The 127325-nt window shown below is 46.0% G+C and overlaps 1 protein-coding gene across 2 annotated transcripts; it reads left to right on the top strand.

The window, feature by feature from the left end:
* The first annotated feature begins 26485 nt into the window (after positions 1–26485).
* On the top strand, positions 26486–122023 carry LOC8051413 (AP-3 complex subunit delta-1). 2 transcript variants are annotated; one of them, XM_029971310.3, is made up of 33 exons: positions 26486–26718; positions 35660–35755; positions 37425–37505; positions 38091–38171; positions 38562–38669; positions 40842–40971; positions 43206–43345; positions 59739–59812; positions 60660–60709; positions 62124–62152; positions 66461–66509; positions 71623–71768; positions 72662–72810; positions 74157–74283; positions 77633–77736; positions 79153–79405; positions 81349–81494; positions 86306–86401; positions 88929–88986; positions 89709–89777; positions 90787–90871; positions 91996–92290; positions 96014–96122; positions 96507–96665; positions 98830–98961; positions 99398–99589; positions 100850–100897; positions 101879–102016; positions 108281–108415; positions 113758–113843; positions 115614–115738; positions 120579–120661; positions 121275–122023. In XM_029971310.3, the coding sequence occupies exons 1-33, from the start codon at positions 26623–26625 to the stop codon at positions 121374–121376; spliced, it is 3771 nt and encodes a 1256-aa protein (XP_029827170.2). In that variant the 5' UTR covers positions 26486–26622; the 3' UTR covers positions 121377–122023. The 2 variants fall into 2 exon arrangements, with proteins under 2 accessions (XP_029827170.2, XP_029827169.2); XM_029971309.3 differs by having other exon boundaries at positions 26489–26718; positions 62103–62152.
* Positions 122024–127325: the final 5302 nt, after the last annotated feature.

Below are 127325 nucleotides of genomic sequence, written 5' to 3'. Positions count from 1 at the left end.
AAAGTCAATGTGCATTGTAGTGCATGTGCTCATTACTAAACTCTTGGAGCAAGCGTGTGCTACTCTGAATTATGTTTACCTTGTTTAACCCTTCGCACCGTATATAATTGACAGCACTGTCCTGTGTAAGCGCTCGATTATCTGTTTTTATATATGTTACATTGTTCTTTCACTCAAATGTTGTGTTTCTTCTGCGGATGTAAAGGGGAGGCGGGGGCTTCGTCAAGTAGCGACATGCTGCTTTTTTTCCTGCCTTCCCCTCTCAGATGGAGAGGAAATAAATTGATTGATTGATTGATTGATTGATTGATATTCAGCTTCACGGCATAAAAATACGCCAAAATTCACCTCAAACACGTTTTTTTTTTCAAAAAGTGTTTCAGTACTTCTTTTTTTTTAAGCCGGGGTCACACTGTTTATACGTCGCATAAAAGACAGTCTGCAAACATCAGTCACTGCAATATCTGTGGTTCGAATGCCGCGTGCCAAATTTCTCCTTGAACTCACTGACATGCTGCATTTGAAGCAAGGATCTCACAGTGACCCGCGTTCGAATCTCTATGCGCGCTGTCGTTTGTATGATGTATAAGCAGTGTGACCCCGGGTTTAGTCTCAAAGAACAATACAAAAATCCAAAATGAATATATAATATAGAAATATATTGAAACATGCAATATGAAAATAAATGCAGAAAGCTCGAACGTTGACCAAATGTGCATTCAGGTGGTGTATTTTACCTTATGAATGTTCAAGGTGTAGTTCTCTTCCTCGGACGAATTCGCAGACAACCGAGTAAGCGACGAACGTTTAGATCATTGGTCTCAAACTCATTCTGGTGTGGGGGCCAGACAGCCCACACCGGAAAGATCGCGGGCCAACGTAAGACGGAGAGGGGGGGGGGGGGGGGGGTATTAAAAAGGTTTAGAAAGAATAGACCTCGCTCTCATACTTTTTGTAAAATCACAATTTTGCCAGTGGCGTCTTTCGATTTCATTTGTTTTGTGACCACTTTGGGTCCTGACCTGATGTGATAACAAGAATTAAAATTACAGCGTCCTGCCAACGTGCCGGCATTTTTAATGGCACAAGAGAAGTACACCGTCGTTCCCGTTGCTCAATTCGCGCAGGAATTAACCAAGCTCAACATGTCTGTAAGAAACAGTCAGCTAATTTAAGAGTTGTTGCTTTCCCGACGATTTTTATTACAACACTTTGAACAAATACTTGTTATTTAATGGTGAAATTTTTTTGAAGGCGAGAATCCTGAGCTCGTACCTCTGTTTGGCAGTTGCTCCTGCTGATCGAGAATGCGCGCAGCCGAGATCCATCCTTCAACGAATAGCTCCCGCTTGCAGCCTGGTAGCGGAATTGTTGTACATTAAAAAAAGCTGGGAGGCAAAAAATAAAGTGAAACAAAGGGCAAATGAGCGCAGATAAGTACAAAATATGCGAATATGTTAAAAGAGCAGAGCTACTTTTTGAGCGAAAATGAATTGACGAGATGCCTATGGTCAAATATGATATTTGCTATGGCGCATTTCTAGCGCTCGTGACATGGGAATCGGGACTCGTAGCCGGTTGCCTGCGGGCAGCGTGTTTGAGACCCCTGGTTTAGATGAACGTCTGTATGAACGTAACTTGTGGTGCCATCTGCCGATAGGCGCAGCTACGGTGGCTAGGAGGGGAGGTGTCAGAATCAGATCAGATCAGAAAACGTTTATTAACAATGATTAGGGTCCGCCACACCTCTTGACTGAGGTCATCTGGTGTGACGGGATGATTAGGAAGAGATGAAGGGTGTGAGGAGGAAAGGGGGGTTAGATGAGGTGTGTGAAGTTCACTGCCTTAAGGTAGGTGAGTAAAGAGTCCAGGATCTTGATCCTGTTTGCGTTTTCTTTCAGGGGGGTTACCCACTCTTCGTATGTTTGAGGTCGTGCGTCTTCCGGAATGCTGAGGAGTGCGTCTTGTCTTAGCTGTTTGTTTGCTTCGCAGTCCCATATTAGATGTTTACAAGTAGCGGGGGTTTTGCAAGTCTTGCAGTTAAAGTCGGGACCAGGGTCGTCTTCGTCGCGTGACCTATAAAATTTCCTTCTCAACACAGGTGTTAGGGCTGTGTTGGTAGCGATGCGTCGAATGCATACCCTCCCCCACCTTGAGTAATTGGATGGAAGAGGGTAAGCCTCTTCTGGCAGCAGGGATGCCAGTCGTTGTTTCCGAGCTGTTCTACTTGCCTCTTTCAATTCATCGAGGTCCAGATCTTCTGGTTGGGTTGTGACGGGGGAGCCCTCGTGACCTGATGCGGCGTGGGATGCTTGTAGCTCAATCCGCGCGGTCTCGTGGGCCTCCTCGTTTCCCGGGATTCCCTGGTGTCCTGGGATCCATGCGATGTGCAAACTACCTCCATTTAGGCGAAGGATCTTAGCTGTATGTTTGATGTCTTTCGCAATCTTATTCCGACAGTCTGTCCTTCTGCACGCCTTGACTGCTTCACTGGAGTCTGTGTAGACGTACATGTGTGCGGCCGGATTGCACTGAACCTGCTCTTCAAGAGCCCAGTGTACGGCCAATAGTTCAGCACTTTTTGTACTGCTGCTATTGAGCAGGTATTTGCTTTTTGATTCGCCGGTGCCAGCTGAGTGCATTGCTATGGCAGTAGTTCCGTCCTCGTTCCTCGCGGCGTCGGTGTAAATTACTTCCGCGGTTCCCATTTTAAGAATCGCCTCCACTTCTTTCCTGTGGCGTTTTGCTTTGCTTTCCCTGCGTTTTGGTTGGGTCCTGTTTTGATTCTTCGGTGTGGGTTTCAGGTCCACTACCGCCTCATCCTCCCAGGGAGGGTTCGGTGGTGCGATGTGGAGGCTTTGTTGTGCTGTCTTTCCGAGCATTTGGAGGATGATAAGGCCGGCGGGTGATCTTTCGAGTCTGTCGAGTTGACTTCTCCTCGCTTCGTTTGCGATATCCTCGAGGGAGTTCATCTGAGCGGCGCTTCTTAAATCCGTAAGTCTGGTGTACTTGGGCAGCAGAGTAACCACTCTCATGGCTGAATGGTTAAGTATCTCCAGCTTTCTTTTCTGGGTTTTTGTTAGCCGCAGGAAATTGAACCCGTACATGACTCTGGTAATGAGCAGTGCTCGTATCATATTCTTCAAGGCACTCTCGTTTGCTCCCCACGCCTTGTTAGTCGTTCTCCTTATCAAACTGAGTCCCTGTTTCCATTGAGATTGCGTTTGTTTTACCCAGTTATGAGCGCCTCCGGTTTCATCAAACATTAGTCCAAGAATTTTTATGCTGGGCTTTCTCTCGACTTTCGTTCCTTCAATCTGAAGGCAGATGGTGTCCCCGATGTTCTGCTGCCTGGCTCTTTTGCTTGCAACAACCAGATAGTTTGTCTTTTCAACCGAGATCTTCATCCCGGTTTCCTTAAGGAACCCAACTGTGATGCCAAGTGCTTTTTGCAAGTGTTCCTCTTGTGTTTTAGCTTTCTCTGTTGCCGTCCAGATAGAAATATCGTCAGCATAGATTGTGAAATTTACTTCTGCCGCATTTTTCTCCAGTGCTAGAGCGAGGTCCGTCATGGCCATGTTGAACAACGTGGGGGAGATAACGGCACCCTGGGGTACTCCAATCGCATTATTTGAGATCGGTCCATTGGTGCTGCGCATGTGAACACTGTAAGTCCTGTCCTGCAAGAAGAACTTTATAAAATTGAGCAGTCTGCCTCGGATGCCCCTTTTTTCGGCCGCTTCTATGACCGTTTCATGCGGTATGGAGTCAAATGCTTTTTTAATGTCAATTGCGACGATGGTACGGGGTTGTCCTTTTGGGGGAGTAGGTGTTATGTCTCGGTGTATCATGGCCAAGCTGTCCTGCGTTGAGAGGCCCTGCCTGAATCCTGTTTGCATAGGGTGCAGTCTACTTTGTGTTTCCAGGAGCCATGTAATACGGGCTAAAACCATTCTCTCCATTATTTTACACAGGTTAGAGGTGAGAGAAATCGGTCTTAGGTTTCCAAAATCGTTGGCTGGCTTGCCGGGTTTGGGTATCGGAATTACTGTGGAGTGTTTCCACTCTCTGGGTAGGGTGCCTTGTTCCCAAATTTGATTGTACCATTCCAAAAGTTCCTCCTGTTCTTTTTCTGGGAGGTTATTTATAGCAGCAATAGTTACATGGTCGGGTCCCGGTGCTGTGTTGCATTTGGCTGTGGCTATGGCCGCCAGCAGTTCCCCCTTGTTAAAAGGAGCGTCTTCTGGTGCTTGGGCGTCCGTTTGCGATCTTTCGTAGCAGGTGCTTAGGGGGGAAGTGGTGGGCTGCGGGAAAAAGCTGTTTCCAGCTTGAATTGCTAACTCAGCTTCTGATATTCCAAGTTTGAGAGCCAGGTTGGCTCCCATCCCTTTGCTTTTAGTCTTTCCGCACATCCCTTTGTACGTGCGCCATGCTTTTCCTAGCCCCGTCTTCTCGTTGAAGGATCCACAGTGAGTTTGCCATTTTAGCCGACTAAGCTCCAGTGTGTACCTTTTTGCTCGAGCCGTAGCAAGATTGAGCCTGATTTTGAGTTTTTTGTCTCTTTTCTTTTTCCTGTACCGTTGTAAGGCTTGAAGACGACTGGCCCATAGGTTAAGTAAATGCAGGTCTGGCGCGGGTGCGTCTTCTCGTATTCGGTACTCTTCTTTTGCGCCGGCCATTGCCAACTGTATTCTGCGTGTTAGGTCTTCTGTGCTGCTTTCTCCTAGCAGCATTCGGAACCTATCCCATCTAATAAAGTGGACCTTCTTTCTCGCACCCACGCTGATGTGCAATTTGATACTGATTGGAAGGTGGTCGCTTCCCATGGGGTCCGGCTTTGTGTGCCAGGTCACCCTTAGGTTCCTGGTTGTCCATGTTAAGTCCGGTGTTGTATCCGCTTCCCTTGGGTTGAGTCCTAGTCTGGTTGGTGAATCCGGCTCATTCCTGAGAAGAAGCCCTAGCTGTTTACACTTGCTGTTGAGGCTTTTTCCGCGTTGGTTTTCTCGCTTATATCCCCATGTTGTGTGTTGGGGATTGAAATCGCCGGCCACCAGCGTAGGAATATTGCCGCGTTTCACGTCATCTAACCATGACATGTCATTTCCTTCCCGTCTGTGCGGTCTGATATAGGTATTAAAGATTCTACATTCCTTACCCCCTATTCGTACTTTGACACCCACAACTTCCTGCGTGTTGTTGCAGAGATGTTGCGTCATGAGCTGTGCCTGGGAGATGTCCTTACTTATCAGCGTTGCCACTGTAGGCATGGGGTTCTCTGGTGTATCACGGTCGGCGTTGGCGGCGGTTTGCGTATAGGTGTTGTAACCCCTAATTTTGATCGAGTCTGTTTTTGTTTCTTGCAGCAGGATGATAAGCGGTTTGTTGTCACCCATTTTGTCCAGTCTTTCCTTGAATTCTGCTTGCTTTTGTCGGAAGGTTCGGCAATTCCACTGTAAGACCCATGGAGTCTTTTTACTTTTAGACCTTTGCGAACGGGTCCTATTTATTTCTTGGTCGGTTCATAGCATGGAGGGCCTGCAAAATGCAGTCCAGTGTATTTTCCATTTTTCTCACTCTTTGATCCAGTGACGCCATTTTCTGCGTGACGCTGCTGTTCTGTAGAATTTGTGTCGCCATCGCAGTCGGTTCGTCGTGATATAGAGTTGTCTCAATTGACGCCGGATCGGGTGCTTGCCTGTTTGGTCCTAGCCTGAGGGGAGCAGCCCAGACCCCTGTTTGAGGCTTGGAACTGTCTTCAGTTCCACGGTTCGATGCTCTCGGTGGTGGTGGAGGGCCGTTCAAAAAGGGTCTTGGGGTTAGTAATTTTCTCGGCTGTGAACGCCTTGCCGGTATCTGTCTTTTGGGGCAATTGTTGCTAGTTGCAACGTGCGGGCCCCCGCAGTTGAAACATTTCAGCAGCAATTCGCAGCCTTCTGCGCCTCCATGAATAGTCCACAGTTGCCGCATCTTTTTGTGCCGTGGGGGCACACATCGGACTTATGACCAATGCGGTGGCATGAGTAGCATACTACCGGTCTGGGTCTGTACTCTATTACATTGAACACTTCACATAGGAAACGCACATGCTTCGGAATTTTCTCACCTTCGAAAGTGATCAGTACCGTCTTTCCGGATTTTCCTATGATCCTAGCTGTCACAATGTTGTTTGTGCGACAGTCTAATCCCTCCATCAGTGATTCTGGTGTTTCATTCAGGTTTTCGCCATGCAGGTATATAACTCCCCTCACTTGGTTGCTCGAGATGGCCATGTACGGTTTCATCTCATACTTTTTCTCCGCTTTTTCTACTGCTCCAATGTTGAGTAGCTTGCTCGTGAGCCGAGGGTTTCTGGTGGTGATTGCGATAGTATTCGACTTCTCGTTGAGGTGCACTGTGAAACCGTCCGTGTTCTGGATGCCGGCTTTCTCCATCGTCCGGTAGATGTCTCGTCCGGTGAAGGTGTGAACCTTCTCCTTGCAGGTAGGTTTCAGCACCACTGTCTGAGTTGGGGACCTCCTTGTATCCGCAAGGGCTTCTTTCTGTTTTGTAGGCAAGGTACTGTGTTTGCATGAATGCGATAGTAGCCATTCTTCGTTGTCATCTTTCTGGCTCGCGTCGTTTGTACATGCTGTATTTGTTTCTTGTGTACCTGCCTCCGTCTGCTTCGGCCGCACAGTGGAAGGCAGGTTGCGGTTCAAAAGAAACTCTTCGAACTCTTTCTTATGGTTCGAGTACTCCTGAAACGAATCCTTTTGCGTGAGCACCGGTACTAGGAGCTCCTTGTTCTTCATGAATTCTTCAATTGTTTCACGCTGTTTCGTACAGTCCGTTAAGAACTGACTGTCTTGTTGGGACATCTGATGGTAAATGAGCTGACCTGTAACGGCTGGTGGACCGCTGTTGCCTTGAGAATGACTCACGAGAGTCGGATAAGGGTTCGCCGTCGTCTGGCTCATGACATGAGTCCTTGCACCGCGGAGCTTGCCACTTGGTGTTTTCACTATGGTCCCGGGAAAATCTGGGGGATCATTGCCTCGAGGCTCCGGATAGTATTACAACGGTTAAACCAGCTGAACTACGAAATTAGGGAGAAAGGAGTAAAGACAGGTGATCGCTGGTCTCAGCCCAGCGATCACCTGTCTTTACTCCTTTCTCCCTAATTTCGTAGTTCAGCTGGTTTAACCGTTGTAATATGTACCACCAACTAGCTCAGCTTCTACCCCCCGCTCCGGATAGGCATATGAGTCTTCAGTTTGCCGGTCCAGGGTTCCAAGCTGCGGCCCCTTGCCGGGGCTGCCTTCTTTTGCGCCAAGATTTGCGCAAATTATCGAACTAGTTAGAAGAGCGATAGGAAATGGGTGCTTTGTATTCCAATCGTCGTCGTCTTCCCCGTGTCAGAATCGGCGAGCGAAAGAAGGAACAGCCGGTCAGGATGCAGTGGTGGCGCTTCTGTTCACATGCACTTATCGCTTAAATCCGTCGTCCGCTAAAGTCCGCTGCGATTCCGGTGCTTCCTTGTTTCGCGAGTAAGTATTGGGGGTAATATGCGCTTCTTAAAATACTTGGGTGCTTCCTTGTTTCGCGAGTAAGTATTGGGGATAATATGCGCTTCTTAAAATACTTGGGTGCTTTCTTGTTTCGCGAGTAAGTATTGGGGGTAATATGCGCTTCTTAAAATACTTTTGAAAGTTACCTATTTCGAATTTTGGTTCGCATAACACAGAAAATAAAACCGCCGAAGCTTTTGCAGTCGTTGTCGTCGTCGTCGTAGAGAACGGCGAAGAAAAGGGCTTTTTGTCTTTCTCACAGAAACCTACCCCATGGTGAATCCCAGAACAAAGCAGTGTGTTTGCCGTTTTGCCATCATGGGGCAATCTTTTCGGAAGAGCACCACAAACGGGCACTTCTGGCGACGCTAACGAGGTTTTCCTGACGGTGGCTCAGAGTAAAGCCCCTGTATCCGAGGAAAAGTGGCGCCATTCATTGTTCTAGAAATGCTCGAGGCACGTGCCGCGCGCCACTTCTGGGAAATTCATGGCGCCTGAAATCTAGATCAGTGCTAGTACACTGTATCAGTGCTTCGCTGTGCCGCCATGGTCTTCCCAACGGCTGCACGTTGCACGTGCCTCGTGCATCGACGAACATTGCGCTACTTTTGGAACATGAAGGGGCTTTAGCTCAGAGTCGATGAGCGCACCCCCTATCGTCGTCATTTTACACTAGCCACTAGCGCGCCGCCGCACAAGGAGCATGCTGCGCGAAAGACGACGAAGTGATCTGAGCCGGAACGCAAAAGCTTCTATCTCTGGAATTTGCTATTCTACGCGACTTCGTCGGCCCCTTGGACTTTGGGGGTCTACTCGGACGGCAGGAGCTAGGGCAGCTCCCTGCACAGCAAGAAACGGGATGCATGCTAGTATGTCTCTTTCCGAAAACGACATATCCATCACGGCAGCCTTTCTGCGGTGCCGCGGCTCTCCTGAGCAAATAAAGATTATTATTATTATTATTATTATTAACACCAGGCCAGCAGCGCACTCGATGAATCCCAGGACTGCAGTCGATCTGTCTGCTCAGAGACCGCCAACATGGAGAGCGAAGATTCCGGAGGCGAATGGCGCAGATCCGGCAGAAAGCGCTGTCGTTCAAAGAACAGCGACTCGTCTCCAGATGTTCCGCAACAACCAAAGAAGCAAGATAACACCAGCCTCACTGTCATCTTCGTTCCTGTGAAAGAAGAGACTAGACTTACAGCGCTCCACAGCCTGAAAATTTCCGAAGCCCTTGAGAAGCTCTGCCAAGAGTGCATCATCCAAGTGCGCCCCAACGATCGGCTGAACCTGATCGCTGTTGATGTTCGCAACGGGCAGGCAGCGAAAACTCTACTGAACACTGCAATGCTCTGCGGTGTTCCAGTAAGAGCCTACTCCCCACTGTCAGGGCCCATTTCGTATGGTGTCATCCAAGGCGTCGACGTTGAAATCACAGAAGACGATATTGCGCGCAATCTTCGCGCTGAAGACGCATGCTGCAAGATTGTCAACGTTCGGAGACTTGAACGCTCCCGCGTCGTGAAGGTCGCCTTCTCCAGCACTAAGCTGCCAAGCTACGTGCTTCTAGGGCACGTTCGTTATCCAGTCTCACCGTTCACAGACAGACCGTTACAATGTCACAATTGTAACGGATATGGCCATAAGAAAATCGCCTGCCAACGTCCGAAGGCCTGCTGCCGTTGTGGGCAACACCATGACGGGACGGGTGCTGAATGTCAGTCCACGACAGTGAAATGCGCCAACTGCAGTGGAAAGCACCAAGCCACATCACATGACTGTCCAAAATGAATTAAAGAGCGTGACATTATAGTGTACTCCAAGAAGAATTCAGAGGGATTCCGCGAAGCGAAGTCAGCCTTAGATCCCCAAAAGAGACAAAAAACTGGCACCGCTGAGATCATAATGCAAGACGAATCAGAGCCAACGATCTCTAATGCAGGCGCCAAAAGCTACGCTTTTGTCGTAGCTGAGGACTGCCAGAAAAAAACCGTTATCAACAAAGTACCACCGAATGATGTCCCAAGTGATGAAAGGCCAACGTCGTCCACGCAGCAACCTTCCTTGCAGGCGCCTCCAAGGCGTCAGGCAACAAAACGAAGCACTGAAAGGAAAGAAAGCGACGAGACTTCAGGCTTACCCATCGCAACAACACCCGCCTGGGTCTCCATTATCAAGGCAGTTGTAAACATATCCCTGGCAATATTGTCTAAATTGGAAGCCTCGTGGGCCCGGGCAATTGTTACAATTTTGCAGGCAATGCTTCCCCTTCTGGGGGCATGCTAGGGGGACCAAGTAACGCAAATGCGCGACACCATGGGCAGAAGACCACGAACAGACAAAGAGCTCCAATATCTCGCCAAAAGAATAGCACTCGTCAACAAAGGCGCAGTCCATTGTTTCCTTCCATTCTTCAATGGAACGTAAATGGGCTGCGCACGCGCCTACCAGGGATGCGCGAATCTTTGAAAACTGAGAGTGCTGACGTCTTGGCTATTCAAAAAACGAATGTCGTACCTGGAGAAGAGCGCCTTTCTCCATATGTGTTCTACCACAGTGCCCCCATAAATCCAAATGATAGGTCACGAGTGGCGATACTTGTACGTGACGATGTATATCATAACCTCATAGACCTTTCGGACTTGAATTCGGCCATGGAGGAGTACTCCGGCGTTATTGTTAGAATAAAAGGATGCGAAACAACGATTGTTTCAGCTTACATCACGCCACACGGAGTCTGGAACACAAAAGTGCTGGAAGGGATTAAAAAGAGAAGCCGCGGTCAGCTTATCATCTGCGGAGATTTTAATGCTCACAACCAGGCGTGGGGTGGTAGACGAACGGACGCCAGAGGACGACAGCTAGAGGCTACCATGGCAGAGATTCAACTCCGAGCTCTAAACGATGGATCCTCCACGTTTCGTAGGAAGGGGCTCAGCCCCACTACTATCGACCTGACTTTGGTGTCCTCCGAAATATATGGGTTATGGACGGCTCGACCCGACACAGAGGGAAGTGACCACGTGCCTATCAGAGTGACACATCCAACTACAAGCCCCAAAAATGTAAAAACCTGTAAGGTTACGAACTGGGATTTATTTCGTCAGTATGTTGCTACCGCCATTGAAAGTGGCAACTATGAAGATCTAACATCTTGTATTGCGGAGTGCCTGCGACTTGCCACGCGCTCTGTCACGGTGCCCGTTACATGCCCTGCACCTGGCTTGGAATGGCTAAATCTCCGCGCAGCCCGAAGACAGGCACAGCGAAGGGCACTTAGCACGGACGCCTCATGGGACTGGACGCGCTACAACCGGATCGACGCTAAATTTAGACGACATACGAAAAAACTTCAAAGATGGCAATGGAGACACGGGTGCGCATCGCTCGGCGGTGCTGGTGGTGGTAGACGTGCTTGGAGACTCGCTCGAGCCCTCGCCGGCGCGAAAATTCCGCGTCATCCTATTGCAGCTCTTGCAGTCGAGTCCGGTTGGCCCATGACAGTGGTGGCGGAGGTATTAGCGGACGAATTTTTGCGGCAGTCATCCACTCCGTTACAGTACCGGGAACAGTTAGGACGACTACCTCCAGTTCCACTCACCGAAGATCAAAATAACGAGGCAATGTTGGCGAGCCAATCCGATTTCACTCTGGCGGAGCTCACTGAAGCCCTTCACAAGTGTAACAAAAAGAGCGCTCCAGGACCGGATGGTATAACCTACCAAGCGCTCCGAAACGTCGATCCTGCCTACCACCTTGATGTTCTTGAAAAACTGAACCTCGTATGGACAACCGGCATCATTCCTGACGCATGGAAGGAGTCAACTATCGTCCCAATACTCAAACAAGGAAAACCTGCCGCGCTGCCGTCGTCTTACAGGCCAGTGTCACTTACAAGTTGTGTAGGCAAACTACTTGAACGGATGGTCCTTCGCCGTCTCACCTGGTTATTGGATAGGATGAAAGCGTTTCCACCAGAACTAGGCTTTCGAGCAAAAAGGTGCACCGGCGATGCCATTGGAGATATTGCGTCAACCCTCGAGGAGGCAAAAGCAACAGGGAAGATGGTACACTGTGTGTTTTTAGACATCAGTCGAGCATTTGACACTCTCCCTCACTTCACCATCATCCACCGGCTGAAGCAACTCGGAATTGGTGGACGGATTCTTTCCTTTATCAAGGCGTTCCTTTCTGGACGAACCATCCGCGTCAAAGTGCCTGAAGCTGTTAGCTCACCACGTCCAACAGACCGAGGAGTTCCTCAAGGCAGCGTGTTGAGCCCCATGCTTTTCAACATAGCGATGGCTACCCTCCCTGGTTGCTTACCAACAGGACACTCCAATCTCCGTACAAGAATGGCCATATACGCGGATGATGTTGCAATTTGGTGCGTCGGACCCTCGAAGAACGCGATCGCAATTCGCAATCGCCTTCAAGTGGCCGTTGATGCCACGGCGCTAATGATATCGAGATTGGGCCTTACCCTCTCAGCTGAAAAAACAGCTTCACTTCTATACCGGCCTGCAGGTCGAGCACCACAAAACCCACTGCAGCTGAAACTTGCTGGGATGCCACTCAGAAGGGTTAGACAGCACACCTATCTCGGAGTTGTCTTGGATGACCGCGTGACTTGGAGGCCAGAAGTTCGTAGGACACTGGGTCGATGCCGACGGCTCTTGCGAGTCATACGACACCTTGGTGGATGCTCTTGGGGCGCTCCACAACGCGCTCTTCTCTAACTTTATAAGGGTCTCATAATGTCCAGGCTCCTGTACTCGCTCCCTCTTTTAGCCATAGGAAGAGCCCAAATTAGAGAACTTGACACATTCCACCGAATCGCTCTTCGCAGCTGCTTGGGGCTCCCCCCTTCGGCGGAAAATATTGCAACACTTGTGTCTTCCGAGGAATGGCCGCTTTCCCTAAGACTGGAAGAGAGAGCCATGCGCAACATTAGTCGCATGAGTGCTGTACCCAATGAGTCTAGCATCCGATCTCACCTTCGGGCTAGACGAAACTCTCACCTGGGGCATCTGATAGTGCAATTCGATCGACAGATTGGAGGACCTGGAGAGTTCCTTCCTTCTTTGCCTCCGCATTCGACACGTCCACCACTGGTGATATGCGAAAGTCTATCTCTTCCGCAGCGAAAAGCAAATGTACTGACAACTGTTGCAAAGTCAGCTGCTCTAGAACGCTTGGATGACGACTACAAGGACTGGCTTCAGGTATATACAGACGCATCCATCAACAAGGCCAAGAAGACAGCAACAGTTGCAATCACAATTCCAGAAATGGACTTTGATGTTGCTGGACGACTCAACTTTGTGACGTCATCAACAACGGCAGAGCTGGTGGCAATTTGGGGAGCACTTGAGTCTATCAAGAACATTACGTTGCCCACTAAGGCTGTAATTTTAACTGACTCTAAATGTGCACTCCAACAGCTCCAACGAACAGATAAACGCACGCCACTACTGGCAAGAGTTGCATTAGAGGCTCGAACAGTGGAGGACCTAGGGTGGACCCTCGCCATGCAGTGGATCCCCCCTCACGTTGGAATTTCCGGCAATGAGCGAGCAGACACACTGGCTGCAAGGGCCCATGATGATCAGGCGCCGACGTTTCTCTTGGACTGATTCAACGAGGCGCCTCGATTAATTCATGTTGAACTTCAGCAATTTCATCCACATCCTGGAGTGGCGATTGGCAAGCCGCCCCCAACGATTCCTCGGAACCTTCTACGTGCCGACGCCTCACTGCTACACAGACTCCGGGCTGGGTGTCCATACACGGGAAAGCGGCTTCACAAGATGGGCCGCAAAAAAGACCCCAACTGCCCAGACTGTGGGGATCCAGAAGATTCGGAGCACGCGCTCCTGTTGTGCCCTGCTCATGAAGAACCCAGAAGAACGCTCCTTCAGAGATACGCCCAAGCAGGACTTGTACATGCCACTGTCAGCGACATATTGAATCCTGAGGGTCACCGGGGGGCAACAGAAAGAGCGTTCCGTGCACTTCTGAGATTCCTTCGAGAAACAGGTCTTGAAGACAGACTTTGACTTTACTAGGGAGTCGGCCAGACGCCGGTAATTGATCACGTTTCCAGCGAATCAGTGACTAGAGAGTTTTAACATAGCGGTGCCGCGGTGCCGTTTCTGTTGCTGCGGCTGGGGCCGCACCGGAGAAGGAGGAGGGGCGACGTTTTGGCCGACCGTCATGTGGGTACCGAGCTGGAACAAAAACTCCCGGGCAGTAGGGCACGGAGGAAGGATGCAGCGTTTCCTTGCGGTCGGTTCAAGGTCTGCTCCCGGCGTGGCGATTGCGGTGGCGCTTTGCTGAACATTTTATGTCCCTTCTTGAGCCTCTCTGCATAGCACTCACAGTATGCAAAGATTGCCCTTTTTCTCATTCTTTTACTCTCTCCTATTCCCCTTTTCATCCCCTTCCCTAATCCAACAGGTAGTGACTCGCCCCATCAACGGAGGCCCACAATCTCCTGGTGTCCACCCTTTCCCGTCACCCCAGAAATAAACAAACAAACAAACAAACAGCATGCTGCGCGATTTTGGCACTTCCCCTTTTAGCCACCGTAGCGCAGCTAACAAACACCAAAGCTCGTCGTCTTCTTTCTTTTTTTTTTTTTTTACCTGGGACGAAGTTGGTTACGCGATGTACGATGGTACGGGTGACGCTGGCCCAGGAATTTGATATTATTTTAGTGATAAGGCTTTCCTAATCAAGTCTGCTATGTGGGCTAAATTGCGGAACGCAGCGAGAGTGTTACTCCTGCCGCAGGTCATAATGGGTACATAGACCGATATCGCCAAGCGTTCGACGCATGCGCGAGGCAGCCATTACTTTAGTTCACAGGAGGCAATCGGCAGTGCACGAGACTGGTCGTACCCTGCACGCGCAGAGCTCCAGCAGGGTTGTCGCACGCGCAGAAAGACTAAAGTTCCCTCGATGCATTGCGGCAGCCGTGGCGTTGCCAAACTGGCTGGTGAGATCGGTCTATTGACATCATTTTTTTTTCTTTTCTTTTTTATCTTTCAACTGAACTGACCACCCAAAGGCCACTTCGTCTAGGACGCTCCAGTGGGGGTTAGAGCGTACCCTGTTTAATTAGTTTTGTCAATCCCCTTGCTTTAAAGGGGAGATGCAACGAGTATTGTATTTTGCGCAAATACCGCTTAGAACAAATCACTGACGTTTATGACCAATGAAACAAGCATTCGTTTCTCACCGCGCGCAATAGAAGACGAAAAAAAAATTAAATAAAAACGAGCAGCGTTCAAACCCTCAACCCACAGCCAGAACAAGTGGCCACGTGATCTGTGAGCCGATTAAGGCCGGTTTTCACATGCAGCGAAACGCTGATGTAGCGCTGCTCAGGTTTCGTCAGCTGTTTATCGTCTGCCATGAGCAATAGTTTTGACGGTGCGATACAAGGCTGGTGAACGCTCCCTTTGGCACGTGCTTAGCGCGAGGTCAGCGCTATACTTGTAGCGCTCCGCTGCATGTGTGAACAGGCCTTTACATGCCAGCAACAACAGCAACTGCTTCAACAGCGGCAGAACCAGCAGCAGCTGCAGCAACAACAAGCAGAAGCCGAGGTAAGGGCAAACAGAGCGCCGATCTCCCCAAGCGGCCCCTTGTGGGTCAATAAAGTGAAGCAAGGCACAATGCCGTCACCGCCATCCAACGCGGCGGCCGAAGTTCAAGAACTTCGGAACAATTTCAACTTCCTGGAGGCTGAGCTGGACAGGGTCAACGCGGCCCTCAAGACACAGCAAGAGGAAAACAAGAAACACCAGTCGATCCTGACTCAGGCCAGGGGGGCTATGTTGCACGTTCTGGACTCCCAGGAGACTAGGGAGAAGGAAGTGACGTCAACGACACAGCAAACGCAGATTGGATGTTGACAGAAGAAAACAAAATCAACATCCAATCTGCATTTGCTGCGTTGTTGACGTCACTTCCTTCTCCCTAGTCTCCTGGGAGTCCAAAAAGCGCAACATAGCACCCCAGATCACTCTTCAGCCTATCCCCACAATAGCATGATAAGGGTTCTCCAGTGAAACTGCCGGAGTCTCGGCCAGCGAGCGGCTGAGCTACGACTAAGACTACTGGACGTACCCAACGAGCGTCCTGACGTTCTTTTACTTCAAAAAGCTCACTCCATACAAATCAAACTTCGGGGGTATTCGTGCAACGCGTGCCCTACGATCACCACAGTGAGAGGACCGACAGACCCGTCGTCCCCATCCAAACCAGGTTATGCAGTGGTCTACGTGCGCGGCGACTGGCCTCAGCACCAAATAGAACTTGGGCAGTTTGGCACTGAAAACCAAGAAGTAATCGCGGTGCGAACCCCGGTCCATAAGCACCACAACATCACATTTGTATTGGTCTACTACAGGCCGGGCATCAAGAAGAAGGTCGACCACGGCTGGATCGCCCATCTACACCACCTGTACCCCGGAGAGCAGAAGCTGTACGGCGGAGATTTTAATCTCCAACACACGGCCTGGGGCTACAATTATCAAACGAAAATAGCGGACGATCTACTGGGCAAAATGCAGACATTCCGACTTCATCTCATGAATAAGCAAGGCGCGAAGACCAGGATGGCAGCGAGAGCCTGGCAGAATAACACCTCGCCGTACCTGACTTGGACTTCGAACACGTTCACGTATCATCACAAATAGAAATGCCTCCCGGACAACTGGGGTAGTGACCACTTCCCTATAGTAATCGAGTTCTCGCCAACTCGTAGACTGAAGGACCTCACGATAAGGAAGGTGAAAATCGTGCACTGGGATAAATTCGGAGAACTCCTAACGGGAGACGACTTCGCAGACTCCGGCTTTGAAGATCTCCTGCATAACGCGCTCTAAAGAGCTATTATAGAATCCAGCGTCGAAGAAGACGCCCCTGCACCCGACCTTTATCTTCTCAAGCTCTTGGCTAGGCGGCTTCAGTCGGTGCAAAAGTACCGCAAGAGTCACAAGACCCCTGCAGCTCGCCAAACCATCACGAGGGCTACGGTGGAGGCTAAATTGTACGCCAGGAAACTAGAAAACAATCGATGGTTGGATTTCAGCTCCTCGCTTTCCGAGAAATCCTCCGTCAAGAGACGTTATATCACAAGCCGGGCACTTCTTGGGAAAGCGAAAGCCAAAGGAGCGTTTCATAAGTTAGCACTCAAAATGGACCAGTCCGAAGACGAACTGTCGGATTTGGCTGGCGATACGTTCCTTCCTCAGCCGGACCTTGACGGCAAGACTTGGGAAGAGTTATACCTAAAAGAAATCACAGTCCCGGACAACGGTAGGGACCGACCGTTTACTAAAGGAGAACTCGAGTGGGCCATCTACAAGAGCAAGTCCCGATCGGCGCCAGGACCGGACAAGATCACCCCGACAATGCTGAAACATCTGCCAGAAAACGCGAAACTTAAGCTCTTGGAATGTATCAACCATATCTGGAACACAGGGGAGCTTCCAGCTCACTGGAAACATTCCTCCGTAATTCCCATTCCCAAGCCAGGGAAGGCCAAGGGAGACATCGGCAATCAGAGTCCCATCTCGATGACTTAACCTTCGTTTGCAAAACCATGGAAAGGATGGTACTCACTCGCATGGAATGGTTTCTGGAGTCTACCAGCGCCTTCCACCCTGCACAAACCGGCTTTCGCCCCGGCCTGGGCACACAAGAAAGCCCGCGATTCCCATTTCGACCGGTATCATCCGAAGCAAAGGAAGCAAGCTCAAACACCCAGGCGCGATCGTTGCAATCCACATAAAAAAAAGCATTCGACTCTGTACCCCACGAATCGATCATTCGAGAAGCAAAGAGACTGGGACTAACAAGCAGAACTTCGAATTTCATCAAAAGTTTCTTAGAAGGGAGAGCATACTCGATTGTTTGTGGCCTTACCGATAGAGGTAACACTCGAGTAAAGCGGATCGGGGTCCCCCAAGGTTCTGTACTTTCTCCGACCTTATTCGACATAGTCATGGCCGCCCTGCCGCACGAACTGGCCAAGATCAAAGACCTAGGGTTCACGGTGTATGCCGACAACGTTCCCATCTGGTCGAAAAATCACAGGGGCATAGCTGCGCAGCAAGAACCTTTACAAAACGCGCTGGACGTGATTGAAGCTCATCTGGCCCGGGTAGGGATGAATGCTTCATTACAAAAGGCCAACTACACCGTCGTAGCATCGAAAGTACTTCGAGACAACAAGATCGCAGAGCAGCTGAACCTCGTACTTGCGGGGAAAAGGATCCAGTCATCTCCCTCGATCAAGATATTGGGAATCACGATCGAGGAGAACGCATCTGCAGACCCTTGTCTAAAAGACACCATCAAACACTGCAACTCGGCACTTAACGCCATTAGGAGGATATGCAGTGCCCGAGGAGGCGCAACAGAAGCCATTGCCAAGAGGATGTACGCGGCACCCATAGTATTGCGAGTGTGCTATGGTGCCAGGCACTTCTGGCTCAGGAAGGGGCAGTGGCAAAGACTGGAAACCCTTAACAACCAGGCAAGACGGGTGATCACGGGTCTTCCGAAGCTTACCCCCTGGGCAAGCTCCGGACTTTGGCCGGCATCAATGATCTGTACGACATTGTCAAGGCTCGCATAGAAGCCCAGGACGAGAGGCTCGAGCTCACAACCCAAGGCAGGGCCATCATGGAACTTCTGGGTAAGACAACTGACCACCTCCCAAAAATCCTCGCTAGTTTTCCTCCTTGGGAAGACCTGACGGAGATTATCAACAGCAAGCCCTCACCCCGCAAGGCAGACGCCGAGCAAGTTGCAAGACGAGCCATGGCGCACATCAAGATGGTTGAAAGCTGGAACTCGGACCACACTGTTGCTGCTTACACGGACGTGGCAAGCTTCGAAAGACCGATACCCCGAAAATCGGTCGCAGTCTATTTCCCGGCATTAAACAGAAATCATCACCAAGATATCTCAGCCAAGTCCTCTACAAAGCAAGGAGAACTACATGCTATCCACTTGGCACTTGTAAATGCATGCATTAACTCTGAAAGCATACCAGCGAATCTTCGGATTTTCTCGGATTCACAGGATGCCATTAAGGAGTGCAGAAGCAGAAACAGTCTTTGCAGACTTATCCGCCATATCAAGCATCTTGTCTCGCAACATGCAAATAGAGGCCTACATGCAAGAATTGAATGGGCCCCCGCCATGCGGGAATGCCAGGAAATGAAGAGGCAGATCGAATTGCCCGTGCCGCGCTTTTTAACTCCGGGCAAGCAGTGCTGCCTCCAGTACAACAAAACCACGGGTATGTCACGGCTTGTGACCAAGCACCGACCCCCACGGACTGCAAAGACGAGTACGATCCCGAAGAAGCCAGGATCCGAATAAAGGAAGAATACAGAACCAAACTTGAAGAGAAAATCCCCGAAAACCCTGATCCTCTTCCCGGAAAGGGTTTCGGTCGAAGGGCGAGAGTACTCCTACTAAGAATAAGGGCTAAAGCGGCAGCAGACCCGGCCAGAATCGCGACCTGGGGAAAAAAGAAGAAATCCGACCTTTGCAACAGGTGCGACAAGGGCCTGAAGGACGACACAGCCCACACACTGTGGGACCCCTGCACATGAGGAAGCAAGGAATAAACATCGACCACAAGACATCGCTACCCTTGAAGGTTAGACCCATCCTCCCGGACAGGAGCAAGACAAAATACGGGTGTTACGAAGCCTCCTAGACTTTGTTTTCGAGGCCAAGAAGGACATCCACATATAATTGCCTAACTCCTTAAACCTTATGCCAGTGCCCAGACCTCGCAGTCATTGACGGACTCCCTCTTACCCCAACCGTCTATTTGGCATTAAACGCTTTCCAAACCAAACCAAACCGCCAATGTAGATCATAGCCACGCGCTGGGGTTGGCAAAACACACGATACGCGCTGAGTTCCAGACATTTTTATGGTTCGGCTATTGTCGTCATTGCAGCGATTGGACACGGGCCACTACCCGAATGCTGCTCGAGCTAGTAATTATCATGAGCCCAAATCGAGTGCCCACGCAATGCTCGGGTTCCACCTATGAGCCAAAATCAAATATTGTCGCTCTGAAAAAAAGAAAAAAAAAAGGGGGGGGGGGGGGGAGAGAGAGACTGGGACCGCCCAGCTACGTCATGAAGTTTTGGCGAAGGAGAGATTGAAAGAAACGCTCAGTATTGTCTTTGAGCTTACACCGTAACAAAGGGGTTTCCTGGTCAGTGGCCGTTGTGTGCCTGTATTCGCAACTCCGGCCCGCCCCTCATCCTCTCGCGGAGGAACGAAGAATCAAAGAAATGGGGACGGCAGTGGAGACGATGGCATGGCAGGGATTGTAGGCCTTGGTGCTGTGGTTCTGGACGGCGTGTTCGTGCATAATGCAGTTTTTATTTAATCATTTATTCATTGATACTATTGGCCTACTGGTCATTAAAGGGTGGGGTTTCGACAGGTATAAACGGAAAAACGGAGTGCGTTATAAATAGGAATTGTTGAGATCCGCTTCGCGACAGCGTGGCGCGAAGGGACCGGGATGTCTCATTTCTTGGGGACTTTTCGTACATTGCATACGCTGCGGATCTCGGGTCCTGCGGTCGCCAGCACAATCTGTGCTCAACGTGACGGCGAAAGCTCCCGCTAGTAGTGCAAAGCTCTTGCGTACAATCTACGAAAAGTCCCTTCTTTCACGAAAGTAGGAAAGAACTGGTCGCGCAACGGTTTATCGAGCGCATCGAGTGATAGACTTCGGGAATAGTTTACATCTTAAGCGCTCAAAGGCCGTGGCTTGGCAAGGTACGCGAGTTTGCTTCAAGCACTTCTAAAAGACAGAGTGTACCTGCATCTTTCAGCTAATTACAGAGGCAAATATGGAAACACTAGCAGTATTTTTAAGCGCGTTTGTAGTTCGATCGTGAGATGTGCTTAAACGGGCAGTTTTTGCGAGGCGGGTCGCGTCCATACGAATAATGATACACAGGTGTGGAATACTGCATATTAATACTTATTTCGACAGAGCAATGAATAAGAACCCTAAACACATCGATGGCATTATTATGCAGTTCTTACACAGTGTTACCGCAGGCTACCGTACACTCTAAAAATGGTAACGAAGAGCAAGCGTGACGCAAAGCAATTTTTTCCACGCTTGTTCTAAGCCTGGTGTTTTTCAACGCTTAGAATTCATGCCCCCTAAGCGTGAACTGCATTATGGTTTAACGCTTGGCAGGCGTGACGCAAAGCGATTTTTTACACGCTTCTTCTAAGCGTGATGTTTTTCAACGCTTAGAATTCATGCTTCCTAACCGTGAACTCTGCTATGGTTTGACGCTTGGCAGGCCTGAGGGGGCCCTTGTGTTCACACGCTTATTACGGCGTGCGTTTTCTCCACGCTTAGATAATGACGCCTTCTATGCGTGTGAAATGCGCGTTGCGCTGGAAACCTCTGGTTGTGAGCATGAACTCTAAAAAAAGGGGGTGTAAAAGGGTGTATCGTTACACCCTTTGTCCAATATAATACACCCCAAAACTTCATTTCGACGTACAAAGCCCTATAGTCGAACAGACGGCCCCACATTTTACGAGAGGCTTGGTAACGGTGCGATATAACTTATTAAATAGCTAAAGTACGTATCAAAGACCACATAAAGAAAACACCGAGTTTCTACAGTAGGGCCAAGTAAAACCCGATTATTATTTTTTTTTTTGTAGTCAGTAAAACGTACATTAGCTATATTAATAAGTTGTACCACAGGGCTATCAAGCCTCTCGTAAACTTTCAGGCCGTCTGTTCGACTGTAGGGCGCTGTAGGTCGAATTGAAGTTTTGGGGTGTATTATATGGGACAAAGGGTGTAGCGATACACCCTTTTACACTCTTTTTTCTTGAGAGTGTGGGGCTTTCTCGCATTTACTATATCGTCCCAATAATGTTAGTTTTTGGGACGATATCAAAAGTGCGAGAAAGCCCAATGCCCGCGGCCAGACGTTTCAACCGCGACGCGCATTTCACACGCCTAGAAGGCGTCATCGTCAAAGCGTGGAGAAAACGTACGCCGTAATAAGCGTATAAACACAAGGACGCCCATGCACCATATCGTACCTGATATCGTTGTCGGAGCTCAAAACCGATCTACTAAAACTCTCTAGTGGGTTCACCAGGCGAATTGAGTAGTTCAAGAAAGTCCAACGTGCTACTTCATGTATAATTACGCACATATACGAATGGCAGTTGTGAATCAAAAGAAATTGCCCCGATACGTCGCCTAGATAATGCATGTTACGCCTGGTACATTGCGCCCATTAGCTGCGCGCTATTCATAACTGTGGAATTTGTGTGATGATTTGAGGAAATTTATCCCTGGCGTCTAAAAACCCAAAGAGCGAGAGATCTCGTTAGGCTTCAGCTACCAAAAGGAACAGTCCAAAACGAACTAAATAGAAAAAGGCAAACACATTTCAGCTTGGGAGCTATACTCCTTATTAAAAAAAATAATTTTTTTGTTTGTACAAATAAGCCAAATGAAAACAGGGTTCTTACCGAAATATTGTATACGTCGTCCATGAATAGCTGGCGAATGGCCGTAGTAAAGACACCAGCCAAATGGGAAGCCATTTCTTTAGCTACCATTCAGCTCCGTCTCGCGCAGAAATTCGGGGTTCTCGCACTCGTTGTGTTTGCAGCGACCCCGCGGCACACTGTGCCCGAAATCACACGCCGTCTCCCCCTAAGCCTCGCTAGCCGCAACCAAAGTCAAGCTGGCCCAGCAAAAAACAAAGCCTGTTGGGAACTGAAACTGACTGAGCGAGCCAGCGAGCCAGGCAAATAGCGCACTCGCCTGTCTGTGCTCTTTCCTTGTTTGTCCTCGTCTCTTTGTGCGCGATTTTTAACCATGTTCAACGTTTACCAACTCGCCCAGCTTACTACTCTTCTACAGTTTATTTCTCGCTTTTCCCGCCAAAAAAGAGGACGCACGCCGATGTCCTTGGCTGCAGAGTTCCGGGTAGCGGAGGGGCTTAGCGCAGGGGGAGACCCGGTCTACTAAAACTCGCTAGTGAAAGGAGACGCGCGAGTGTTTCCGAAAATTCAAGCGTGTGTTTTGCGGTCGCCACGCTAACGAAAAACGAGCACGTCATGCTCGTTTTTCCAACGCACGTCAACATCTTTGTCACCTGCGATATGCTCCTGCCCTGAACGTTTAGCATTTCCAGCGAAATAAATTAATTTAAGCTCACTGACCAGCATCAGCGAGCAGGCATGGAAAATCCATTGCCGTCCCTTCCGCCATCTTAAAACTACCGCCCCGCCATCTATAGAGGCTTTAGAGTTGCGAATACTTGGGTCCCATTGGTGCCGGTAAACTTTCTATCGTTTATTTCTATCCGGTAAACTTTCTATCTTTCTATCTTTTCCCCGACAACCAGGTAGCGACTTGCCCATTAATTGAGGCTCACACATCTCCTGGTTTCCTCCTTTCCCGACAAAACAACAATCTATTATAGTTCCATAATGCTTTGACCTTCATAATAGATGAGTTTCTTCTCCCTTTTCTAATTATATTCTCCTCGTGTTCCTCTAGATACTTCCTTCCCTCAATGAGCCAGACTTCCAGATATTCGTATTTTCCTACATGGTCTATGACAACGTCTTGTATCCTCAGGGATTGCCTCGTTTCGTCGTCCAGACTTGTCACTACTGAAACTCATGCCCCAAGGTGCCCCTTCCTCTCCAGATATTCCAGCTAGTTCCTGTAACGTATCCTGGTTATCTTCCATGCAGGCACGTAGCCCGGATTTTGTTTCGGGGGAGGGGGGGGGGGGGGGGGGGCGCCCATGACAAAATGCTGTATGAGGGAAAGGGGGGAGAGGAGGGCCCAGCAAAATGGAAGATTTTGTGTGTGTGTGTGGGCGGGGGGGGTGTTCCGGGCCCTATGCCCCCCCCCCCCCCCCCCCCCACCCCCCCCCCCTGGCTACGTGCCTGCTGCCATGAGTATCGGGTGTCCCAAGTAGCGGCCAGGCTCTTTAAACCGACCGCAAAATTCAGTTTCTTAACCTATCGCGCTACGATTTTATGCAGCATTACCAACAGATGGTGATTTTTTTTTTGTAAAATTTGAAAAAAGGAAGTAGCAGCGTCCAATACAGCGAAATTTGCCATTTTTTTGCGTTAAAGAAAACTGGTGGCTATAGAAAAGTAATCATTTACACCTTGCGCAAATTATTTAAGCACATTAATGGGCTCTTATGACCTGAGTTAGGAAATAAAACGACCCTTTGCCCTGTAGACTCCCAGCAAAATTTAGCAATTAAATGGCATCCATATCATGTGATCCCCGATTTAGCAGTTGCGCCCACCCTCACTAGAGCTAGAGCACTATATAGCTCCTTCGGAGCAGAGTAGCGCAATCTAGAACGCCGCCTCTCGGCGACTAGCGGCGAACGCCCGGAGGTTCCAACTGCGGTCAGAAATGCATGGAGAACGTGAGAAAATCGTTGTTTCTTCAGTATTGTGGGAATATACGGAATGGCAATCATTTTTGACATAATAATGGAACATTTTAGAATAATTTGCGCTAAGTTTTGTGACCCGCAAGAACCTGACTTTTTTTAAAAAATTGCTTGAGCGGCATCATGCAGCAGACGACACGGCGACGTCACACCATTCACGTGACCCGCTCCGGCCAACCCGAAAAGCCCATCTCCGCTGCGAGCAAAAATCGTCTGCTTCAAACGCCATTGCCTTGGAAATTGCCTTCTCAAAATTTGCACACGCATCCGATATTATTAAAGCTTTGACAAAGTGTTTAGTGCTTTACTAACTTCATGACAGACTAGTTTTGAAAAGTGTGAACTCGCCGTTCATTTTTTAATCAGCCGTGTTGTATCGATCTCCATGTATTCTCCCATAGGGCGGGCCGCCTCTTGGAACCCTGAGTACCACGTGACTCGCGCCGAGCCGCTCTGTCGGCCATCTTGTCGGCAAAACACGAGGTTCAAAGGATTGCGCTACTCTGCTCCAATAGCTCCTACGGAGCAGAGTAGCGCAATCCTTTGAACCTCGTGTTTTGCCGACAAGATGGCCGACAGAGCGGCTCGGCGCGAGTCACGTGGTACTCAGGGTTCCAAGAGGCGGCCCGCCCTATGGGAGAATACATGGAGATCGATACAACACGGCTGATTAAAAAATGAACGGCGAGTTCACACTTTTCAAAACTAGTCTGTCATGAAGTTAGTAAAGCACTAAACACTTTGTCAAAGCTTTAATAATATCGGATGCGTGTGCAAATTTTGAGAAGGCAATTTCCAAGGCAATGGCGTTTGAAGCAGACGATTTTTGCTCGCAGCGGAGATGGGCTTTTCGGGTTGGCCGGAGCGGGTCACGTGAATGGTGTGACGTCGCCGTGTCGTCTGCTGCTTGATGCCGCTCAAGCAATTTTTTTAAAAAGTCAGGTTCTTGCGGGTCACAAAACTTAGCGCAAATTATTCTAAAATGTTCCATTATTATGTCAAAAATGATTGCCATTCCGTATATTCCCACAATACTGAAGAAACAACGATTTTCTCACGTTCTCCATGCATTTCTGACCGCAGTTGGAACCTCCGGGCGTTCGCCGCTAGTCGCCGAGAGGCGGCGTTCTAGATTGCGCTACTCTGCTCCGAAGGAGCTATATAGTGCTCTACTCCGTAGGAGCTATATAGTGCTCTAACTAGAGCCTCCCTAGCCGAATCTGGTCGAATGGCGCTCGTGAGCCAATCGTGAGCACCGTACGTCAATCGACCAGATTCAGCTGGGTTCGTTGACACTATCTGTAGATCAGATTTGCGATCCTTGATCAGATTTTTTAATAGGGAAAGAGGCCGCAGAGGACTGCAAGTGTTGGATTCTTGGGGCGCTTAGAGCACGTAGATCGAGTTACGGCCATAAGGGGTATTCACACGAGGGAGAAATCCCGGAGATTTCTCCCCGGCACGCGCATCCAACGACGAAAACGTCAGGCTTTGCGATGTGCAAAAGCCTCGCGTTTTTATCTCGTGATGCGCGCGTGCCGGGGAGAAATCCCCGGGATTTCTCCCTCGTGTGAATACCCCGTAGGCCATCTCAGAAATCTCTGGGGTGCCCCTTAAGACGTCCTCAGAATGTCCTTATGTCGTCTCTGTGGATGTTTCCAGGACACTCTCAGGACGTGGTGGGGCCGGACAAATGGACCTTCTGACGGTCACTTGAAGACTTGCAAAGACCTCCTGGGGAGGTCTCTACATCCACATAGAGACGTCCTTAGGATGTCCTCAGGGCGTGCTTATGCCATCTGTGTGGACGTTTCCAGAACATCTTCACCACGTGGTGGGACCGGACAAATGGACTTTCCGAGGATCACTTGAGGACCCCGTAAAGACATCATGAAAAGGTCTTTAGATCCACATGTCGACAACTTATGTCCTCAAGATGTCCTTGCGTTGTCTGGGAGAACGGAGTAATGTGCATATAGAGTAATGTTTGTGACAAAAACCGAGACGATGGCAAACTATATTTATTCGGCTGCTCCTGTATCTCAGAGCCGTCGTTTTCCCCTCTACGTTCTACCTCGTTGGTTCAGCTGGAAACCTCCAGAGGCACTTTTTCAGGTTAGGCAGTTCCCGATGATGAGTCAACTTACTGGCTAGGTGGCACAAGCCGCCGCCTAATTCATTGGGTTTTTCTTTTCTAGTTGTACGCATCTATTCATAGTAAATTTTTGCACCATCGCTCGATGGAAAAAAAATGGTCATTCAAATAAGCGGACTCGACATGACGTTATACTATCACATTTTACCACGACAATGATGTGCAGGTTTTATTTTGTAATCCACGAAAATTTTGCCTTTTCATTTCGCCCCCTAGGTGTCAGCGCGTCGCCTGTCAATCACGTGATTAGTCCGTATCCACGCAAGACGGCCAGCGGTCTGTCCGCGATATCCGTGCTCGGTCCCAAATCTCACTTTTCCAACTTCGACAACAAAACACTGAATGTAGTTTTGTGGACACCGTTGACAAGATGGCCCTCCGGAAGGTCAAGGGAAACTTCGAGCGCATGTTCGACAAGAACCTGACCGACCTGGTTCGTGGGATACGAAATAACAAGGAAAACGAGGTGAGTTGACATCCAGAAAACTCCCCTTTTGCACTGAGGCCTAGTGGTGTCTTTCCGCGGGCATTCGGCCTCCGGAGATCGCCCAGATAAAGTGAACGAGCACGTTCGTTGTCCGGGCTCGCCTCCGACGGGTCTGAGTTGCACTCGGCGACGAGGAGTCGATCTCTCATCGGAAACGTAGCAGTCGCGGGCGCTAGCCCACTTGCCTGCCACTGTGCAAAGGCCGCTCAGAGACCGCTTTGCACCTGCATCGGCTCCGACGATTGCCGGCGTGCGGTTTTAATACTCGACGCTGCTCGTTTCGGAGCGATGTCTGTCCGGGCTACTCGGCCGAGCACTCCGATCCGGCCGTCCGTATGGAGTCCTCATGGGTTCCGTGTCAAAATGTCTTCCCCTGCCCCCCGCACACGAAAAACGGTGTCGTGCAGTATCGCGGGCCTACGGCACTCTTCGCTGTTCTCAGGGCCTGCCCGCTCGCCATCGGCAAATATCTGTGTATCACACCTTGCTGGCTTTCTTGTAGGTGACTCGGAAAGCTGGACTACGGTAGTTGACCCATCTTTCGCGAGTGTTGTAGATGATTCGCATGAATGCGACTTGATCTGGTTATCGTAGTTCTTGTAACGCTGACTTCTCTCCGAGCAGCTCACGGGAAGTTTTCGTGAATCTTATAATTAAAAATTCGCTATTGTAGAGATCTAGTCAGTTGGTTGCCTTGGATGATGCCTTCATCACAATTACAAATTTGGGAGGAGAAAATAAAAAGGAAGGAAACATGCCCACGAAAGTTGTGTGGCAAAGCACGCGATATATAAAGTTTTATTAAAATGGCAAATGTGCCGCAAATTTCAAATGAGTTTTGGTACGCCATTCCAACCCACGTAGCACCAGAATGTTCTGAGAACATTCCGGGAATGTTCAAAAGAACGTAGGCAACATTCTTGAAAGAGTAAAGCTATACACACTACGTCGTGCACCTCGACCGGAAATGGCTATATGCACTACGCGGAGAGCTCATGCCATTCGGGTCGCCCTTTTCGGACGGCGCGTGTATCGCTGGTTAGCACGTTAACTTATCCCCCTGCCTGCATTCACACCGCTTTGCGGCGACAGTGTGCGGCTGCTAATTACAAAACTTAACCCGTACACGCCAGCCGACAACCCAAGCCCCGCTATCCCCGATTGCACCTCCGGAAAGGGAGTCCCATACCATCTAGTTCTGCAAAATTTCGTCAACAACATTCTTGTTTTTTTTTTTGTCAATGTTAATTGTAATTAACATAAAAACAACATAAAAAAAAATGTTATAGAGAAAAAAAATAGTATGCCCACATGGGGATTGAATTGGGGCCCCGCTGCGTAGGAAGCAGACATCTTATTACTATGCTACGCCACCGCTTCGGAAACTCGTATCCATTCGCTTTATACGAGTTTCACATAGTGCGTATGGCCATTTCCGGTGGAGGTGCACGACGTAGTGCGTACCTTGGAATGTTGCAAATTTACGTTAGAACATTCTATCAATGTTGTCAGAATGTGGCGCAGGCACTTATCGCTACATTCGGGGATCATTTTCTAAGGGATATTCTTAGAACGTTCTGAGAATAACATAGAACATTACCGGGGCATTCAATCAACATTAAAAATTCAAATATCCTAGCAAGTTTTTAAGAATGTTCTTAGAACATCCAAAGAACTTCTGTAACTTTCTTGAAATGTTGCAAATTTATGCAGGGACATACTTTAAATCTCCCCAGAACGTAGCGTGGGTACATATTGCTACATTCAGGGAACATTCACTGAGGTCTATTTACAAAGATTCCAATGTTACGGTTTGCATAGGCTACAGGCCCAATGAGCTGCACTACATATATGGATGTGATAAAGCTCCTCACAGAGTGATATTTTTTAATCGAAACTGATTTTAGGAGGTATAAGCTCAAGCTAGCCGCTTTCCCAGCGCACCAGCCTGAGCATGTACTAATGACAGTTTACTCTTACCTGTCACTTGTCAACTTCTATCATTCAAAATGTGCTGTATACGTAACCGATTACACACTCCAAGCTAAAGAACACAGGTTGCGTAAGAGCTCTGTGAAGTTGGCTTCACCTGCGAAAATTCTAGGATTGTTCTCAAGCAAATGTTCCAAGAATGTTGTGCATATGAATGTTCGAAGGGGAACGTTCCGAGAACATTGTGCATATGAATATTCACCAATGAACGTTCCTAGAATATTGAACAGCTTACCTTGTAGGGAATGTTCGCATACGAACGTTCCTAGAACGTTCCAAATGGTGGTTTAATCAGAACATCCAGGGAGTGTTCGCACAACATTGAATGCTATTTGGGAAGTACCAGCAAGGTGCCAGTGTCGAAGCACAAGTGCGCATTGACGATTTCTGTGCTGCTAAAAGAGAGGCTTGTTCCAGAGACAGCTATGAGTGCACAAATACTAAGAAATAGTACTAAGAAGACTAGGAAACTAAAACTAAGAAATTGAAACCTGGCCCGTACGCATGCGGTACTGGACACCTGCGTGGGAAGTGCCGTGGTTCTTCAGATTTTGCTCAGATCTGAGACTAGCTGAAGGTAGAAATCTACCAATTTCCCATGACTCTGTGACCACTAAGGCTGGCTTTGTATGGAGAAGCTTTTTCTGATGACTTGGCATACAACACGCCACAGCCACTGAAACGGCAATGTGCTACCTTTTGTTGTGGTCATATTTCGAAAGCAATTCACTTCTCTTTTTAGGCATAAACTTTCAAAGTAATAACATGTTTTTACAGCTTTACATAGCATTATCAATGCTAACTTGTCATTGTGAGGCCATTAGCCCACAAAAATAGTTCTTAGCAAACTAGGAGAAATTCAAACCCTGCCTCCACTTATTCTCATCACTTCCATAGGGGTCACATGAAAATATTAGGTTATCCTGATTGGGTGCTGCCATCCCAAATATTCTCAAGTCACAGCAGACCTATCATCGGTATCGATCGGCATCGATCCCCAAGTACCAACAAAAGTGTATCGAAGAGAGTATCTTGAGTAGAGTATCTGAGATTGACGTGTCTGATACTGAGTTGTAGGAACCCTAGCTTGGGAGCATGCATCAAGTTTGCATCTTTTAATAGTGACAAAGGCACCATCGCACAAGACACAATTCTTGCAATTGTAGTTTGGCTATCCATTGGACAAAGTAAAGGATTTCTTCAAATTCTGCACCTTCTCCATCTTCCAGCCCTGGAAAGAGACAATGTGCATCTACAACTTAATTTTCAGCTCTGGATTGATATTCTACTTGAACGTTGTAGTGGAGATGATGTGTCGGACATCTTGTATATTGAAGGGGCCGACGGCTTGCACTAGATAATGCCAACGACATCATCGAGGTCAGCTTGAGGGGTGAAACGGCGGCCTAACATCTTGTGCCGCCATTCACAGGATCACGGGCATGCACATGCTTCTCTAATGCCCACAGAGTATCTTTGCTCTGCAGCTGTTGGTCTGTGTGGGGCGAAAGCAGTCATTTGTACTTCATTGCCATTAGACTGCTGAATCATGGTACTATGTCTGTATGCAGACGCACCGGTAGAGGTGGTTATGGAAAAGCTGTGATCATACGTCTTCATAACCGTTGGCCAACAATAGAAAAGTTGGGATCTTTTTGAATGTGGTGTTGGCTTTGGTATCCTAGATGAAAGGAAGGCCTTTTTGAAAATCCTCGCACAGGGTTTGACTTTTTTTATTTACATGCACTGCGACCTCATATGAGGTCATTTCAGCACTGGAAAATACAGATACATTAATAAAACAACACTGAAAAACAAGATGCCCTTGAAAATGAACTGAAAACTATGTGCATTAAGGGAAGGAAAGATTGTTAATTGCGCTAATAAAATCAGCACTAGAAAGAATATGCATCTGTCCGTCAATTTCATTCCATTCAACAATAGTTTTCGGGAAAAACAAATCTTTAAAACTATTTTTATGATGCTGAAATGGAACACCATTTAATGGGTAAGGTTGTCTGGTGTGCGTAGTAGAAGAAAATGAAATGTATTTAGTTTGCTCGATGCTGCAGTCTTCACTGACAATTCTGAGATACATTTTGGGACAATCTGTCTTTAGCCTCCAACGCAGTGGTTCCAGCCCAAGAGATGACAAAGTGGATAAAAGAGAGAAATTGGAGTCGCACCTATTAAAAAATAAATCTTACATCCTTAGCCTGGATAGATTCAAATAAATTGACTTTTTTTTTTTTTTTTTTTTTTTTTTAAATAGGGGTTGCATACAACAGATCCATGCTCTAAAATATGCCTATCTTTCAAGACAAAAGATACAATGGTTGCAGTATTAATGCAGAATTGCCTTCCCACTGAAGGGGGAAGGCACTCCAGTCGTGTGATTGCTGTGCGATACTGCACCAAAGTGCTTACTCTGCTACATCCTGCTTCATTTCGACAAAATGTGATGGATTTGCGCCAACGTTGCGCTAAAAGTTAATTTCACCTTACTAATACTGAAAATATAGCAGCTGAAGACCCATTTCTGAACTTTTGATTTACGTAACATACTCCTCGATTTGATTTCTCTATTAACTACTGACCGTACTCAGAGGTCATATAATATTATTATGCCCGTGGTCTGTTCGGGTGGGGTTATGTAGCTTCGTTGAGAGTGCTTTTCACCGCACACTGGTGCACTGTGGTGAAGCGAAAACTGCGGAGAGGGCATCGCAATCTTTTTCAGTCATGCTTCGCCGCAGCGCAGCCACTTACCGTAATATCCTGAGACGTTCCCGACTACTGAAAGATGACCCACCTCTATTTTTGGCTTGATTTGCTATTTTCTTTTAAATATCGAAAAATAGCCCGCTCCTAGTAGTCGCAGTGTTCGGATCAATGATGACATCAGCGTAAATTCGGCTAGTTAGCTGCGGCAGAATATAAGCGAATATTGCTGACTGGAAAGTATGCAGTCATTTTTGCTTCATTGCCCCTCACCGCAAAATTAGGTTTGATAGGCAAACACGATCTAAGAATAGTGTGTTTTCACATTTTCTTGATTTTACACCAAAAGTTAGCCCACTCCTTACTTTTGCCCGATTTGCTGTCAATTTTGGGTGGGCTATTTCTCATGATATTATGGTACTAAGGGGAAATCACTTTTCCAAAACAAGGCGTTGTACGCACAGTCGTCGAGTGTATTAAAAAAAAAAAAAGAAGAAAACTTTGCGAGTGCTGATGTAGCACTTACAATGTTGCAAATTGCACTAAAATTTTGAATAAAACCATTTAGTATGTATGATAGACTGCAATCTTCTGATTTTTTTGTTTTTTTTTGTTCAAATTTGAGATTTAGCATGGATATGTATTGCGGGAATATTTAAATGGACTTCTTTATAAGCTTATTTTTTTATGCCTTCTCTCTGGTCCAATTATTGCTTTTACATAGGTTCCATCTGTATGATGGAACAAAGTATTGTTCAAAATACCGATTTTTTTTATTGTGAAGTCCTACATGTAAATTGTCCTTGATGTTAATAATAAAACGACAAAAGCTTTGTTTTTCTCTAAATTAAAGATTCCAGTATTATTTCAGCCTTTAGAACTTCAATGAAACATTAACCTGGGTGTTCAATATTTTTCTGTTCTAACAGGATTTCCGTGGAATATACTATTAGGTTTGCTTTTAGCTCTCTAGCTAAAATAACCATTCACAGCAGTTAATACTGTCCCTCCAATATTCAGCATAGTGTTGACGTGCTTGGTACTTTGACGCGCAACGGCTAGTTCTGTGTTTAAGGGTGTGCAATTGATGGTGCAAAAATGTGGCACCTGCCATGCATTTGATGTCCAAGTTGCGCATAAGTGGGAAGGTAAAGTAGACAGTGTCTCTTGATGTACAGGCCGACGGATTAATCTTAGCGTGCAATAGTTGCAGTGGTAGGGGGCAATGAAAATTAAGTGAAAACTTATGCTCCAAAATGACTCTAACCAGTCATATCACTGCAACTCTGATTTAGCCTTTAACAGTGAGCACGGTGTAGGCAGTGAGTGAAGCATGTTAAGGTCCAAGGGTGTTGGCTGACTGCCAAACACCTGAACTGCGAGCTCTGCTCGCCACACAACCCGCCACACAACCCGACTGCGGTAATAAAAACAACTAGGAAAAAAAAAAAAGAAATCGGAAGAGATGGGGAGAAAGGACTCCGAGCTGCTTCAGAAAGACTTCGCCAGCTGCAAAAACTTTTGCCAGCTGCGAAAAAAAACAACAGTACAAGAGGAGGATGTGGTGACGCTAAGCACGGCACCGTGACACATGCCCAGAAGTCTGAGACTTGAGTTAACATTCGCTGGATTGTGATAAAGCACAATTCTGCATATGATTGATCAATAAATAAATATACAACTCTAATTAATTTTTTTTCACCATCTCAAGGAATCACAGAATTTGTAGGATGTCCGTTTGTAATGTCCAATGTTTGTTCAGGTGGAGCCAGTTCGATGGGAGCAACAAAACTAGCTCTGGGCAGTTTCTTTGCTGCCTAAGTAATATTTACACAGTGAGATCAGCCAAATGAAAGGAACATAAAGAAAAAAAAAAATAAAGGTGTCGATTTGTGTTTGCTATATTTTTGCCGTGTAAGTAGCGCAGGATTACACACTTGAAGATGCTCATACAACAGTATAAAAAACTCAAGTTTAGAGAACAAATAAATGTTGCCAAAAACTTCAAAAAGTATGCATACTTTGCCTTGCAAGTGTATTGTCTTGCAGCATCCAGTCTAGTTGTAATTTATTCTATTGAAGTACAGAGCCCTAGCGTAACCTGAACAATCTCTGCTGTTTTCTATGTTCCTTTTACAGGAGAAAGGTGGTGATTAAAGGAACTAATCCACTGGGACATGCAACATAGGCACAAAAATTTCATGTTTGGCATTAATCTGTTTGAGTGAAATGCAAAATCCATCTGAGTAAAGGCACTGATGCCGTGTTGAGGATAACCCTCTCAAGCTGCTTTCATGAGTGCCTGGTTTGAAGTGCTCTTTGGGTACGCTCTACCCAACACTGCCACCAGCTTTGCAGAACACTAACTATAGTTTGTTGCAACTCAGGAAGGTAGGGCGAGGGTAAGACGGGCCGGGGAGGAGGAAGCAGACGGAACGCTAAAGAGAGAAGGAGGTTTCCCTCTATCTTCTCCAGCCTTCCGTCTGCTTCCTCCTCCCCGGCCCGTCTTACCCTCGCTCTACCTTCTTGAGTTGCAATGGACAATAGTGTCACATTGCCTGATCTATCCTGTTAGTTTCATGCCGCAGAGGCAATATTTTGGTGCAGGTAATCAATAGTCTGATATCGCTAAGCGTTTGGTGCATGTGTGACACCTCATTAGTTTATAGGAGGCGGGTGGCAGTGCATGGAGACTGCTCAAGCCGTCTCGTGCTCTTCACATATAGTGCTCTGGTGAGGTTGTGGCAGCATTGACATAGTAGTCAAACTGGCTGGTTGAAATCGGTCTATTGAAATAACTAGTACTGCGGAATGGTGTCACATGTGAGACATGTGTCCTTAAGAGAGTGAAAGGAATTATGTTTATTTAGACAACCATGTCTGGGAGGGCAAAAGGTTGCCTAAGCCCCCTTTCCAGTGCGGCAACAATCACAGTATTCACTCTTTCTCGCGTGAGTTGAAACGTGGTGGTGCCATGTGCAAATAGCCCCAACCACTTCCGGTTCTGAACTAGACGCCGGGTTTCGCAGTATTTACGAAATTAAATATACACGCTATCTTTAGGAAATGGCCATTTATAGCCCTGTCAGACTTCGTTCACTCTTATGATAAAAGAAAGATGGGTAAAAAATAAGGAAATATATGTGAACCAGAAGTGTGCCAAGGCTACCCAATAGATGGTGCCAGTGAGTTGCCAAAAAAAGAAAGGGTTAATTCAATAATCTTATTGAACGATGCCTTTAATTAGTACATTACTTTCATATACTCGACTGAAGGAATATGGCAAAAATAATAAGAGACACGGAACCTTTGTTTTAATATTGATAATATGTAACGGAGGCTCTAAAATATACTGCCTTTTACTGGTTCTCAAAGTCTGCCAAGAATTGCAGCTAATAATAATGTCTAGTGTTTTTGGAAACTCGTTTAGAAATATCTGTATCAAAGAGCTTAGCAAGTGTTGGGGCCCATAACTTGTGCAAATTTTATTTAAAAGGTACTTTTCATACCATATCGTTAAAGTTCCATGTTTTCTGAGTTTTTTTTTTCTTCTTTTTTAAATTTGGGGCATTGAATGTGGAAAAAAATACCCCCCTCCCCCCCCCCCCCCCCCCCCCCCCCCCAAAAAAAAACAACAAAAAAAAACAGAAACACGGAATTCTACGATAACAACGCTCCACTGCAAATAGAGGGGTCCCTGGTTTGATACCAGGACCAGGCTGATTTTTTTGGCCTCGCACCAGTCACCTAGCTATGTTTGGAGATTTGTGTTTGTCCTTTGTCCTCCTTGTTCCTCTTCTCCAGGGATTATTTTCGTCATTCTTGTTCAGCTTGCTTGCACCTTTGCATTAATTGCATCATCACCCTACAATAGTTTATATGTTGCTGTTTTCCCTGGGTACATTTATAGAAACAATGACTTGTAGTTTTTTTATCTCAGTATAAATTAATATTTATAATGCTGGTAAATTGTAAGAACCCTTATTAAAAAGCTTATTAAGCTTTCTGTGGAAGCACAGAAAGCTAAGTTGTGAGTGCATTGAACAGCATCAAATAGAATGATGGCATCGTTTCAGGACAACATTTAGATTACTTAGCAAGCCTCTTTGCATAGTCTGTCGGATGTACAGCAAAGTGTCTGGAAATTTAGGATAGATTAGGAGAGTTGCATGTTTTGAACATATTGTGAATGACTTTCTACTTTCAGCCCAAGTACATTTCACAATGCATGGACGAGATCAAAGAAGAGCTGAGGCAGGAGAACATGTCAGTCAAGGCGAATGCGGTGGCAAAGCTGGCCTATGTGAGTGCTCACGTTTGTTCTTCCATATATTGTGGATCTCTTTCTGGTGAAATCAGTGTAATGTTTTGCCTCTTGGTGTGCACAGTGAAACACCGTTAGTGTGAACAAGCGATGAGTTTTTTTCTATTATTTTAGGATCAAAGGGCTTTCATGAAAACTACTACAGGGTCGTCGAGATAAATCCGGAAAATTCACCATATTCAGGAAAACACACAGAGGCAAAGAAAAATGAATATCGACTGTTTTCTGTGCTTTGCTCGTTCTGCAGTAACGTCTTCCTGGCTGGCAGATTATCTGGACGTCTTGGCAGTGCTGTAAGCTTGTGTCATCTTGTAGCCATATCGCACAACAATTTGCTTCGGCGACTTTCCGGCGTGAGGTGATTCAAGTATTGCTGCCCTCCGGTCGTATTCCCTGCTAATTTTTTAGCTATTCGCGGATTTTTTGTTATGCGATGGTCCGCTGTCTAATCACATGGCCGGAGAGGCGCAATACGGCGATTTAGCTTCACTGTATTGTTGAGAGACGAAATCTAGAAAAAGTCTGGATTTATCTTGACAACCCTGTACAGCATGGTGGGAGGTGCTCATTTGGGGCACTAACCTAAGTGGTTAAATTTGATGTTCACTAGTATCTATTAGAAGTGAAACACGAAAGACTGCCCAGGTCATGTTTCTGCTAGCAGCATCCTGTAGTGTATTTCAGTCCTGTTTGGGGAGCATTATAGGGTACAGGAACTTTGTTGATGCCTCATTATCGTAAGGTGACAACGGTGATTTGTTGCATTGATTTGCATCGCATTGTGCTATCTATTTATCACATTTAGTTGACAATCGATACTTAGGGCTTTATGGGAAGTGTGCAGTTCAAAGAAAAAATTCAGCTGAAAACATCACTTCCATTGAGATCCAGTGGTCTTATCGGTTGCCCTTTGGATTTTCCATTTGATCCTGATGTAATCCGAGAGAGTTTGCATGGTAATACTAAAATTCTTGTTGTACCTTCTGTTTGTTATCATCAACTTTCCGGTTTTGTGACAACAGTGACTTTCTTCTCTATTGTCGTCGTGTTGTATTTGCCACATTCTGTTAGAGCTAGAGCTGTAAAGAAACTAATTGCAAGTTACTGTAATTTGTTACATTTTCAGTAACTAAATACTTGTTACATTTTCAGTACTTAAACAAATAATAAGTTACAATAAAATGTTAGTAACTGTAATTGTTACATTATTGTTGTAACTTGGTTCAGTTGGTTACTTTCCGAAATTTCCTACGCTGTTCTTGAATGGATGTGCCGTTGTTCGCAAAACGTTGCAGAAAGTTACAATTGTGAGTGTATTACTGTAGCTGTAACTTAATTACATTTGAACTCATGTAACTGTAATCTAATTGCGATTTTCATGAGTGACTTTTACAGCTTTGGTTAGAGCCTTCCTTACCGCAGCCAGCAAAGTTACATTAGACGACGGGACTAGTTGCAAAGCCATCTCAATCAGCTAAATGTTGTCCCCAAGCGGTGTCATTCTTGGAGGTAACATTAAGCCAACCAAGATCACTTTACTGCTTAGCCCATCAGCAGTAAAGCGAATGGTCATGGCTGGAAGCTCAAGAGACCATTGGGGGCTTTCTTCTAAAGACTCAGCCATCGTTGCCTTGTTCGGTCTGTGCAGCTTCAAATGCTGGGCTACGACATCAGCTGGGCTGCCTTCAACATCATCGAAGTGATGAGTTCTACAAAGTTCACCTTCAAGGTGAGGAAGGTCGCCCCTTTGGCCTATGCCTGTTTTTCCGGGAACAGGCCATGCAGTGTACAGGTCCTCCCCCCCTCTCCCCGTGCATCGTCTCTGGTGCCTCCCAGTTGCGAGTTCAACGCTGAATTGACGGTGCCATCGTGCACACGCGAAAAGGAAGTTTAAGATGTCGTCGCAAGGCAGCCAGCACACTTGCATGCGTGGTGTGCGTAAAGCAACAGAGAAGAGAAGTTCCGAGGAAGCACGCTGTGAAATTGCGGCTTCGAAGCTGGGGTGCGCAACCACAGGAAACTTTTACCGGAGTGCTAGCTTTGGCACGTTTTTCTTGCGGAGATCGTCATTGTTGGGCGTCGGCATGCCGTTGTTTGCGCAGGCTCAAAAGTGCTTCCCAAACTTGTCTGTGCAACATCACCACAAAGCAACAAGCAATACATTCTGCATTACCACTGCCTTTGCCAGATTATTGTGGGGAAGAGGCTAATTTTTTTAGTTTGCCCATTGCTGTCTGGATGGGCACGTCTCTGCGATTGTACTGGTGGGTTGAGGCACTCTACCTTTTCTCTAAACGACATCTCTTCTTTTCAGCGCATTGGATACCTGGCTGCCTCGCAGAGCTTCCACGAGGGCACAGACGTGCTCATGCTCACCACAAACATGATTCGCAAGGTGAGGCCTCGTTTTCTTTGCACTAGTAAGGGGGCAGGCCTTCATTGGTCACAAAATAAGTTCCCAATTTGGCACTCGGTCCAAGCATTGTTTCGTCCTGACCTGTGGGGGACGCCTTTAATCCTGGACAGCCAGTTTCAAAGATCAGTTGATTTTTGCCTCATCATTATCGAAGCCAACTCTCCTTGGGCTCTAAATTTTTATGAAATTGGAAAGGATGAGGGAAGTGCAGCCTCAGTTAGGTCTCACGGTAGAGCCTCATTGATATGTTTTGCCAGCTCTTCTGTTCCCAGTTGCAGGTAAAATGAATGTGAGACTTGTGTACTTGCACCTTTTGAAAAGCTTTCTTTTTGCCCTCTGTGACTGGTACATATCATACTTTGTGTGCAGGACCTCAACAGCCAGGGCATGTACGACTCCGGCACGGCCATGAGTGGGCTGGCATGCTTCGTGACCCCCGACCTCGCTCGTGACCTTGCCAACGATGTCATGACCCTGGTGAGTCGGCCTCGTTGAGTGCATCATTTCTGTTATAAACCGATAACTTTATTTCATGTATCCTCAGGTCCTACGGCATTAGAGAGTGAAGTGATTCCAAAGTATAGGAATGATGTAACAAAGTGTAGGTATTATTAGTACAGTTAAATGGCTCCTAGTTATACAATAGTGGCTATGGTGTTCTCGAACTGCTGGAATGGGGACCCTCCACAGACCTTGTTCGCTCGTGTTGGCCGTGCTGTAGCGAGGCAGTGGGAGAGGGTGTTACCAACGGAGCACAGCTGTTAGTTTAAGGTCGCAGCATACACAACCATCGGCATAGTACTACTAATACCAGACATGTACAAGTTCCTAAAAACGTGTAACTAAACCCAACCACTCGTTACTCTCTCGGAAAGTAACTAGGTGAGTACATTGCTCGTTGCTGAGATCCACGAGGAACGTGTTACTTGAGGTCAACATTAATGAGTGACTTTCTCGTTACTCTGGATGCGTCGTCTTTCTGAAGCGGTAGTCGCCTTCCGATATTTCACGTCATTAATAATGCCTAGCTTTTAACGCACTCGGAGCCATCTTTCCTTTTATTTTCTCTTTGGCGCTTTTTTGCTGTGCAGTCACAGGTGTGAGCTGGGGTTAAAACCGAGTAAGCTTACTTGTGTTTGTACACATCCCTCTCTGGAGGTGGCTAAATGCAGCTATCAAAAAGTAATGAAAATACGTTGCTCATTTCTTCTCTCGGAAAGCAGTGCTGTTGTTACTTTGTTACCAAGATAAACAAACGTAGAGGAGTAATGCACTACTGGTAATGCATTATGTACAAGTCTGGCTAACTCTCCCCTCTCCCTGCCCCTCCACCCTTCCACTGCATAGTAGGGTACGAACTGTGCATTAGTAGAATGATCTAGGAGGCGGAGGCATTTCGCGGTTAGATTGTATGTTCTGTGGCGGCCTTTGCGAGAAAATGATGCAGTGCACCCAAAGAAGAAATGCGTGAATAAAAAGTCCTTTATTCATTCACCTTTTGTTTTGCCACGTGTCAGATTGCATTGCGTTCCAATGGCAAGTGTTTCTCATTAAAATTTAAAAAAAAATGAAGCGCTATTGTTCCTTTGTTTTATTTGATGGAATGTGTAAGCCGGGCGATTTTTTTCACATCAGACAGCTCGTAAATCTTTCCTGTGGGCTCCGAGACATTCCAGACAAAACGGTTGCTCTCTGTAGAACTTTTGAAATCGAAGGTATTTCAGACACTGCCTCTCGTTTTTCGCTGACTCGCTTTTGTCCGTCCCATGTGATGCTTGGAGGACGCTGAGTCATTGCTTACTCAAAGTTGCTAAATGCTAAACACAAATCAATGTACACTACGTGACTGTTCGCATAAACACGTCCTCGGCACATGTTTGTTTTTTACTTCGTAAGGGTGGGCATCAAATTTTACCAGGTAAGTTGGCGCCTTAGTGAGCACTTTGCACCACATTAGTAGTTTGGATGAGAGCCCTTTGATTGTGACAGGAAAATAGAAAAAAAAACTGCCGATTGCCCGAAACGGCACGCTCGAACCGCAGAAGGTAAACGAGGATGTTTGAGCACGCAACACCGAGAGAGCCAAGTCTGCAAGCGCACGCAAGGGGGCGGTCCAGTCGTGTCGGTTGCGATGCCACGCCTCTAGAGACGGTCGGTAGTGTGCATCACTGACCCTCCAAACACGGCGGCCTTCCCGGACGAGCGGTCCAGGGGCCCTGCGATTAAATCAAATTTATTCGCGACACTGGCGCATTGTTTACGAAACAAATTTATTCGCGACACTGGCGCATTGTTTACGAAACAAATTTAACTTGAATATATTAACATCGATCAGGGCCGCACAGGGGTGCACAACATGCGGCCCGCGGGCCGCATCTGTCTGGCGGGCACTTCCTGTGCGGCCCACGGACGTGACACTGCGAGATATGCTCAAGACGTAACCAGTGCGATGATGCCACATATTGAAAGCCTGTCTGCCAGTTATGAGAAACCTGCGTAGTTCCCAATAAACATTCTTGTTGGCCCGCATCATTTTTGAGTTGTGCAGCCCTGCTCTAGCAGTACAGTTACCTTGCGTTTTATTTTTGACTGGTCCTAACCGTCGGTGACTCTAGCTTTCCGTACCTGGTGGGCTTCTGTAACTTGCAGTTGACGTCTACCAAGCCGTACCTGCGCAAGAAGGCGGTGCTGCTCATGTACAAGATCTTCCTGCGCTTCCCCGAGGCCCTGCGGCCGGCCTTCCCCAGACTCAAGGAGAAGCTGGAGGACCCCGACCCTGGTGAGGATGGGTGACCCCCCCCCCCCCCCCTCCCCCGAAAAGGGGGGTTCGAGGTGGAGCACCGTAGGGTTCGTGCAATTACCATGTTTGGAAGTCTTCTCTGACTGGCGTGTTTAGCAGTTGATCGTATGAGTTCCGGCAAAAGGTTGGAGCAAACGCTAGTCTCACTGTCGGAGCGGCATCTTAACCCCTAGCTGCCGAGCCACCTGTGGCCCATCGAGCTGAAGAGCAACGTGGAACAGAACTGGCGTCTGCCACATCTGCCTCTGCCGTTATGCCACCTTTGGGATCACGGCGATGGAAGTGCTGCGCCGAATTGCACCATGAACGAAAGTCTGCCACACCTGTGCCAAGAGGGCTTAAAGCAAAAAGATTATATTTTATTATTGGTCGACCCTAATACTTAGAACGGTAGATGAAAGAAAAATGGTACAAATATCTATTTTGTGGCATCTACTCAACGTACAGTTTGTTTCATCTTAGGTTGGAGCACAGTCGAAGACTTGAACGCATACGACCACAAACACATAATAAAAGCGCAAGTCACGGGACATTCGCTGTCCTTGATTGGTTTAGCCGACGAAAGAACACAGTGGGGGAGATGATGAATGCCATCATGTCGCGCTTTGGTGCTGTTTGATTGGTCCTAGTGGCTAGTAGCGTCGGCTGTAACGTCAACTTAAAAAAAAACACCGTCCTTGGAACAAAATATATTTCTACCTAATTTAGACAGGCACGTCCCACAATAAATGCTTGTTGGAAGAAAAAAAATTTTTTTGCCCAATATTTATGTTACAATATGAATTTTTCGATTTGCGGGCGAAACCGAAACTGTAGCCCTGTGGAATGATGATAGCGTTTGTACCCAACTAGTGTGCACACTCAGGCAACTCTGAGCTCCAGCGAATTCGAAGCGCACACTACTTGTGTACAAGCGCTACCATCATCATTCCACGAAAGTACAGTTCTGGCTTCGCTTGTAAATACAAAAAATTTGTATTTTAGCATAAATATTGGGCAAAGAAACTTCCTTTTTTTTTTTGGCAGACATTGATTTTGAGGCATGCCTGTCCTAAGCAGGTAGGACGGAAATATTTTTTTCTTAGATTGCTCGTCAACCACCCTGGCCAGTCGATGTGCTGGCCGGTTGATCGCCTACATTGTCTAAATGCCTGGATGATGCCAGCGATGTCGGGAACTAAAAGTCGTGAGAAAACGTTTCAGAATAATAGGATGCTGGCCACTCTGATAAGACAGAACCAGGGTCTTGTACTCCCAATGAGATCACTTGATTATCATGTATGCCAGATGCCTTTGTGCCGAGGCTGCAGAGTACTGTGGCACTTGTTCAAAATCCTCGTCAAAATATGCTTGGATCTGCAAGTGCGTATGTAGCATACGATGGTAACACTGCAGGAACTTAGAAAGTTGTGGTTATTTCAAGCTGGCTACACCAATGAGATGAATTTCACGGTTATTCCACTACAGCGCAAGGGCCGACTTCTGGTCACAAAATTTCTGAGAAGGCTCGCAATATACTCGACAACTTTACGGGCTTTAGCTGAGCAAGTTGGTTCATTGCTTGTGAATGGGGTTAGCTGAACATAAAAAACACACAGAGAAAAAAATATAACATTTGCACCGCTGGACTAGCAACATTTAATGATGCCTCTTTTCCTTTTTTGCTAATCCTTGATTTCGGTTTTCTTTTTCTTTACACTTAGATTTTTTTTAAATTCTTTACATAAAATATACACTGATCAGCCGAAACATTATGACGTCCCCCTCACTGTGCAAATGAGTGCACTTAGATGACGTTCTATTCGCATTTTCTACCACCTGTTAATCCAGGTGGTAGCTAACAATGTATGCACATATTTTAAAGGGAGTTTGTTTGGTGGCTTTTGGAAAGGGCAGATTGTGATGGGCCCGACGACTCGGAGCAAGAATCTCGGGAGCTGCAAAACTCGTTGGGTGTGCAAAAGTTGTCGTCGTTAGTACTTATCAAAAGTGGAAGGACAATGGTCTTACTGTTAGTACAGTCAAACCCGGATATGTAGAATTCAAAGGGGATCGTAAAAGGGTTCAATATATCAATAACTTGATTATTAAAAAATTTTAAATCAACAACTTGATATACGAAAATGTGTTAAATTGAGCTCGAGTTGAAATTTCCTGGCGTCTCTGCTAATACCAAAGGTCGCGACAAACGGGGGTCGTTCTCGGGTGCGCAGGGGTCCAGTCTGCGTCCGTGAACGTGATCTGCGAGCTTGCGCGCAAGAACCCCAAGAACTACCTGTCCCTGGCACCGGTCTTCTTCAAGCTCATGACGAGCTCCACCAACAACTGGATGCTCATCAAGATCATCAAGCTGGTGAGGGGACCCCTCCGAGAAATGCCCAGTCTCTGGCCTCCTCTGTATAAAGAAAGGTCAAACGTATCACGAGACTTAAAAATTTACACGCTCGATTCATCTCGATCCTGCGGATGAAGTTGGTATACGCAGAACGTGTTGTTCTGACTTTATTTGTAAGATCGAGGCAAATCGAGCCTATAAATTCATAATCATGCATATTCGATTCTTCCCGTGATATCAGATCATCTTACGTGGCCATATTATATGGTCACGCTGCTGCCTATGTGCTTTCTCACTCTTTTACAGCTCCTTTGAATCTTTTTGTTGTGTCAGTTCAAGTGATACGGTCGTGCGACATAATCGTGCAATTATCCCCGCACCTCTTGCCCTTAGTGTAGAAGAGTAATCACTTCGTTCCCAAGCCTCCCCTTGGCACAACAGTAGAATATCGGGCTCACAATTTCGGGCTACTGGGTTTGATTCTGTTTGGAATTTTGTGCTTATCAATTTAATTGTTATTTCTTCTCACTTACATGTTCTTTTGTACTGATTTTCCCTCTGACATCCGTGTGACTCATTTTCATGATGTCTCGTCACATCTTCCTCGGGGATCCCGGTGCTTCAACATATTCTGTGGTAAAGAAAAATATCTTGCCTTGTAAAACAACCCAAGATCGCAGTGATTGCGACGGCTTTGGCAAGACATTAGAGTTTGCAGTTTTCTGGATGTGTTGGTAATGCAAGTAAATGCCGGTGAGTGACTTCTAGGGCAATTAGGCGGCTTTGTACCCCAAATTTTAAATGGGTTATGCGAAAAGATGTTTCCCATTTTAGACAAATATAATACCTGAAAATGTTGGGCTTTAAGTACAGATTGAGCTTTGTACGAGCGATGTTTGCTAGCTTACCTTTCTCTGAGCATGGTGCAGTCTAATGATTGCAGCCAAAATAAGGGCCCTTGGTTTTTGTACCCAGATATTAGCTCTGTTCACTTCTGTTCCAGCACTTTATTGTTGGTGTGTCAAGGGCTTACTAGTTCTATGCTGTATGAGGCAGCAATTTTTTAAAAGTCTGGAATATTTTCGAATGTTGCTTTCTTACATGCTATTATTGACTATTCGGAATATTCCGACAGGGTATTTTAATGTGTCAGTTGTGGTACAAGTAATAAGTCGACAATCGTAGAGTTACCAACAAAATCTTCAAGGACGAGTCTTGTTGATTTGTGCCATTGCCCTCGTGATCTTTGGTATTGGGCCCCTTTGTTTTTGTTAAAATTGTGGGAGAGAATGTAGGAAGATCTGCAAAAATGGAAGCACGGACCCCGTTATAAAACCTGTGCATGTTGAGTCGGGAACTAGATGTGTGAACCTGATTCATTTAGCGGTTAGCCTACGTTCGATACGTCATGGCTGACCATCTCCGTCCACAGAGGAAAGATTGTTTGTTTCATGAATTTGTAAAGGACTTAGCTGTAAAGTCTGCGAGCACTCATTTGGGTCAAAGTGTTGGCGCAAAGTTAACCAAAATGTAGGGGCTTCTAAAGCTCTAGCTTCATAAGGAAACCCTGCACAGACCTTTCTTGCTTGTGTTGTCTTAACCGCATGACGTCACCGGGTCACGTGACATCGCAATTCCCTCGCTAAATATAGTGGAGAATATCTCCGCCAACTTCCGACTAAATATGCTGCTCAACTCCATTGAGCTCCATCGTGGGGACCGTGATCTCTCTTTTGCGGTCGCCCGTTTTGTAATGACTATCCGAGCCTCCTTTGTCTTTCCCCATATGGCCATAAATGGCAAAGTAACCATAACCTGTTTTGACAGTTAGGTGTCGGTGTATTAATGTGTCCGGAATGTTCGTATGCTTTAAGTGTATACCACTCTAACAACCGCCTACCGCGCACCACCATCTCTGTCTACTGCGCTGTGGCGTGCACACCCCAGTGATTCGGCGTTCTTTGCCCGGGTTATAAGCACCTGAAAGGTGCATAGGTTCCTTCGTACGAAGGATGTTAATGGGTTAACTTTTGCCTAAGCACAATGCTGTTCTGGTGACTGGAAAAGGAAATGGGATTTGAACAATCTCCTTTTTTTTTTTTTGTTCTTCAGAGTTCTTTATCGGGCGCGTGTGTGCGTGGGCCACATTCCAAAGCTTACTCTATCTCACTCCGCCGTCGAGGCTGCTTCGCACATTTGCATCTGAATGTGCTCGAGTGGCTCGACTTTTCTCGTAACGGTGTACAACCTACGAGGTAGTTCTTTAACGCTTCCAACCTACGTGTATGTTTTTATAATATTTAACGCATCATTGTTTGGCCGTGGACTCAAAATTTTTCTAGCAGTGTTAGAAGCTACCATTTCTCGTAGACAGTGAGTATAGATTTGACATCGCAAATACTCCAAAGCATGTGTCTAGTCGTACACAAGTCAGAAGTATTTTCGGGGCTACCCGATAGGTGATGCCAGTGTGTCATCTCGTCGTGAGACATCCCAAGAGGTTGTAACGCAGTCGGTCGTAAACAGTCCCGAGTGTGTGATTGAGCCTTTGCTCTCAAACACAGATGTGCGAACCAGCCTTAATAACTCGGATCTACTCGAATAAGACTTGGAACGTGGCCATGTTGTGCCCCTGCCGTTTACCGCGTTGTCTGCGGGCGTCTCTTCTTCCCTCCCACTGTCCTGTTTGCTCTGTCTCTCTCTCTCTCTCTCTCCTCCAGTTTGGCGTTCTGACCTACATTGAGCCGCGGCTGGGTAGAAAGTTGAGTCAGCCGCTCATTAACATAATCCGCAGGTAAACGGTCACAGGTAACTCGTTGCAGGTAGTGCAACCCTAGCCGGCAGTAGCAAACGAGGCGTTCCTTTCGGCGCACGCAGGTTGCCTGGCTGGTCGCTGCACTTGCCGAGCCTTGCTGCATTTTTTTTTTCTTCTTGCGTTCCATTCTGGCTTTGGTATTTAATTCAATATTTTCCACGCCCGTACGGCTGAGTTTCTAGCGTTACTAGAAAAATAGTTTCTTTTTTGTATGTGTTGTTCTTTTTTGCACAAAAATGCTTGTGTGGCACTAAAGAAGTATGGTATTTTTATTTTTTTTGTACTAATTTTGCCACATCCAGCACGTTTACTTCCACGTTTGATTAGCGCAAGGCCCTCTGCGAACCATGGAAAAAAAGAAACAAGAGACTTATTTCAATGTATTTCAAGACTAACCCGAAGTCAACGACGTAATAGAAAAAAACAATAATTTGCAACAGTTAATATTTGTGTGTCAGATATGTTCCTTTTTTAATATTTCTAATATGACATCTGAATTTGAAAACTTGGTAGCGCCTAGATAGTAGAGGTAGGAGAATTGAAGAGATCTTGAGACATGGTGAAAATGGACGTGCACTGCGCGACACTTTTATTGCGAACACAACTTTGGCACTTCTTTAAATTTTACTTCGAAAAAGTACTGGCAGGCATTAAAATTTACCAGTCAGATTAGTACTCCAACCGAGCACTTTTAACTGCTATAGTGGTTTTGGTGACAGTCCTTAATACCGTCGTAAAAACGGATAAAACCTGCGATGGCTCGCTCGCAGTAACTGTGTCGCCTAGTGCATGTAGACAGTAAGAAACCTTTTTTTTTTTGTGCGTGCAAAGCACTGATGATGTTGTGTTTAGCTTCGACTTGAATTCGCTCGAGGTTAACTCACCGCTCCTGCACCTATTCTTCTATAGGCTCTAGTAGCAGTAGACCTGCACTAGAGTTATGGAGAATCTTGCTAGGATTCTACAGAGGGTTTCCCGGGTGGTGTTGATTGACATGCAAATTTTTTGGCCAATGTCTCTGGTGTTTGTTTGTATGACAATTACTATCAGTGCCACTCCAGTTAGGCATTTACGGACCAGTGATATCTTGCCCACTTTAATATTAATAATAATAATAATAAAAATATCCTTCATTTTTGCAACAAAATAGAATGTTCATAAAAAACTAGAGATAAACATTTTTTTCTCTATAGGTAAAAAAGTTAAAAACAGCTTGACTACTGGCCCCAAGCCCCCAAAATTGTAACAACAGTGGAGCGCAGATAAATTGTAAACTTGCCTGCCAACAAATGACCAATGATAAACTTGAATGAATAGATGTATGCAACAAAAAAATGTATTATACTATACAATCATTTTTAATTGTATTGAATGTTCAGCTTTATAATAATAATAATAATATAATAATAATAATAATAATAATAATAATAATAATAATGCTTTATTTGTCCCATGCCCCAGAACAACAGGTCGGTCACAGTATGGTGGCACAGACGAGGAAAACCACTCCAAAACCGTGTAGACTTATGCATCCCAATTCCACACAAAAATTAAATTGAAAAGCTCTTTTTGAAAATATATAATCTGAAAATACTTTAACATTGGGTTATTTAACCCTTTGACGGTCATGTTTTTTTTCTCAAAAGATATTTTTTAGCGGTTGGGTTTTCTTCCAAAGTAACATAAAGAAAAGGTCAATGCACAGGGTTTTTTTCTTAATTATTTAGCAGGTTGACTTAAACTGCGCAAGTAAGGTAAAGGAGGAAGAGACAACATAAAGGAAAGAGTGCTGACTCACAACTGAGGTTTTAATGAAGAATTAGTAAAAGATAAGAAAGGGGGATGTCAAGTTCGGTAACATTAATAAAGTAAGGAAGGGAGAAGAGGTAAAGTTACAAAAATTAACCTCTCTCTGAAAGTCGTTTTAAATTAATGACAATTTACATTATTAACCAATTCCCAAGTGAATATATTTGTGCAAAGGTATATTCACTTGGGAATTGGTAAAGTGCGGTTCAAACAGGCTTGTAATACAAATACGGCTGCCGGAACTCGTAGTGACGTCAGCGCTCCCTCCGTACAAGCGGTGACGTAATTACGGTTTCCGGCACCCGTAGTCATGAGTTGAAAAATTTCCAACTTTCTCCTTTCCGTGTCATGACGTAGGTTTCTGTATTTTCTCCGCGGCCCATCAGCGCAGCGCGCTTCTGCCCTCCTTGCCACCGGCGTTCACGTGGGTGGCAAGGAGGGCGGAGAAGGGAAGCGCGCCGCGCGGCCACGGCGCCCGTGGCCGCGAGCCCCGTTCAAACCAAACCGTGAAGACTTGGATCCGTAACGGGGACCGGAAGTGGTTACGTCAGTACGGGTTCCGGCTCCCGGATTCCGTATTTCGAGTCTGTTTGAACCGCGCTTTGATAATGTAAATTGTCATTAATTTAAAGTGACTCTCAGAGAGAGGTTAATTTGTGTAACTTTACCTCCTCTCCCTTCCTTACCTTATTAATGTTACCGCACTTGACATCTTTCTTCTCGTTGACTGCCTCTTCATTAAAACCTCAGTTGTGAGTCGGCGCTCTTTCCTTCCTGTTGCCTTCTTTCCTTGCCTTATTTGCGCTGTTTAAGTCAACATGTCTAACCAATTAGCCCAGCAACTCGTTTTGGTATTTAGCAGGAGCACGTGCGGTGCTTGCAAGCTGTTTAGGAGCACAAGATAAAAATAATGAAGGCAAAAAGCTGTCTCGTTCGGTTTCATTTTTGGGGTGTCCTCTCTCCTCGACGTTCCAGCTGCTTCAGACTCCTCACCGGAGGTACTTTATAGAGTACCTCCGTCGAATGATTAGCTTTCATCCTCTGAATTCAATTCCGCGTTGGAAGTCTGAATCGGAAAAGCCAGTGCTCCTTTTAGCACTACCGCCAGAGAGGCCAGTACACGAAGGGAGCCTCACGTGCATTAGCATCTGATTTGAAATCTAAATAGCCCAGCAAAGCAAAAAACCGTGGGAATATAACGTTCATAGTTTGCCAAAGACGTAACAAATAGCGACACCTCCCGCAGTGCATGCAGTTTTGCATTTAGGCGGGCACTAGTTTGCCAAAGAGGTAACTAATACTGTCGAGAGTGGTTATAACGAAGTCTGTTATAACAAAATAGTGGCTACAGCAAAGTGATCATAATTTCTCATTCCCTTTCACACTTCGTTGACCGAAGTCGGTTATAACGAAATAGCGGATATAGTGAAGTGATCTCCAATTCCCGTTGACTTTGTTATAGCCGGTCTCGACGATAGCGACACCTCCCGCAGTGTGTGCAGTTTTGCGTTTAGGCAGGCACTTTCAAATGTGGAATCACCGCCATGCACGTACGGCGACGACCATCAAAGGGTGAAGCAAATCTGCATTCTTAGCATCGGTGATAGTTTAAATTGATTACATGGGTAAAATATGCAGGAGCCTCTGTATACACACTAGTAGGCGCATGAAACTGCAAAGGCGAAGCCAAGTCACAATCCAAGTGGCCGTAAACTATCCTGTGCCAAAATAAAATGTCACGTGCAATCCTTTTTTTACAAGTTTTCTAACATTATTTTATTCAGTAGGTATCCATAGACATAAAAGCATCTTGATCCCTTTCGAGATCTTAAAGCCTTGACCCCTTTCGAAAAGGAAATGTATACCCAAATTTAAACTGCTTTTTTTTCTATACCAAGTAATCACCGCAGCAACAATCACTGTTTAGTATGCAGCACTCCCTTACCACTTACAAAATGAAATTTGGGGTTTCATGCCTTCTAACCCTCCATGTCGTATTACACCTGAGACTGCGGTGGAAGAAATCAGAAGAACTTTCAGTAGAAGGAACAGACACAGAGAACGTCTCAGTAGAAGGAACAGACACAGAGAACGTCTTTTTGAGACGTTCTCTGTGTCTGTTCCTTCTACTGAAAGTTCTTCCGATTTCTTCCACCGCAGTCTCAGGTGTAATACGACATGATTGGCTACCACCAGCTCGCCTGCACTCTCACCGTCTTTTCACTTCTAACCCTCCCAATTTTACCTTGAAGTGTATGAATTACACATATATTATACCATTGTACAATAGGGATTGACTTTGTGTGCACACAAGCTTTTCAGTCATTCTGTGAAATTGGCAAAAAAAAGTTCCACCGTGTTAAGTACTTTCTCTTACTACAATTTCGTGGATTGCTTTCTTTTTTTACTATTTTATTTCTAGGTTTTGATTCAAACGGCTTAACTTCAATTTGTGTCTGCTGCACAAAATACACATTGCAAATTTTAAACCCCAAAATTATCTATGATATCCTTAATGATTGTAGTTTACTGCTGCCTCATTGAATCGATAGCCTCAAGGTGAGGGTGTCCAAATATCAAAATTTTAGAATATGAATTCAATGCAGAAGAAACTTTGACTTCTGACACTAAATCACCTATTTGGGATTTTTTATTTTCTGTTTACCGTAAAGTTCCGAAAGAACGCCCACCCAAAATGAAGAGATAAATGGTGAAAGACATGGGATGGGCTATCTTTGGGGACAACACAGCAAAACTTTATCAAAAACTGGCTACAAACCAAGTGACGTGGGAACTGATACCGCAGATCGCGGACACCGCAAATTCGCATTTCAAGATGCGATAAACACGCGGGAATTCGCTACGAACTCCTGTGTCACGGGAAAGGATACCGCAGTTTGCGGACGCAGCAGATTCGCGTTTCACGGTGCGAAGGACCTGCGGATATCGGCCGAGAACTCGCATCTCACGGGAACAAATACCGCAAATTGCAGACACAGCAGATGCAAGTTTTATGGTGCCATAAACACCCGGGAACCCGCTACAAACTTGCCTGTCACGGGAACCAGTTTCGCACGCGCAGATTGCGGACAAAAAGGCAGGAATCCGCTACAAGCTCGTATGTTACGGGAACAAATACAGTATAGACCACTTACAACGTAACCGCTTATAGTGCAGGACCGCGTATAACGCGGCTTTTTTAAACCACCGGTTCGCCTCCCATAGTTAAAATGCAGGCGCGCGAAGGGAAATACCGGTTATAGTGCGGTTTCTGGCACAGCCGCCGACCGTGCCGACGACCGGAGCAGCGAGCACGCTTCCCTGCGCGACACTAGATAACGGCGCTGACGAGGTGGTGTTGGCTGACGGCGCCCTGCCCTCAAGCAAGCGGCACTCGCGGGGCAAGGAGGTTGCTTGAACTAGCGGGGAGAAGCGAAGAGAGAGGCTTCAGTTGCCATAGCGACGAAGGGACGCCGACGCGCGCACTTGTTGTTCACGTGCGTGCGTCCCTCCGCTGCGTTGGAAACAAACAACCGCAACGACAGACCAATCGCAGGTCGAGGAGAAGTGTTCGCGCGCGTTACACGCCGGCCGACCCGGCTGCTTCTTATCCGCAAACATGGCGTCGGTTGTTATCGTCGTCGTAGACGACGTTCATCTCATCGTTCCGCGTAAAAGCGCTATCCTTGACTGCGAATTTTCGTTGTGTGTCGCTATGATAACCCAGCACCTTACTAGAAGGGAAGATCCACCTGCTCGTGCGGCGATGTCGTGGCGGCGCTCTCAAGACGGCAAAAACGCCCGTGTCGTGGTGTTTGTTTACTTCGGGTACAGTGGTGATTTCTAAGCATTTGTGTCCTCGAACATCGCCCGGATTTCTTATTTGGCGCATTTCATGCGTGTGCTCAACTTCAACGTATTACTGGCGCGTACCGTATGAAGGATGCGAATTTTTACGCGTTTTCATCTCCGGAGAAAAGTGATTAGGGTTAGCAATCCTGAACGCTCGCAACGTCCGTCCGCAACCCGCGACGCCGTTAAAAGGCTGCGCCAGGCAAAAGCCGCTCATTTCTTTTAAAATGTGTGACACACTTGAGACAGAACTGTACTAGTCCGGTGAAATAAAGACTTTCCTCAAACTAAGCTTTATTTTTCATCTAACATAAAATAAATTCTTTTACAAAGGTAAGTTGTCTCATGGGATGTATTTTGGCCTGAAAAATTGATGTTTTGGTTATAGTGCGGTACCGCTTATAGTGCGGATTTTCGCGACTCCCGCGACATACGTTATATGCGGTCTACACTGTATCTCAGATCGCAAATGCAGCAGAATCGTATTTCGCGATGCAATTTACATGCGAGACCAACTCGCGTGGACTGGAGATCGTGCACGCAGATCGCGGACAAAAACCCGTGATTTTGCTAAAAGCTTTATGTCACGGGAACGGATACCGCAGATTGCGGACGCAGCAGGTTCGCATTTCACAGTGCAACATACACGTGGGAACAAATCACGTGTTACGGGTGCCGATATCGCGTGCGCAGATCGCGGACAAAAACGCGGGAACCCGCAATAAACTCGCTTGTCAGACGTGCCGATACAGCAAATTGCGCGGTTGATGCGATTCCCGTCAGACATTGCATGACCTCCGACGGAAATCGGGGGGTGGGCGATGTTTCGGAATTTTTATGTTGCAGATATTTTGCCAGAAAAACGGGATGAGCGATCTCTCGGGGGTGGGCGTTCTCTCGGAACTTTATGGTACTGTTTTGTTTTGCACTATTTCTTCCTGCTTGGCAATATGTTTTGCAAATTTTTAGTTCCAGGGGTTGGCAGGTATAGAGAGTTTCTTATGTTGCTGGAATCAACGAAGGACATCTGACAGTGTAGGAACTAGGCTTGACTGCAAACTGAGGATATCACATCTGCTTGATTTTTTTTTCTTCAAATACAGTTTATACATAGAGAATTAAGAATGACAGAATGATGACTATTCATTCTTGAGTACGGTATTTGGTGGAAGGCAGGAAGCTGTTTCTGAAGCTGTTGCATTGTAGTCCTACAAAGAAGCTCTCTGAACTTTATCCATGGGTAATATTTCTATTGTATGGGACCAGCAATATAAGAAGAAATTCCCAAAGATATGACAAGACACAATGATATGTGCAGACGTAACTTGCCAGGCTTGAACGGCTAAGAATACTCTAGCTGCACTCTTTGCTTGTTTTGTGAAAGCAATTTTCATTCATATGATACTCGTCGGTATGCAAAATGGGAACCAGCAAAATACAGAACATACTCGCCGTTGTTTGTCTCCTCTGACGTTCAGTCTGTCTCGCCCTTTATTGCGTGCTGTCACCAGTTTGCGAGGCTTGGTGCTCATTCCTTCCTTTGTACTTTAGCCTTTCTTCTACCATTTGTCATTCTCATTCCTGCCCTTATGAAGGTCTACTTTGGTGCTGACGCTCTTAAAGTTCACTCAAGCCAAACAAAATTCGCTTCCAACTGGCAAACGTACCACAAAACAAAAATTCCCATGCCGTTTGCCGTTTTTTACTCCACTTCATGCTTTCTTTGAGTCTTTTTATTGTTTTATTTATATGGGGAGTTTAAGAACCAGCATCATTTTGAAGAGGGTGTTGTTGGTTTGAAAAAATTTGCAGTTAAATTTCGCTTTCTGGCACACTTGCGTTAACTCGCATGTTCAGAAGACTCAAACGTGCAATGTTCTTGGTGTATCATTCATTCTATTCATAGTAAGTCGACAGGTCTACAGATATCTATGGAATCTCAAAATCGGAGTCTTCATTTCAGTGAGGTTTTTGCTTAAAATTATAGAAAATCGTTAATATACTAGATGCTCTCCTATACTCCGTTTCACGATAACTTGGCGACCTGTGGAAGCTGCGGCCCCCGCGACCCAGTAAAGGTGCCGGAGCAAGGCACGTGATAACACTCCATGGTCTAGCCCATTAGGGCCTTGTTACTGCCACTGCAATAGAGCCCTCCACGACAAAAAGTAGTTCTAGGCTTTTTTGAGTTAAGGAAATGAGAAGAAATATAGTAAGTGAACAAATTGCACACTTTCACTTTCCAGCATAAAAGAAGTAAAAAAAAAATATATATTACCGATTTTGTTTTTATGCTCTGACATACCTCATGCTCCGCAAGATATGTGTGGGTGTCACTAACGGCCACTATACTAATGGACTCTTGAAAAGGTATTGATTTTCTTATGTAGTTGTTATCCCTACATAGCTACCCAATAAATGCCAGAACCGCATTTTCTGCTGGCTGTGTACGAAATTTCTTGGTACAATGGCACAAAAAATCTAGGTGCAACAGCATCGAAGCCCCACATTGAGTGTTCGCTAGTTTAAACCTTTCCTGAATGTAGTCTTACCAAATACATGCAAGCGTCCTAAGCGTATTTCTAAGTCGGGTCCAAATTTCTTTTGTTCGTAAAATTGCGTGGGACTAATTCCGAAACGTTGCGGCTCTTTTGTGTAAAACAAGGTTAACCCTGCTCCCTTCAAAACGTGGATAACTTTGCAAGGAGTGTTCCGGTGACGAAATGACCTTTATCTAGAAGGCCGATTGACCAATTTTCCTGCAATTAATTTTCCGCTTGTGAGTAAGATTGTGATGAGGAGCCATTTCCCGCAGGTGCACAATCACCCAACTTCTTTGTTGGCTCATCTCTTGCTGTTTATGTGCGCCGTAGTATCTGCAGTTACTGACAGGGCAAAAACTCCAGGGCCTATGTTGGGTCATGTTGGGCAAGACATGAGCCAACTTCTTTGTTGGCTCATCTCTTGCTGTTTATGTGTGCCGCGTAGTATCTGCAGTTACTGACAGGGCAAAAACTCCAGGGCCTATGTTGGGTCATGTGCCACCACTGTCCATCGAGCTAAATTGTCTCGGCGAGGCATTAAGTTTGACTATAGTTGGTACATAATTATAGAAAGGTAAAGCAGCACTAGTATAGTGAGTGGGCACAAGGAAGGGCTGAACACGCACTCTGCTACCTTCATGTATTTTAGCGCCAATTTACCGCTTTATAGCTCTCTTACTCTGCAACCTAATTAATTGCATAATTTCCTATTAAAAAACGAAAAAAAAAAGAAGGTGAAGGTTTTGTTTTATGTATTTAGCCATGCCCCATTTCAATGACACGGGCTGTCTGCTAGTAGAATTGGGCAATATGTTGTCACTTGAAATAGTATAAAGTGTGCTGCAGGCAAGCTAAACCACCAAATGATAAGGGATGGAACACTCTGTTAGAAATATATGGTATATATATAATATTTTGTGTTTGTGTTTATAACATGAACAACCTTGAGAACACAATCCTGTTTCATTGTGTTTCATTCTTGACATACATTACTGGCAAACAACACTGACAGTTTGCTTACATTGTAGCAGCATGCTACAGGAATCATGCTTGATAGCCAAATCAATAACTCATTCTCATATTCTTTATCATTTCACTTTTATGACGTCTGCGAGTTTGACATTGTGGCAAATGTCATGGGTTTGTCGGTACAGGTAAAGCCCCATGTGGAGTGAGTAAAAAGGCTGTGGGGGGCGGAGCCTACAAAAGCTGTACTCGTCCTGTCAGTGAACATATCATTTAGGATTTTTTTCTTTAAATGTAAGCAGTCACATAGAATTGAGTTGTCCCTCGGAGGCTGTGGTTTCACAATCATGCTTTGCTTTTTCGTTCCATATTTCGGTCACTCTTTGGGTAGAAGGTAAAATTATTTTACAGTTTTCTCAGGGGATGTGTAACACTTTCGCTTTTCCAGTCACCTTATTTAATGAATAGGATGTTCCATCCTACTGTTGATATTACCTAGAGCAGAGGTCGGCAACCACTTTCATGCAGCCCTCCCTCCACACGACACCAAAAAAGCAACCCCTCTTCCCCTCTGCCGCTTCATCACACCAACTCAAGAACCACACGGCAGTTTCGACCTCAAATGGGGATTGTCCGGCATCCCATACTTGAGAAGAGAACGTCTTCAGCTCCTGTTTGCCTCTTCTTTGCCTGCCCCTCCCCTTCGCGACTTATCGTCCGGCCCCCTTCCATGTGAGCTTCGTGACGACTTGACCCGTTGATGAAAAAGGTTGCCGACCTCTGACCTAGGGTATCAGATGGTCCAGCTTTGCCACATGCACTCATTATTCGATGTCCCAAATTTGTGCAGGCTGGCTCAATTGACTCTTTACTAATTCTTTTAACTCTTTCTATGCAAAAATATGCATAGATGTTGATATATAGAAAAAGGGTCCAAGTGCACCAAATACTGTTTTAAGGGACTTTGAAAGGAAAGAAAAAAAAAACTTGCTAGTAGGCCTGCAAAGGCAAAGTCCAGTGTAAAAAAAGGTTCTTCCTTAGGTAGTCTGCACCTAGCGCATAGTCTGCCTTTGGTTCATAATCAACATTTGGTGCCTAGTCTGCTTTATTAGCTTGTATCAAGCATAAATCATCATTTACATACTCTATCATTCACCAAACCCTTGCCATAATGAATGACCTTGAAAAAACAAATCCTTGTATGTTATAAAATATAATGTTTTAGACATGTATAGTCTGTGGGAAAATATGACATATGAAGGCATCTTATTGTGAAAACTTTATTCGCAAGTGGATACTCTTTGCAATACTGACTGCATCAAGATAGCCGGAAGGAGGCTAGTTTAATTTTTTGAAGAATCACATTCACTAATTATTTAATGTCTTGTTTGCATACTAGTGCACAAGACGAGCCAATTTGCATGCTTATGAATACTTCATGCAAGATAGCATGGATTAAAATTCAATTACTCATTTCCTCTCAACTGGTTAATAGTTACACTACCTATGCAAAATGGACGACAATGTGTATGCAACATCATAGACATATATAACCTTATTGACATTTGATTTATATATGATGTCAACCTGATTTGAGGTCAGTTCAGACAGACCATCCCTGGTTTAACAATATGTTCCTTTCTATCGAACCACAATGCTTTTATCTCTCATAAAATCACATTTTGCCAAAATATGAAAGCTTAAACTTGGTCTAATCAAAAAGAAAAAGAAAAATTTAATGCTTTCGTGCTGAGATGAGGTTTGAGCCTACTTTTTGCCACCTGTAGTCAACAAACTGCACTGTGGACAGTAGAGACTTTTTATTTTCGTAAAAGTGTAAAAAGGAAGGCATGACATCATTCTGGCTTTACTCCCTTTTCACATACCTCCGTGTGAGGTGTATTTCTACTTTGGTATTTTGCCCAAATTTTTACTTATCATATTTTCAGACTACAGTGCATTCTACTTATAACGATAATTAGAAAACCCGAAAATGCAATCGTTATAACCAATTATCATTGTATCTGGACTAGAAATCGATAGTTTCTAGTCTAGAAACTATATAAACTGATTGTCATAAGTGGTATTTCATTATGCAGTCGCCGACCGATTTTTCGGACTTGGAGGGGACCACGAAATTGTCCAAATATTCAAGCGGTCTGAAAAGTCGATTTCAGCCAAAATATCAAGTTTCCGCGCAGATTCCGCTGCGTGTTGGCGACTTTCCACTTGCGTGATGTCAATTTTAAGTTCTCATGCAGCTTCCGCTTTCTAGTGTTCACTTTTCGTTTGTTTGTTGATCTGTTTCATCACGGTGCTGCGCATTGTCAGTGCATTCGTTGGCACAAACAGCGAAGTTGAAGTTGGCACCATTTGGCACTATTTAGAGGCAACGTAGTATTGAAGCTCGCTTCAGTACTAAGCCTATCAACAAAAAACCTTCGTGCTGAAAGGCCACGAGAACGGCAGACAGTTGCTCTTCTCGCGGTCTCACTCGAAAAACACTGTCCATGAGAAGAACTGGAAGAACCTTAAAAATGGGCAGACGGTGGTCATGTTGGCTATAGCGGAACCGAAGAACCCGACTACAAGCTCAACCTAGCTTGTTTATTGCGTAGGACATGGTATCGAGGCTGCAGGGCAAAATCAAAACAATCAAAATGGCAGCGACTAAGCTCGCAGTGTTATTGTGGCGGCTGTTTTGTGGCTGTAAACTGAGGAAACCACGCATATTATGTCAGAAATATCGAGCATTAAGCTTTATGGCGTCCGAGATTTCGATCAATGTTATACGTTAACTCTATGGAGTGAGTGACGGTTCGGCAAAAACGTCCAAATAACCGGACGTGTCTGAAATATCGGCGTATGAAAAATCTGTCGGTGACTGTATGTGGTATTATTATAAGTGGATTGCACTGTATAGTCGGCACCCGGTGTATAGTCCACAGGCGCAAATTTGGGCTGAAAAAAGAATTCTACACGGCACACCTCGAAAAATGCCCGTTTTATTTGTGCACAAAAAATGTGTGTATAATTCAGCAGTCATCATTAGCATAACCTGTAATTTGCAAAATTCATCACATCTTGTCAAAATGAACAAGCTTGAAATAAATAAATCCTTGTATAGTCCACGGACTATAGCCCAGAAAATATGGTAGATGTGCCATTTGGGGTAAATTCTGGCGCCGTGCTTTTCCTGTATGGTACCAGCTATATTTGAGTCATTATCCTAAATTAATTTGGCATCACGTAGGTTTAAACAACCAATAAGTACTTCGGTATACACCAGCACGCTGTTGACAAACATGCCCGCGTTTTCCCACGGCAGGACTGCGAGTGTGCAGAAATCAAATTCACGTGAGAGGAAGCTTTTCTGTAGAGAACCTAATTTCAGAGAGGGAGCAACTCAAACCATGGAGAGCGCTTGCAATTTATTGGCAGAAGCTTCTTGCTCAAATTGGTCGTAAGCGCACATGTGTCACACTGTCGCAGGGCAAAGAGGAAAACGGGGGTTAAAGACGGGAGCAAAGCGCGGTAAATCCGGGGCGTTGACATTGGCGATCCAGAGAGAAAGAGAGTGACAGAAGGGCATAAAAAGAAAGCAGACGAAAAGTTAGGAATGTTTGTTTTGCCATGATGAGTTCAGGTTGCTCGAGCGCTTGTCAATTGTATTTAGTATTATACAATGCGCGATTCCAGTCTTTTTCTGCAAAGTAAGCTAGGAAAGAACAAGGTACAGACCATGCAGGTGATGTTTTGTTGCTTCTTTGTGCATATTAACCCCTTAACCGTTTTGGACGAGCCTAGCCCGTCAATGTGGAGCCGTACCCAAACTGTTCAGGTCAAATGTAGCTTGTCTGCTTTCCCCGGTTCATGCACTAAATCGTTTTGGATGAACCAAGCTCACTCATGGCTTCGTTTGCAGCTCTGCCAACAGATGGCAGCATTGAACTTTTTTACATTTTGCTCCCGTTTTGTTTGTGGCTAGAAACTTGATTTAGAAGGCAAGAAATGTGATTTTAAAGACAGTGATTAAGCAGTTGCAGGTCAGAAATTCCCCAAAATGAAAAACGGTTAAGGGGTTAGGGCGTTGTTGGCGATGTGGGCACATCAGAACTGCCAACGCCTGCGTCCATGTCCCACCATTCCAAAGAGGCCCGAAGGCGTGGGACCTTTCCCTTTAGATTATTATATTAACTCTTTGGAGGAAAGCAGGGAGGGAGGCGGATCGCAAACACGTTCCATAAGCCGCAGGGTCCTGACTGAGCTGTTAGAAACAGTGTGCCGTCCCAACAGCAGCACCTCCGCAGTTGCGCGACGTCGGAGAGTTGAGTTGGTGCATATCGTCGGCCGTAAAATGGAGTTGTGTTTGACGTCGCGTAGACGTCCCACTTATTTGTGGCCCTTTGTTTTGGTTCCTTTGCAGTTTGGTGCCCTCACACCCCTTGAACCTAGGCTGGGAAAAAAGTTGATCGAGCCTCTAACTAACTTAATCCACAGGTAAAAGCAAGTCGATGTGTGGACGCTGTCGCCCACAGGGCCCCTCTGTTGTTCTGCCCGACTGGTTTCCCAGTTTGCCATTGTTTCTCGTTACCTCCTCGTGCATGCTTGCTTGTGCTGCGTAGTCGCTTTTCGCTGGCTGTCACTGCGTCGCCTTGTGCCTCACTGATCACTCTACACTTTTGTTAAAGACACGGGCTTAATTGACTTGTTGTGCCAAAGAACTCTATCGCGGGGACTGCTGTTTTTGTCTAGGTGTGCATTTGGAAAGACACTGAACTGCTATAAAACTTATTTTTAAATACCTGGATAGGAATGTATGCCACAAGATGCATATGCCATAAAAACATATAAAAGATATATATTTTGGTGCAATATCCATGTTGCGAGACTCATTTGTGCAATGCCTAAAGAAGGTCCTCCTATTCCCGGGCCAAAATCTCGAAATGGAAGTGTGTTTCGGAATCGCTCCTAACTCAGAATGAGCCTCGAAGCATAAATATTCCACTAAAACTTTTTTTTTTTGTGTGTGTGAAGAGGCTATTTTGTGACATACATATCCTCTTCCGACACCTAAACAAAAATTTCTTTCTTGGAAAAGGGGGGGGGGGGGGGGGGGGGGGGGTATATTAGTGTACCACTAAGTGTATGAATTCTTCCCTCTACAAGTTTCTGTTTGAAATTGAGGTTCCTGAGGAGGTCTCTTTGGTTTTAGAGCTGAAGACATAACTGTACTTTTGTTTTCTTGAGAATTAAATTACCCTCCGAGCCTCCTTCTGTTTTTTCTTTCCGTTGCCCGAGCGTTCGCGAGACAAACATGTTGCTGACGTGTTGACCTGTTTTTCAGCACATCCGCCATGTCCCTTCTGTACGAATGTATCAACACTGTGATTGCAGGTAAGCCACATTTTTTTTCTCTTTCTTTCTCTTTCTTTTTTTTTTTTTTTTTTGTGAGTGCAGCTGTTGCTTTTTATGGATTTTGTGCAGGTTTAGCATGTGCACCGACTGCCTCTCTGTCTACTCCGATTCAGGGGTGTATCTGCCTTGAGTTGTAGAGAGGCCGCCAGGCATTCCAACCATGAATCTCAATTCATAGTTAAAACATATACTATAAATTGGTGCTCTTATAGTAACACTTGGCGGCTTTAGGCACCTTTGTATTTCCAAGTTGCCTAGATAATTTTTCTATGATGGTCCAGGGAAAAGGTGCAAAAGCGAGAATACTCTTTGGCGCATTGTGGTAGATACCTTACCACCTTGGAAGTGCTAGTGCTCTACACGGCGTGTCATTGCCAGTGCGTGAGAAAGGGCTCTCTAATAAAGGTGGATTGTAAAAGCGTTCTTTGTCTTCCCGCTTTGGAAACCTCTGTGGTATTCGATGTGGGAGTTCATTGTCTGGTTGACAGAACATTCTTCTTTCGAAAATATCTCTGGGATAGTTCAAGCAAAGCAACTCTGCATTTCGAAGAGGGATCTTTTAAATGTTATACAGAATCATTTCTAAACAAGCATTTTTCAAATGTAACGTTTTCATGTACCTTCTTTGTGGCAGTCATGAGTGCTCACCTCATTTCTAAGTGGAAGCTGCAGGATTTTGCTGATATGAGGTTACCACTATTAGAGGTGTGCTGATATTCAAGTATTGGCATTTCTAGAAATTTAGATAATGATTAATGTTTTTAGAATTCTCTTTCATGAAAACTGGTGCCCCTTGTCAGAAACTAAGTTTGAAAATTTATTAGTAGGAGTTCAAGGAAGCAAAGATGCACCAGTAGAGAGGGGAGGAGCTTCTTTTTATTAACTCGGAAATGAAACAATGGGCAAAAAAACAATCTTTTGGGAGTTCAATCTAGATCACCGTAACCTAATGGAGCCAGCAGGATGTAGCGTTTTCATTCGAAGGAATGTTCGCGCTCGCTCATGCTACTTCCTCACATCTTCATACCGGAAAACTCTCAAACCGTGAATTAAAAAGAAAGTGGATTCTCAAGCGGACCGATCCCGGAGGCACTGCAATACCGGGTCAACCCGTGGCAAAGGTGAAGCAAGCACTTCACCTTGTTTCGGAAATTAAGAGTAATATCTTGGGGTGCAGATAGGAGCAGGATCGGATATTAAGCGACTCGGGTCTGACTGGGTGCCTGGTGTGGCTTGCGTCAGCAGTGGCTGGCTGTGGACTTGTGTGATTGTCTCCTTGTTGTGGTGGAGCGTTGCTAATGCACTGTCTGTCTCTTCTCTTCCCAACCCTCACTTTGTTTGGGCCTCTTTCTTCCTCCCTCCACACTTACAGTCTTGATTTCTATATCTTCAGGAATGCCCAACCACTCGGCCTCCATTCAGGTAGGGACACCCCCCTTCTGTATGAACGGGTCCGTATCGTTTTGTCGAATCGGGGGGAGAACATTTCGTGGACTTTTCGTCGGCACATGTTTCATCGACACTGGATGCTTTGTGGAAACGCGCTTAGTCACACATGCTCCTGGAACAATTCATTGACAAACAACAAATGTTTTTATTCATGGAGTTGATTGGACTGAATTATTGGCTTCATTTCGTTCGCTAGAAGCTAGCATACCGGAACTAAAGTGAATTTGCCCAGGCAACTCCGTTAGGAAAAAAAATAATTTATGAGCCCTAATCTTAGGCTTCCAAACAGACCACACTAATGGCATGTTCATGCTGGAAGTAGATCTGCAAACGCGAAGCGAATTCGCGCATTCGCAACTGCATAGTGGCTGGGATTGAGCAGTAGGGACGCGTTTTTGCCAACCGCTTAAGGGGGGACACTACCCAGAAAAAACGATTTCTGCAAAAAAGGTTGATTTTGAAAAATGCCATATTTGCATCCACCAACATGTAGAGAGTATTTGCAGAAGGTTTCATTAGTTTACACTGCATAATTCATTTTTTATAAATTATTTTCGGTCCACCAACACTAAAGAAAAAGTAGGGTCTTTGAATGCATTTTCCTCTGTTCCACTTTTTGGCATAAATTCCTCTTTAGGAAAACTATCATTTGTTAATGGGACAAGAGGAAAGACTCACTCATTGTTTTTCTTAACTGGAATTTTATGGGCAATGCAATTGTGGAATTGTTTTTTTACTTTGTGGATGTCTTTTATAAAAGATGTTAAGATTTTGTCGACGACATAAAAGGCAAAAAATTTATTTAATTTTTCACTGCGATGTTTGCATAAAATAAATTACTTTTTGGAACTTTCGCTTTCACAGTTGCACTCTCCAGGAATTCTGCTGAGTATCTAGTGAAGAAAAATGTTGGGTATTACATTAGTTTCCTAACGATTGTTTTCCTAAGCAAAGTCGGTGTGTTCCTGATAAAAACGACTATAATTTATTTTACAATTTATGAAACTTTGCACTGCATTCTGCCTTGCAAATGCCAGTATATGCCGTAAATGTCATTCATATTAAGCCAAAGGTTCAAAAGTGGACCCTCTTGGTTAGTGTCCCCCCTTAAAGACCGATTTCTCCCAACCGCTTTCGCGAACTGCAAAGCGGAAACCAATTGCATCACGACGCTGATGTGGCGGTGGTAGCTTTTGAAACAAGATGACATCCGTCACCGGTGAAGCGTCCAAGGCGCTGTAGTCCCAGCATTGCAGCAGACAAATCTTCGAAGAAATGTGATGTTCACGTCTGTCATTTGAGACTACCGCGAAAATAATTTACTTGTAATCTTAATGGGCCTCGCTTCGGTGGTTTGATTCGGGTAAGCTAGTTTGTTTATTATTCAGGGTGCCAAAGCTCGTCGCTGCGCTGCATTGTTAGTCTTTTCCCGCACAACATTGGACGCCGCCCTTGATCAACCGAAATGACAGCTTTTAGAAACCACTAAGGCAGTGGCATCAATTACTGAAAGCTTTTGACACCGTGCATGACCACCAGGAAGGCCGACAGAGACGTTGTGAGCCTGATTGCATAGCCAACGCACTACCGCGAAGCGGGCAGGGTACCTGTGCTAGATCGACCTGTAATGTTTCTACTGCCAAAAGGAATAAAAAGGAACCTATTCAAGAAATAAACTGTATATACCAGACGATGCTGAGGTAACCCAAACGGCATTTATTTGAACTTAATGTCAGACAAAGAGCAGACTCAATCGGCGTGTAAGGAACGAGAGAAGAGTTCGCCTCCAACAAAGCCACAACCGGCTAGCGCCAAACAGATTTCACGCACCACAGTCCATTAGTGCGCTCGCTACTCTGAGAATGATAAAAGCAAACAACGAGAGGGGAAAACTGGCCCTCTGTCCCGAAAACAAGGTCAGCCATTCATGTGGGAAGGATCCACATTGAAGAAAAGGTTGGGGGCATCCTCTCCCGAGTCAGCGAGGCACGCCTAGCTGGGCTTTGCTTGTGCGCAAAGTCGTAGGAATCGCAGGCGGGTTTTGCAGGTCCATGTCTTTTTTTTCGTTGCCTGAACTCGTGATGCGCGCGAACAGACTAAAAAAAACTAAAGTAACAAAGTATATAAATTTTGGCTTTGGATCGTGGATTATACTTTTAGATTGTAAAACAACGTCGCCAAACACAACAAGTCTTAAAAGATCACGTGCGATCACCGAGAAACTGCCTACCGCGTCTCGGTGTGTCTGAACAGGGTCACTCGCGAGCTGAATCCACAAGTGCTTTGCAAAAGCAGCTCAACAGCCAGTGTGAATGCGCCATGAGTGCAGTCACCCCTCGCTTTGCTTAGCTCCCTTTCAGGAAAGTTTGATATAATCTGGGAGCCCAAACTTGCACCAGGCCTTGTCAGAACCATCAAGGCTTTGGCAAGCTAGGCTACCATCTGGATACCGGCGACTGAGGCAATCTGCGCAGAAAGGCTCTTTCAACGAAAGGCCACAGGGTGTGTCTGAAACGAACGCAAGAGCCTTTTAGTAAAACGAACTGTCAATGAAACATCGCTGTGTCGACGAAGCAATCCGTCGATAAAACGTTGCGCAACGAACTGATCGCCACCACTGTGATCTGCAGAAGAAAAACACAAGAATGAACAGTTTGCTGCCTTTTTTTTTTTTCTTTTACACAGAGTTTGTAAAATGTATGGTCATCAGATGAACATGACACAATGAAAAAGAGTCTAGAAAAACCTTCTGACTGCTACTAAATCTGGATGTTCACACTGGGACATGTTCTTCCCATAATTTATATTATCTTTACCAACATAAATAAATAAAAAAAAATCACTTTTTTTTTAAATAATGCATTAAATATTTTTTGTTTGGGGGAAAGGTTGTTTTGTGACCTATGAGTCATATCCAGGCACCTAGAAATTGCTTTAACAAAGCAGAGTGTGTGTTTAAGTTGCCAAATTTTAAACAATGGCCCGAAAATTGCTATTCTTCTGCAAACATTAGTCTGAAGATAACTGAAGATTTATGTTCTTTCATTCTGCAATAACTTAATAGATAATTTCAAAGTTAATTTCACTTTGGAAAAATAGACCTTATCACTTCTGCACATTATCATAGAGTGTGTGGTTGGTCAAGTATGTGGTTTGCAGGTTTCGTTGTATTTGAAAAGAACTTGCCATTAAAAACCGAAAAAGATACCACGGATGTAAGAAAAGGCAATTTAGAAACTACCATGGAGTGTGTTGTACTGCAACCCAAATGCATGGCTATGCAATTTCTCATATTGAATTATGTCAGAGCTATGGGCACGGTTGCTTTCCACTTGCAGCCCGGGGGTTCAGTGTAGGGAAAAGATTAATTCAAAACCGTTTTGATTCTACGCTTGGCTCACAATAAATTTTGATATAGTGACATGGATAACACTTATCATTGAGTCTAAGGCAATGGAATATCTTTTAGCTGTAATTCCAAAGAAGATGGGCTACGTAAATAAATGCATTCAGTGAAGTGCCATGTGGGTTCTTCATGTTCAAATTGCTGAAACTTGTTGAAGTAAAACGAGCGTTGTATGTTTATAGACAACAATTATTGAAAAATCAATCAAACTTCGGAATTCAGAGTTTTACTTGCTAGAATGCTACATCTATTTAAGCTGAGAATAAAAGACAACTTTACACTAACTTTCTTCTGTGTAGAAAAACTTTCTAAACAGAGTATTAAGGTGTCGTTTGCCAATCACTTTGCACAGTTTTATGACACAAAATGGAAGTTTCAGGGTTTCAAAAGTAACTTACAAATATTTACTGCAAAAATTCACCTTGATAAGTATATACTTACTGAGGTTGTAACTAAGCGCCAATACATCTCCCAGCATTGTCCCCTGTTTAATTTAAAGGGAATCGTTTAAAGATTTTAAAAACTCTAGTAAAGTGCCAAGCACCTTGGCTCTTCAAGCGTCATACAATTTGTGGCATTGGCAGTGTTTACAGCCTACACCTTTTTCACTTTTGCCGTTGCTCACAAGCAGCAGTGATCATTGTAATGCTACGATCACTTACTGGCATCTTTAGTTTGTATAATAGGGTGGTAATGTCTGATACATAAAAGGAAAAGCTTTAGACTAAAGTTGATTTGTTGCTTTCATGATGAGACTATATAAAGCATCCCGAGAAGAAAAGCTCATCAGATGTCTTTTCTATTTAGGAAAATTTTTAAATGAACCCCACGTGCAGATTTGGCAACTGTAATTGTGCATTGTTGTTTCCTTGCAGCTCTGCGTCCAAAAGCTGAGGATCCTCATTGAAGACTCTGACCAGAATCGTACGTGGCGCATCTGTCCGGCCAGAGTCATTGAACGAGCTGCAGAGTAACGACGCTCCATTCTTTGATCACCTCACGGGCGCTGCCAGTTTGTTTTCTAGTGCAGAGCAGGCACAAATAGCGAAAGTTACGATGAGAAAATAAGACTTCTTGCACTTTTTTTAAGTTTTAGTGTCAGGAAGTTTGGGCAATATTGTTTTGCTGCTCTATCGCAGACTGTTTTAATATTTATGGAGGGCTGAAAAGCGTTTTCTGCAATTTCAGATAAAGCGTCTGACACTAAGTGGCAGCTATGGTTTGTAGCAACAAAATGGCTGGAGTGTCGTTACTCTGAAGCGTTGCATATTTAGCGGCTTTATTCCTAGCCTCTCTCTTTTGCACTACTCTTGAAGGATGCAACCTTTGTTTCACTTAAGCAACAGTGGAAAAAGGCTGTTTGTGTTAGCAGCGAGCTTTTTTTATTTGTATTTCGGCAACACGTATGATCACCGACGGAGTGAAAACGGCAGAGCTCATCTTTCGAATACCTGCCCTCCGTGCTTTTCACCGTGCTTAAACTGTGCACGCTCGCTCGAGATGCACGAAATCCCGTTGTCAAAGGTAGGTAGGTAGCTTCCGCTGGAGGTGGGACAACTAAAGCTCCTTCCCTGCCGTTCTTACCTTGTCAATAATTTTCAACATTCAATCGACAAAACAAATGGAGCGAGTTTCGATGTCACAAAATGGAGCTGCGCTCAGTAGTATGGAACTTCGTTTGAGTGGCTCTGTCCTGTTACCCTTCGAAAAAGCACAGCGTCGTCTCGTGCGAACCACTTGCAACCAATGGCTTGGGAGGCGCATCTATTTTGGCTACAAGCACCTTTTTAGTAGTCATTTTGGTCGGTACCCTTGTATGAAAAGAGGTAATCCAAGATTTTTTGTTCTGCATATAAGGTAGTGAATACCATAATTAACGCACCTTTGTTTCTTCGTGACACATTACCATATTGTTCCACAAAAAACATATCCAGTACCCTTTTTTTTTGTTGACCAGTAGAACGTTGATGTTGCGTCTCTGACAACATGTCAGGGACGCAGCATGTCGGAGCTTTTTTATAACTCTCAATAACTGTAACAAGAGGGATCTAGTTTCGTCCTCTGCCTCGTATTATTTAAAAGAGGCTTGTTGGCGCCCTAATGACATCTCTATGGTCTGTCTTGCTACATCAGTTTTAGTTCTTTTAATTACATTGTCTTACTTTTTACCTTTTTGCATTTAGCCTTTCACAATGCATTCACTTTTAAGTCCTAGGCCAGTTCATGGCTGCAGTAAACTGAACAATGAATAAATAGAACAGATAAATGACTAAATAAATCAAAAACTGTAACAATGGCCAATGATATCTCGGCAGCTAATGTCGCCATTGCTGGTTTTGTAGCCTGTTTCACCCTAAATTAATCGGGGGAACTCTGGTAGAATGATACGGCAAAATCTGGAGGAGTGAGAGGGGGAATCAGAGGTATCTGCAATTACAGGTGCCTTTATCCCATAGGTGGTGCTTGGTGGAGTGTTGTATTTTCTGGCGTATAAGTCACGGTCGTTTCAAATGTGATAGCATTTCTTTCGGCAGGCCCCCCCCCCCTCCCCCCGAGAAAATACTGCTTTATAACACGTAACAAATGCGCTTGTGTGGGAGAGTAGTAGGCAGATAAATTGACAAGACAGGACAAAACGCTCAACTTCCTCCAAGAAGAATCGAACCAAGGGCCTTAATATTGTGGGCCCGACCACTGCACCAGTGGGGAGTCTTGTGAAGGGGTAGTTATTAATTTGATAACATTTTGTTCGCTATCCGACATCGCGGAACCTTAGCGAAGAAAAGCGTGGACCCCTGAAAATACAAGACATTGTAATAGACCATGTAAAAAATACATATATTTGAAGATATGGCTCAATGAGTGAAGGAAATATCTAGAGGGACATGAAGGAAATATTAGGAAAGGGAAACTAAATACACAACTATTATGAAACTCGATGCAGTGGAATTATAATAGATAATAAAGAAGTGCGCTGGCCCATGAGCTGGTCATCCATTGAGAGCAGAGAGGCAATTATTAAACTGCAATGTGAACGAAGGTTAAAATAAATAGAGGGTATGTGGTAGGCACAAAAAGTATACAAGCAATTATACATGAAATATTTGAACACAAAATAAACGGATTGAACTTGAAACCTGACATTTATATAGCTACGCACTAGTGGTTGGGCTGAGCAGACTAGTTCAGTGGAGAAGATAGTAAAAGAAACAAACTAAAAAAATCTTGGGAGACTCCTAAGCTTTGCCTTTGAAGGGCCACTGAAAAGAAAAAAAGTGTTTTTTTTTTTTTAAACAATCTCGTATGGACACACATGTGAAAAAATTAATTTTATGCAAAAAAACCTTTTACAGCAATATTTATTTATTTATTTATTGAAAGTTCCTTCAGGGCCTGAAGGCATTACAGAGGGCGAGAGCACATACATGGAACGAAGATAGTAAAATAGTAACAAGTCAACAATTTTAAATATACTACCAACAAAAAAAAACAATTGACAGCGCAAGATTTTTTTTTTAAATTCTGCGCTAAAGTCCATGATGTCACGGAATGGTCATACACTCTCTCCACCTCTACGTGATGGCGAAGCTGATCCACCTCTCCTCCATGCGCCCAAAATGCTGAGAGAGAAAACAAGTGAAAAGGAGGTGACTTAACTAAATTGTGTCTCGCGCCGTCAATATTCCTCTATAAAATTTTTTCCGTAAAATTAATTTTTGACACACGTGTCCCGCCCAGACTGTTTAAAAAACATTTATTTCTTTTAAAAAAAATTATTTCAACATGAAAAACAAAAATTTTTTTTAGAGCAATATTGACAGCTCGAGACGCGATTTGGTCAGTAGTCACCTCCTTTCCACTTGTTTTCTCCCTGGCGTTTCGGGCGCATGGAGGAGAGGAGGATCGGCTTCGCCTTCACATTGAGGTGGAAGAGCGAATTACCGTCTCGTGAGGTCGAAAGAGTGAATGACCATTGCGTGACGTCATGGTCTTTGTGCGCAAAATTTCAAATAAATCCCTCACCGTCAATACTGCTCTAAAAAAACTTTTTTTCGCGTAAGCCTAATTTTTTAAAACGCGTGTTCCAACCAGCCTTAAAAAAAAAAAAAAAAAAAAAAAAAAAAAAAAAAATTCTTTTTAGAGGCATTATTGGGCCCCATTCGCAAAGTCTTCTCATATAAACTCGCGCTCTTTCCCAAGTGTGTGTGCATGGTCCAGTCGGTAGCATCACGTGTGATGTTATGTCACGTGAAGCGTGACGTCGCACGTGGCCGTAATGTAATGACCCTATGGGAAGATTTTCCGCTAAATATGGCGGGAAAATTTTTCGCTCAATTTTTCTCGCCAAATTTGGCGGGTCGATAGTGTCATGACATCACAGTCACGTGCGACATCATACACATGGCACCATGTGCAACATGACGCGTGACCGCACACGTTGCATTATGAAATTTTTTGGTCCTGCCGACGCCGGGTTTTCTGCGACACATGCTCCTAGACACTATCTCGTTAAAATGTGGGAAAGGGAAGAATGGAAGAGAAATCAACTTTAACAATGCATAGGTCACAAAAACAAGATATAAGGAAGTAACAGATGTTTGATAATTCACTGGGAAGCTCTTTACTGTTTGAGCTGGGAATGTGGCTGTCAAGGACAAAGACAGATAGAGCTAAATATCAAGAAAGAGACATATGTGTGCCGTATGCCATAGATATAGCGATATGCTGAGACATGTGATTTTGAAGTACGGCGGGCTTTGTCCTGCCCTCCCCAAAACAGAAATACAGCAATCGGCGTTGCGGGCGTTGATGTCGGTGTTGGAGCGCTGCACGGGCCGGAATTTCTAGGCCCGGCCCGACCTGGCTCGGTAGAGACACGGCCCGGTGGATACACGAGCTTGGAATGAGCCCGACAGACCATAAACATCAGCCTGAAAAAGTTGGCAGGCTTTAACCTAAAAACTGTCTGAAGGCTGGACTCCATGGAGCGAAGTATGCAACGAATAAATGACTGACGTCGCCCGACAGCACGCTCGCTTTGAGTGTGACGTAGCAGCCACTGTGCTGATGCCATGTGCTGAGCAAAAGCCGCCGGACAAAAATTTTCGATTTTTCGTAGCGTATTCACCTCATGGAGTCCAGCCTTAACATATTGTTGGCCCAAGAAGGGGCCATCTCCCAGTTTTTAGTGATTTTCTCCGAATTTAGAGTGGCTACTTGCTTGGGATTTTCCAGTGGTTTCTTCTTGTGGAAAGGGAAGTACACTGCACACACCAGTCCCTTCCTAAGGCTAAATGGAGACAGCTACTGTGAGGAGTGGCTTACATCCGACGATGCACGCTAATTGAGTTGCACGGTAAGGAAGACGTAGCAGCGTCCTCCGCGAACCGTAGAAGTATGGCGCCTGGAACGTGGCTTTGACCGTTGAGTTTAGCTTTCTATATCTCGCCCACACATGAAAAGCCATTCCGAAATGACAACAAATGATGTCAGAGAAGCCGTCGTGTCATGTCGTCGGATATCGCGACTCTGGCAGTTGGCGCCAGAAGTCCCGTCAAAAAGTATGAGGTAAGGCGAGCATCGCTGCCGTCGCAGAGTCCCAGCTTGCGGTTGCCGAAGCATCCGCGAACATTCTGCTGAAGTGGCAGACGCCCTTCAGCAGAATGGGCGTCTGCCACATCTGCCACCGCCGCTGCAACACTGCCAGGATCGCGTCCGGCAACAACGGGACTCTTCCGCGACGTCATCGGGCGGAAATTGAGGGACCATTAGTGAGGACGCAACAAACTCGCCAGTCGGAGAGGCATTCGAGGCACCATAGTATAAGACAAAGCTCACACGCGATGACACGCGGAAACTGAGTTTACTGCCTGGCACGATGCCGACGCCACGAATGTAGCCGAGAAGTCTACGTAACAGCTACCGCCATAGAACACGGGAGACATGAAGCAAGGTGTGCACCTCGTTCCTGTGTGTTTCTTGGCGTTGTTAATAATGCCGGAACAGTGTGCGTTATGGTCTACCTGGTGTGGTGCAGTGAAGTACCTGGGTCTGCTGGCCATGTCCAAGATCCTGCGGACTCACCCCAAGAGCGTGCAGGCCCACAAGGACCTGGTGCTGCAGTGCCTAGATGACAAGGACGAGTCCATACGCCTCCGGGCACTAGACCTGCTCTACGGCATGGTGAGGGAGCATCGCATAACATGTTAAAGTGGCGTTAAAGTGACGCGACTTCGGGTGATGTAACAAGACATTGTGTCGCATATCGTCGGGGCTTGACACCCTAACGTCCTGTGAGTTTTGTGTCTTCTAAGCTAATTTGAATGATCACTTCCTAAGTACCGCATTCCATTCAGTATGGGACTTTGGAGATAAGCTTGTTGCCAATTGTTAAAGCGGTAGCTTTGTAGGCTCAACCATGCTTAAGGCCATGTCCTCGTCCTCAAGGTCACGTATCGTGACCATGTCCCCGTGGCTGAAGGTCAAGGTCGTGTACAAGGTCACATAATGCCTGTGGCTGAAGTGCAAGGTCACATAAGCTCGTAAGGGCCGGTAGCTGAAGCTGATGTGACCTGACGTCCTTGAGGTCTTCTTTGACGTCGTCTTTGAGGTCATCATCGAGGACATTCTAGATGTCATTCTTGACGTTGTTTCCGAGAAAATCATCCTCGATGTAGTCCTAGACGACGTCCTAAATGCTGTCCTAGACGTCGTCCTAAAGGTCGTCCTCGACGACGTCCTTGAGGTCGCCCTAGACACCATCCTTGACATCGTCCTCAATGTGCATGTGGTGTATTACAAGTATTTCATCACTGTACCATTTCCTTTCCTAATTGTGTTCACTAATGATCTTCCTGTAAAGCTATTGCATTTCATCTTATTTGGTTGAATGAACATGCATGTATTTTGGTTTCTTCTCAGTTTAGTATTTGTTTGTTTTTCCCCCGAGATCCATGTCCCATGTCTTGTGACGGTTTTCCGTGGAGTTTCATCGCACTTTTTTCGAGCATCCCAGCACTTTGACATGTTCCGTGTACTAAACCCGCTCCCGTTCCTCCATTTTGCTTTGTGATCAGGTTTCCAAGAAGAACCTGATGGAGATTGTGAAGAAGCTGATGGTTCACATGGACCGGGCAGAGGGTAGTGCCTACAGGGACGAGCTGCTCTCCAAGGTCATCGACATCTGCTCGCAGAACAACTACCAGTACATCACCAACTTCGAGTGGTGCGTGGCTCCCTCCCTGTCTCACTGCCACAAGGTTGCCATATAATGGTGCCTAGGATGCGTCTTCGATCGGCGTGTTTTAGCTTCTCACACCACCCGTACGTCAAAAGTGGTCCTGAAGTGGCAACAAATGACGTCGCAGAACTCTTCGTGTCACGTCGGATGTTGCGATCATGGCAATCGGTCCTGCGGGTCCTGGCATAAATATTTGTATTTCTATCTCTCGATCATACTTTACAATGCAGAATTGCGTTTTATGAGGAACGCAGCAAATGCTAACTCTAGTCTCAGCCTTCCAGGCACGCGATGCCACGTTTAATGTTGCCACATCCCCCTTTTGTGCCATTTTTGTTTTTTTAAGCTTTCAGTAGCTCGCAAGGTCTTCTCGGAGTCCTCTCTCGCGCTTCTTTTGTGTTCTTGTTTTATTTTACAGTCGTGTTGTGTGGCTGGCAGAGCTCATGACGCAGATGTCTGGCATCCGACCAACTCCCTACGACCATGGCACACTTTACTTTTTGAGGCTAAATTAGAGTTAGCTACTGTAATAGTGGAATTCTGCATTAATAAGACGAGCGAACGCCAGTGTTCCTATCGTCGCAGGATACCAGCTCGGTGCTACAGTAAGCACCCCAGTTGGAGAAAATCCGACTGGGGTCTCGTACAAACAGAAACAACCGTATCTCCACGTGGTGAATGTTGATTGGGGCGAAGCTCTTGTGGTGCTTGTCTGCGTAGACGCTGAGCCGCAGCATGCCAAGCCTTTCGTTCATTTTTATCCATGTCACGCTGCGGTAAAATGCTCAAATGCGTATATAACCATGTTCCATACCACACGTTCTCTTTCTGACATGGATGAAAACGAACGAAAGGCTCGGCATGCTGCAGCTCACCGTCTACGCAGACAAGCACCACCAGAGCTTCGCCCCAATCAACATCATTCACCACGTGGAGATGCGTTTTTTTTTTTTTTTTTTCCCTATGGGAGCATGTGCTCACGTGCTCGTGAGCACGAGCACCTGACGCCGGACATCCGACGGACATACGGACATGGCTAGCCCCTAAGGAGCTTTGCCCCTAAAAGCATTCTGCCGAGCTAGGCTCCATGCCTTTGTCTTTACTGCAGACATTTGTGAGATGGAGTATAGTGCGTAGGCACAGAAGCAGAAGTTTGTCCACTCCCAACACCACAACAGAGGGTGCTCTGCACGAGGACGCCGAGCTGACGAGCTTCAGCGTCGTGGCAGTGACGTTTTCGACCGATGCGTCGTCCGTGCAACTGGAATGGCTTCAACAACGAGTGGTATCTGCGGCATTCGTGCTGAACAGTGTGTCGACGCGCGTCGCAGGTACGTCAGCGTCCTGGTGGAGCTGACGCGCATCGAGGGCACCAAGCACGGCCTGACCATTGCCTCCCAGATGATGGACGTTGCTGTCAGGGTGCAGGCTGTCCGGGCATTCAGCGTCTCCCAGATGGTGAGTCGTCACTTGGCGTCACTGCAGTGCCTGGAATGCTTAACCGGCGTGTTTAGTGTCCCGTATCGCTCGTGCGTCGTAAGAGGTCTCGAAGTTGCGGCGAATGACGTCGTAGGAGCTGGCATGTCGCGTTGTCGGACGTCGTGATCCTGGTGGTTGGTCCTAGAAGTTTAGGCGAATGCCAGTACCGCCGCCGTAGCGGCATCCAGACGCGTCGCTGCGAAAATTTCCTTGGACTCTCGAGCCGAGAGGGAGCCGCGGCGGGACAGATGTCTGCCACGTCTACCTCTGCCGTTGTGCCGCCATCCGTATCGCGACGGGCTACAGCGTGATACTTCTGTGGCGCCATCGAGCAGAAATCAAAGGAACTTTATCTGAGGACCCGGTAAACGCACCAGTCGGAGACTCACTCCAGGCATCGTAACGTCCCGTCGTGTCTTGTCGCGTCTTGACTCGTCGGCCGTCTCGATCGCCGGCTGACCAGTTCAAATCCAAGTCGGAGTGCTCGCTCTCCGATGAGGGTTTGTTGCAAAGATAGCATGTCAAAAGATGCTCGAAGTAGTCCGAAGTATTTCCCAGTCCTTCCCCGGGAATGTTGGGTACCTTTCATTTCTTTGATGCTTGATTTTCCCGAGTCCCGTACCTTTGCACATCACGTAGCATCGAGCAGGGGTGGCCAGACAAACATAATCTAAGAGCCATGAAAGGGAACAATTTTAAGTGAAGAGCAGCAATAAAAGACGGGTGTGGCACTCTTTAAAATGAAGTTTCTTCTCGGTTGGTGGTTATGGCTAACTGCACTCATAAAGCGATTGCTTAGTGTGTTTCTTTATTGTGAGTCTTCATTCTTAAAAAAAAAAAACAAGGACATTGTTCAATGATATGATGGCACAAAGCTGACAAAACGCAACCTGTCCATTTTTCTACGTGTCTTTTATTTTGATCTGGTCCAGGGGGGGGGGGGGGGGGGGGAAAGAGGAAGAGGAAGGGGGGGTTAACCAGAAAGCTGTGGGCCGCACCTGGGCCCCCGAAGAGCCGCACGAGGCTCACAAGCTACAGTTTGGCCACCCCCGGCCTAGAGTCTATGTATGTAACAAGTGGCTTTGCTAGTAATGTGCGACAAACTGTGAGCTTGCCACAGGCGGGTTTCGTGCATCGATAGCCTTTTTAAATGGGCTTATTAAGGAAGCCTTATATGTCTTATCGTTCAGTCGACCTTGTCTGGAAGCCTTATATGTCTTATCGTTCAGTCCTTGAGCGAAAACACGTCGGCGACACGAAACATACCATAACGAAAGGTACCAATGAAACAACGGCAAAAGTGCGTCGTCAGAGAGCGCACTGTCTTCGGAGGTTCGCTATCACCGGGACCACAGCTGACGCCACAATCTGAGTGAGCCAATGAAACGGCGCCAAAAGTGCGTTGTCAGAGAGCGTGCTGTTTTCGGAGGTTCGCTATTATGTTTACATTGGCACTTGGGCTTTCACCTTCAAGTCGTCTTAGAAATAACGTGAGAGGCCCTGTGAATTTTTTTTGTGAGGGTGAGTCAAATAGTGAAATGTCATCATAGAAACTTGTTTCTATGATGACATGAATGTGCATAAAAATAAATAAAGTGAGAGTGGGACTTTTTTTTTTTTTGTAATTCAGTGGAGTATTTTTTTTTTTTTTGTATGTGCTGAAAAAATAGCAAATTTTCTCTTCAGCAATATACAAACCCAGAAAGCGCTGAATGATGAAAATAAATGCCAACCACTCAATGATTCTGAACTGATGAACAGAAAATAGGGAATGTTTATAATAAGTGTCTTTTACTAACTTCTGTACCTCTTCAGTCCTCCACTAGCCTGAAAACACGGTCAAGGGGCAACAACACAGCAGAGGCAAAGGGGTTCAAATCCGTTAACTATGTTTGCTTTAGAGCCAAATTGGTGTTGTTTTTCTTTTCATTTCTTTAATATAGAATGTGTTTTACAGCAAAGCTGTTATGGGCTGGGGTGTGGGGAAAGATTAGTCCTCACATGTCAACAGATAACACTCCATTGTTCATTTCAAGTATGAATAAATAAAAATATAAAGAGGGGGCAACCAACTTTTCATTGGTCGTGGCAAGTATGAATAAATAAAAATAAAGAGAGGGGGCAACCAGCATGAGTCTGCCTTCCTTGGCGTTATTAAATAGTGAGGTCCTGATCTCTTGTTATCATCTCTAGGCATTGTCCTCGAGTTTGTCCTAGAAGTCGTCCTTGAAATCGTCCTTGAGGCCATCCTAGGTGTCGTCCTCGAGGTCATCTTAGAAGTCGTCCTTGAGGGCATCCTAGACGTCATCCTCGAGGTCGTCCTAGAAGTCATCCTTGAGGTCATCCTCGAGGTCGTCCTAGAACTTGTCCTCGAGGTCATCTTAGGCGTCGTCGTCCTTGAGGTCGTCCTAGACGTCGTCCTGTAGGAATCATACTCAAGGTTCACATTAAGATGGAGGACCAGCGCTGGTCCTTCTTCTTCACGTGAAGTGGATGGGCTCTACAATTTTAATTAGTTGATTCCCATGAAGTTCTGTAACGTTTAGCTGTTACAAAAAACTGTACACCGAAAAGCGTTACACCCATAGAGAACCATATAAAAAGATTTCAGTCCCTCGGCAGGATTTGAACTCTCCACCCTGAGATATTGAGGCAAGTGCTCTGCCGATTGTGCTATCCAGGGTCAGGGGTCGGAGCATGCAAAATCGAAGTCATTCGCGTGGCACAGGAACGCACAATCACACGCTTTGCAGCTTCTCTTGTCATGCTGCACCGCCTCCCGACATGTATCAGAAATAAGGCCGAATCTTTGGTAGACGCTGCCATTCAGATGCCCCTCTTTTCTTTCTTGGAAGGCCTGTCGCATATTCTGTGCTCACCAGTCTTCGTCAGCATGATCGGGCTCGTATAATTTTTAATTAAACGCAGTCTCTAGATTGTGCATCAAATATGTGACTCTAGTCTAGACAATGTTCTGCAAACTATTTTTTTCTATATTCTCGGACTGATTTGACAACCACTATTTCAAGGTGTCTATACTCGGCGACAACTTTTCTTGGCAAGGCAGTGGAGGGTACAGGCACGCATTCCCTCTCTCATTTTGAGCGCTGACTAAAGCTGTGCGTGGGTTCTCCTCCTCTGCACTTCATTGTCAAGAAAAGTTGTCGCTGAGTATAAGCGTCTAGCCTTCGGAAGACCTTTCAGAAATCGTAAACCTGGAAGGCTCGTTGAAGTGCGTATTTCGACGAGTGCCAGACAAAATTTTGTTACGACTATTTGTTGAAAAAGTAGTAAATGGTTAAAAGTCTGTTTGGGCTTGCTTTTCCAGGCGGTGCTCTTGGAGAACACCCACCTGCTGGTGGGGAATGGCCAGCGCAACAGCATCTGCGAGGTCTTGTATGCGGCCGCCTGGATCTGTGGAGAGTATTCCGAGTGCGTTCCTTTCTCTCCTCTTCGTGTCGTGGTCAAAGGGGAGCTCCATGCGGTTTTTTCAGCTACCCAAACTGAACACAACTTCAGAATAGCTGAGCTTTACTCTTTCTCTGTGCCATTTACCACCTCGATATTCTAAATAGCTAATGAGAAAACGGGAAACGAAGACAATGCCAGAACCAATGCTTGCGTTTTCTCATGCTCCACGTTGGGGCGACCTTTTGTGGCGTATAACTTGCAGGTCGAGCAGGCAACCTAGAAAACGCAGTATTTTGCGCATTTCTTTTCGTTCTGCTGGCGGGGGCTTCCCCAGCATTCATTTCGGGCTATAAATTTTCTTGTAATCTGTCAGGAACAAGCTGTACTGCCCCCATCATTTGACATCGCAGTTTTCAGTATTGCTAGCGGAGCCTCTCAGCCTCTCGGGCCAAATTCAATACTTTACTAGCTTTGCAGCAAAACAAATTATTGTGACTTGTAATTGGTGTTACTAGTTCAGGTGTGTCTATTAATGTGTTGAACCAATTTTGAGGCAAATCACTGACTATCAAAATAGCACCAGAGCTCCTCAGTGCCCTAACTAACGTTCCATGGGTGTACCTGTGTAACCCACTGTTCTCTGGTACTAGCTGCTAGAAAAATACAGAGCATCTGCCCACTCCACATTAATTGCCCACCCCTCAGTTTTTAACATTCGGAAAATAAACAAAGGACGTAGTATCTTTACATATTGTTGACCTAAAGAGTGCCCATCCCATAGTTTCACATGATTATCTTATAATTTTGAGTTGGCATTTGCTCAGGACTTTACGATAGATCCCTGTGATCGAGAAAGAAGGCAAAAATCCAGAAGCCCTTGGTGTGGTCACTTGCCGTCAAATAGAGATGATAAGGAGCATATTTTCGTGGTTTGGTACACTCAAGTCAAGTTATAACAAAGTCAACAGGAGATATATATGTAAAACACGTGTATAGAGGAGGCCCAAGCAGGCAACGAATTACGACCGGCCAGAAGCTAACAGGCACATCAATGTTCATCGGGGTTTTCTAGCGCATGAATCGGGGGGATCATTGGCCTCATAGATCGGTTTCGTGACGTACTGCGCTAGGACTTACCAGAGGTGCTTGAAGGTGGTGGATCTTAGTATGTATCAATTTTTCACCGAACGAGGTTACCGGAGTAAAAGGTTTTAAATCGAGAACCTACGGCATCCGTCTGCTAACGAAAGGCGTCTGATCGGCACGACAGCCGCCTTACCAAACCTTTCCTCTGGAGTGAGATTACGTAGATTTCGCAATGCGGCCAGTGTCTCCAGGTGAAACCCTCCTAGCACGTTTTTACTCCGGAGTAAGGGTGGGCAGATTGAGCATTACAGGCGGTGCCCGACAGTGAGCCCCTCCACGTCTCTGGTGCAGCCTCCTGGAGGACCCCCGGAGCAGCCTGGACTCGCTGCTGCGGCCGAGGGCCTGCGTGCTGCCCCCGCACATCCAGAGCGCCTACGTGCACAACGCCCTGAAGCTGTGGGCCCGCATGCTAGCCCAGGAGGAGCGGGCCAACCTGGGCGACTCTGAGAGCAGCCTGAGCGAGGGGGGTCAGGAGGCGTGCACCCTGCTCTGCCAGCGGCTGCCCCTCTTCGTGCACAGCGGGGACCTGGAGGTGCAGGAGAGGGTGAGCGCCTACATGCCAAATTGCGTTCTTACTGAAGCTAACTAAAAAGTGAGTCAATTGCCTGAACACCTGCGCCACAAGCACCGCCGACCAAGCGGCGAAAGAAAAAAAAAAAAAGAGAAAAGCAGGAGGGAAGTTTTTGACATGCTGCAAGAATGCTTCACCAGCAGCAAAACCTTCAAAAACATCAAGAAACAAACAAAAATCATGAGCCATTCCACTCTGGGAAGGTGAATGACCAGCGAAGCTGTTTAGCACACGACACAGACCCGCCCCGAGAAGACCAAGGAAACTAGACACGCGCGACAGGATTGCCACCCAGCGGAAACTAGACACGCATGATGGGACTGCCACCCCAGGAGAGAAGGAAACTAGGCACGCAAGTGCTTGGAAATGGCCGACGCGGGTCGCACAGTGGCAAACCTTTGAGAAATATTTATTATCTAGCTGAGAGTCTACTGATCTTGAAGATGGTGCCTATTGATAACTAATTTACTAAATAGACCTATTGCTAAATTACCCAAGCATCAAGGAGAATGCAGGGACTGCTGTTTCATGTGCGGCACGTGCTGGTGTGTGCAGCAGTAACTGTTCTGAAGCAAAAGCCTAAAACAAATGGCATCTTGCAGGTGCATTCGTCAACACTTTATTTCGGTTATTTACTTTGAATCTTTTATACCGGGAAGGCATGCGTGTGCAACACAGGCGGCAGTGCAAGCGTAGAGTTTGTAAAATGGTTAGACAGAAGGATGCAGCGACGCTGAACCGGCGTCGTGCACCTGGAAGGTTGGGACTGGAGGCAGCGTCTGCCACGTTCCTCATAAAACGCAGTTTTGAATCTGACAGTTTGATCAACAAATTAAAATAAAACTGCAAATTTTTTTGTGGTCGCACGACAGCTTCACATTTAGTGACACCATGTCATGGCAGACGACTTCTAGACGCTATACATTTCCGCACATTTGAAAAGATAAAATAAAATTACAGTCGTGAGTTAGTGCCAGGCCCTTCTCTGTGTCCTCGTCCTTGTCTGTCCCTTGTAGTATTTATGTTCAAGAGCGTGCAGTAAACGCACCAGCATAGTCCAGGCACCATGATGGAAGTGCCTGCATGGGCACGTGTCCTCAAGTAGAAGAATATGCTTATTAAGGTAAAAGGAGAACCAATATAGCTTGACTAGTGTAGTCTTTTCTGGCAGAGATGAAAGATGGGAGGTTGAATGGAGTAAAGGGGTAAGATTATATATATTGTTTCAGGCTCGCCGACCTGGCGAAGTGGAGAAGTGACGTCTTTACTATACAAAGACTGGTGGTCACGCAGTCTTTGTATCGTAAAGCACTGGCTCTCAAGCCGCTCAAGGGGCTTGTATCTTTCCCGATTCATGGCAGAGTAACCCTTCCAGTTCTCGGCGGCGATACAGTAAAGCAGTGCAGAAGTTTACAGGTCGTCTGAACAATAATTTATATACTATTAGGGAGTGATTAGCTCGTAGACATCGGGGGATGGCTCAGGCCTTCCAAGGTAGTGCTTAAACAGGAAGAATGCCTTACATTTGGGCCGAGACGGTTGAGGAAATTTGGGAGCTCGGGGAATGCTGAAAGTTACTCTGGGGATCTCTGGGGTTCCTAGGAACCCAATCTGAGAACCCGTGTTGTAGACGTCATAAATCCTTTTTATGGGCTGAAGCTGATCAAGTTTGTTCGTTACTTCTGGAAGCGGCAAGCTGAAAAGAATAGAGCAAAAAAGAAATACATGCAATATAAAGTATGGCTGAAAAAAAAAAAAAAAGCACGGCAGAAAAGAAAAGCACTTATTATTATACTGTACTAGCGGAAAAGCCAGCATTAAAAGATTGCTGGTCCAGCACTGTGACTGTGTCAGTTTAGCAGTTGTGTTTCTTTGTTCTGTTTGTCAATTCTGTCTCATGCCCAACCCTCCCCCAGGCGTGCTGTGCCCTCCACCTGGTGCGTCAAGTGAGCAAGATGCAGGCGAGGGGTGAGAGGGTCGGGGAAGAGCTGAGGGCCCTCTTTGCGGGGGACCTCAACCCCGTGGCGCCCAAGGCCCAGAAGAAGGTGCCCTTGCCCGAGGGGTGAGTGTCTAGGTGCTGAACTATACGGAGAGCAAGTCATCTGCTTCTTGCGGAGGAGTTGCAGTGATGTCAGAATGACACCGAGCTCTCATTGGCAGATTGAAAAAAATAGTGGGTAGATATCAGTGCTGCATGTTTTGAAGTCTATCCACTATTTTTTTCAATCGGCCAATAAGAGCTCGGTGTCGTTTTGACATCCCCGCAACGCTTGCGCAAGAAGCAGACGACTTGCTCTCCGCATTGCCTCCAACAGAACGAGACCGGCGAGGCGCGTCTTTCAAACAAAGAGCCTCCAGCACGCAATTCGCGTCTTATGCCGTGCTTTGGCTGCTCGACATATTTGAGTTTGTCATGTGAGCGGCGTCAAATGCGCCAATGCACGAGGCCCGTGCCTAAGGCGGCCCTTGGAGACAAAGTGTTTGCTACACTGAAATGAGTGGCCCTTGGGAGCGAATGGCAGTAGAGCATTTGCACGTTCACGCAACAATGGACTTTTTTCAAGTAACGAGCGCGGTCTGGGGAGTTTGTCTGCGAACTACAATAGAAGAACAGCCCAACATACCTCTGCTTGTCAAAACAATTGGCATTGTGCCATTGTATCAGTTTTCGGTGCTTTTTATACCCTATATTACCGATCCTAAAAAAACAAAGCATCAAAGTACACCAAATACGCGTGAAGATAGATGCTGACAATGTTGCTGTTACCATTTTTGAAGGGCACAGCGTCTCGGTGTCCTGCAAAAATGGCGACAACGGGGGTGTACGCATGCGCGGAAACTAACTGGAAAAAAGTCTGTTGTTGTCGGTACTTGTGAGAGGAGTGATTTTCATCAAGGGGTTTAGTCCAGACAGTTGGGCCTGTTGACCAGCCGCTTTTGAAAGGCCACCATTTTTTTTATATATATTGCTTGGATAGGATATGTATTATCACATTCAATATGAGCTGACAGTCCTTCATGCTCCTTTGGCGTACCTTTATTTTTTATTCATCCTTTATTCGTCACGGTCTACAGCGCCATCAGGTGTTATCGCAAGGGGCAAATAAACTTGAAAAAAACATTTCTGAATTATGGCACACACTGTCTCGCTGGGCAAAGCATTCCACTCCTTAATAGTTATGACAAAAAGAGTGTTTGCCCAATTCAGTGCTAGTACAGTCTCTCGTTTCTTATGAATGTGTGTGTGTGTTTTTTTTTTTTTGTTTTTTTTTTTAAGTATAATTTGAAGGCAGTGAGTAAGGCGAGCTATTAATACCAGTTGTATTGCGATATATATTGTATAAAAACTTGAAGCTCAAATTTCTTTGTCCTAATTCCAATGTACTAGACCATCCCAGTTGTTTAATCATGTCGGTTACACTTGCAGAAAAGAGTGGAACGCGATAGTGTTATCTGATCCTGTTAGCAAAGTCTTCTCATTAAACCAGCGCTTGTTCCCAAGGCGTGCAAGTTTGTGTGCGTGGTCTAGTCAGTAGCGTCACGTGTTTTCACTAAACTTTCTGCTAAATTTAGCAAAGCTTACTGCCAAATTTGGCGGGTTGATAGGGTCATGATGTCACAGCCACGTGTGATGTCACACGTGGCTGCACACATTGCATTATAGGATTTTTTGGTCCCGCCAATGCCAGAGTTTTGGGACACGAGCTCCTAAACGCTATCGCGTTAAGAAAGAACAAGGGTCTTTAACTTTTTTTTAATTTTTCGTTTATTGTTCTGAAATTTACACACTGATGTACCGTACTGATGTATTTACACGAACGTAGGTCGACTTTTTTTTCAATTTTTGAAAATCCGAAGTGGGGGGGTCGACTTATAACGGAACCAAAGCATTACACTGCTGGCAAAAACGAAACTATCGTGATATCATGAACACCCCGGCTTGTTACGAGTTCAGCAGGCTGTACCTGTAGCATTGCACTATTCTGTGCACTCATTTTACAAATTAATTATATTTTTTATTTGCGCAAACGAGTATTATTGATAGCGATTCGCAAATTAACCCAAATATATGGCAGTGAACAGCCATGTGAACAGCGCACGGCGCGCCCGACTCCCGGGGCGTGGCGGCACTTCTTGGAAGAACCACTCCGGTGGCTGCTGGAACAGCCTCATGGCTCACTCACCCCGCGGCTTCTCTTCGCAGTTTTTCGCATGATTCACGGTAGCACATCGTTTGATAGAGTGACGAGATCATGCTGGAGCGCTAACTACGTTTTTCTGTATTGACACGCGTGATCCGGGCAGTTTAGGTTTTCGGTGCTCGTTTATGGCTGTTGGCCATTTTTCGCTCAGAAGCAACCAACAAATGCGCTGTTGGACGCAAATTCGACCCGTCCGAGCGGGTGATGCTCCAGTGGAGTCTGCAATCTTAAACTGTGACAGCAAATGGATCTTAAACAAGATTGATCTTAAACTGTGACAGCAAACAAAGAGGCTTCCGTAGTCCAAAGTCTGGTTCCGGAGTTGGAAGTCAGGCTTGCAACGTATGCCGCAAAAGTGTGCAATCGGTCCCTACCTGTGACATGCAACGCGATCGCTGAGCAAGCGCAGAAGATGCGGTTGATCCTGTCATTTGCAAAGTATGAGATTTCGTTGGATGACGCCAACGACGTGCTTCGAGAACAGAGAAGTGATGACGACGAGACTGACATCACCAGCGCGGACGAGTCGTAGTCTAGTCCCGGACGGAGTGAGAACGACAGGGAGCAGCTTCAGTTGTCCCGCCTCCAGCGTGAACTTCCTAGTTTCGATAACGCCTGGCCATCTCATGCACTTCGCGCGTGCATGCGCAGCCAAAGCACGCCAGAAGGCATTAATCGCGCGTTGGAGGCTCGGCTTTTGAAACGGATACTTTTGCCATTCTCCCGTGTCCGCAGTAAAACGCGCATCTAAAAAAATTTTTTTTTTTTTTTTTGGTGTGCAATGTGGGTGTCGACTTACAATCGTGTTAATACGGTATTTCTCGGTGGTGATTTCAAATATGCAATTAGTTTTCAGATAGCTTTACTACATCTGAGTTATCAACAAATTTGTAATTTTAATTACCGTAAATCCTCTTTACGGGTCGTTAGCGTAGAATTCTTCAAAATATATTGAATCTTTTTATAGAATTGCATTCACCAAGACATGTTTTGTGCGGTGATGCTATTTTTGTTGCTTTATATGTCATACAATAATTTTAATTAATTAGTCTAAAAAAGATATAGCCTCCTGTGTTGTGCAACTTGGTTGCAATTGTTTTTTACCAGCGTAATATCATTAAATCAGGCTTAAAATAACATCACTGCACAAATCATGTCTTGGTGAATGCAATTCTATAAAAAAATTCTATATATTCTGAAGAATTTTACGCCAACGTAAGGACCTAATTAAAATTACAAATTTATTGTTATTTCTTTGTCTAGTAAAGCTATCTGAAAACTAATGGCATATTTGAAATCACCGTTGAGAAAGACATCGGTATACTAAATATCAGCATGATAAATGAACTATAAAAATAAAAAAAGTTAAAGGCACAAAGGCGGACATACAGCACCAGTACGAAATGACCAGCACGACTCTGAATTCTTTCTAGTTTAACAATGTGGTTCTGCTGAGAAGGATCCCAGACACTGCAATATTGTTTGAGACCGCTGATATAAACGTTAGTGGAATCGGTCTGTAATTAGTAACTTCTTACATAAATCGTCATTGACATACAGTCCTGTTTTATTAATACCGACCTCGTTTATATGGATACCCAACTATGTAAACAACATTTTTGGGGACTAACTGGATAAATATGTGCAGTTCGTCTCGTTAATATAAACGGCCCACATTACGAATGTTTTTTTGGGGGGGAACGGAGGTGTCTATATTAATTAGACATCACTGTACTCTAAACAACAAGGTAGAGGGGCTTAGAGCAATAAACTGGTATACCGCCCACCAGTCAAAAGTGACCCACATTTGGCTCCTCCCATGTTGTACAATTTTGACCACGAGACACGTGACCATACCAAATCTTGAGACTTTTACGCAAAGCTGAGCCAAGTATTTTATTGTGATCGCTGTAAAAGCATGATAAACTATTTTTTCAATATTGTGAACCCCAGAAGTCAGTGTCTAGCTCCGATGAAAACCCGAAATACTGCACCGCGGCTGACAGCTTCTAGTGGAGGCATTGCAAAGCTGCTTGAGTTTTTGTTGTAAAAGCACATTTCGGACTTAAATGAAAAATAACTTATCTTGTGGTACTGTTATTAAAAATCATTAAGCAATTATTTGTCTGCGGTACTTCGTTAAAATCGTGATGTAAAACGACAAGGCTTTGTGTCTAGTGGTCAAAAAAGTGCAACATGGCGGCGGCCAATTGGGGGTCACTTTCAGCTGCCAGTTTATCGCTTTAAGGCCCTCTACTTTGTTGACTTCGAAGTTAAAAAAAATCTGCCTCATCTTTTTATAATGAACAATCTAAAACCAAAACAAATCCTCATACTGGCAATTTTTATTGCATATTTTCGAACCTGCTTTCACGCCTTCGTCTTTAGATCTCCAGGCACTGTGAACATCTGATTTCCTCAAGAAAGCCAGAGAAAACCTGCCGCTGCAGCTTTCCGTTCTAGCCGCTAGGCGACGTCCATTTCCTTGGAGTTACCAACAGTCCGCTTCGGTAGATAGTCTGCACCACATAAAAGTTCAGCTTCTGAATATGTGTAGTTGTAAAAATACTGTGTTTGCTTTCATGTATTTAGTACTGTAACTTCTCACCTTAATGCATGTATGAGCCCTTAAAACTGTATAAATGACGATGACATGGACCTGGACTTGCAGTTTGGATCTGGACCAGTGGATCAACGACCCGCCTTCGGAGTCATCTGAAGAGGAGGAGGAGGATACTGTGGCAGAGATATTCATTAAGACTGACAGGTGAGTGGAACTGTCGACTAGGGTCGCAAGGATACCAAAATGTAGAAATAAAGTTTGTGGAGCCAAAAGCGAATGGAACGGAACAGAACTAACAAGGGTTTTTTGTTTCTGGGGTTTATTTTACATGGAATTCTGAAACGTTTCTTCTCAATCTGAAAAAAATGCAACTTTTATTGCCGGGCTTGACTGATGCGGCAGGGCGTTGCAAAACCCTAGAATGCCTTCGCGGACCCCAAGGTTATGCGGATCCTCATTTGAGAACCACTGATGTAAAGCAATATAAAAACACTCATCAACATGACATACAACTTGCTTCTTTGTATTTTACTTATTGGGCCCAGAAAAAGCGAGCTCTTTCTGTGGAAGTCATAAATATATGGAATCTGAGTGTTCAAGCAACTGAAGATCAGCTTCTAAGCTTGTACTGAGGATTTGAAAAATTCAGAATTTCAGGTCGCTGCAAGTGAATGCTTTGCAAAACTTAGAAATTCCAGCAAAGGCCAAACTCTGAAAAACGCAATTTAAATTTTAATAAAAAAAACCCAAAAAACTCAAGGTTCAGAACTTTACTTACATTTAAAGTATTTTCTACAATGTAAGAAAGAAGGACTGTCTTCTCATTTGACAATATCATATGCAACAATGCAATTCTGTTTTTTCATTTGCATTGTACATTTTCTGTGGGATTTGACTTTGTTATTAGGAAATGTGTTTTTGAGCTTCCCTGGATTTCACATACCGTAAAGTTCCGAAAAAACGCTCACTCAAAATTAAGAGAAAAATAATGGAAAACATGGGGTGGGTTATCTTTGGGGACGCCACAGCAAAACTTTATCAAAGACTGGCTACAAACCACGTGATTCGGAAACTGATACCGCGGATCGCGAACACCGCAAATTCGCGTGTCATGATGCGATAAACACGCGGAAATTCGCTACAAACTCTTGTGTCACGGGAAAGGATACCGCAGGTTGCGGACGCAGCAGATTCGCGTTTCACAGTGCTAAGGACCCGCGGAAATCCGCCGAGGACTCTCATCTCACGGGAACGAATACCACAATTTGCGGACACAGCAGATTCAAGTTTTATGGTGCCATAAACACACAGGAACCCGCAACAAACCTGTCTGTCACGGGAACCGATATCGTGTGCGCAGATCGCGGACAAAAAGGCAGGAATCTGCTACAAACTCGTATGTTACAGGAACAAATACCGCGAATCGTGAACGCAGCAGAATCATATTTTACGATGCAATATACACGCGGGACCATCTCGCAAGGAACCGAGATCGCGCACGCAGATTGTGGACGAAATCGCGGGAACCCGTTATAAACTTGCTTGTTAGACGTGCTGGTACAGCAAATTGCGTGGTTGATGCGATTCCCATCGGACATTGCGTGACGTCCGACAGGAATGGGGGGTGGGCGATATGTCGGAATTTTTATATTGCAGATATTTAGCCAGAAAAACGGGATGGGCGATCTCTCGGGGGCGGGTGTTCTCTCGGAACTTTATGGTAGTACTTTGCATTCTTGGTTTGGCACACGACTATGAACATTGCATTATCGAAAAAAGAGAGCAAAAAGATGTGCATTGTAAAATTTTAAGGCAGAATTTCAAGTGGCTGTGTACAATACCGTGCTTTCCGAGATGTTTCAAGATGCTGTTTGAAAACCTGTTGTAATTGAAGTAGTAAACTGGCGTTGTGAATTGAGTCGAATCATAAAAGTTGTTTGATGTATACCGTAATTACACGATTCTAACGCGCCCCCGATTCTAACGCGCACCCGTTTTTCCAGGCCAACAAACCAGAAAAACTTTCACCTCCGATTGTAACGCGCACAGAACTTCGTGATCAAGAACAACGAATGCGAGAGAAACAGGCGATTTATTTACCGAAGTAGTCACTCATCTCCCTCCTCGTCGCTCTCCGAGAGCTCTTTGTCGCTCTCCGCTGACCACAACATGTCGTCCTCGGTGCCGTCAAGCGCGTTCGCTATGCCACACTTCTTAAATTAAACGAGCGTTCAACCATGGCCGAAGGGATCGTGGCCCGAGCCTCGCGCGCCCATCCCGCCAGCGTCTCGAGAGGCGCACGCTTCAGCCGACCGCTCGTCGTGAACGAGTGGGAGCCGCTCGTCAGCCACTCGTTGTACAGCACACGAACGCGATCTTTCACGGGCTTATTGAGGTACACGTCGAGTGGCTGAAGCTGTGACGCAGAAGGAACAAAGAAGGAACGAAATGGTTGCTAAAAGCACGGAGGAAAGATGGCAAAAAGCTTCGGCGCCATCTTGAGATGGCGATGGCAATAGGTAGAACAAAATTTCCGCTGTCTTGATAGTTTCGGTTTCGTATCCGATTCTAACGCGCATGCGATTTTTTGGCCTATTTTTCCGGAAAAAAGGTGCGCGTTAGAATCGGGTAATTACGGTATTAGAAATTTTAACTATCTCTCGCACGCTTTTTTCGGCGTTGTGTACGCCTTCGCTCTCAACTCCGCCGATTGCATTGCAATACTTTCCAGATCTTCATCACACTACACAGAGAAGAAATATGACCCCACTGACGAGGAACTGGAAAATGTGAGTGCATCACTCTGTTTTTGGGGAACTACCAGCAAAGGGACGGGCATCTTGGACATTGCATAAAGTTGTTCCGGGCTACCTTACTGCCGGGTATTTTTGAGCAAAGAGTACACCACGTAAATAAACTATGCATTGCAGAAAGCTGATACTCTGTCAGAATGAGATGCGGTGATGATAGAATGCGAAAGTTTGAGAACATGATCATACCTAACTGGATCAAAAGGTAAAAGAGAAATGCAAAATATTTTCATGATCCAACGTTTATGCACTAAGTTTAATATTGTCAAAACAAGAAGTGATATTGTAAACAAATGTGGCATTTATATCGGAAAAAACATGAAAGAGAATATTGTTTTCTTTCTTGCTTGCATGTTTTTTTGTTTTGTTTTTCACTAAAATAAATGTTGCAGGCACCTACAATGTCATCTTCTTCATCTTTCTCTTATTTTTTTCATCCAGGTAACGTCATGTCCATGTTACTGTCAGTGTTAGGAAGGGGGCCTCGATTGTTGTTTTGCAGTCGTGGGTCGATAATAAACTCGAACAGGTGCCGAAACACTAAGAGCGGGTAAGGGTCGTTCTACGAAAAAGCTATCTGCGACTTTTTTAACACAATGTGGAAGGCCTGGGAACCCTGGGAACTCGGCCCTGCCAAGGCCCGTCCCACAAGAGACGACAACTGCCGTGAACCGTTTGCTGCACCTTTTCCCTTGGCGCAGATGCGGGAGGCTAGGAAGCAGGAACAGGCCAACAACCCACACTATCTCAAGGCCACCCCCAAGAGCAGGGTGAGTAAATTAAATGATTAATTATTCAATCGTTTATTAACGCGGAAGGCGTTTTGACGGAAGCATCGTTCAGATTTGCCTCACTGTAGTTCGCCATGTCGTGTCGTCAGCTAATTATAGCAGGCTAACTTCCTGCTCTGGTCACGTGACCACGGCATAATTTACCAATGGGTACACTAGACGATTTCTTTGTCATGTCAGAGTATCCAAAATCTTGCCTCAGTATCAGTTTACGAACGACGAGAACTTTTAGAGCGCAGCTCTTAGGGGCCCGTTTCCAGCCTGAGCGGCGTCGGCGTCGGCGTCGGCGTTGGCGTCGGCGTCGCCGTCGGCGTCGGCGTAACCGCGCCCCTCCCCTCCTCCTCCTCCCCCTCCTCCTCCCCTCCTCCTCTTCCCCCTCCTCCTCCTCCCCTCCTCCTCTTCCCCCTCCTCCTCCTCCCGCCTCCTTCTCCTCCTCCTCCCCTCATTGTCTAGTATGGTGCGGGGGGGTCACGTGACCTCGGGGGGAGGGGGTCACATGACCTTGGGGGGGCGAGGAGGAGGAGGGCAGAGGTCCGGGGGGTCACGTGACCTCGGGGGGAGGGGGTCACATGACCTTGGGCGGGGCGTCACGTGACTTCGGCGGGGGGAGGGGTCACCCCCCGGGGTCACGTGATCTGGGGGGGGAGGGGAGGGGGTAGTCACGTAATGCTTAATTTGTTGTTTTAGGCGGTGAAGGAGAGGAAGGGGGTGGAGGAGGAGGAGGAGGAGGACTAGCAGGCATGATCACGAGGGAGGAGGAGGAATATACCCTCGCCTCAGTATCCTTCCCTCCTCCTCCTCAAGAGCTGCGCTCCAATTCGGCGTTACAGGAGTTGTAAACGGCTTTCACTTTTTTTTTATGAGATTAGGCCTTTTTCTTACTCAAAATTAAACTAGTCTAGCTTTTGGCCATTGGGAATATACTGTGGATACTTTAAGCCCAGTCGGTGTATTCAGGAAGTTTCAGCACTGCGTTTGAACGTTCCAGTCAAGCAACGGCCACATCCAAGGGGTTGGCGTGGAGGACATACCGGTGGCCGAGATTGACCTGTCTGTACCCCTGCACATTCCAGGTGTGTGTAGTCTTCGGTGTATAACAACAATAATAATAACAAGGGTGATTTTATTCATGAAATTACATACAAAGCGATTTGGCACCTAAAAGCAAACACTGCTTGTCTCTGGGGCCAGGCAAACTTATGAAACCCCGTAACATAGCCAATAATGGACTCTTCTAACACTACCCAGGACAGGCACTCCAGTGAAACATGTCTGTTCAGTGCATTTCTGCGATTTTGTTCCATCTTTTTAGCACATTTTTTTTTTTTATTACGTAAACGCGCTTCACGGGAGAGTTTTATGAACTGAATTTTTTTGGCTCGCACTCCATTTGTGTGTTTCGCGAGTTCTAATGGACCACAAATTGTCCACCTCCTTGCAAAGAATCAAACTCAAAAACCTGTCGCCGAGCACAGTGGGAAGGGTGGAAAATGAGGGGTCGAGGATTGTGGATGCTATTCCTTCACGTGTGACTGATACGCGTTTTGAGCCAACAGGTACCATATTTTTCAGCCTACAAGTTTCACCTTTGTATGAGCCACACCCCCTATAAACCACTGTTTTTAGAAAAAGTTGGTATATAACCTTTGTGTAAATGGCCCCTATTCTGCATAAGCTTATAATATATGTGCAAGTAAAAGCCAGTTTCAATACTCTCATCACCAAATCGAACGAGAAATATAACCCTCGTGGCTAATCTTTGCAGTTAAGGTTGCAGTTAAGGTCTGTGCATGCACCCACGTAAATTTTAGAAAAAGAAGTGTGGCTTATGCACCAGAAACTGGTGTAATGGACAAGTGGGACTAGGATGTGGCCTACCATTTTCCTGGCCGGCAGAAGGTCGGCACGATGGCTGGAACTGCTGGACTTGCGTCAAACACGTTGTCCCAGACTTCGAATGTTCAAAAAGGATTATGCTGTCCTCCACAAGTTTTATTGTTCCAAACTTGATTAGCGTTTTCTTGTGGACAAAGTACCGGTTAGCTTTGAACGACCCTTGTAGCTCGCCGATAGATGGACAAATTTTTGGCCAATTTTTATGTTTTTAAGTTGGCCATCAAAGAGAAGGACATGTGTTTCTTTCGCTTTTTTTCTGCCTGGCCCCTGCGCTGCTCACCGCGCGTTCGTCCGCTTGCAGGGCTGATCTCGTCGGACAAGTACCTGAGCGCCAGTCGCAAGGCGCGCGAAGTGGCAGACGGCGAGGAAGGTGGCGACCGGCGGAAGAAGAAGAAGAAGAGGAGGAGAAGGAAGGGGGAGGAGGAAGAGGAGGAGAGGAGGCCTCCCCCGGATGTCCCCTCGGAGGAGGAATTGCCCGCGGAGGCGGTGAACACGTCCCTGGGCGAGATGCCCGAGGGGGCACGGCTGACGGACGACGAGGACGACGACAGGCACAAGGACGACCCCCACCGGGCCCTGGACATTGATCTCGAGCAGTGAGTACCGAGACGGGGGGTGTGGATCGCTTGACAAGTGCACGACGTGCATGGCGTGCACGTGACTATCGTTCCTGCTCTCTCTTTCCGAGAGGAACAAGTTTGGTGGCGAGAAACGTACAGCGTGTCCCCTAGAAACACTTACTGGGACTTCCTTGCAGCAAAACTAAACTATGTAGCACCAAACGCTCATTCTCCACCCAAACGTAACACTAGCGGTCCAGGACAGATGCCAAAGTTCTAGAACTAACCGTTACTTTTCTTTTCTCGAAGTTATCAATGATTTTTTGGAACTTTTAATAGGAAAATGGGGTCCATTCTCGGTAACTGGTGCCATTCATCTGCGTGCATTTGCGGGCTTCGTCGGCCACAGCTCTCCTATTGAAAGTTTCTGAAAATTGCCTATGCAGAGCGTAAGTTTATCTGCTCTTTGCACAGGGGTTGCGATGATGTCAGAACGCCGAGCTCTTATTGGCTGATTTAAAAAAATAATGGGTAGGCCTCAAGGCATCCAGCATTGAGGTCTACCTATTATCCTTTCAATCGGAGCCAATCGGAGCTCGGCGTCGTTCTGACGTCACCGCAACTCCTGTGCAAAGAGCAGGTGACTTGCTCTCTGCATTATTTTTGAATGAGGTTACGGCAAACTTTGAAACTTTGGCATCTTGTAACTTTGGCGTCTAAGCTGGACTGCTAGCACTGCATTTAGGCAGAGATTGAGCATTCGGCAATGCACGGTTTCGTTTTGACATTAAGGGGTGACACTAGTACCTCCAAGTTTCGACTTTTAAACCAGGCGCTCAATATCAATGAAATTTGGAGGGTCTATTCATCTCGTTGCCTAAATGCACTGTATGACATTTCATCTCCGTAGGACAATTTTCCGACAAGCTACAGGGGGAGGTACACAGCTGTTGATGTATGTTGCCTCACTTGGCAAGGAAATCTATCACATACAATTGCTGCAGGATATTGAGCGTTTCTAAGCTTCAGCCTTAACCGGAACATATGGTGGGTGCGACTATCTATTTTTTTACCTTAAAATCTATGTTTTTTCTACGCAAAATGTCGATTTGAAGAGCATTCCACATAAAGGGGCATTTCCTCCTCATTAAAACTATGCTTTTTTGGCAATAAGAACTTCATTTAAATAGAAAAATCAATATCTACCCGCATTCCTCATTCAGTTTCAGTTCAATGAAGAATGCATTCAGCGGTTCATTGAAATGATAAATTTCCTGAAACAAAGGTTGCTGCAAAAAAGTGAAACTGAAAAAAAAAAAAAAAGCCTCTTTGAAGTTTCCACGCTACTACATTTGATTTTACTGGTGGTGGTGGCAACTAAAATACACCAAGAGGTGCCTTCTGCTTACACCCAATCTCCTGCATGGCCTTGCTGAGCGAGTCGGAGCTTTAAATGCTTTCTTCGAGTGTCATTTCTTTGTCAGCATGTGGACATTGATTGTGAAACAAGTGAGGAATTCGGTATGCTTGTAATGCATGAACCAAGCAAGAATGGGCTGGGCAAGCATTATCGAAATACAAAGCAGACAAACCCACGCGACTTTCTGTAAACGAATGCTGGTTTTAGTCAGTCTTGTGTTCAATCAGGGCAGGCTTTTCGATTCTTGGGCATATCTGTAGCCTCTTTTATGCGAAAGCTGGACATCTATGGTGTTCTTGCCTGCATAGAGTTTACTCTCAAGGAAAGATATTTAATGTACTGAAACTGTGAAGGAAAGCTCTTTCCAATGAAAGTATGATCAGCATACCGGTGCAAAGCTACAGCAGTTTGAAAATAGGAAACATAGAAGATTCACATTTTAAAAACATATGATTTTGCATCGTCGGCTTACCAAAAATGTTTCATATCTCTGTAAATACTTCAGATATTGCAAAAAAATTTGCAGGAGTATACAGTATTAGTTGGGGAACCACAATACATAAAAATAGGAAAAGTCGCTTTTTTAAAAAAAAAAATTGCAATTTTAAGGTGGTTTAAGGTTTAAAGAAAAATTGGAAAAACATTTGGGGACACCTTTGACTTTTGCTGGGGGTGCACACACAGCAGCAAGCCCACCAGAACTGTGGTTCTTGTGGCCTTACGAAAACTGTTAACACTTTAGTGTGACGAAAAAGTGTTACACGCGGTCCAAGGCAACATAAAACATGCGTAGCCCTCAGCAAGCAGTGGACAAACATCTAAAGCATGTAGAAGGTATACCTAGGCCTAATAATTTATACAAAATCATAACGAGACACAATTACATGCAACCAGCGAGATTTACCGAGTCGCTCAGCGGGAATCGAACCATGGACCATGCAATCCGCAGTTGGATGTCTTTGCACAGCGACACAAGGAGGAGGTGAAAGAGAGTGTAACAAGCTGGACTGACTTGCCTAGTTAAGCATACTTAGTCTGTTGAGGACCGTCGGCAGCGAGTCATACTTAGTTCAGCATACTTAGTCCACAGGCGGCAGGCTATGCGCAGTTAGCGGCAGGTTATCCTCAGTCCAGCATACTTAGTCCACAGGCAGTCATCGGCGGCGAATTATATTTACCCTAGTTCAGCACACTAGTGCGCAGACAACCGTCCGCTGCGAGTCGTGCGTAGTGCAGCATATTTAGTCCGCAAGCAAACTTCGACGGCAAGTCCTATTTAGTCCACAGGGGACCGTCGGCTGTGAGTCATACTTAGTTCAGCTTACTTAGTCAGCTGGCGACCGTTGGCGCACCCAGCTGTCTCCCAAACGGCAAAGCAGAGCTCCCCACGTGGACTCATGACATCAAGGACCATAACGTGCCAACGGATAGCACAGCAGCCACATGACATCACAGCTTCAGACAGCAGCCAAGAGGTAGCATGGCGGGTGCAATAAGCCTCTTGCTCTCGCGACTGCTTCATTTACCACAGGGGGTCCTTGTAATTCAAGAGCACAAAGGATTCAATGCCCTACAGATGCACACATTAAAGAAGCAGAACCCATGGAAAACTCCTCATTAAAGCATGCTCGTGACACACTCTGCTCCTGAATAAATTCACACTTGTCTCGATCGTTCTGATAAGCAAATCCCAATGCACACATGGCACATTATACATGCTCCCCAGGTTTATCAAAATGATTGAGGCAAGTTTTATTTTTAACCAAACCAAAGCAGCTTTTTAGAAAAGACAATTGAGTTATTTTAAAATCACTTTTCCATTACCCCCACACTAATAAACAGGCATCTCCTTGCGACATCTTTTATCCTTTATAAACTCGTTTCAGTAGTGTTGACGCATAAAATGTGGTAGTCTTGTTTGTAGCCTATTTAGTAGCTCGTAGGTTATTGAACTAAGCATTTGAAATATGTTCTTTCGCAAAAGGGCAGCATAAGCCACATGATGGGAAAGGTATGAAGTTATCCGATTGAGCCTGCTCTCTTTTGCAATTATTTGCAATACAAGATTAGGTAACTCGAAATAAATAAATAATATTTGCTCGACACTCGACAAAGTAATTATCTGCTATGATTTGAGTGCATTTTTGCTACCGTTTCATCTGGAGTGACCCAGGCCGTCTATAGTTTGAAAGGGAGAGGTGGAACTTAGAGGTCTGACTCTGTGTCCGAGTTGGGACTTAGATTGAGGTAAAGTAGGACTGAGATAGGATTCGGTCCAAGTTCCTGGACCCGGGCCATTTGAGGGTCCCGAGGAGTGACCCGGTCCACGCTCGTTGCAGGCCACTGCACGAGGAGAGGCCCCCCAGGCACCAGGACCACCCCAGCGTGCTGCCGGACGTGACGCCAGAGCTGGAAGAGCCACAGGACGGCCCCCGCTCACACAAGCGGGTGCGACAACCTTTCACCTTCTTGTTCCTCTTCCTTTGCCAGCGTTGTGTCTATTCATTCTTCAGAGAGGCGGTACAACTTGTGGTTGGAAACGGCAGTGCAATCGTCATCTTTAAATTAAAAGTTCCCTTTGTCAGCACGGACCTCCACGCTAAGGCTATGCCGCCTTTCTTGGTGAAGATTCTAAACATGCGACAAATTAACTTGTAGGGTGCCGGGCAATAGTGAAAGGGCTGCCATCTTCCAGAGAGCACGCGAAACAAGCTCAGAAACCGATTCACGAACCGGACTTGTGGTGGGGCTTCTTGGTGCGTGGGAAAGCACGAGGGACGGTCGTGACTTAGTAAGTGGCCAAGGGGCTGAGTTTCTGCCATCCTTGTTCAGGACGGAGACCGGAAACACCGAAAGAAGAAGAAAGAGCACCGGCACAAGTCCAAGGAGCGCAAGCACCGCCGTCGGGAGGAGTCGCCGCCTGCAAACGCGGTCGCAGAGACGGTCGACGGGGAGCAGAGCGCGGGAGACGCTCCGGCGACCCATGCCAAGGTTGGTGCCCCGCTGGGGGCAGGAGGCACCTCGGGGGCTCCGACCCTTTGTTTGCTCGGGCGTTTCCTCGAGTTTCCTTGAGCGACGTTTGGACGAGCTACAAAACAATGTGGAGCGAATATGCTCGCTATACAGTAGAGTCTCGATGAGAGGAATCTCTTGGGGTCATGGAAAATATTTATATCATCCGAAAATCATATTATCCACAACGAGCTTCAAAAAAACAGTAAATTATGTGTATGTACTCGGTGAGAACAGGTGGCTCTGGATGAGAAAATTCTTTCGATCCTAGAGGCAGTGCAATACCGCTAATATTGCACTGCCTCCGGGATCAACCCACTTTTATTTTTATTAATGTGAAAGGGCATTAACTGTCTTGTGGAGCGAGCCGTCGTCATCAGCCACGCCAAATGGCAGCTAAATTTCCCTCTTCCAATGAAGCGAAGTGAAGCCGCAGCCACACAAAACGGCAGCTAAATGAAGCTGCAATTTGAAGTCTCCCAGCTTTCAAGCCGCGCAAAAGGCCACGCAAAATGGCAGTGAAATGAAGCTGATATCTGGGGGATGGGGCCGCCGTGCGTCAGTTTCAAGGAGAGCCACCCCATGGCGCTGCATGCCCGCGCCGCCAGCGCACCAATCGATGATACGCGGCGCGTCCACCTCACGTGGATGCCCGCGAGAACGACATTCATGCTTTCGCATTCACAACTCGTGAGAAGTGCTTAGGTGTACCTCGAGCCTTTTTAGAGCGCAGCTCTTAGGCGCCCGTTTCCGGGTTGAGTGGCGTCGCCGTCGGCGTCGGCGTAAACGCGCAGTGCATTAGGGGTAAATTTCCCCGCTACATTTAGCGGAAAATTTTCCCCGCTAAGTTTAACGGAAAATTTTCCCCGCTAAATTTAGCAAAAAAATTTCCCCGCTAGGTGTAGCGGAAAATTTTCCCCGCTAAATTTAGCTGAAAAAATTTTACGCTAAGTTTATCGGAAAAATTTTCCCATTAAATTTAGCAGAAGGAATTCCCCGCTAAATTTAGCGAAAAAAATTCCCCGCTAAATTTTGCGGAGAAAATTCCCCACTAAATTTAGCGAAGAAACTTTCCCTGCTAAATTTAGCGGAAAAGTTTCCCTGCTAAATTTAGCGGAAAAAATTTCCCCGCTAAATTTAGCGGAAAAGTTTCCCCGCTAAATTTAGCAGAAAAGTTTCCTCGCTAAATTTGGCAGAAAATGTTCCTCTAAATGGGAGGAGAGGAGGAGGGGCATAGCCTCCTCTCTGTACCTTCCCCTCCTCCTCCTCAAGAACTGCGCTCTATTTCGGCATTACAGGGAGTTGTAAATGGCTTTTATTTTTTCTTGAGATTCTTATTCTTTAGCCTTAGTGCTCTAGCCGTGATGACTGTGCCCCTGTGGCAGTTGCGATTTCTTACACCGTGGCAGCTGGCCACGACTACTACGACGGCACAAAAGGGTCGTCCAGGCTTAATGGAATGCAAGCTGAGCTAGTAAAATTATATATCAAAGTCTCCTTTCTTGAAATGCGTTTACAGACGCTCGAGTGGCGGGGAACGCCACTCGCGCAGCTGAAAGAATGCTCACTCAGGCCGAGGTATATGCTACGAACAAATGTGCTGACCCCTAGGGGTTGAGGTCCCCCAATTTTTAAAATATTGATCAGACGTTGAAGTTGAGGAGCCCATGTAAGTGCTTGTCCTCGTCCCATTTGGGCTACTTTATTTGTATCGAAGAAAGTATGCTTGCTGTACGTCCACCGCTAAGCTAACAGGGTGGAGGAAAGCTTTGTTCTTGCCGGACCAATTATTTACCTGCCTTTTATCGACGAACCCCACTGTGTGGTGCTATGAGCATGAAATTGTGATCACGTGGTTTAACACCGGTGGTTGAATGGTCCAAAAAACACGTGGGTTCCACCACCGTGTCAGCTTATTGGTGAACGGAGCATATAACCGATAAGTGCTCCCAGGGAAGTAAACTTCATAGCATTCTTTTGAACTGAGGGAGGTTTTCTCAAAATTTTCTATTTGGGGGAAAGTCTATCTCTTTTGATTGACAGCTGAGGAACCCGTCCTGCGTAATAAAGCTGTGCGAAAGCCTACTCCCCTCTAAATTTAGCAGGTTTGGACAGGTGTGTATGAGGGTTTGCTGTGATGCAGGAGGACCTTGACTTTTGGCTGTCTCCGGCTGCTACGAGGGAAGGGACCGACGAAACGGCAGAAGCTTTGACTTCGGCTGCTCCGGCGGCTGAAGCCAATGGTCAAGACGTGCCACTGTCCAGGTCACGGGAGGTAAGCCGATTGGTCGATTGATCCCTACTACCCACTCAAGTTTGCCCATGCCGTGTACAAATTTGACCCACGTATGCTTTACGAATATATTCTGAAAAAATAGTTTGCACACTCAAAATTTTCTTAGAAACAAAAATATTTGCATTATTGAGAGAGTGTTCTCTGAAATCAATTTTTTTTCTTCGTAAAACTTAACTTGTTACTTTTTATATTTTTTTTCCCTTGCGCTGAATTATTGAAAAAAGCTTAAATATAGGTTGAACCTTTCAACTCTTGTACCACAGTTGTTTTGTGGCATCGTCTTGAAACCACAATACCCCACGGGGTTAAGGGCTGGATTGTGGTTGTCAGTCTATCGTCTTCACAAACTGGAAAAGTCCGTTTAGGCGTTACTTCGCGTGCCCACTTCCTCACGGCGTTTCATCGGTCGCTGCAGAAGGGAACCCGCAAGAAGCGCGAGTCCTCCAGGAAGAAGCGGAAGAGTGGCAAGGGGGAGGAGCACTCTGCCATGCTGCTGCAGCAGGACACGCCCAAGGACAAGCGAGAGTACGAGGAGGCCCCAGGGATCACCACGCCCTCCAAGGAGCCGGGGGTGGCCATGACCCCCATGACACCCTGCATGCCACCCGTGAGTGGGACCCATCTTTCAGAACTCCCTAGAGACGCTTTACACACGTGCCAGATTAGAGCCCCCATTGCCGACCTTCTCTCGTTTTACCAAGACGACCGAGATCCTGAGCCACCGAAGCAGGGGTCAACTAGCGTCCACAAAGGCCTATACTGGCGAGAAGGACTCGGTAGAATCTAAAATGGCAATAACCTGTCCTGCTGTGGTAACAACGAAATGAAGAGAACAGAATAGGAGGAAACAAAAACTGAAGGTCGGTTATGGCGGTGTCCATGCACAGCTGCTGCAAAGAATCTATACTTAGTTCACCCCTAAGCTGATGGTGCAATGAAAGACACAAGCTTGTTTGACCGATCGTACACCTATCTTTCACCACGTGATCACCCTTTTGCCCATAGCCACGTGCAGAGAGCAGGGTCAGGTGATGAAAGGGAGGCGGTTGCCACTGTCGGTATGGGGATGAACGGGGTGTAGTGGAAGGTTCTCAAACTCTTTCAGTCTCGAGAAACCCTTCCTGGTCTTGGCATCGACGCAGCGAAGCAGTTCACGAGCCTATGGACCTCGTAAACGGTAGTGCACACACCAGAAAGTATTTGACTCAACCGGCCGTGTCATTACACCTTCGTAACGTTTCGTGACACTCTAGGCTTGGAAACCTGCCCTAAAACACATTCTGTGTGAAAAAGTCACCCCTTTGCGGTATTAGCGTGACAAAGGCAGTGGTAATAGAGAATGTCACGTGTTAGTGTGGAGAAACTGGTGTACGCGTGTGGGAACTGGATGGCAAGAAGCGGCCTAGTGTCGTGCAAGGTAAGCGCGGGAGCACTCCGTGGGTGTGGTTGAGCGTAATTGCGACTTACCTGGGGCCCGTTGAAGTGCGAGACGCTGTAGACGATGATTGCAGAAAACAGAACACTTGGATTGCGGCAGCGCCGAGCAGAGCCCTGTCAACAGCTCATGGCGAAAGAAGACCAGACACTCGAAACTATGTCAACCCGTTGCGGCGAAGGAGTGTGCTTCATTTTTTCTCTGCTTTTTCATCTCGGAGCAAAGCGCCACTGTACGTCTGAACACGTGATGTTTTACTCTCGCCGGGTGTAACACGTAGGCACTCAGAGAAATGGTTCGGCTGGCAGTTGGCCCGTCAACTTTTGTTACTGGCACCTAACAAGATGTGCTTGGGTGCCAGCCACATACTAACACATTCTGCATTAAAAGTGTGAGTTGCGAAGGTGAAAAAAGTGTGTTTCTTCCCCACAGCCTGCATCCAACTACAAGTTGCTTGCTGACGACCAGAATGTCAAACTGGTGAGTTCTTCTCTTTTTGAGTATAGGTTCTGGAATATATCGAGCGAGCTTGTCTCTCTTGCTGCCGACAATAAACTATGCATTTTCAAAAGCTCAGACTCTACCCAAGCAGCCTCAGTGGCTCCGAGGCAAGACACCAGCTTACAAATCCCCAGGTGGCGAGCTCGAATCCCGGCCAAAGGATTCAAACGTTGAAAGGTCCCCGGGTGGTCCAAATTAATGCTCAGCCCTCCGCTGGGGCGTTTTAGGTGCCCCTTGTTGGTTTGGCACGTAGTTTGAGACTCCGCCCAAATGTAGTGCCGGCAGTTCGAGATGAGATGCCCGATTCAGGACATACCTTTACCTGACGGCATAAGTAATGCATTCTAGGTAGTACTCTATTTGCTAATTATCACATCGCGCTCGCACCCTGACATCTGCTTAGGCCAATAATGCCATCCCAAAAATATATATATATATATTTACCGATGTTTGTTCACAAATAAGCCTGCTACCGCCCCTTTCGGCTAACTCCTGTGTGCTTCTGGTGTTCCTCTTCTTTTCCATTTGTCTCGCATGCTTTTGTTCTTTGTCCTACTCTCTACAATCCACGCAGCTTCTTACAGACATATTAGAAATACTTCTCCGAAGAAAAATCTTTTTACCTAATCACTGTGCGTTGCTCAAGAACAAATAAATACACTACCGGATGTCTACTGGGGCACCAAATATTGTGGTAGCGTCGTGGTGTCAACTCCCGCTGAATGCAGTGAATATATAGAAAAAGGTGCTCCTTTAGAAGCTTGGTTTCACTGGGAAACAAACACCCTATAGTATATAACACTCCCATGCTTGCCCGAGGGAACAATATTGACAATGGGGGTGGTATTGTAAAAATAAGAAAGTCGCGCACCCGAGTGACATTCATGCGTTAAGTAACATGCAGCTGCGGCGTCCTTGGGGGAAGTTGCATTTTCCCTAACACCCCGACACCCTCGACAGGTCTACGAGGTGCGTCCCCTCCCCGGAGTGGTGAACCAGGTGGTGGTGTCAATCATCTTCACTAACCAGAGCAGCTGCCAGCTCAAGGAGATGGAGTTGGGCATCCTCGACACCCTCAACACCAAGCTGGTGCGGGGGGTGAGTGGCACCATCTGTCCCCAAAGTTTGCAACAAATGCTGGTGGCTTCATTATACGTAGTTTTCAGTGTCGCCAGTAGTGCCTTCCAGCTTCGCGTACCAAATTTGCAAATTCACTAACTTGGCAAAAACAAATTATTTTGACTTGTAATTAGGTTACTTGGTTTCGATGTGTGTATTAACATGGTGAACCAAGTTTAAGGCAAATCAGCGACTCTAAAAATTTTACCAGAAAGTTCACTGGAAAAAGGCTCACCACAAAACTGTCAGATACGGAGAGAAGCTCACCAACCTTTTGACGAACGCGGAGGAAAGCTCACCTCTGAATCTTTGAAGCGAGCGTTCACTCAACTGACGTACTGTGTGAGTAAGTGCATGCGATTTTTCTACACTTCACTAGCAAATGAATTTTATTTGCAAGTGTATTAGTATCATACACATCATGGGTGGCACAATGAAGATAGAATAACTAACGTTCAAGAAATCGATAGAATAGGTAGGAAAAAAAATATAATCAATATACTACCTAGATAGCAGCTTGAGTAGCTCCTGAACTGGTAGGTATTGAATTAGGTAGTACAGAGCCAGCACTGCGTTGCCAAATCTTTCACATCCCATCTTTTTTTTAAAGGGACCATGAAATTACCTTCTTACTTTTGCCAAATAACTTTTACATTAAACCTTCAATGTTCACTGAATGTCAAACAGGCATCCATTTTCGTCTCGGTTTATTAACTTCTACACAAAAAATAAATGAAATTTCGACTTATTCTTCCTCTTCAACTAATCGCAAAACAAGCTGCGGCGTAATTTTGACGTTCGTAGAAGGCCCCTGTAGCTTCAGTGGCACTACTACTCTAAAACAATAACTACCACGTGGTGTTAATAAAAAGAAAAAAAAAATCAAGGTATGCTTTTTTTTTTTTTTTTTTTTTTTAGCCAGTAAAAAAACTGGTAAGCTTTTCTCCAGACCCACACGAAAGTCGGTGAGCTTTTCTCTAGTAAGCTTACCTCCGGGGAGCTTTCCTCCAGTGAGCTCTCTCGGGGATTCTTAAAAGAGATGCATGACAAAACTCAGTTGCAATCTGCGCTCTGAGAGTGGAGCGTTCTGTTACATTGCTTAGATCAAAACCAAAACACAACTACTAAAAGGGGCACAGCAATAACCCGTGTTGCCTTTGGTCTTTTGAAGTTGCAGTTTCCTCAAGCAAAAACAGTTTTTAGTGAATCAGGGGAACTAAATAAGCTACACTCAGAGTATTGACTCTCTATTTCCTGATTATCTTGTGGGTCAGGCACGTAGCCAGGAGGGAGGCCCATGAGGCCCGGCCCCCCCCCCCCGAAATCTTCCATTTTGCTGGGACCTTCTCTCCCCCCTCCCCCTCATACAGCATTTTGTCATGGGCTGGCCCCCCCCCCCCCCCCCCCCCCCGAAACAAAATCTAGGCTACGTGCCTGTTGTGGATGCAGCCATTTTGTTGCCCAATGCGGATTACGTGCACTTGTCTATAGTTACAATTGAAAAATGTGACTCGTTAACCCTTTCATGGTCACTGACGTACCCGTACGTCAGCGCGGGTGCGTCCCGCATGGTTGCTGACGTACATGTACGTCCGCGACTCCTCATTCAAAAATTCCCGCCTCTGCGTGAACGGGCGCGCTCGCGGGGACGTGCTGCCATCTCATAGGGTTGTAGGGAACTACGACCGCTTATCTCCCGTCGCGTTTGTTTTGGAGGGGCTTTTGAAATTGCGAAACTGGACGCTCTGTGCACGCGATAACTTTCGAGATGGCTGCGCGTGCCAGCTGCTCCGGAGGTAGCGGAGATTGGAGCGATGGCTCTTCGGATTCAGATTTTGAGCCCTTCTCGGACTCTGAGTCGGACGACAGCTCGACGTCCGACGAACAACTGCAAACCAGCTCGGAATCGGAATCCGACACAGCCGCACCGTCTGCTGGACCATCTCGGAAGCGGGCGCGTCAAAACGAAACCGACTGGAAAAAAGGTGAAGACTTCTCCCCATCTATATTTCCATTTGACGCGTCGCATTCTGGACAGCCTGCAGGCACTCTACTCCAGCCAGATGCGAAAGAAGCAGATTATTTCAAACTCTACTTCGACGAGGGAGTTGTGTCTTCGATTGCAGACGAGACGAATGACTACGCGCACCAGCTGATTGCGCAGCCCGGCCTCGCACGGAAATCGCGACTGAAAGCATGGGTAGACGTTGGTCTCGCTGAGATCTACTGCTTTCTGGCAGCTGTTCTGCTGATGGGGCTCGTCCGAAAAAATGCTCTGAGGGATTACTGGACCACCGACCCAATGACTGAGACCCCCTTTCTTTCAAGGCTTTTCTCAGTAAATCGCTTCTGCCTTTTGCTAAGAGTGCTTCATTTCAGTGCCAGCACTGATGCAGCAGATCGACTAAGAAAAATCAGGCCACTCATGGAGACACTTCAGGCAAAGTTTGCGAGTCTCCTGGTCCCATACCAAGATCTCTGTATCGATGAGTCGATGATGCCCTGGAGAGGACGTCTTTCATTTCGCCAGTACCTCCCTTCAAAAAGGCACCGTTTTGGAGTGAAGATGTTTGTTCTGTGCGACGTGATGACCGGGTACATCTTGAGGTTCATCGTGTATACCGGAGCTTCCACGACAATGACGATGATGAAGGAGTTGGGATTTTCGGGCTCAGTTGTCCTCGAGTTGCTCAACCACTATCTCGGAAAGGGGCATTCTCTTTTCGTAGACAACTGGTACACCAGTCCGGCGCTTTTCCAATATCTTCAAGGGAAGCAAACCAATGCTTGCGGAACAGTTCGACAGAACAGGAAGGGACTTCCCAAGTTCAAAAAAAAGATGAGAAGGGGAGAAGTAGAGTCATTTCATACCGATACTCTTCTGGCACTGAAGTGGTGTGACAAAAGGGAAGTGCATATGTTGACCTCAATGCATGAAGCTCATCTTGAGGACACTGGCAAGGTGGACAGAAGAACAGGCACTCCACAGAAAAAGCCAGCTTGCGTACTTGAGTACAACCAGAAGATGGGACTCGTGGACAAAGTAGACATGCAGCTGAGCTTCACTGAAAGCATCAGGAAGACGCTGAAGTGGTACAAGAAGTTTTTTTTTCACCTTCTGGACATGTCTTTGTTGAATGCATTCCTCCTTCACCGTGAAAGGAGTGCCTCCAAGATCACGTTCGCCGAGTTCAGAAGAAGAGTCGTATACCAGCTCGTTGAAGAGCATCATACCGAGAGGCGGAAGGGTGGAAGGCCCAGCGGAGACAACCCAACGAGGCTGACAGCACGACACTTCCTCGAGAGGGTGCCACAAACATCGGCGAAAGGCAGCCACACCCAACGAAGGTGCCACGTGTGTGCCAACACAGCTCTCAGACCGAAGCAAAGAAAGGACACAAGGTTCATGTGCGCCGCTTGTGACAAGGGCCTGTGTGTGGAACCCTGCTTTAAGGACTACCACACTTTGAAGAAGTACTAGAAAGTTGAAAATTCGAAATATTTAGTCCTTTTTGTTTTGTTCTACCTCGAGCGAGCGTGCCGCATATCTTTTGAAGTGTGTGTTACTATTTATTTTAAGTCTTATATTTTTTATGCTACAATAAACCTGTGAATTCTCTTTGCTATCACACCGAGTAAAAAAACCCGACCACGGGGGTGCGCCCTTGGAAAAAAAATGCGACCATGAAAGGGTTAAGGGGTACTCCGGCGATTTTTTGAGCTACCTCAACTAACTACATTTTCTGACTCCCCGGCCTTTACCCTTTCCGGTATGCTATTTAGTATCGCAAAATTCATAATAGTTATTGCGAATTCGGCAAATGAAAAATGATGCAAAAACCAACATTCAAATATACCCGCACTTTTCAGTGCCGTGACGTCAGTGGAAGGCAAGTTTGCCAGTCAAGCGAGCGGCCTAAAAAATAGAATATGCCAATCATTTGTTCCGTGCTGGAGCGCGGGGACTGGAGCAAGCTTCTAAAGCATTCATTTGACACCATGAAACTGCTTCGAATCAGTTGGGAACAAATTCTACAGTCCAAAGAGTGAACCCCTGCACTTCCAATGACGTCACTTTTTCGTGGTTGCCAGTAGAGACTTTCAGTTTGAAAAACACTGTGAGGACCAAAATTGTAAATTCAATAACTTTGTGAAAAAAACTTATTTTGACCCAATATTTGGGATACTATTTTGGCGATGTTGTTTGGCGAGCTTAGCCAAATTTCAAGCAAATCGGGGACCATGAAGAAATCGCCGGAGTACCCTTTTAAGTTTTAGATATGTTGTCTTGATGCTCGAGTGGTATTGTTTTGCTCTGTTGCGGGCTGGCCCGTTCTAAGGTTCCTGGGGGACGATAGAACCTTTTCTGCAATTTCAGATGAGGATTCAGCCTGCTAATCATACCGTGTAACACCCGAGACAGTGGTGAGGGAAGGGCGAAAAACTTTCAAGTCAAAGAAAGAGACCCAGGGGGAGATGGTCTCAAACTCGGCTAACTAATTGATTCCGCTAACTCCTTATATATACACGATGCTGTCACCACCTACCTCCTTCACAGATACACCCTTTGTTAATGCAGCAACCGAGTGAACTCTTCAAAAGAAAACCTTGAAACTGGTAGATTCTTTGCCATAAGCTGCACAACCCTCTCTCACAAGTGCTGTGACCTTGAGACCGGTCATAGCCATTTTACATAATTCCTTAAAGAAAACAAAAAAAGACTTAAAGGGCAACTCCGCTTCATTTTTGGTTTTGAAAAAACAATGCAGTCCTCTTCAGTATCGCCTAGGAAGACCACACGTGAAATCTTACGACGCAGTTCTGTCTAAATGTTTCTTAAACGGTCCGGCAAACTTTGCAACTCGCCAAGTTGCCGAAATCGGCTGACTTGAGCGGGCGAATTCAGGCGCAACCAACAGCGCAGTCAAGGCTACGGCATGGGCGGAGCCAACATTGAGCTAAACGCCATCTACATGGCCCCCTTTTGCTTGTTTTCACTTCTCCGGGCGAGCGTAGCGCATGACATCAGCAACGTTGCCTCTCGGCGCTCAGCAGTGTCCACATGATTGGCGTAACGCGCCTGCGCAGCGCGTTTCTTGGGAGGCGTTCGGCCGCCCACCATGGTCCCGCCGTTACCGCCGTCTTCCGCGTCACAACCGCCGTCTTCGTCTCACCGATTGTGATTATTGTCTCTCGGAGTTTCGTCCACACTACGGACACCACGTGCGCGCACACTTATGCCGCAGTTGTGCAGACGTCGTCGAATGCCATAGACACCAAAACGTGGCGAAGAGTGCGGTGCAGACGACACTCGCGCCTACCGCACGCTCGCCGCCCCCATCCCGCCCGTCGTTGGGGTGAGGATCACGTGACATCTCGTACCACGTGATGGCCATGTACTTGGCGACCCGAGGCCAATGTTACCGGGCGGAGCCGAAGTTTTGGTTTCGATTTCCGCTCGTATTTAAAATCAGATTTAAAAATATATATCCCATTTTTCGCAAAGCAAACAACGTAGTGTGTTTTACTAGGGCTTTTTAATTCGAAATCAATCATTATCCCGAAATCTTCGGAATTGAGCGGAGTTGCCCTTTAACTATCGTCAGTTTGTCTGTGCACAATCACTGTCGTTTCAGTTACCCGGCAGAACGATTTAAAAGCACCAAGTTAAAGGGCGTCGGTCTTCCAAGCCACCTGTACTAAACATATTTTCGGAATGCCCAGGCATGCTATTTATTATCTTTAAATTCAAAATAATAATTGAGAAAATGGCAAACAAAGGTTGTGCCAAAATCAACGTTCAAATTTTCCCGCATATCGGGTGGAGCGATGTCGCCTGTTGTATAACTTGCAAGTCGAGCAGGCAGTCTAAGAAACACAGTACTTTGCTCATGTTTTTTTTGTTATGTTGGTTCAGGCTTAAACCAGCATTCATTTCACACTACCAAACTTCTTGCAACCTGTCGGGAACAAGCTGCACTGCCCTCGTGTTTCCCGACATGACAACATCGAACATCACATGTTCAGTGTTGCCAGTAGGGCCTCTCAAGCCAAATTTAATACATACTCCCAAAACTTTGCAAAAACAAAAAAAGATTGTGACTCGTAGTTTCCGTTACTAGTTCAGATGTGTCAATGTGCTGAACTCGTTTTGAGGCGAATGAGCGAATAAGAAAATTTTGCCGGAGCTTCTTCCAAAACGTGGCTTCTATTTAGTAGCTCTAAGGAGAAGCCCCCTTGCAGGTGGACTCGCACGACGGCGTTAAGGTGCCCTTCCAGCTCCCCCCCTGCACGGCCAACGAGGGCCAGTTTGCGTTCACCGTGGACAGCGTGAGCATGGCGCAGCGGCTGCGGGGAACCTTCACCTACATGCTGGTGGTGAGTGACCGACGGGCGGCCCTTCTGGGGTTCCTTGTAGGGTGGTTTTGCGGGACGTACTCCCAGCTCGAAATCTCGCGGAATGCCATGTTGATTAACTTTCACTCCGCATTTTTCCATCTGCGGAGGCGGCGTTTTCCGGCTCGGTAGAGTCGTTTATGCAACGCGATCGACCGCATCTGCCGGAGTGGTCGGCGGTACGAAGGAGTGTCTTCTGGTTCTCAACGTTTACGCATACCTGTCGTTATTCGGACTTCAGATGAGCCGGCGGAGCATGGCACTCGCCATGCTTCGGTATATAGACCCTTCCATTAGGGTCATAGCAGAGAGGGTAATAGAGAGTAAAAAATGCCCTCCCCCTCTATTCCGCATGTCGTCTGCTCCGCCGAGTGGGCTGTACCTAGCATCCGGCTGGCGTACAAACTCTGTTTAAAATCGCGTCATTTTGGAAATTTCAGGCGCAAATGCGCAGATTTTGGTATGCCAGTAATTGTGTAATACTATGCTAGATAAAAAGAATAACAGGGTCCAATTGTGCTGTTACCTGCGTGCAAATAAAAAAAAAAAAATAGGGAAACTGTGTCAGATTGGCCGGTCTCTCCGGCGAAAAGTAAATCCGGTTGCTGTATCTTTTTTACTACACAAAGTTGGTACTGGTGTAGGCCTTTAGCAACCATGAGTGGTAGTCTGAAATAATAAATAAAAATGTGCTCTCCTGCTGCAATACACGCAGTAGTTGAGGGTAGTACTGCCGGCTGACTCGACTGCTATTTAAGTGTGAAAAAAGATATGTCAGTTGATCATTTACCGAAATAGAACAACAGAGAGCTATAGGCTGCCTATATATATTTTGGAGTGGCCATAACTATTCTAAGAACGCAAACCACTTCACAGCGGCAGCCACGAGCGAGAGTTCGATGTTCCGTACAGCCCGCCGGTACAGCCCAAACATTGAGAATGGCAACCCTCCGGTTTGTCGTCTGCTAACGGAGTCGGGCGCGTGCCCTCTCTCTCGTTTTACCCCGCCGAACCCGCTGAATTTCCCGGATGTATGGAGAGGGCGCTGCTGTCGAACAAAATGGTGCCGCTCAGAGAGCGCTAAATGTAATGGTCTATAACCAGCGCCAAGAACGCCGAGTGGCCAGTGGTTCCGTCGATGACAGAGCTTGGTAATCACCATCGAGGACGTCATTGGGCCGCTTAAATCCGAGCATGTCCCAATTTGTTTCCTTTCGGATCCACCCCGGCAGCATTTACTGGGGCCAGCGACAAGTCGACTTCTGGATCGTCGGATCGTCTTAAACCCGAATAAAGACCGCTATGTATAAAAATTGAGTACCAGCCGATGCTCTTTTAAGTTCCCAACAACTCCTGCTACTGCAGTCGATAACGATGCAAGAGAACTGGAGCGAGCTGAAAAATTCTGTCTTAACCCATACAAAAACGTGGGGGCAAAAGTTCATCAACATCACGTGAAACACGTACAGTCGAGCCCGGTTATATCACACCCTGGTATTTCATATTATTGTTTATATCAAATGGTCTAAATATCCCCTTGAAAATCGCACGCAGTAGTATGGGAGCGTTGTCTTTCTGTATCGTACTCCCACGTCGGGGACACTTGATATAGGGAACAAAGCACGGCCGCCCGTCCTTTCTCCCGCAGTCGAATTGCGCCGGCCGCGAGCACATAGCTCACGTTGCGGGGATGGCAGACCACCATGCCAGCAAACTATGTGCGCGAGGATAAGCAGCAAAAGAGCAGTTGTAAGAAAGAAAGAAAAACAACCGTAAAAAAATAAGTGGATGGCAAAAGCAAGAGGAAGGGCACATGCCTGCGTAGGGAGGGCAGGGAGTGTCCGCTATTGGAACGGTAGCTCTTTCCCCTAAGTAGTCCCTGCGCGACTCTTTAGCCACAAAATAAAATAAAAAAGAAAAAGCTTTCGTCAAGTTGAGTGTCGTCTTTACTGCTCCCAATAAGCTTGGCAACTTGTGTAAACAAGTCAACTCACCTGATTTCCACCGAACAGTATGCTGCACCAAAAACCATCAGAACAGGTTCGTTGAGTGTGCCGATGAAGTGGTGTACTCATTTCCCCTTTCGTGCGGGAAAGTGTACATTGGTCAGACCGGACGATGCCTTAACGATAGGCTCCGGGAACACAACAACAACAGCTCCAGAGCCAACTCAGGGCATCTAGGCATACACTGCCGGGATTGTGGGTGCGACGTTCACTTGCCATCCTGTACAATTTTAGGCAGGAACAGAAACCAATTAACTCGAGAAATTATCGAAGCAGAACATATCGCCAGGAGCTATAACAACTGTATAAGTACACCATCTTTACACCTGACAGAAAAAGAGAAAACATTTTTAGGCATCTAGGAGATCGGTGCGCGTGAATTGGGAAATTCGGTGGTGCTAGAGGTTGAAGAAGACAAAGTTATATAAAAAGAGTTGTCAGTCAGCGCGGTTTGTTTGAATTTTGCTTTATTTTTCGTGTGTAAGGTGTGAGTGTTATTTGCTATAGTGCGCTGTGGTGTGTGTTATCAAGTTGAGTGTGTTGACAACAATGATTGAGCAAACTTTGGATGCCTTATCTTTGTTTGCCTTTTTCTTTGGCCGTTTTTGCTTTGCCCCCTTTTTCTTTTTGCTGCCCGAATTTAGTGAGGTTTCTTTTTTGTTGCTTGCTTAACTTTATTCTGTGGATCCAAAGTTGTTTTGCTTTTTTTGTGCAACTCGCTTTTTCTGTTTTTTCATTTTTAAAATTATTTTTGTGTTTTGTTGCCGGTGTTGTGTAGAGGTTGTGGCCCCACGTAAACGATTGCAAGCACTGTCCCGTAACGCGGGGGTGTTTATGATCTTCACCAACTAAGCTTTACTGTTTTTAGTGGCTCTTAGAGGCTCTATTTGGTAAGGTCCCGTTTGTCACGCCCTTCGGTATTAGCAGGGACCCGCGGAAATCTTAACTGGAGCTTAAGTTAACATATTTTTGTATATCAAATTATGGATATATCAAACTATTTTACAATCCCCTTTGAATTCGATATATCCGGGTTCAACTGTATACAGTGCAACCCACCTATAACAATAAGAAAACCCGAAAATTCAATCCTTATAACTGATTATCGTCGCACCTAGACTAGAAACTGATTGTTATAAGTACATTATTATATATGGTATTGTTATAAGTGGATTGCACTGTAAGATGTATGGACAGAAATTTTAGAAAAAGATCATTAAGTACAGTATAACTTCATTGATAAGTTTAGAAAAAATGGGAGGAAAGAAACTTATTTTCCAGGGAATCGTATGATACAAATGTTGCTACAGTCCTTGAGAACCGTAAAATCAGGAAGCTACAATTCTGGGTTGTGTATTCCTTAAACTGCCTCCTTGGTAATAATCAGCTCCTAATTCACCGAGAAAATATTTACGGCATCTCGGCGGCTTCCAAATCGCACTCAAGCCGCAAATGTGAGCCATACTTTCAGCAATTGCCGCTTGCGTTCAACTTTGCGGATGGTCACCATCTTGGTCTTGCTTTGAAGCAGTGTTCTTTTTTTTTCTTTTTCCTTTTCGTTGCCCTTTATGATGGTGTCTGCCACATAATTTTGGCATGATTGATGTTTTCCTACATCACAATTGCAAAGTTGTGATTTGCAAAAACGCGCGCTCGAGGGTGTGCACAACTGCCATTGACCGCGACACTTGTTCTCCCTCTGTTGCCACGGCTACCGCACCTCCGGGTGCTCGCACTGCTCGCGTCGTCTGCTACGGATGCTTGCTTGCTCCCGTGTTCTGTCAACTCTGCTTCGCTTTTTGCCATCTTTACGATTGTTCGCAAAACTTTGTTTCGCTAGTTTCGCATACTTTGCCCACGTGTTTGGTGGCCGCACGCGATGCGGGCAGCGAAGTTAAGATGGTGTGTACGTTCGACGCATGGAAGCGGTCCATGCAAGTTTCTTCACACGGCGAACATCGGAAGCAGCATCGGTGGCCCGCCTCTGTGCGGCAGGCGGCGGTGTTCGGCGGGCCACCTATGCTCATTGCGTCGCCGCATCTGATTGTGATTCTTCTATTTCGTCGTGACAACGAAACACGGCAGCAGAACCAGCAGAACGCGACCGGACACTACTTGGGAAACGTGCCACTGAGACGGTAACCCAAAAACCGTGAAAATGAAAAAAAAAGTATATCTATTTGTTTCTTTTTGATTGCTTTAAGGCAGCATGCTCAAGGTGCTTGTAGGAGTTACTGAGAGTAACTGTCAATCATGTGCTTATCTTGCAGCCGCTTAAAAAGCAATACGCGAACATACCGCTACCGCTTCTGGCACTAACCCCACTATCGCACCGAGGTTGCAAAATTTACTCTATCTCATGGACACGGGTATTGTGAAATCTAACCACATCTAACGTTGCTCTACTATTTGTAATGTCAGATGACATGACCCGCCGGAGTAACTTCGGTTCACTTTATCAAACACACCCCAAGTGGCTCGCTGGTGCCTCATTGGCCCCGGGGTCAACGCGAAAAACTCCTTGATCGTGGCAGAAATGTACAGTTCTGATTTACTGCCAGGGCAGTTGATCTCTGTATCCTTACTACGAAACGATAATTAAGCGTACGCACGTACATAGCGCGAGAACTTCACTCGCATCGATCTCAACCGTCAACGGGGACTGGGGCATTCGTACCGCTTCAGTTGTTGAACAGCTCGTTTGTAGACTTGCGGCGCGGCGGTGATACAGTTATTTGGTACTATTGTCACAAGTTTCTCTCGTGCGTGCCGCCGAGGAAATCGGCAGGGTAGCTGTCATGAGTGCTACCGAAACGGTAGCGTGAAATATTGAAACTGAAATGCGGCTAGCGACTACAAATCGAGCACTCGCTGAGCGCTCCGCATTTGCAAGAAGGGAGTCCTGTCAGCCGACCGCCGAAAAACGAATCATCGAATCGAAAGTTGTCTAAACGTTTAACATACTTCCCTGGAAATCGTACTATCCAGGAACTTGTAAACTGGTAAGAGAACGGTGCAACTTTATGGGGCATTTCCTGTGGCCCCGATCGTGAACGTATAAGCCAAAAAAATCTTATTATCTGGGATTGTATCAACGAAGTTCTACTATACTTATTACATTCTGATTGCCTCGCGAGGCTTTCTGAAGCCTATTGTGCCTCGGGAGGCTTTTTTTTAAGTGGACTACACGAGGGAAGGGGTTTTGAAACAAATTATGCGGAGTCAGCGTATGATTTGAGCAGATTGCAGAGTCGCAAGTCAGAGTAGTGGAATGCGTGAGCGAGCTTCTGGTGACCCTGTGTGTTTCCTCACTTGCAGACGGACACGGGTTCTACGCATGAGAAACTGGACTTCAAGCTCCACCTGCCGGTATCTTCGTACCTCATAGGGACCATGTACAAGCGGTGGGTGGAACATGCAGACGCTTTCTGACGGTTTCCCTCCCGTTCGGTAGAAGTCTACTTTGCAATAAAGTATGAAGCCATTCAGCGCTGAAAGAGCTGACTAACACATCAGCAGCAAGCTCCTTTTTGTGGGAAGTTGTATCCAACTTGGAAAAAAATCGAGTCTGTGTTCCGTATTTTCCGAACTGGTAGTCCACACCCGGTCTTCAACCTGCAGGGGCAAATTTCGGTTGAAGAGAAAGTTTTTCTTTAGATAGTTTGCGCACAAAAAATTCTCGTACATAGCACGCCTCGACAAATGCCCGCTTTATTGGCTTGCAAGGACACTCGTATCGTAGGTATATAAATCATTGTTAACATACTTTGCGATTCGCAAACTTCGTCACGTCTCATCATAACGAGTGATTTAAAGGATAAAAATCCTTGTATAGTTTGCACCCGTAGATAGTCTGCACCGAGTAAAATTTCAAAGCTTAAACTAGTCTATAGTCTGGAAAACAGGGTAATAAATCTAGAGGAACGGGTCTGCCTCCTTCCTATGCGCTTCGACCACATTCTGAACGACAGGGCGTGACGGCAGACATTGGTGATCCCATTGGATCCTGCGTGCTGTCAAAGCTTTAATGAACACTAACAAGCAGCCAGATATTGCTTGTAAGGTTGGCACCTGTTCTTCCTTCACTTTATTTTTCGAGGAAATCAAGGCAACGTTCATTGTGTAAAGAAGAGCGTTGACAAGCACTCCAACAGCCTCAACGTTTCGCAGTAAAGCGAACACACCTAACCTGTCATCTGCTCTCTTCCTCTGCTCTTTTGTCGGTCTCTTTGTTGTTCTTTCTCTCGGGAAACCACTGATGTGAGAACACGCCATGAGCTCGATGGGTGGATGTGTCAATGCCTTCCGCTATCTTTCAGCAGAGAGGTACATCTCATCGAGCTAATCCAGGTTCTCCCCCGTATCAGCACGAGATCCATATTTCATTGTGCCGAGTACTTGTGTGGCCATAAATGCTGCAGTTAAAATTGTTCAACGCGTTATCCCGACTGTTGCCAACGTTGACGTCGTTTTGCAAACTGTGCTCGTTTAGGTCTTTCGACCTAATCTGTGCTCGTTTAGGTCTTTAGACTTAAACGAGCGCAGATTCTTGGGCTACCCAAGCCAACTACGTCTTCAGAATCCCTCTTCCTGGGATGCTAGTATTTATTACCTCTAAAATCAGAATACTACCCATTGAAAGAATGGCAAATAAATGTAACGCCAAAACCGACGTTCAAATTTGCCCGCACTTTCGAGAAGCGTGACGTCACATCTCTTAAAACCTGTAGGTCGAGAAGGCAGTCTAAAAACAAAGTATGGCGTGTATCTTTTGTTTTGTTTTTCTTGTGTCAAGGGGGGGGGGGGGGGGGGGGGAGCGAGTTTTTACAACGCTTATTTTGCACCATCAAACTTCTCGTAAGCCGTCGGCAATAAACAGTACTGTCCTATTTGCGACATTTTATGTCACGTCCTTCGTGTTACCAGAAGAGCTTTTCATTTTGAAAAGTGCTGAGGGCCAAAGTTTAAAAATTCAATAACTTCACTAAAAATATTATTTCAATCAATTATTTTGTTTACAACAGTTCAGCTTTGTTGATCGGTGTTTCGCCGGAGCTCCCCTTTAAATCGTGGCTGGAATTCGGTGCAGTCTGTCGTAATTGTTTGACTCTAGTATTATTAATCCGAGTAAGAGATTTGTCTACAACAATCACTTTTACGAATGCGGAATGCAGGGACACGTTTGCCGAGCTCCTGCGTGGGGGGGAGCTGTCGGCCAAGAGCGGCTTCACGCTGGACGCAGTGGAGTTTGAGTTCTCGCACGTTCTCTCCAAGATCTGCTTCCACTGCCACTTCACAGGTGGGGCCCCCCCTCCCCCCTTCGTGCACGTGTCCCGACCTGTCGTTTCCGTCAGGGCTCATTGGCCGCACCCCTCGGCGTGAGAGTACGGTCCTTGGAGTATGTCTCCGACTGACGCGTTCACCGTCCTCTCTTGCCCATGCATCAAAAGTAGTCCCTAAGTGCGTCGCAGGAGTAGCCTGTCGTGCCGTCGCATGTTGCAATCACAGTGATCGGTCGTACAAATGTCGACTGTCGTGCTACGGAACAACCTGCAGCAGAACAGGCATCTGCTGCTGCATATGCCTGCGCTGCTCTGCCGCCACCAGGATCTTGGCGAGCAACGTCGTGACACTTTATGATGTCAATAGGCGGAAATCGAGGGAACACGTTCGAGGACACAGTAGTTACACCACTTAAAGTTGCCACCTACCCTGTTTGGCCAGTTGCCAGTCTGTATCTAAAACTTACCGTCATTCAGGAATTTTTTAAACTATCCAAGCACTTTTTTGGGGGGAGGGAAGGGGGGAAATCAGAAATATGTCTAATCAAATCAAATCAGTTTATTTTTCACCTTGTACAAAGAAGATGAAGAAGCTGTGAAAAAAAGCTACAGCATTGCAGCTTGACGAGTCCACAGACCCTTAATATTGGCAGCTAAGCAGCATCGTGCTAAAGTATTCACAGAAAAAAAAAAAAAGCGGGAAGAAAAGTAATTTTAACAATACATTGCAACAACGCTCACCAAAAAAAAATCATTGTGATCATAAATGTTTAGAGTGCATACATTTAAAAAAAAAAAAAAAATTGTCAAAATTATACCCTCTCGGTTTCATACATTCTATGGAGTTCACTGTATTTACAGGTAAATAAATCAAAATGTGCAAGATGATATCGGTTTAATAAAGACGGCAGTATGAAACTTAGGCAATCTTTTCCATAGTTCGAATGAGGTGTACGCACTACCCAATTTTCTCTATGTCTTTTTGAGTAACTAGTTATGTTCTTTATTTGAAGATGAGCCAGATCACGTAAGTTAGTAATATTGTTTCTTGTTTCTAATTTATACCTCAAACTTAATCGATATCTATACAAGTTGAATGCAGTAATCACATGGGAGCGGTAGAACAAGTTAGTACTTGGCGCTCCATAAGGCTCATTGTAAATATGCCGAAGACATTTTTTTTGTAATACTATATGAACAAGTTGAAGGTTTGAAAATGTTGTTGTTCCCCATACCAATTGAACTATTGAAAACCAGGGGTCTCCAATAGTTTTTGGCTGAAGAGTCGGATTGGGGACCTGTGGCAGTCTCGAGGGCCACAGGATATTTAGGACAATATAGATGTGAAAAGACTAAATAAATAAGGTTGAAAAAGCATTTAAATACTGAAATTTAAACTAGAGCAAAAATACAAAAAGAGATCTAAGGTGGATGAATACATACTATATTTTACGTTTAAATACTATGTTGCTAATGATGTTGCAAAAGAATGGCTACTTGGAGAACGCACCAGGCGTAAGTCAAAGTGCATAGGAATATTCGCACAGGGTGCAAGATTATTGAGAATAGTACGTCTCCTGATGACAATATGCAAAGTTATGACGCGGGATGCTAAGTCCTATACAGTCTAATCTCATTATAACAGACCTGGTTGCAACAGACATTTGGATATAACATACCGATTTGTGAAGTTCTGTTGGTTTTCCTCTATGTGCCATTGACTCAACTTCGTATCTGCATACAACATACTCCTTTTACAACAGATCGAAATCTTGGTGAAAACCAAGGTCTGTTGTAACGAGCTTAGACTGTATTCGTGAGAACGCTGAGGAAGTTTATCATAGTGACACAGGCTGGAAGCGCAGAACTACAAATAATAATGCTGAGGATGACAGTGTACAATATTATGGCAAGAGATCTCGCATTTTGATGCATTTTTTTCTCATCTTTTCTGATATCTTCACATGTGCTTTTAATGCTCGTCGCAGTGCCATTTTTTTTCACTTGCGCTTATTTTTGCGTTTGTAGCAGCGGGCTGGAACGCCTGCGCAGGCTGCATCTGGTGCAGGGGCGGGGTTTGGGGACCCTTTTTCTAGTCTGTTAACACAAAAACCAGCACAAAAAATGCTTGCCAACAATTTTTTGTTTTTTGCAGCGGAGCTGTTAAGGGCTAGTTTCCCCAGGATTGTGTCCGGTACCAAACAAATGTCGACACCAGTGGTCGACACAACACTCTGGTTGCTGCCGTCTCTCATAGATGGCGGTAGCTGTCCAGAGTGTTGTGCTTGCTGGTTGCCTGCTTGCCGCCGTCGCTCATAGATTGCAGCAACCTTTCCAGCCTCGGCAACCAGAAACTGGTTGCTGCCGTCGCTCATAGATGGCAGCAATATTTCTTCGGAGAAAGAAGAGTGGGAACGGAACGAGCGGCGATGTGCGCAGGAGCGCGAATGGTTTCACAATTGCTGCGAGGCTGCTATCACCTAAAGTTCCACCGCGTTGAGCGCTTCAGATTCCCTTGCGAGTGAAGAGCAGATTGCTTGCCTGGAAAGCCACCGCCACGAATAGAAGCTACAGCTCCGCTGCTCTTCCTTCTTCACCACCGTAAAAAAGCTGAAAGTTTTTTTTTTTTTTTTTTTTTTGGGGGGGGGGGGGGGGGGGGGTTTACACAAAGGGCATAAAATCTGTTGTGGACTCCCAAACAGAAAAAGCACATGAGCAGGCTTGCTTGAGAAACGACGGCAAGCCTGCTCAAAGCGGGTGCGGCTGCAGCAGCAAGTGGGCACATGAAAGGGAAATGAGACAAGGCAGAAAGCCCGCACCTGCGGGGTGCAGGAGACAAGCAATGCTCATACACACGACTGCCCTCTCCTCCCGATAGCTGCCTGTGCATTTGGGAGGGAGGGAGTGTGTTGAATGAGCGGTTGTACAACCTTTAACAATTGTCGGCGTCCTGACAGACGCACGTGGTACTATCGCTCATCCAAAGAGGCGGGCGGCCACGGCGTTATCCCTCTTTTCCGCACTTTTTCCACTTGTTTTCTTTTCAGTCACAAACGTTCGCATGACATTTAAAAAAATGTATTTGTTTCGTTGCTTTCAAACTTGGTTGTGTTTCTTTCCAGTTTGAGTAACCATGCACTGCATTATGGGATGATTCCCATAATGACGTCACGAGGGCAAAATTTTCCCGCTAAATCTGGCGGGAAATGTTTCTCCTAAATTTAGCGGGAAAATTTTACCCTTGTGATGTCACAAGTGACGCCACTCAACCCGGCAATATTTTTCTACTAAATTAAGCGAAAAAATTTACCGCCAAATTTAGCGGGAAAAATTTACCCTCGTGGCGTCACACGTGACGTCACGCCGACATCACATATGACGTGACGTCTGACGTCAGACGTGACCATCCCCTCCACACCCCCCTCACCTCCTCCTCAAGAGCTGCGCTCTAATTCGGTATTACAGAGGATTGTAAATGTCTTTCATTTTTTTATCTGGCACTTTTTTGAGGTCTTTGCCCAAACGCGAGGATGTGCTGAAACATGCGCAGGCTGTCTCCGGGGAAGGGTCACATCTGTAGCAGAATTATAGCTTATGTGTGTCCTAAAGTGATGGGAGCAGTGCGCAATAGAAAGGGCTTGCCGAGTGCTTCAGTGCTTCCTCATCCCTTCTGCACAGAATTAGTAGAGGTGCGGGATTTGTTTTGGGCACTTTATTTTTGACTAAATGGTATGTATCTAATCTATGCATGTTACTGTCAATACTGCATTTTTCTTTTTACCAGTTCGATCCCACATAATTATCACCCCCCCCTCCCCGGCATGACTGGTGTTTTCTTCGAGGAAAGGTGGCAACCCTAATACCAGTAGGAGACGTGCTTCATGCGCAATATTAAGAGTACAGGCGCTGTGCCACAACCTGCCAAAGTACAAGGCTTTGTAGCTACCTGTCATTGTTGTCACTGGAACACTTTGCGAGTACAGTCATGTCTCGTTATTATGGATACCCCGCTATATGGACAACATTTTGGGGGACAATGTGGGAAAATACATGCATTTTTGTCTCGTTAATACGAACAACTCACATTACGGACGATTTTTTGGGTGAAGGGAGGTGTCCATATTAACGAGACGTCACTGTATCTTCATTTGCTTAATTACATTGAAGCGAAAGAGTGCGAAGTCACACATGCGATGTTGCTTTGGTGCTTGGAACGGGTCTTTGACCGACAAGTTTATTGCATTGGTTAAAGCCATCCGCTAAATATGCAATGCTTTAGAGTAGCAGCACTTCAGCCATCTTATTGCTTCAAATCATTGTTGCCATTGGTCTGAGGCTTCATCCAAAATTGCAGGGAATACATTTCAGTAGGGTTGTGCGAATAGTGGTTAGGATCAAATAGGTAGCGCTGCGTCATTCATAGCCTTGACAATGCAAGGGAAATCCAAGACAGCCGGTTCTTTCAGCAGTGCAGAAGCTAGGGATGACGTTGCGCTATCCGATTCGACCCGCTATTTGCACACCCCTACATTTCAGTCCTCCAGAAATGTCGCCAGAAACAATAAAACGGTCAATGATGGGGCAAAACAACATCGCCCGGGCTTCCCAACATAGCATCTGAGGCTCGGAAAGTTTAATTTTTTAACCGTGACTATCGCCAATTGCACTCTCCCTGCACTCAGCAACAAAATGGCGGCGCCCGCAAAGAGTCGGTGATTGAAAAGCCAGTAGTGTGTATGCGGCCTGCCCACAAGGGACAAGGGATTGCAGAAGCCCGATAACCACAGGCCAACGCAGAATAGCTGCGAGTAAGAGAGAGAAGGGGTGGTTGATGGGCGGACTGCGTTCTTCTTCCAGTGGTGGAGCAAGTGGAGCTGAGTGCTTCGCTGTACAGCCGCTCCATACAGGACGACCACATCTGCCTGCTGGTCAAACACATGGTGAGTAGCACCCGAGGACGTCGTCTGCCTGTGGAGTTCAGTTTCGGCTCTGTTCGTTTCATCAGCAGGAAGGCATATATGGGCGACTAAGAAAAGCGAACGGACTTGTATCCAGTTGGCTAGTTTGGGGCTGGTAGAATAAGACATCTGAGGTGTATAGTACTGTAAATGACTTAAAGTTTTTGCAAAAACCTAATTTTTGCGAATTCCATGCAATTTTCGTAACAATATTGCCAAACATGCTATTTGAAATCGAAAAAATAATGTCACTTTCGCAATCTTGTCGCCTAAATTCAGTGTTTCCAGTTATTCAAAGCATTATCCAGAACCGCAAGAAGCGCTCTTCCGTCCTCCAGAAACATTAAGACGGTTCCCAACAGAGCAAAACAATGTCACCTGAGCTTCACGAAACCGCGCATAAAGCTCGGTAACAAGTGTTTTCGAATCGTAATTATGGCCAGTTGTGTCCGCTCTGCCCTAGGCAAAAACATGGCACCATCCACAAAACAGTCTGGGAAAGAGGTAGCAATGCTTTTTTGATGGTTCTAGTCCTGGCTCAATGGTGATGATCACACTCGCAGTGGTGAGGATGACTATGCTCGTTCCTTTGCAGAATCCCAATCGTCTGCACGTGGACGGCAAGAGCACCAACGGGCAGCTGCTCTCCAGCCTGATGGACGAAGTTCGGGCCCTGCTGTCTGCAAGCGCTTCCTAGGAACCCGCTCCTCATTCCAGGCAACCTGGGGCAGGGACTTACTCGTCCTTTGACCTCCAGATGTCTCTTCAGCGGAACTCTGCAACGGAAGTCGTCCCGTCGGGACGGCCTGTGCTCGTCACCTTTGAGCGTCTCTTGAGCAAAAGTCCTCGGTGGGATTCTTCAGCTTCAGCAAAACTTGTCCCGCCGGGACAGCCGGTCGTTTCTCACCCTCGAGCGTCTCTTCGGCAAAGTCTTCAGCAGAACTGCTTGGACGCTGTGTAACCAAGCGATGGCCACGCTGCGGAAAACTGGGCAACGTGCGAGTTATTTATGTAAATGTTCACGTGGTCGAGTTGCAAGGTGGAGACTTTTTTTTCTTCCTAACTTTTGCCGTCGGGACAGCCTGTTTTTCTTTCCTTGTAAAACTATCAAAACAGTTTCCAGTCTGCTTCCTGCAAGGTTTTCCTTTTTTTTCCCCTTCTTGATTTTCCATTAAATACAAAAGCGAATTAAGTGCTTATGTGAACAGATCGGTGGAAACAAGTGCTTCAAAGCGGTACGACTGTTTTGTTTAGGCTAGCGTGAGGAAAAAAATGGTTCCATTGTGTGAGAAACATGCCGACTGACGGAAGCATTAAAGAGTATTTTACACGTTTGCAAACTTACTGGGCTCCGTTCGTGTTTCTCTGCATGCGGGCAAATCGGATTCGCCGCAGCGGTGCTCATAAGACGGCTCCTGCCGAAGAACCTGAGGTTGCGGAGCAGAAGTTTCAAGGGGCGCTGACAAGGCCTTTCGGCATGCCTGGATTTCTATGAAAATGCAATGCCATAGCTCCTGCATAGCGGGAGAGCCTTTGCCTTTCGCGCTAGAATGGTAGTGTGTCAGGTCGCGGTGAAAGAAAGGAAGAGCAGCAGGTGAAGGCAAACTTGTAGGCAGCGCCACTCAGAAACCCTAGCAGCCGTACAAAGAATCCGTTTTTGGCCTTTTGTGGGAGAAGCAACAAAAAAAGGAAAGTCGTTTACAACCCCTGAAAGGCCGAATTGGAGTGCAGCTCTTGAGGAGGAGGGTGGAAGGGTACTGGAGGGAGGGTATACCCCTCCTCCCTACATCCTCGTCCTGCCTGCTACTCCTCCCTCCGAGCGGCGTCGCCGTCGGCGCAACTGTGAGGTCACGTGACCCTCGTCACGTCGCGTGACCCTCGTGACCTCCCGAAAGGTCACGTGAACTCACGGTTAACGCCGACCGCGACGCCGCTCAGGCCAAAAACGGGCGCGTAAGAGCTGCGCTCTAAAAAAAAATGGATTCCCACATATACTAGTAGGTTTTACTGCTTAGCCTTCTCTTTAAGAAGAGTAAGGAAGCAAGTACTAGGAGGGATGTGCTAAGGGACTAGGAAAGGAGGGCAAGTTGTAAGGATGACGGACATGCAAGTTTTCTTTTGTAAAAAGAACAAAAGACAAGAAGTGTTTTAGAAAGTGCCTGCAGATTCACGAGGGCACCACCACCCATATACAGTCTTAGAGAGCCTATACTCTGTTTCTTACTTAGTATACAACGCTGTCAAAGCTACTGGCACGAGCGTGTGGCTCCATCTATGATTTTGTTTGCGTGAGAATGCACGCAAATGATCCAGGAGATCAAAACCCATGCTCGTGCAACCAGCTTTGCACACCAAGTATGAAACGGACTAGATCGATTTGAGGGTCCAACTCAAACCATGGGGAGCGTTTCAAATTTAACGGCAAACGCTCGCTGCAGAGGTTGATCGCAAGTGCACATGTACTGTGTTGTCACGTGGCACGGAAGCAAGCAGGTGGGAAGGCGGAGACGCTTGCAGACAATAAACGTTCTCGCCACCTCCTCGCAGCTTGTACTGCAAACACGGCTCATCAACCACGTGACCCCGATCGAGCAATTGGAAGCTCTGTAATATAGGCGGTCTATATACCAGTTCATAGTTACAAACCGGAGTGCCCCTAGCAGCACGCCACTGGCACCGTGCATGCGCAATGGTTTGTTTGGGAAGAAGTGCCACGTCCCTTGTCATCAAACCATTGAAGTGTCGCGCTGTTGGCATCAGAGTCCCTGTGATCTTTTTTGGGTTGGAAGTGTTGATTGTACGTCTTCCTAGCAAATTCTTACCACTTTAGTGGCCCACGCGAAATGAACAAGGCTCGTTACACCGCAAAACTTTGCATAAATAATGTGATGCGCGGAGGTTCATTCACATGAATGTTGCAGAATGGATGCTAAAACTATGATGAGATTCTGCTTGCTAATTTCAGTTGCGACATCACTCGAGCGGAAAAAGGCGTGAACAATAGCTGCAGTGCTCAAGGTTGATACTGATAATGGCAAGCGGAATTCGACCGAGTGAATCGGGCATAGCAAGTCGGTGATGGCCACTGGTGACGGTGATCAACATATCCTTGTATCGACTGTTTACACCGAGCCTACTTTCCCCAAACAACCTTTAACCTTAAAGGGAACGTGGATAGATGCCATTGGACCACGATTGCTCATGTGGGAAGAACTTTGGGTTGAATTCACAGATACACGTGGTTGCCAGATTTATTTTTGTTCCAACATGAACACGGAAAAACTGCCAAGTTGCTTGGGCCACCCACGGAACACGTTCAGTGCGTCTTTATTGTGGCTGGAAGAGGAAGTTTGCTGGGCAGGAGCGAAGGGCTGCACAGAGTTTCGATCAAAACGACTAGTCTACAGACTGCTGACGAGTCGTGGAGAACATTTTCATTGCAACGCACGTACTGCCCGCAGCATGTGTCGAAAAGTCACATAGCTTCTTTATATTTTGACTCGGGTTTCAATTTCTTTTAACTCCCTCACCCTAAACTACCTAAATTGTGCATGTTTCATCCGTTAAATGGGTCATGCGCCTAAATTCCGCGATAAAACTTCCACAAAGAAACTTTTGGGGACCGCTAGGGGCGCTGGAGCCAGCGGACGAGTTAAGCGGTGCCAAAAATTTTGAGAGCCTACATTACAAAGAATTTCCAACTGCTCGATTGGGGTCACGTGGTTCATGGGCCACGTTTGCAATATGAGCTGCGAGAAGGTGACGAACGCGTTGGTCATCTGCAGGGTGTAAGATAGACAGGTGGGGAAACGAAAGCCAAATGAGCGACCGGATTGTGTACCCCTCGGTTTTCTCTTTTTTTGTGGCGCCATCTATGTGGAGCACCGCAAACTCTAACTCCAAGTGGGCGACCGGTGGCGACCGGCTAAACTGACGGAGATGGTTTCTTGTGGATTTTCAATAGATAACTGTCGTGCTCTCAATTGATTTTGCGCACTCCCCATAAATTTCCATGCAAATCCGATTCCGATTTTTTTCCCCTCGCCGCAGCGCCATCTGTCGCAAATCGGGGGTACCCGCAAGCAGACGAGTACACAATCCGGTCACGGCGCTGCGGTAGGCTTCTATGGGCCGTTTCCCCACCTGCCTTTATTACACCCTGGTCATCTGCGAGTCTCAGCCTCTTCGCCTGCTTTCCTCCTCGCCACGCGAAAACGCAGCACATGTGCACTTGCAACCAATCTTCGCCAGTGGCATCTGCCATTAAATTGTAAATGGTCCCCATGGTTTAACATGGATCCTCTCTACAATCTAGGCTGTCTAGAAATTGTCATTGCTTATCGTGCCCCTCCTTATCATTGCGCACATATGGCGCCCGGCACACTTCCCCTTCCAGCCACCAGTGTCAACTTGACTTAAACAGCGCAAATAAGTTACGTAAGGAAGAGACAACAGGAAGGAAAGAGCGCTGTCTATCCAACTCGCCCAGCAACTCATTTTGGTACAATAGTGTCAACTCTTGTGCTCGTTCAAACGACACCGGCCCATAGACCAAACGTTGACCGTTGACGTTGACTGCAGTAAGAAGTATGTGCAGGCCTCAAGACTTTTAAGAGGGCACTAAAGCACTTTTTAAAGATCCTCATCTTGTCTGTGTTCCAAATCTTGCCCAAAGGGATCAGACTTATTCGGGCGGGTCACGTCACGTGATAACTCAGATTGAAAAGCACTGGATGCAGGTAGGTTTTGGAACGTCAAGGTACAAAACCTTTACCCAGGAGCAAGATTGAGTAAATTTTGGAACACGGCCTTTGTTGTCACAACAAGGCCGATTAGCATATTATTGCTACCGAACCTTGCTGAATATGGTCGAGCAATGAATGGCACTTGTTAACCACTCGTGAGCGGCAAGTTTTCGCGTGGACGAGCAACCAACTCGTCCACGTGAGAACCAATCGCTCGCAGGTGGCTGACAAGCGCCGTTTGACCATAATCAGCAAGGTTTGGTAGTGCCCTCTATCGTCCCATACCAACACAAATGTCGGGACCTTTGATCACTCTTTTTAACGTGCTTATTGGCCACAGATGAATGTAATTTTGGATTTATTAAGTTGCTTGAAACTCGTAGATCGAGTTGTTACAATAAAATGAGGATCTAAAAGAGCACTTTGGTGCACCTTTCAAAGACTTGGGGCCTGCACTTACTTTTTACTGCAATTACCGGGTCCATATTTGGTCTATGGGCAGCCATCGTTTGAACGAGCATATGACAGTTCAAACAATCGGGCGGCCGCTCAAACTTGGAGACTCGCCGAACATCGGTAGTCTACAGGTAGTCCGTACAACTAGGGAGGGTCCATACAACTTGGCGGTTTTCTCGCATTTGTGTCAGAAAAAAATAAACAAGTCTGGCAACCAGACATTCGTGAATTCAACCCAAAGTGCTTCCCACACAAGCAATCTTGGTCCAACAGCATCTGGTTTTTCCTTTTCGTGGCACCTATTCATGTTCTCGGACAACCGAGTGGGCAAAAAGCGCATAAAGACCTATCTTCAAGCCTTTCCCAGACTCTTCTGGCACACCCCCTTACGGCATTTTGACAAGGCAGGTTTTTGTCTGTTTCCTTCCAAAACAATGCAGGAATGCACATCCCGCATGGCGCCTTCTGTTCACAGCCGGATCAGAAGTGCACCCGACGCACCACCACCACGGCGCAACGCAACAGAGTAGAGTTTATGAATACCCTTTTTCTGTCATCATCTCTCCTTCAGTCTCTCCCAGTTTCAGCAGCGGGTTCTGCTGCAGGGTGCGCAGCGGTGGCCATCAGTATATCGAACGACGTTTCACCGACAGATTGTTTCCATAGACAAATCGTTTCATCAACAGCTCAAATTACTTTCAACTGCAACAAGCTGCAAGAACCTGTCGCCGCAAAGTGGCATGTACGGGTCGGTCAGGTGGGTTAGCATTTTTGTAATGAGCTGCTGCAAAGTGGCGTGAACGGGGGCGGGGCGGTTATCATGCACCCCAGCGATACGCGCGTTTTGCAATGTCCCTACGGTGTGAATTCGCGTAACAAGTGGAGATGATACAATCATGTCAATGAAACGTGTCCATGAAAAGTTGTCCACGAAACGAGTTTCGACGAAATGATAGGAACCCGAATGAACTTTGTTAAATTGTATTTTAAAGGTATAAAGTTACAGAAATTCATTCCCTATTGTTGTCGGTGATCGGACAATTAATCTGCCGTTTAAAAATACCTCCACACTAGTGATAAAGAATTTCTTTTACCAGTCTTTAGTGATATAAATCAAATTAACCTGATTTAAATCAAATAAATCCGATCAATGTTTTGCAGCGTAGCTGTTAAGGGCTAAGTTCCCGAGGATTGTGTCCAGTACCAAAACAAACGTCGACACAAAGCTCTAGACAGCTACTGCCATCTATGAGCGACGGCGGCAACCAGACAATCGGCTTGCCGGCCTCGCTCATAGATGGCGGCAACCTTTTGAGCCTTTTCACTCTGGATTCCACCAGAGTGGAAAGGCTGAAGTTATCTAGGCGTCGTCCCAGATGTCCTCCTCGAGGTCGTCCTTGAGGTTGTCCAAGAGGTCTTCGAGGCCGTCCTAAAAGTCATCTTAG

This window comes from Ixodes scapularis, unplaced genomic scaffold (genome assembly GCF_016920785.2).
Source record: "Ixodes scapularis isolate PalLabHiFi unplaced genomic scaffold, ASM1692078v2 PGA_scaffold12__126_contigs__length_90152505, whole genome shotgun sequence".
NCBI lineage: Eukaryota > Metazoa > Arthropoda > Arachnida > Ixodida > Ixodidae > Ixodes > Ixodes scapularis.
The sequence above is the reverse complement of the archived record's forward strand: the minus strand, read 5'-3'. Positions and strand labels throughout refer to the sequence as shown.

Bases quoted from the DNA above. Each gene is read 5' to 3' on its own strand.
- LOC8051413 (XM_029971309.3), top strand. From the start codon at position 26,623: ATGGCCCTCCGGAAGGTCAAGGGAAACTTCGAGCGCATGTTCGACAAG. The intron at 72,811-74,156 runs GTGCGTGGCTCC...CGCGCGTCGCAG, and splicing joins TACATCACCAACTTCGAGTG to GTACGTCAGCGTCCTGGTGG. The intron at 98,962-99,397 runs GTAAGCCGATTG...CGGTCGCTGCAG, and splicing joins CACTGTCCAGGTCACGGGAG to AAGGGAACCCGCAAGAAGCG.